Source organism: Schistocerca americana, chromosome 8 (assembly GCF_021461395.2).
Source record: "Schistocerca americana isolate TAMUIC-IGC-003095 chromosome 8, iqSchAmer2.1, whole genome shotgun sequence".
NCBI lineage: Eukaryota > Metazoa > Arthropoda > Insecta > Orthoptera > Acrididae > Schistocerca > Schistocerca americana.
This window is the reverse complement of record NC_060126.1, coordinates 486191973-486314484: the sequence shown is the minus strand read 5'-3', so window position 1 is coordinate 486314484 and position 122512 is coordinate 486191973. Positions and strand designations below refer to the sequence as shown.

The window sequence follows — 122512 nt, the reverse complement described above, 5'->3', positions numbered from 1 at the left end:
TAGAATTCCTAGCTTTCTAAATAATTCTAGACAGTGGGCCCTGTTGTTGCTATTTGTTATTATCCTTATGGCTCTTTTTTGTACTTTGAACACAGTTTGTATGTTACTGGCACTTGTTCCCCAAAACATGATCCCATAGCTGAGGACTGAGTGTAGATATCCGTAATATGTCATTTTAAGACAGGTATTATTGCATACCGGTGCAAGGATTCTAAGAGCATAGCATGCTGTGGATAATTTCTTTGCCAAAATGTTGACATGGTTTGTCCATTTCAGTTGGCTGTCTACATTCATCCCTAAGAATTTGGTACTTGTTACACATTCTAATTCATTATTATTAACTTTTATTCTAGTGGCATTGTGTTTTTTGTTCAATTGGAAGTTAATATAGTTAGTTTTCTTTACATTTAGGGTTACTTTATTTTTTAATGACCAGTTGTGGACATCATTGAGAGCCTCGTTTGCTCTTTCTGACAGTTGTGTTGGATTTTCACCTGTTATTACTATGTTGCTATCATCAGCAAAAAGTATTTTTTCGCCATGTCTGATACTTTGTGGGAAGTCGTTAATGTATATAAGAAACAATGTACAGTGACTCCATAGATTACAGTCGGAATGCCCAGCCGCCCGTGGTGGTCGAGCGGTTCTAGGCGCTTCAGTCCGGAACCACGCGGTTGCTACGATCGCAGGGTCGAATCCTACCTCGGGCATGGATGTGTGTGATGTCCTTAGGTTAGTTAGGTTTAAGTAGGTCTTTGTCTAGTGGACTGATGACCTCAGATGTTAAGTCCCATAGTGCTCGGAGCCATTTTTCGGAAGTCCCATAAAATGATCCGCATGAATTTATAGTAACGCGGAAATTTCAAATGCATTTCATTCTCTCTCGTGCAAATTAAAAGTGTCAAAATCTTTTACGAGCTGTCAGCCCTTTTACAGCCTTTAACTATTTTGAAACAATCAAGAGAGAGGTGTGAAGTTTTAACTATCTATAACCCTATTTCTCTGTAAACACTGAAAAATACATTATTTTCTAGTTAGGATTAGACTTGAATTCACAAATCGTCTGTAACTCATTCTGCAATGGTTTCGAAACTTTTGGGGCTGCATTTTTCGTATTTTTAATTGGCACTTCCTTCTTAGGCCCACATTTCAACAATTCTATATGATGTATAAAGCTGTCTGATGTTTCATAATGACGTTTTAAGCAGCGATTATTTTCATTGTCACTGCGCATTCCGGCAAAACTACAGACTGTGGGGCGGGCAAAACCTTCAGTAATGTCTATAATTAAAATCTTTGGTCGCGATACAAGTGTCCAGAGATGCTAAGGCGTGCAGTAAATCACTACTGTATTTCGTGTATGTAAACAAACAGGGAAGGAAGTGTGTTGTGTTGGTGGTTGTGTGTTTTTGTATGAGAAGTTATCGTAATTGATGATCAGGTTTTTGAAAAATGAATTACACCTCTGTAGTGTCTCCACGAGTATTTAAAGCTATTCAGAACGTTGATGTAGCTGAACTTTCAAAATGTACCTCGAAAGAAATCCGACCTATTCTGCCATGCCTGGTACGAATGAGCTTAATCTCCCCCCATGACATCACGAGAGACTGCGCTGAAGGCAGAAAGGAAATTTTGACGCTTCTATCGGGGATTGAACATGTCAACTCCATCGTTGCACTCTTATCCATTGATTTTCATGCATTGGAGAGTGACGTAAAAAAAGAGCAACAATTGAGGTAAGTAGTTGATAACATGCTTGCATTAATGTTCGTTGATGAGACATAACTGACATGAAATAATATCCTCAGGCAGAAGTTGGGAAGTTCTCAATCGGATAGCATACTTATTCAGTCACTACAAAATGGGCTGGCACTGGAATTCGAGCGCAGCGACTCAACTCGAAGACTCCGGCTTGTACTGAGTGAATTGTTGTTCATATCGTCACAGGTAGTTTCCTCCTCCACTATTACCACATTAAAATAACATTTCCATTCACTGATAGGGTTAAAATGTTTTAACTTTAGTTTTTGAATCAGTGCAAATATTTTCTTTTTGACTGTTATTACTTGACTCCAAGAATGATTTGTACATCTTATTCTCATATTCTTGACAGATTCATGAGCAACAACGGGGACCAGACTTTTATGTAAAACATTCTGATTTATTTGACAATGCTGTATATATTGAGGAAGTCTGTGATGTAATTTGCATTGCACTTGCAGAACTTCCAGCAGTCTTAAATACTTTGGATATTGTGGAAACACTTTTACATATTAAGAATGGCCCCGAAATCATTTGTTGGATAGTTGCAAATTCACCAGACTGCTTCAGAGAAGGTGTGTATTAGAGTTACTCCTCATCTTTTAATCCTGCACAGTGTACTGCAAGCTTTTTGGTAGTGGAGCTTTTTACTACATTTAAAGTATGGTAGCAGTATATGCTGTTGGTGTGGCAGTGGTCTGAAGTGCATGCAATGGGCCAAGAACATTTGATATGAGTTGTTGGCTGTGGCCAGCAAAGTCATATTAATGGCTGCTGTCATCTCACCTTTTGATACATTTAATTGCAGCTTTGTTGTTAGTTGGTGATGCCAATGAATGTGAAAGCAAAAAAAAATAGTGGTTGTTGGGTCAGACTGATCTGCAGCTTAGCCCATTTGAAAAATCACTACTAATATCACATTAGTCATTATATTATTTGTCACATCTTTCCTGTGTCACTAATCAAAGCCGATGACTTGCATAGAATATTCCTCTTTATTCCATGCAGTTGCTAAAGTGAAAACAAGTTACAGTAAGTTATTTTCATGTTACTCTTACATTTTTCATATATCCTTCAGTGATGTAGAATGTGGTAAACAGTTTACTAAACTCATGCATTTTCTTGATGGAAATATAGCTAACATGGTGACACTTTGTGATCTTTTTCACCTGCCTGACATGTTTATGCTAAATCATTGACGAAGGAACATCCTCCTCCTTTTTTTACACACACACACACACACACACACACACACACATATTATTATTATTATAACGATTGTTCCCCTTTAGGAGAGCGATTGAACTTGAATTCATAATTTCATCTTCGGATGTTTTTCTTCTTTGCTTCCCAAAACCTCCTCATCCTCTCAGAATGCTCCTTCTTCCATTCCTCTGTCCATTTTTTACCAGGCTGACGCGATGTTCTTTCCCCAGACTTCACACTTGTGATTTTATGCCGGCACTCGGTGCGATCTTCGAGATTTTTTATGTTGATCTGCTGTAGATCCCTCTGGACTTCTTTCAGCCATTCTGTACCACATTTACTCCTTGTTATAATATTGAATAATTTCTTTGCTGTTCTGGAGTCTTCCATCCTGTAGATGTGTGTATAAAATTTGGCTCGGCGCTTTCTGATTTCATCTGTTACTATGTTGATCTTTCTATAGAGTTTGTTTTGTGGTCTCTTCATCCAAATGCCATTTTTGTTTATTGGACCGTAAATCTTCCTGAGAATTTTTCTTTCCTGCTTTTCTATTTCTTTAATTTTTGAATGACCATGAATCACCAATGTTTCAGCTGCATAGATTGCTTCTGGAAGAATCACTGTTGTATAGTGCCTTAATTTTGCGTCTGTTGAAATGCACTTCTGGTAATGCATCCATGTTAGCTTGTAGGCCTTCTGGAGCTTGGTGATTCTTTGTTCATTGGCAATTCAGTTTAATCCTGAGGACTGTATAGTTTCACCGAGGTATTTAAAATGGCAGACTTGTGCAATTTTACCATATTTTGTTATTAAAGGGGATTTATTTTCTGGCTGCCTTTCCATATATTGGGTTTTTTCATAGGATATCTGTAGTCCAGCTTTTTGTGAAATTTAATGTAGTTTTTCCACTGCGTGAATCGCTTCTGTTCTGTTATTGGTGATAATTGCAATATCGTCAGCGAGAGCAAGGCACTTGACTTTAATTCGGTTCTCTTTCTTGATACCAATTTGGGTACCCTTTACGTGAGGTTCCCATTCCCTGATTATCTTTTCTAGAACAATATTGAAAAGGATTGGGGATAGTCCGTCCCCCTGTCAGACTCCAGATTTGATTTCGAAGGGTTCTGATACTTCGCCCATGAATTTCACTTTGGCCGTTGATCCTGTAAGTGTCTGTTCTGTGATTTTTCGTGTCTTTCGGTCAATCCGAAATTCATATATGCTCTCCCATCCTCCCTCTCTCCCCCTCATCATGCCTCCCTCTGCCCTAATTCTTAACGCTTCATTTATAATTGTTGTTGTGCCCCAAAATATTATGTATGGTATTGATGAGTGAAACTACAGCATATAAAGTAAAAATTATTTTGATCAGTATCAGCATTTTTCTCAAAGCAGAAGTTACATGTGGTAGACAGTCCATAGTGTTTGATTTTCAGTTCATGTTTTTGTCAACTTCTTTTGATACACATCCAACAGATTAGCGTCATAAGCAGAGACATTCATTTCCACTATATCTATGTAAAATGGGACATCATTTTCAGGATTATAAAAGAAACTGGCCCGTTTTCTTATGGGAGATAATGGAAATGAAGTCCCATGCTTCTTGACAGAGCATAGGGGAACGATGCGGGAGACCCACACTGCCATACTAGGCAAGGCCCTAGTGGAGGTGATTTGCTGTTGCCTTCCTCGGATCATAATGGGGGTGAATGATGATGATGATAATGAAGACAACACAACAACACCCAGTCATCTCAGGGCAGATGAAAATCCCTGACCCCTCTGAGTATCAAACCAGGACCCCATGCTCGGGAAGCGAGAATGCTTCCACAAGACCACGAGCAATGGACACAAGAGATAATATTTGTCAAAAACCTGTAACATTGATTGGAGGAAAGCACAGATCATACATGTCTACAAGGATGGTAGGACTCGTGATCTCATTTATGTAGATTAAACATAATGTGGTATCTTGAACAAAATGACCTACTGCATTTCAATCATCATGGATTCTGAAAACATTGGTTATGCAGTTTCCAATTCTTGCTCTTCTCATGCTGCATATTGAAGACCATGGTTTGAGATGAGCTTCCAAAAAGCATTTGACCTAATACTAAACCAGTGTTTGTTAATTAAATGGATAGATTATTGCTCACCATTTACAGAAGACTCGGAGATGCATACTGGCATAATGAAAAGACTGCTATACGTTTCCACTTTCGGCCAAAAGGCTTCCTTCTGAAGTAGAAAACACATACACATTTGCAGAAGCACAACTGACATGCATATGACCACTGTCTCTGGCAGCTGTGCCCAGACATAAATATTTTTTTTTTAATGCAGAAGATAAAACACAGGAAAGAAGAGAGCTGCAGCGGCCTGAGACGGGTCATGTGTGTGAGTTGTGCATGTGCCAAAACCGTGGCTGCCAACTGTTTCAACACTACTTACAAAGCTTTAAGATCAAAATTAAGTGAGGAATCTAGAAGTGTACTTTGGCCTCCTACATATAATTCCTGTAGGGAACACAAGGACAATATTCAACTAATTCCAGTGTGTACAGAGGCATTTAAGCAATTATTCTTCTAGCACTTCTTATGCAAGTGGTATGGGTAGAAACCTCTATACATGGTACAGTGGGAAATATGCTCTGCCATGCGCTTCACAGTGGTTTGCACAATATGAATAGAGATATAGATGTAGACACAAATTAGAGCAGCTGACAGTGACACTTGCGAGTACTTTAACTTTTGTTGTCAGTTGCAACATGTGACTAGTGAAGATAGTCCTGAGTTTAAAAACTTTTTCGGTGAGATGATATTTCAAACCTGTAGGATTATTAATAGTTGTAAATCTCAGACTCTGGGAACAGTAGCACAGTTTTCCAAAAACGGTAAGATCAGGCTTTTTCCAGGTGATGCAGTTATCTGTAATGAAGTGCTATCTGAAAGAAGCTGCATAAATATTCATTCAGATCTTGATAAGATTTCAATGTGTCAACTTGCTCTAAATGTTCAGAAATGTAAAATTTTGCACGTCACAGAATGAAAATATGTAGTATCTATGACTGTAATGTCATTGAGTTACTGTTGGAATTGGCCAACTCATAGAAATACCTGTGTAACACTTTCTAGGGATATGAAATGAAATGATCACATAGGTTCAGTCATGGGTAAATCAGGTGGTAGACTTCAGTTTGTTGGTAGAATATTGGGGATGTGCAATCAGTCTGCAAAGGAGACTGATTACAAATCACTCATGTGACCCATCCTAGAATATTGTTAAATTGTGTGGGACCCACACCAAGCAGGACTAACAGGGGATATTGCATGTATACATAGAAGAGCGGCACAATTGGTCACAGGTTTGTTTAATCCATGGGAGAGTGTCACAGAGATACTGAAGGAACTGAACTGGAAAACTCTTGAAGATAGACATAAACTATCCCAGGAAAGTCTGTTAATAAAGTTTCAAGAACTGGCTCTAAATGGTGATTCTAGGAATGTACTACAATCCCCTAGGTATTGCTCACATAGGGATTGTGAGGATGAGATTATAACAGTTATTGCATGCACTGAGGCATTCAAACATTCCCGTGCTTCTTACGTGAATGGACAGGAAGAAACCCTAATAACTGCCTCCTGTCCCTGCAATCTGCCAGACAGAAAGTTATTTTATTCGAGTCAGTGTATCTATTGTCTTTTTCAACTAGTGCTGTGTATTTCAAAGACAGGAAAGAAACTGGTTTGTGCTGTTGAGAGGGCTGTGTTCAGAAAGCTGTGGTAACAGTTTGATTCCCATGTATATACCTGCTGAGAAATTACTATTAATATTGGATTTTTATATAATGAAAACATTCAGTGTTTCTTTACATAAAATGCTCACGAAGTCTTTATGTTTATGTTTGCAGTGCTTATGTATAGCCTATACATAGAGGCAACTATTTGATCAAACACAAAGTCTTAATTAAAAGTAAGTGGTGAGTTATTTATCACTTACTGTGACATGCAAATGTTTGCATGTTGTTTGCTTTAGTCTGGGTAACAACAGTTTTAATTATAAGTGATTGCTAGTAAATCCATTTGTGGTAGAACAGGTATTTGGCACCAATATTTGACTGGCGAGGAGCGGGGAGAAGGTGGTGCAAAGTTTCTGGATGCTAAACTCTTTGCTATTGTCCGGAGTTATATGAGGGCGGGCTGAAAAGTAATGCCAATGAATTTTTTAATCTGTTCTCAATATTGGTGGAGGTGTTACATGTCGTGCTTATTCATGCTTTCCTGCCTCGATGATGCAAGTTGCAACCCTCTGTTACAAGGGGGCTCTGAATTGTAGCCCATAACTATCTCAGTGCTTGAGAAACAGATGACTGTAATTGAGTTTCACAAATTTAAAGAGTTTGTCCACACATGGCACACCCTCTCCTTCAGCATGACAATACCTGATCGCACACTAAAGTGCGCGTCATTTATGACGGCGGCCGAGTTTAGGTTCGTTCTGCGCATCTGACGTCACAAAACACAGTCAGCCAATGAACAGAGAACGATGTTACCAGAGCTCAACTGCAGTGCAGAGCACGGATGAGTGTCTTCAGTTTTAGAAACGTTCAGTCATAAATAAAGTAATTGAACAAAAGCAATGTCTTAATAGCAGACTTCCTTTTATAGAAAGTTTGGAAAAAGCATTATTTATACCAACTGCTTCATATTCTATTAATTAATTAAACCAAACAAGCAATAAGCCTCCTAATTCAGGTGATAGCAAGGAAAGGTGTTTGTATCATTCTCACTAACCGCTTTTTCGCAATAAAGAACAGCGGTAATTGTTATTTCCTATTTTACTTCCACAAAACGTGTTTGTTGGTATTTTGCATGATATTTTAGAGTCCTCTGGGAGATGCATTGAGTGACGAGCTGCGTTAGCTTAATGGTTAAAGTGTATGGCTGCTAAGTGACAGGTTCTGAGTTCAAACCTTGTTCGGTGCTTAATATTTTCTTTTTTTAAAAACAATATCGAAGTTCATGAATTTTATTCATTTGAATGTAATTTTTTGAAATTTCTAGTGGCAACTAAAATCGACTATACGGAAAGTATACACTATGGACTTTTACCTCTGCAAACTCTTCAAAATTTCGTGCAATGGTTTACTATATTTAACGCTGCATAATAACTGCGTTGAACATCGAAACAAAATTAAGTCATTTATGGGGGGAAGGTATCAGTCAAGAAGATGTGTAAAAATCTAATTTTTGGGCCAAATAGTTTTTATGAAATCGAATGATAAAGTCTGTCAAAGCAGTCGAAACACCATGTGTCTGAACAGGCGAGCAATGCAATGATGACAAAATCGCGCACATTGCGGAATACGGGGAGCACGTCTCTGTAGCAGCGAAAGGGTTAATGCGGCCGTGGTGGCTTTACTTCATAAACTGCGTGCTCCCCCCTAAAAGTAAGTTTGCGAACTATACTATGGCGCTGCTTCTCTTGGCGCGTACAACTGGCAACGCAGCCATCTCCCGCGTCTGGACAGGCATGCGCGAACCGCCAAGATAAAAGAATTGAACTATAGTGCAGCGACATCTGCAACAATCCAATGCCCTTTGTTCACAGTTAAACTGTCATCGATCAGCCTCCATACTGTCCCGACTCGGCCTCATCCTGTGTTCAACCTGTTTTCAAAACTGTTTCCAGAACACCTTCGAGAACTTTACTTTGATAGTGATGAATCATTGCAAGCAGAGGTGAAATTGTTGCTCCATCAACAAACTCAAACATTCTACGGTGCCTGTATCAACAAACTAGTCTCTTTTTGGAAGAAATGTGTTCATCATCAGGATGACAATGTTCATGATTAAATATGTGGATATGGAGAATAAAGATGTGGAATGTTAATGAAGTTCCTTTTATTTAAAAAGCATTAATAGTTTTTGCAGAAAAAATTCAGAGGCATTACTTTTCAGCATACCCTATTATTTATCTGAACCAGATTAAATGTTGTGAAAGGAATTGAATGAATTGATAGAGATTAGGTCTCTCGAAGATGCACTGGCTTGGATTGATACCATCGCAGACTGCTGAGATATGCTGAGGCTACACTGTCGTGATTGTTAGCAAAAATCAAAAATTACTGCTAGATTGGGATTCGAACCCAGATTTTCTGCTAATTGCAGGCAGTTGCCTTAACCATTAGGTGTTAGCATGACTTCAGAACCAGCTCGAACTTCCATTTCACTGATTTTTTCACTTATGGTTTCTGAACAGTACAAGGTATGTGAATACAGAAATACTGGGAAGTGGAGCCAGTGGCAGACTGTTACTTCCCCACTGGAAAGGATAAATATTAAGTGAATTAAATGCAATGAAATGAAAAGAATGTATCATAGGGGATGCCATCATTGAAGCTGCAATGGCATAAAATAATATCAGTACAAACTTTTTAGATGTGCTGAACGTGTAGTATAATGAATATGTAATGTCAGTTGAAAATTTGTTGCTGATTTGGGCCAGAACTTCAAATTTGGGCTTATCACAGGGAGTTTCCTGTATGTGCAAAGAACCTACCTCAGATTACCATGGTCCTCCACTGTCTCTGTTCTCACCAGTTGTGGTATTCCCACATACCATGTGGGAGGATCTCTATTAGCAGTGTTTCGAAATTGTTAGTGAAAACATCAGTGACAATCATGGTTTGACACCAGCCTGGAGACATGCTCATTTAACCCAGTGGTTGTGGCAACTGCTCAGAAAAAGTAGGAAATCCAGATTTGAGTCCTGGTCTGGCACAAATTTTCAGTTGCCAATACATAGTCATCTAACTTATTTAGTTTACCCAATGTATGTATGTGGTAGGAAATCATACATCATCTAACTTGTCTTTGAATGTACTCTCTTGGAATTTTAACACTAAACCTCTCCAAGATGTGCAGTGCCCATCTTGTGACATCGGCCGCTGGAAAATGATGAGCATCCTGCAATGCTCTAATGCTTTCTAAATGAATTGATGATCACACATCCCATTCTTCTTAGGATCAACTGTTATCACCTCTGTTAATCCTGCCTCGTAAGGAATTAAGACTGAGTGGCTATATTTAAACCATTTCCAGAATGAATTTTTACTCTGCAGTGGAGTGTGCATCGATTTGAAACTTGCTTGCAGCTTAAAACTGTGTGCTGGACTGGGGCTCTTATTAATCTGGGATCTTCGCCTTTTATGGGCAAGTGTTGTATCGACTGAGCTATCCGAGACTCATGACCTTCCCTCATAGGTTTACTTCTGCCAGTACATCTCCTACCTTGCAAACTTCACACAAGATTTCTTGCATACTTTGAGGGATTGTCACTCCTGGAAGGAAGGGTATTGTAGACATGGCATAGCCACAGCCTAGCAAAGGTACCAGCTTCGAGTCCTGGTCAGGCATGCAGTTTTAATCTGCCAGGAAGCTTCACTTGAACCATTGTTTTGTAAGCCACTTCATTCTTGGATATATTGCATTTCCTTAGGATTCGTCCAGTGAACCTCAGCTTGGCACCTGCTTTTCTTGTAACAAGTTTAATGTGATCTTTAGTATCACATATTTTACCGTTGGTTCAAGATATCAGTACCAGTTTTGACTTACTACCAAGTCACCAGCTAATGATTTGAATATGTTATGTAATAACTTGTCAACAGTTCAAATCATGTGATGATGAAATTGTGAGTGCTCCTCCGGGCCTGGTCAGTTGACGAGTCACTATGTAACCTACAAATCATCTAAGAACTTAAAACAGGTAATAATATCATGATCTAAGGCAGAAGTATATAATTAAAAATAACTTACCAGGCAGTCACTATGTTTTCCTAAGACAGTATGTCTGTTCTGTGTTGTTTTATACAGTTGTTCCCTTTAGATTCATCTGGATGGGTATGTAAAGGGTTTTTTGGGTGCTGCTGTTCCCAGTGATTTGTCATCAATATCGTAAACAAAAATGTGTTTTTCCATCAACTTATGTGCAATATATTGCACTTATAAATGAGGTGTGTTTTTTAAGTATGAACTGTTTTGAAATAAAAATAAAATATGTAGACTTTTCTTAGCAGTTTTATTTTTACATGAAAACCTGTATTTTAATCTACTTTTCTATGAAATTCCCACCATATTAAGGCACTTATCATATCATACAATCAGTTTTTGAATATCTTCCGTACAGAAATCTGCTGCCTGATTATGCAACAGTTGTATGAAGCACACACTTATTGCTACTTGAAGAAACTCGTTACATAATATCGAAATCATAAAGTGTCTGTTCTCTCTCAGTTTTTCGTCAGCTTCTGCTACAAATCATCAGTAATGACTGAAGGCCGCTCACTTCGTTCTCCAACTTGCAAGTTTGTATGACCATTTTTAAAATTTCTAACCCATTTCCCTACCATCCAATCACTCATAATGTTTCCTCGATACACTTCGCTGACCTGATGATGAATTTCAGCAACCTTCATGCCTTTAGCACGAAGAAGACGAATCACAGCATGTTTCACAGTTGTCGGGATTCTGAATCGGAGAAGGAATTTCAAATATTCACAAACAAATGTAAACAGCTGAATATTGTTGAGAATGATGTAGTAAAGTATTACAGTACAGGCACGTAGAAATAAAATTACTAAGAAAATTCTACTTGTTTTATTTTTGTTTCAACATGTTACTTACTTAAAAACATACCTCGTACATCAAGACTCAACTGCCAGCCCCTGCACCAAATGTTTATATTCTGCAGGCCTTGCGACATTTTGCTACAGTTTTAATTGCATTGTGACTTTCCTCTAATAACAGTACTATTCTGAGTAGCCTAGCAAAGCAGTAAGAACTGTCCTTTCCTTTGGGTACTCCAAAAGTCCGACGATTTCACCCTGTTAATGCCAGTGTGTTTAATTTATCCACCTGGAAGCACAGACTCTAGGCACTATTATGGTCTGATATTCTGTAATTTCATTGTTAATTGATGAAGCAACATGCAGAATGTGATTGAGTACCTTCTGGGAGTCATTAAATGCAACCATTATCTGCAGTCTATATTTCGGCCCTTTCTAAGAGGGATAAGCTCTTTGTTGGCACCAGATTTTACCTTTTTCCTTCCCTTCCCTTCCCTTCCCTTCATTCTTTACTCATCCATAAGACCACAGTTACATCACTATTTGTGTAAGCACTCATCACAGTTATCCACACAAAACAGATATGCACTTGGCTCTTCATAACAGGCCAGAGGAAGCTCCTACACATACAGTAGGAGAGTGTCAAGGGCAGCTGTGAGGGATTTCCATGATGTTCCCTGCAGTGAAGATGGTTTTAATTTAATTTTTGATGGATGTATATAGAGGATTTGATGGCAGTTATGTGTTTTTTTTAGTTGTAAGAATGCAAATAATTATTTTTCTGTTGCTGTTTGGCAACTCTGAAATTTATCACTCTGTTTTCAGTTTGCACAAGTCTCATAGCAAATGGTGAACGTCAAGAAGAAGACAATGTTGGGAGCAGAACAAGAATACAAGCACTTAGCATGCTTTGTCAGATGAATCCCTCCCAAGCCCTTGCCATCAGAGCTAAATGTGTAAGCTTTAAGTAAATTAAGTGCTTTAATATGGTAAAATTCTTGTATTATTGCTTATAGTAGAACTTAAAAACTAATTCCGGAATGTAGTCTGTAAAGTATATTGACAATTTAAAGTGTTGACTTAATACTATCAAAAACTAATGAAGCTGACAGAATCGTGCAATTCTCAAGTTTGCATATTTGTTAACTGTTTGAGGACCAAGATTTTTGACCTGTTATTGTCTCTGTCAGCTTCACTTTTTCCAGTTATCCACCTTTTAATTAAAAAAAAAAAAAAAAAAAAAAAAAGCATCTGAATAGAAGTACAGTAGAGCGTTGATTATCCGAAGTAATTGGGGGACGTGGGTGTTCAGAAAACTGGTTTGTTCGGATAATCGAACTGTACATGTTTATTTGCCAAGAAAAGTACTGTACAGTAAATTTATTCATAAAAACAGGCATCTCTTTTAGTATTACAAAGTAACATACAAAGGCAACTTCAGTAGGAATATATAGTAATAATTTCGTACTTGTCCCTTATAAAAAGGACAACATGTTTACATTGAAGCATTTTGTATTGTCAAGTTCACTTCTTCACGCAGCAGCACACAAGTGGTCGTAACAGAGAACAGAAGGTGACTGTTTGCACTGTGAGAAGCTCTTCTTGGGGGCGTGCAATCCTTCAAACTATGCGGAGCAGCACGCCTCAACTCTAAGCTGGCGCAGCTGTTACTGTGACCAGCTTTGATACTGCCGCTACTTCTACTGCCAGTGCCAAGCCGACAGAAATGTGCTGATTGTTGAAACACAGCGACTGGCGACTTGGCCGGTCAGCAGCGCCTTGGGAAGGCCCTATTAGAAGCAATGTTCCGCCAGCGGTGGCCCAGTGCGGCGACTACTGTGGGAAACTTGGTTTGGGAGTGAGGGGGATGATGGACAGTAGGGTGGGAGAGTAACAGGTGCAAGCGAGTACACAGTTCGGGTAAGCGGTCGTTCGGTTGACCGATGTTCAGATAATCGACACACTACTGTACTAAACAATGGAAAATTTGTTGATATCAAAGCTGTTTACTAACATTAAACAGAGTAGAGGTAAGCAATTACTGTATAACTGAGTTGTTGAGCGGTCAACAGGCACATAAACAAGATGGAAAATGCATTTCCACCAAATAAGTTTGCTTTCACTGGATGAGACTGTGATGTCGAAGATAAAAATGTTCAACTATCAACTCCATGCTACTTGTGCATTGGGATACAAAAATATTTTCCATGAGGAACAAAATTAGAGTGTTTCCAAGCCAGTGCAAATGTTTGTTTCCCATAAAAGGCACTTTACAGCATCTGTTCACAGGTTTATCTAGTGGATGCAACAGTTCAGTACTGAAACAGAGAATTGTTAAGGCAATCGTACTGGTCACAGTGACAGATAACTGCAAATACTGGTTGTTACGCAGTTAAATGTAACTGAAAACAAAAAGCCATTTATAATCACTAGAAACATTCCAGTGTGTCAGATGGCTTTCTGAAACTTGTAACAGTCCATGTACACAAGCCTCCCTGATATAATACAAAACTTTTCATCGCTCACATATATGCAGTAATACGATTAAACAGATTAGATGACGGGCATTCAATCCTTTTTTTCTCACTGTTGATGTTCTGTTGTATCCTGTATTTTGTTGACTTTGTAGTCAGGAGTGAGCAAAAGGCTGTTGCATTATGCTTTGCTTCAGATTTCCACTTAATTCAACCGCAGTCAAGATTTTTTGTTCAAAAAAGGATTAACAATAGCATTGAGTTACAATTTAAGTCAGAAAGTAGTACACAGATCTGTAATCCTGGCCAGCTGCAATCACAGTTTGGTAGCAATTCTGGTGTGGATTGTCAACTGTTATCAGTAAAGTTGTAGGACAGTGAACATCATTCTATTTGCAAATTTGGCACTTCACAATATGACTTTTCATATAGCTGAAGACTATCATGTCTTGCAGTCAGCATGTAATAATGTGCTACATATAATGTTACTCATAGCAAATAGACAGCCACTGCTTAGTACTGACTTGCAGTTGCCAACTAGTCCACACCATGTATGGGTGCCTAAAGTTGCTGTTATTTTCGAAACACCAGGAAACTTTTTCCCCACTGAGCTTAAAGCCACAAACCATCAGATCACAATACGGTATTAAAGAAAGAATCACTTGAACGAACACAGTGTTATGACAGAACCACTTCTGTACAAACTTTGTGAGAGCAGCCAACATGTGGCTGCAAACAGTTTTAACATGAGTTAAATGAATTAACCCCTCAAGAAAAACCAGTCACATAAAACATCATCCTACATACACCAATTTTCCAGATCAGATCACACAAAATATTGAATGCATACCACAGGAAGAGGTTAATAGTTAGTGTTCACAAATACCTCATGTACAATATATGGCTTAGTTAATATTATACTAGAAAGTCAATGGTGAAATAAAAATAATGTAATGAGTAAAGATAATAACTCGTCATACAACTGAGACATGGAGCTACCTACAGGGACCTGCTCATCTGGCGTAACGGGCAGCTTACTAGCCTGCAAGACGCGGATCGAATCCACGCAATGGAGTAATGATGTGGGCTGGTTCACCGGCTAATGTGAGCATGGTTTGTAGGCTGTTTCCTATGATCGTTTAGGCAAATGCTCTGCCGGTCCCAAAATTCCAGCCTCAGAGAATATGGTACACAAGCAGTTAAAGTATGATAACGTACAAAACCAAGTTCACACAATTCACAGACAGATGGGGCACACAACCTCCCTCCCTTAAGTTACTTTGATGACTGTGTTGGCAGGAAGGTCATCCAGCCACCAAGTTAAATAATAAAATTAAAAACTACCAGATCCTGGAAAGGAGTCCTCTGCCCTGGATGAGACAAACACTATGAAAAAGAGTAAGAAGAAGAAGGGGAAAGACTTAAAATGTTGAGCTTTCAGACAGTGTCCTCCTCTGGAGTTGGGCCGATGTGTATAAGTATGTGTGTATGTTTGTGGCTTTTTATGTGTCTGCTGACTTCTCAGTCTCCTTCTTGTTCTCCTTCTTCTTCTCATTCTTTTCGTTAGCATTTACCTCATACAGGACAGGGAACTCCTGTCCAGGACTCAAGAATTTTATATTTTATTATGAACTATGTGGATGCACACCCTTCCTGGCACCACGGTTGTCAAGGAAACATGAGGGAAGGAGGTCGTGTGCCCCATCAGTCTTTGAATGGTGTGAACTTGATTCTGTATTGAGGTGGAATTTGGGGACGAGCACATCATTTGCTTAAACGAGCATCAGAAACCGCCTAAAAACCTCATTTGGGTTTGCTGGTGTACCAGCCCACAGCTGTTAATCTGACGTGTGGATTCAATCTGGATTTGTCCCATCTCATTGTCATGTAAGCCAGTATGCTTCCTAATACACTAAATGAGCAGGCCCCTGCACATAGATCAACTGCTCTTTCCATTATTTTTATTTCACTTATGAAGTTCTAGTATTATTTATACTATTGTTTTGTGTGGTCTGGATAACAGCAGTATGTAGGATGATGTTTTATGTGACTGGTTTTTCTTGTAGGATTAGTTCCATTAAGTCCTGTTAAAATTGTTTGCAGTCATATGTTGATTGCTCCCACAGAACTTGAAAAGCAGTGGTTCTGTCTTAATGCTGTGTTCGTTCAATTCATTATTTCTTTAACACTGTATTGGTATGCAATTGTGCGTGACTTTAAGCCCAGTGAGAAAAAAGTTACCTGGTGTTCCAAAAATAATAGCAGCTTCAGGCACCTTCTTGTGGCATGGAGTAGGTGACAATTTCATGAAAAAGTAAGCCATTGTTCATAGCATCTTCAGAGTCAGTTCCACACAGTGGCTCTCTGTTTGTTGCAAGTAACATAATGTGCAAACCCATTATTCCAGTCTGACTGCAGTACAGGATTGTCCTCAAGTACAGGGTGTTTGAAAAAGAACTCCCTAGTTTTAATGTCCTAGAATCTATACAAAAGTGACATGCGCCATTCTAGTTTGCGGTGTTTGATTCATCAACTCTCCAAGTTTGGCTCCCCTGCAGTTGGCAGGTCTGCTTGACCTTGATATGGCACCAGTGCTCTTTTTTCCTCTGTTCCTTCAGTTCAGTCCAGGTGCGCGTGCAGTGCAGAGCAACTCAGAAATGAGGCTACATTTCATGTCAGTGGAACAGTTAATCGCCACAAGTGCAGAATTTGGCTGGCAGAGTATCCACATGAAGCTATTCGGCATCAACGTGATTCTCCCAAAGTTAATGTCTGGTGTGGTTCGATGGAAGATCGTGTGATTGGTCCTTTCATTTTTGCAGAAAAAACAATAAACGGGAACATTTACTGTGAATGTTGACAGTGTACGTCTTTCCCCAAATGGACAATACTGAGGCAAAAAAGGGGCCTTGGTTTTTCCAACAAGATGGCACCCCACTTCATTACAGTAACTATGTGCATGTGGCTCTTGACACTCGCTTTCCAGGAAGGTGGATAGGCAGGGCTGGCCCAATATCTTGGCCACCACGAAGCCCAGACTTAACCCCACCGGACTTTTTCTTTTGGGGCCACATAAAAAATGTTGCGTAACAGTGAAAAGATGAGACACATCAATCATTTATAGGAAAGAATTGTCACAGTGGTTGGGACAGTTACACCTGAAATGTTGGTGAATATGTGGGGAGAAATGGAATATCATCTCGACGTGTGCAGGGCAACAAATAGATCCCATGCTGAAGTCTACTAAACATTAAACAAAATTCTCTTTTATGGTATGTACTCACTGATGTAATTTTTCATTCATTTTCCCATTAAATTTATACTTAAAACTAGGGAGTTCTTTTTCAAACACCCTGTATACTGAAAGTCATATTGGGAAGAGCCAAATTTGCAAAAATAATGTTGCACGGTGCCCTACAAGTTACTGATAATGACAGACATTCCACATCAGAACTAGTGCCAATATTGGTAATGGCTGGCCAGGATTACATATCTGTTTATTACTTTTGTGACTACAATTGCCTGCCTGAAGTACAGAAATTGTAACTCAGTGGTGTTGCCAAGCCTTTTTTTGAACAAAAACTATTGACTGTAGTTGAATAAGGTGGAAATATGAAGCAAAGTAAAATGCAACTCCCTTTCGCTTGCTTCTGATCACAAAGCTGACAAAATACAGTATGTAATAATATGTGGTGAAAATGTTTTTGTGGTGAAGTTTGGGATGTGTATCATTGCTTAACACAAGAAAAACAATGTTCAATATAACATGTCTTATTATGGATATTCTCCACCAAATAATGATGTATCTTGTGTAGTCCGGGGTGCTGCTGCTTGATGCTGCCACAGGTTTGTTTTGATGTTATTGCAGCACCACATGGGATTTATGCAGTAGTTTCAGTAAGATTCAGTGCTTCATATTCACAATAGATTTTATGTCGCACTCTAGGTGTTTGGCGGCAAACATAAAACTTACACTCCGACTACATGCTGTTGATATAATATTCAGTCTAAGACTTCCCTCTGGTGGCATGCAATTCACCTCTATTTATATGATTTTAAACAATTACTATCATTGTTACTTGTTGAATTTTGTATTTATACAATTAAAGTGTTGGCATTTATCTGGTAATAAATATGCAACCAGTCGCTTTTTACAATTTATTCAACCATGAACATGTTTTCGAGCCACTGTAGGCTGATCTTCAGATGGAGGTGTTACAAGAACATTATGTTGTGGACCAAGTGTAGTTAGATGCAGGGCCAGTGCTGCTGATGGAAATGACAGAAATTTAGTAATCAGTGATGAAACATTTATGAACCCGAAAGTTTTTTATGTTATAGGTACTTACAGTGCACTGCCTTGTGGTATTCACATCAGACTGCTTCTTATAATGTGCATTACTAAGCTATGTACACAGATAATAGCTACACTTGGTCCACAACATAACGTTCTTGTAACACCTCCATCTGAAGATGAGCCTGCAGTGGCTCTAAATCATGTTCATCATTGAGTAAATCATAAAAAAGCGACTGGTTGCATATTTATTACCAGATAAATGCCAATTTAAATCACAGTCTTAGTTCATCATCCACGATGGATATACTGAAATTAAAGTTTTTACATACATCTTCCCAAATTACATAGAAAATTACATGGGATAAAAGTGAATAACTTTATACAAAGACTGAAAGAACCTATTTCTATTAACATCATAAATTGCATGTTTTATCATTGCAACAATATATTTCGTTAATTTGCATACATTATTTTATTGACTTAAAGGAAAATCTTCCTGTCATTTTCAGGAGAACAGAGTGATTAGTCTTATTGAATGAAAGGCCTAGAATCAATTAATTAAATTTTGTACAAGTAAAATTTTACGTTTCTATATGATCGTAATTACAGTTCTATTAACACCAATTAGAACATGAGAATGCTGGATGTCAGACTGAAGAATCATCATTTCTTTTTTGCATTAGGCATACAAATAATTTCTGGTTTCAAAACATACAAATAACTGTCTCTCTGTGACTTGGAAATATTGGAACTATAATTGTTAATTACTTCATAAGTACAATAGCAAAATTATTCCTACCATGTGCCTGTAGTTTGTATTTTGCGTAAATTATGAGGTTACATTAGTTTTTAATCCAGTATGTTTCCTTCATTCTATGTACTGGTGAGGCCCAATGTGAACAATGTCAAATCAACCGTATAAATTAGTGTAAATTACTAACTTGGTGCACAAAGAATCTTCAGTGTGTCACAGTAGTCGAATCCAGATAACCAGAAATGTGTTTCCTTCATTCTGTATGCTGATGAGACACAATGTAGGCAATGTCAAAGCAACAGTTTACATTGGTGTAAATTACTAATATTACATATATGCCCTCTTTGGGAGAGTGAAGATGAGATTGGAATAGGACACAGGGTCCCAAAAGGGGTTGTGGTATTACAAGTATACAACAAAAGATCAACGGTAAGAAACAAAGGACTGAATGCTTGTCATCTAGTCAGTTTCATCACATTATTGCATGTATGTGAATGATGAAAAATGTTGTATTACGTCAGGAAGTCTCTTGGAAAAATATGTATGAAGACTGTTACGAGTTTGAGAAAGCCATTGTCCAATGACATAATCAGAAGTTTCATGTTGTTAGAAATGTATTTGTTTTGTTTTGTTGGCAAGTGTGTGAGAACAATGATTTGAAATTATCTGCTGCCTCAACCAGTATCACTGCCCTAGCAATTCTCAGTCTCACGCTACACTTCTGCATTAACTAGTTTAAATTTGTGACAAGTTGATGTGATGTACATTTTGTGGGAACCAAACATCTGTATTGGCTTGGAAAGTCTCTAGTTTGTGCCTCATGGAAATTATATGTGTACCCTGATGCACTAGTATTGCGGAGTTCACACTGATCATCAGTGATTCGACATCGGAGCCTTCTATCAGAGCCTTATCAACTCAGTTCCATAGTGAAAGCAAACTGATATGAAGACTCGCAGAGATGTTGCAGGCTGTTAGCATGAAGATGAATTTTTTTTTTTTCAATTGAACCTGTTATTCAGAGAGATGTGTTAGCATGAGACTCCATGGACAAAATACAGCGCAAAACTGTTGTGGTCTGCAGTCTGAAGACTGGTTTGATGCAGCTCTCCATGCTACTCTATCCTGTGCAAGCCTCTTCATTTGCAGGTAACTACTGCAACCTACATCCTTCTGAATCTGCTTACTGTATTAGTCTCGTGGTCTGCCTGTACAGTTTTTACCCCTCACTCTTCCCTCCAGTATTAAATTGGTGATCCCTTGATGCCTCAGAATGTGTACTACCAGCCGATACCTTTGTTTAGTCAGGTTGTGCCACAAATTTCTTTTCTTTGTTCAGTACCACCTCATTAGTTACATGATCCATCCATCTGATCTTCAGCATTTTTCTGTAGCACCACATTTTGAAAGCTTCTATTCTCTTCTTGTCTAAACCGTGAATCAACCAAGTTTCTCTTCCATACATGGCTACACTTCATACAGATACTTTCAGAAAAGATTTCTTGACATTAAATCTATACTCGATGTTAACAAATTTCTCTTCTTCAGAAATTCTTCTTTTGCCATTGTCAGTTTACATTTTATATCCTCCCTATCACGACCATCATCAGTCATTTTACTGGCCAAATAGCAAAACCCATCTACTACTTTAAGTGTCTAATTCCCTCCGCATCATCTGATTTAATGCAACTACATTCCATTAGCCTCATTTTGCTTTTCTTGATGTTCATCTTACATGCTCCTTTCCAGAAACTGTTCAATTCGTTGAGCTACTCTTCTGAGTCCTTTGCTGCCCCTGACAGCCTCAAAGTTTTTATTTCTTCTTCCTAGACTCTTAATTCCTAAACCAATTTTTTCTTTTGTTTCCCTTACTGATTGCTCAATATACAGATTGAATAACATCGGGCGTATGCTCTCCCTTCTTAACCACTGCTTCCCTTTCATGCTTCTCGACTCTTATAACTGCCATCTGGTTTCTGTTTGAATTGTAAATAGCTTTTCGCTCCCTGTATTTTACCCCTGTCATCTTTAGAATTTCAAAGAGAGTATTCCAGTCAACATTGTCAAAAACTTTCTATAAGTTTACAAATGCTATAAACATACATTTGCCTTTTCTTAACCTATCTTCTATGAGAAGGTATAGGATCAATATTTCTCGCGTGTTTCTACATTATTCTGGAATCCAAACTGATCTTCCCCGAGGTCCGCTTCTACAAGTTTTTCCATTCTTCTGTAAAGATTTCATGTAAGTATTTTGAAACCATTACTTATTAAACTGATAGTTCAGTAATTTTCACGCCTGCCAGCACCTGATTTCTTTGGAATTAGAATTATTATATTCTTTTTGAAGGTTGAGGGTATTTCACCTGTCTTAGACATCTTGCTCAGCAGATGGAAGAGTTTTGTTATAGCTGGCTCTCCCAAGACTATCAGTAGTTCTAACGGAATGTTGCCTACTCCCAGGGTCTTGTTTTGACTTATGTTTTTCAGTGCTCTGCCAAATTCTTCCCATCTCACCTTCATCTACGTCCTCTTCCATTTCCAAAATGAAGGAGAAAAAGAGTAAATGAAGAATGTTAATTATACTAGTACAAAATACATGGTGTGAAGTCATGAATGAATTCTTGAGGCCACACAGTGAATATTTATGGGGCAGGTGAATGGCAGGAAAGTGATACTTACAGAAATGCATACTTTGCTGTGAAGAAGGAAGCATTTATTGTATTGTCATATTTTCAACGGCTCAGAATAGCTCAGTCCCTCAAACAGTGAATGCTGAAACCTGTAAGAGAATACTGCATCTAGAATGACTCACAGACTCAGAAAACTCCAAATGTATGTAAAGACTACTTCATCCTTTCATAAGAGGAATGTGGAAGAAATACTTTAAATATCCACTGCAATTTAATGGAAAGGCTACCTAGAATACTATGGGCTATAAAAGCAATGGAGGGTGATCAGCACCCGACTAATACCACAACAGTTCCACAAAGCCAGTTACCTATTAGTATCTGATCACACACAGCATTATTATATAGTTGAGTTAAGATATGTTCAGTTTATAAATTAATGATACAATATAATGGACAGATAAAAAAACTACTCACCAAGTGGTGGCAGGGGAACACACACATAAAAGTCTTCCCTGACCCAGGGTTCTGGGTGACTTTTCTATACTGTACCCCTTTCTGTAAACCTGTCCAGTCCTTTTCCTTCACCACTCTTTCTTCCCCTTCAACTCTTCTGTCAGAAGAAGGAGCCACTAGCTCCGAAAGCTTGTGAAATTCAAATCCTTTTGTAAGTGTGTTCCTCTGCCACTGCTTGGTGAGCAGATTTTTTTTATCTGTCCATTTACATTATATTATCAATAATTGATTATTGTTGTTGTTATAAATTAATGAGGATGATTGTGATATATACCCTAGGCATGTTATGTGCATTCCACAGGTATTTCTATGCATGCTTCTTACACAAGTGATGTCTTTTCAGTTGTTTTATTCATATACTGGTTGCCAGTGGTGCGTTATTTTGTTCTTGCTTTTGTAGGTGGAGCTGTGTCGACTTCCAGGCCTTGCCATCACACTAAGTCTAGAGCATGCTGGTCGTACGGTAGGAGCAGATGCTGAGGGAGACATGGTTGCCTTTGTATCAGGATTACTTCTGGGTAATGATCAGCAAACTCGCAGCTGGTTTGCGCTGTTTGTTCGCAATGGACAAAAGGTTTGTTGTTTGTCTTGTGCTGTACTGTCATTTTGAATTACATATATTGTTCTCATGAAGTGTAAGTTAATCATCTATCTCGTGAAATCAGCATGTTTTCAGAATGAATATATGGTTTTATTATCTATAAATTGTTGCTGGACCTCAAAGAAAGGTTGTCGAGTTGTCACAATGAGGATTAACTTTTCGTGTATATCTTCTACATTTATTATAGTGTGTGTTATTTTATGATTTTTATTGGTTCCTTTGCGGACTGTATTTCAGTTTTCTTTGCATTTAAATTTTATACTTAGAAGATCTAAGTAAATGCTTCTGTAAGATCAAAAGGTTGACACCAGAGAGGAATTTGTGGCTGGCTGCATCAACCAATCATAAAATGATGATTAAAAAAAAATTACCAGAAATATATTTTTGTACTGTATGCTGAATGAAATTAAATGGTCGCATTACATAAAGCAGAAGAAAGTACTTAGCTTTTGATAGTTGACACGTGGACAACTGGAATGGGGCTGGTAGAGAGAGAGAGAGAGAGAGAGAGAGAGAGAGAGAGAGAGAGAGAGAGAGAGAGAGAGGCAATAGTGTTTAAAATGTTTTGCTCTTATTCATTTGGGAGAAAGAGACATTCATAGTAGGTCCAAACAGTTAAAAGGATGATGAATAAGATGTGGGGGGCAGGAGAAGTAGTTCTGACCACTGAATCGGGAGGTAGATCATCTTAGGGAAAAGAATGAAGTTGTTGTTGTTGTTGTTGTTGTGGTCTTCAGTCCTGAGACTGGTTTGATGCAGCTCTCCATACTACTCTAGCCTGTCCAAGCCTCTTCATCGCCCAGTACCTACTGCAGCCTACATCCTTCTGAATCTGCTTAGTGTATTCATCTCTTGGTCTCCCTCTACGATTTTTACCTTCCACGCTGCCCTCCAGTATTAAATTGGTGATCCCTTGATGCCTCAGAACATGTCCTACCAACCAGTCCCTTCTTCTAGTCAAGTTGTGCCACGAACTCCTCTTCTCCCCAATTCTATTCAATACCTCCTCATTAGTTATGTGATCTACCCATCTAATCTTCAGCATTCTTCTGTAGCACCACATCTCGAAAGCTTTTAGTCTCTTCTTGTCCAAACTATTTATCATCCATGTTTCACTTTCGTACATGGCTACACTCCATACAAATACCTTCAGAAAAGACTTCCTGACACTTAAATCCATACTCGATGTTAACAGATCTCTCTTCTTCAGAAACGCTTTCCTTGCCATTGCCAGTCTACATTTTATATCCTCTCTACTTCGGCCAACAGCAGTTATTTTGCTCCCCAAATAGCAAAACTCTTTTACTACTTTAAGTGTCTCATTTCCTAATCTAATTCCTGCAGCATCACCCGACTTAATTCGACTACATTCCATTATCCTCGTTTTGCTTTTGTTGATGTTCATCTTATACCCTCCTTTCAAGACACTGTCCATTCCGTTCAACTGCTCTTCCAAGTCCTTTGCATTTACTCTTACATTTACATTTATGCTCTGCAACCCGCCCAACGGTGTGTGGCGGAGGGCACTTTACATGCCACTGTCATTACCTCCCTTTTCTGTTCCAGTCGCGTATGGTTCGCAGGAAGAACGACTGTCTGAAAGCCTCTGTGCTCGCTCGAATCTCTCTAATTTTACATTCATGATCTCCTCGGGAGGTATAAGTAGGGGGAAGCAATATATTCAATACCTCATCCAGAAACGCACCCCCTTGAAACCTGGCAAGCAAGCTACACCGCGATGCAGAGCACCTCTCTTGCAGAGTCTGCCACTTGAGTTTGCTAAACATCTCCGTAACGCTATCAGGGTTACCAAATAACCCTGTGACGAAACGCGCCACTCTTCTTTGGATCTTCTCTATCTCCTCCGTCAACCCGATCTGGTACGGATCCCCCACTGATGAGCAATACTCAAGTATAAGTCGAAGGAGTGTTTTGTAAGCCACCTCCTTTGTTGATGGACTACATGCTCTAAGGGCTCTCCCAATGAATCTCAACCTGGTACCCACCTTACCAACAATTAATTTTATATGATCATTCCACTTCAAATCGTTCCGAACGCATACTCCCAGATATTTTACAGAAGTAACTGCTACCAATGTTTGTTCCACTATCATATAATCATACAATAAAGGATCCTTCTTTCTATGTATTCACAATACATTACATTTGTCTATGTTAAGGGTCAGTTGCCACTCCCTGCACCAAGTGCCTATCCACTGCAGATCTTCCTGCATTTCGCTACAATTTTCTAATGCTGCAACTTCTCTGTATACTACAGCATCATCCACGAAAAGCCGCATGGAACTTCCGACACTATCTACTAGGTCATTTATATATATTGTGAAAAGCAATGGTCCCATAACACTACCCTGTGGCACGCCAGAGGTTACTTTAAGGTCTGTAGACGTCTCTCCATTGATAACAACATGCTGTGTTCTGTTTGCTAAAAACTCTTCAATCCAGCCACACAGCTGGTCTGATATCCCGTAGGCTCTTACTTTATCAGGCGACAGTGCGGAACTGTATCGAATGCCTTCTGGAAGTCAAGGAAAATAGCATCTACCTGGGAGTCTGTATCTAATATTTTCTGGGTCTCATGAACAAATAAAGCGAGTTGGGTCTCACACGATCGCTGTTTCCGGAATCCATGTTGATTCCTACAGAGTAGATTCTGGGTTTCCAAAACCGACATGATACGTGAGCAAAAAACATGTTCTAAAATTCTACAACAGATCGATGTCAGAGATATACGTCTATAGTTTTGCGCATCAGCTCGACGACCCTTCTTGAAGACTGGGACTACCTGTGCTCTTTTCCAATCATTTAGAACCTTCGTTCCTCTAGAGACTTGCGGTACACGGCTATTAGAAGGGGGGCCAGTTCTTTCACTTACTCTGTGTAGAATCGAATTGGTATCCCGTCAGGTCCAGTCTCTGACAGAATTACAATGTCATCGGCGAACCTCAAAGTTTTTATTTATTCTCCATGGATTTTAATACGTACTCCGAACTTTTCTTTCCTTTCCTTTACTGCTTGCTCAATATACAGATTGAATAGCATCAGGGAGAGGCTACAACCCTGTCTCACTCCCTTCCCAACCACTGCTTCCCTTTCATGTCCCTCAACTCTTATAACTGCCATGTGGTTTCTGTACAAATTGTAAATAGCCTTTCGCTCCCTGTATTTTATCCCTGCCACCTTCAGAGTTTGAAAGAGAGTATTCCAGTCAACATTGTCAAAAGCTTTCTCTAAGTCTACAAATGCTAGAAATGTAGGTTTTCCTTTCCTTAATCTTTCTTCTAACGTAAGTCGTAAGGTCAGTATTGCCTCAGTTGTTCCGACATTTCTACAGAATCCAAACTGATCTTCCCCGAGGTCGGCTTCTACCAGTTTTTCCATTCGTCTGTAAAGAATTCACGTTAGTATTTTGCAGCTGTGACTTATTAAACTGACAGTTCGGTAATTTTCACATCTGTCAACACCTGCTTTCTTTGGGATTGGAATTATTATATTCTTCTTGAAGTCTGAGGGTATTTCGCCTGTCTCATACATCTTGCTCACCAGATGGTAGAGTTTTGTCAGGACTGGCCTTGTTTCAACTTAATTCTTTCAGTGCTCTGTCAAACTCTTCGCGCAGTATCGTATCTCCCATTTCATCTTCACCTACCTCCTCTTCCTTTTCCGTAATGTTGTCCTCAAGAACATTGCCCCTGTATAGACCCTCTATATACTCCTTCCACCTTTCTGCTTTCCCTTCTTTGCTTAGAACTGGGTTTCCATCTGAGCTCTTGGTATTCATGCAGGTGGTTCTCTTTTCTCCAAAGGTCTCTTTAATTTTCCTGTAGACAGTATCTATCTTACCCCTCATGAGATAAGCCTCTACATCCTTACATTTGTCCTCTAGCCATCCCTGCTTAGCCATTTTGCACTTCCTGTCGATCTCATTTTTGAGACCTTTGTATTCCTTTTTGCCTGCTTCACTTGCTGCATTTTTGTATTTTCTTCTTTCATCAATTAAATTCAGTATCTCTTCTGTTACCCAAGGATTTCTACTAGCCCTCGTCTTTTTACCTACTTGATTCTCTGCTGCCTTCACTATTTAATTCCTCAAAGCTACCCATTCTTCTTCTACTGTATTTCTTTCCCCCATTCCTCTCAATTGTTCCCATATGCTCTCCCTGAAACTCTGTGCAACCTCTGGTTCTTTCAGTTTATCCAGGTCCCATCTCCTTAAATTCCCACCTTTTTGCAGTTTCTTCAGTTTTAATCTACAGTTCATAACCAATAGATTGTGGTTAGAGTCCACATCTGCCCCTGGAAATGTCTTACAATTATAATCTGGTTCCTAAATCTGTCTTACCATTATATAATCTATCTGAAACCTTTTAGTATCTCCAGGGTTCTTCCATGTATACAACCTTCTTTCATGATTCTTGAACCAAGTGTTAGCTATGATTAAGTTATGCTCTGTGCAAAATTCTACTAGGCGGCTTCCTCTTTCATTTCTTAACTCCAATCCATATTCACCTACTACATTTCCTTCTCTTCCTTTTCATACTGTCGAATTCCAGTCACCCATGACTATTAAATTTTCATCTCCCTTCACTACCTGAATAATTTGTTTTATCTCATCATACATTTCATCAAGTTCTTCATCATCTGCAGAGCTAGTTGGCATATAAACTTGTACTACTGTAGTAGGCGTGGGCTTCGTGTCTATCTTGGCCAGAATAATGCGTTCACTATGCTGTTTGTAGAAGCTTACCCGCACTCCTATTTTTTTTTTATTCGTTATTAAACCTACTCCTGCATTAACCCTATTTGATTTTGTATTTAGAACCCTGTAGTCACCTGACCAAAAGTCTTGTTCCTCCTGCCATCAAACTTCACTAACTCCCATTATATCTAACTTTAACCTATCCATTTCCCTTTTTAAATTTTCTAACCTACCTGCCCGATTAAGGGATCGGACATTACACGCTCCGATCCGTAGAGTGCCAGTTTTCTTTCTCCTGATAACGATGTCCTCTTGATTAGTCCCTGCCCGGAGATCTGAATGGGGGACTATTTTACCCCCAAAATATTTTACCCAAGAGTACACCATCATCATTTAATCATACAGTAAAGCTGCATGTCCTCAGGTAAAATTATGGCTGTAGTTTCCCCTCGCTTTCAGCTGTTCGCAGTATCAAAACAGCAAGGCTGTTTTATTTAGTGTTACAGGGCCAGATCAGTCAATCATCCATACTGTTGCCCCTGCAACTACTGAAAAGGCTGCTGCCCCTCTTCAGGAACCACATGTTTGTCTGGCCTCTCAACATATACCCCTTCGTTGTGGTTGCATCTATGGTACGGCTATCTGTATCGTTGAGGCACGCAAGCCTCCCCACCAATGGCAAGGTCCATGGTTTATGGGGGGATAATAATAATAATAATAATAATGCTAGTTAATGATAATGCTAATAATAGTAGTAATAATAGTTCAAACAGGAAAACTAAAATGTGAAACAAATGATAGGCTGCAGATGGACGTGAAAGACAAGGAAAGGAAGAATAAGGAGTTGAAGCAGGAGTGTAAGTTGAGAGACAGGAAATGTAAATACATAAGACTTGGTCTCTCAGGGAAAGATAAGCTTATAGAAGTATAAGGGGAATGCAGGACGAAGATAGAGAAAGAAATACTGTCACAAGTGCAATCATTTTGCCTGCGGCCATTACTGGAGTAAAGAAGTAAATAATCCTTTCTGTTTCCGTAGATCATTTGATTTTCTTTTTTACTTTCAACAATATTGCATTTCTGCAATTAAATAAAAGTTTTGATATACACCAGTATATGGGTAATACATTGTGTGATTGATGTTATCAATGACTTTGTAGGTGACATTAAATTTAATTTGCACTGTTAAACAGTGGAAAGTCCATGATGGAATAACCCTTTTTAAGAAATGTGTTATCAAATATTGACTTCTTTCACTATAATGGTCTCAGAACTTTAGAAAGAGGTTTTATACCCATGAATAGTTTGAATATATCTACAGATATGAGATTCTGAGTAAGACTCAAGTATGGTTGCAAGAGGAGGTTATGAGTTGTACATGAACAGCTCAATCGGTAAGAGCATTGTTTGTGACTGGTAAGGTTCTGGAAGTAAGTTCCAGGCTGGTACACAGTTTTAAACTGCCAGGAAGTTTCAAGACTCCAGGATGGAATGTAACAATATTATGAAAATAATAGTTGCTACACATTGTATAGCTTAGATGCTGAGTTGCAGGTTGGCACAAAAAAAGACTGTCACAAAATAAGCTTTTGGCCAACAAGGCCTTTGTCAGAAATAGACACCCCCCCCCCCCCCACACACACACACAGATGACTACAGTCTGTGGCAGCTGAAGCCAACATTGTGAGCATTGTGAGATAGGGGAGGCAACTGGGTGGGAATAAGGAGGCGGCTGGGGTGGGGTGGAGGAGGAATAGCAGGGTAGGGATGGCAGATGGTGGGGACTATGTAGGGACGAGTTGGAGAGAAGGTAGGGCAGCTAGGTGCAATCGGGAGGTTACATGGGGGGCAGGGGTGATGAGTGGGGGAGGGGGGGGGGGGGGAAGGTTGCAGAAAAGGAGAGAAGTAAAAAGACTGGTTGTGTTGGTGGAATAGAGGGCTGTATAATGGGAACAGGGAAGGGGCTGGATGGCTGAGGACAATGAGTAAAGAAGGTTGAGGCCAAGAGGGTTACAGGAACATAGGATGTATCGCACAGATAATTTCCACCTGTGAAATCCAGAAAAGCTGTTGTTGGTGAGAAGGATCCACATGACACAGGCTGTGAAGCAGTCATTGAAGTAATTAATGACTGTTGTGTTGGACAGTGTGCTCAGCAACAGGGAGCTCCAGGTGTTTCTCGGCTACAGATCGTCGGTTGCCGTTCGTGCAGACAGAATGCTTGTTGGTTGTCACGCCTACATAGAATGCAGCACAATGGTAGCAGCTTAGCTTGTAGATCACACGACTGGTTTTACAGGTAGCCATGCTTTTGATGGGATAGTTGATGTTTGGGACTGGATTGGAGTAGGTGATGGTGATGGGAGGTCTGTTACAAGTGATTAACGTTGCAAGATTGCAGGTTAATGTGAAATTCTGGTACATTAACAACCAGTGTAAATGCCAGGATGTGGAACCCAAACATGCAAGAAAAGTCAGTTCCAAGCCTGTTGCATTTGGTCAATCAATACGGGGATGTTAATGCTCTTTGTGGATGATGCTGGAGTTATTGTCAGATTCTGTCCCATATGCGTTCAATTTGAGGTAGATCTGGTGATCGAGCAGGCCAAGGTGATGTAACGACATCCTGTAGAGCATGTTGAGTTACAACAGTGGTATGTGGACAAGTGGTATCCTTTTGGAAAACACCCACTGGAATGCTGTTCGTGACTGACAGCATGACAGGTCAAGTCATCAAATTGACATACAGATCAGCAGTCAGAGTGTGTGGGATAACCATGAGAGTGCTCCTGCTGTCATATGCATACGATAACTCTACGTGTTGGTCCAGTGTGTCTAGCACACAGACAGGTTGCTTCCAGGCCCTCAAGAGGCCTGCTCCTAACCAACACAGGGTCATCACTGGCACCAAGGCAGTGCCAGCTTTTGTACAGAAACACAACAGACCTCCACTCTGCCTTCAAATGAGCTCTAACTTGACACCACTGAAGTCACAAATGGTGGTGCTTTGGGGTCAGTGGAATGCATGCTGCAGGACAACTGGCTTGGAACTGCCCTTGAAGTAACTGATTTGTAACAGTTTGTTGTGTCACTTTGGTGCCAACTGCTGGTCAAATTAGTGCTGCAAATGCAATATGATGCGCAAGAGTCATAAGTCAAACAAGATGGTCTTCCCCCTTGGTAGTGTCATGTGGTAGTCCAGTGCCTGGTCTTCTTGCGACTGTACATTCTCATGACCACTGCTGTCAGAAATCTTGTACAGTGGCTACATTGCTGCCAAGTTTTCTGCAGTATCGTAGAAGGATCATTGAACTTGTTGTAGCCCTTTTACATGAGCTCATTCAAACTCAGTGAGGTGTTGGTAATGTTGTCTTTGTCACCTGAAAGGCATTCTTGACTCGAATCAACTCACCATGTCCAGTCTCAAAGGTAAATAAGGCCTACAACAGTTACAGTGTTTATTTAAAGCAGTCGTGATTTGCGTCCTCATAGTGGCACTACTAGCACCATTCTTTAGCAACTGGTATGAAATTTGAACAGACACCATCTTTCAGATGTAGAAACATGCCTACTAACTTTCATTTATGTTGCACAACTCCTTTTTGGTGTTGCAATTTTTTTTCACTCACTGTACTTTATTGGTCCTCCCGTCTACAGAGGCAGCGTAGGCCTATGCAGTGGTGTGTGTGTGTGTGTGTGTGTGTGTGTGTGTGTGTGTGTGTGTGTGTTAATATGTTACATAACTTACATTTACGTACATACATATTTAAATTATGAATTGCTTCCATTCTTGTCTTATAATAATGTTACATTTTAATATTTTTTCCATGGAATGAAAGCAGTGATGCTGTAAATATGCTTTTAAAGATTTTCCGAAGGTTTTACTTCTGTGAAGTTGAACATTCGAACATTCGAATTCCCAGATGCACCTATTGATAATAACTTTAATTGTATAACCCCTCTATAATAAAACTCTCAGAAACTTTAAGTGCACCAACATTTGTTCTGCTTTGTTAGCTTATTTACACATTTTCATTAAATAATTTTATAGGGTAATATCTGGAAGCAATTCAGTACAGTGTATTTATTATACAGAAACATGCTGGAAGGATAATATTTTATGTACAACTGTTAACCCCATATAGCCAACAATTTAAAAACTATACAGGTGAACAGCTGCCACACAATATGATTAAACAGTGGAAAATCCAGGATGGAATGTAACACTATTATGAGAAGGAAAGTTGTTACTCACCAGATAGAGGAGATGCTGAGTTGCAGATAGGCACAACGAAAATACTCTCACAATTATAGCTTTCGGCTGTTAAGGCCTTTGTCAACAATAGACAGACATATGTGCGCACGTGAGCGTGCTTGCACACACACACACACACACACACACACACACACATATTCATGCAAACGCGACTCTCACACACATGACTGCAGTCTCAGGCAACAGAAACCACACGGTATGATTACTCCCATGAAAATTGTTGTCAAGAACAGGTCACAGTTTAAAAATAATAGTAGCATTCATTAATATAATACTGTAAACAAAATGGCCTCCTTTACCCACAAGTTAAACTTATTCATGTGCAACAGTTAAGAAGGTAAGAGCCGTAACATATGTGGTCATCTCCTTTGTCAATTAAAGTTACTGATACATAAAGAAGACAGTTTTAAAACAAATTGAAATCACTTTTACCTCAAAAGTGTTTCTACTCCAAACATGAATTTAAGTACATAGTCAGTTAAAAGCATGCTAAACCTGAAGGTTGATTTGAATACTGTGATGATTCATTTGGTGTGGTCATATTGAAAGTGGTATACCCTCGCCTTCCAGTAAACTTTGAGCTTGCTTATGAAGGCAATTATAGGTGGACCTGTGGTCAATCCAAACCAGTTTATAAATTTAAATGTGGATTAAGATTAATGTGAAGCCCAGCCATATAAATGATAGCCATAGTTTCACTAAGAATATTTGCGAGCCATTTGATATCCTCGATACAGAAAAAATGAGGTGTTGCAATTGTGATAAAAGGAACATGCAAATTAACTAAAATAACTAATCTCATTGAATCCATAACCTGGATCTCTGCAACACAGAAGACAATTGAATCTTCTTCTGATCAACAAAGCTGTTGTCAGTCTTGTTTTCTGTCTTTATGAAAAGTGAGCTTGAGCTCTACATGTAACGAAGAAGGCTTTATAATGCATATTCATTCAGAACAGACTCTACACAGAGAAAAATACAGTATTAAGGAACACAAACTTACATTCACATCATGATGTTTTTTGTGTATAATCTTTAGTCTGCAGTTGAATGTTAATGTGATCTTAGATACATTTTAATGGAACAACCGAATTCATCTGTGAAATGCAATTGTCATGAGTAATTTGCTTTTTTGCAAGTAACAACCTAATTCTATTTGTTTGAATGGTTGTTTACATTACCATTGTGTATGAAATGGATCAGTGAGTGGAACCTTTATGTTTGTCCAACATGTTTGCTTAAAAATTATGTATTTCACTTTTTATCATAAGTTGTAGCTTCAAAATGTTTGTTTCCACAGCGTAAATGGGAATCGCATACAGCATTGCAGTTACTTCGTGATGAATTGCTTCGTCGTCTTCAGACCATTGTGCTGTTTTCTTTAGACAGCCAGCTGCCAGATTCCTGTGTTGTACAGGCATCAGCTCTACTAAGATTATACTGTGCATTGCGTGGCATTGCTGCTATAAAGTAAGTATTATTGCAGTTGAACTGTTAGAGGTGCAAGACCAATCACAATTACCACATTGCTAGATGAACTCAGAATGTGCAAGGATAAACGTGTTTCGGTTCACAATGTACATTATTGTTTTACTCATAACTGCTTGTTGTGAATGTTTTAAAGTTGTTTCTCCAAAGATGCTCATCAACCTCTGTAAGAAAATTTAAAAGAGAGAGACTTGAATTGGAATCTAAAGTTCAATTCTTTTATCTTGGCGGCTCGCGCTTGCCCGCCCAGACGCGGGAGATTGCTGCGTTGCCAGTTGCACACGACGCAGGCGCCAAAAGAAGCAGCGCCATAATATAGCATAGTTCGCAAGCTTGCGTTTAGGGGGGAGCGCGCAGTTCATGAAGTAAAGCCACCAAGGCCGCATTAACCCTTTCGTTGCTACAGAGACGTGCTCCCTGCATTCCGCGCTGTGCGCGATTTTGTCACTGCACTGCTCGCCTGTGCAGACACATCGTGTTCCGACTGCTTTGACACTCTTATCATTCGATTCCACAAAAACTATTTGGCCCAAAAATTAGATTTTTACGTGTCTTCTTGACTGATACCTTCCCCCCATAAATGACTTAATTTTGTTTCGATGTTCAACGCAGTTATTATGCAGCGTTAAATATAGTAAACCATTGCACGAAATTTTGAAGAGTTTGCAGAGGTAAAAGTCCATTGAGTATACTTTCCATATGGTCGATTTTAGTTGCCACAATGTTGAGAATGAAATGTGGACAAGATACCTAAATTTCATATAAAATTACTACATGTAATGCTGCATAATAACTGCGTTGAACATCGAAACAAAATTAAGTCATTTATGGGGGGAAGGTATCAGTTAAGAAGACGTGTAAAAATCAAATTTTTGGGCCAAATAGGTTTTGTGAAATCGAATGATAAGTGTGTCAAAGCAGTGGGAACACCATGTGTCTGCCCAGGCGAGCAGTACAGTGATGACAAAATCGCGCACAGCGCGGAATGCGGGGAGCATGTTTCTGCAGCAGCGAAAGGGTTAATGAAGAGACAAAGCACTAGAAATTTCAAAAAATTGCATTCAAACGAATACAATTCGTGAAGTAAGGCACTTCGATATTGTTTTTAAATAATGAAAATATTAAGCAGCGCACAAGGTTTGAACTCATAACCTTTCGCCTAGAAGCCCAACACCTTATCCGTTATGCTAACGCAGCTCGTCTGAGTTCAGAACGCCATGAGGACTCTAACACGTCACGCAAAATACTGACAAACACTGTTGGTATGACTATGAATTACTCACGCTTCGTCGAAGTACAATAGGAAATAAACAATTACCACTGTTCTTTATTGCGAAAAAGCGGTTAGTGAGAATGATACAAACACCTTTCCTTGCTATCGCCTGAATTAGGAGTCTTATTGCTTGTTTGGTTTAATTAATCAATAGAATATGAAGCAACTGGTATAAAGAATGCTTTTTCCAAACTTTCTATAAAAGAAAGTCTGCTATCAAGACATTGCTTTTGTTCAATTACTTTATTTATGACTGAACGTTTCTAAAACTGAAGACACTCGTCCTGCTATGCACTGCAGTCAGAGATCTGGCAACGTCGTTCTCTGTTCATTGGCTGACTGTGTTTTGTGACGTCAGATGCGCAGAACGAACCTAAACTCGGCCGCCAACATAAATGACGCGCACTTTAGTAGAACTGGATTTCTGAAACTGGCAAATTCCTCTTGTTACGTAAAAAAGTTCGTTGTAACTGAAAATATACTGTAATTTGATGTGTGTTTTTTGTAGTTGAGTACAAGTACTGTGTTTCGTATTTTAACTGGAAATATCTCCTATACCTGTATTTACACACTTTTATAAATTTAATCTTACCTTGTTGTAACATGCTGATTTTAAACACACACTATATGACAGTCAACTGCATTAACAGCAAAAGACTTACTATATTCAGTTATACATCACACATTGTTATGTTTCTAATATTTAAACAACTGAAGATAAAAATCAGTAGAATCTCTAGCTTCTGGTAGTTTAAAAATTAGTTTTTAGGTATATTTCTGTACTAGTAACCTGGAAATAAGATTTGCCGAAGTTGTGAAGTAGGCGTAGCATACCTAACAGAAAAGTCTGTATTTTATTGTCCTTTGACATCTGGGAGGGAGAAGACTTAACAATTGCTCATTTCTGTTATTTTCTGACACTGAAGTTTGGCGAGCATATCTCTGATGCTCTTTCACTTGCTGAATAAGTTCATTTGTATCCCTTATATTAATAATACCTGGTAAGCGACCCAGATAGATGAGCAGTTCTTTGGTACAGGAAGAAGTCTTTTATAGAAGTCTTTTTAAGTTCCTGACAGCATATTTTTGAAGTACCCAATCTTTGTTACTTTTGTGTTATTTCATTGCTTTCCAGTGTTATAATGAAAATAAAAATCTAGCCATCAGTTATACCGTATTATATTTATTTGCATCACAGATCACATTATTTGCAACATTGGAAAAAATAGTTGCATTAAACCCATTACATCTAATCAACTAAAGAAAAAATAGCTCTGCTACCATAAAATGTTCAAAGTTATTTAAAAGAAAGCATTGACATGTCACTTGAGACATTATGCCACTGACCCATCAACACAAAGCAGCAGCCTGGAGTCTATATTTGAAAATGGAATGTAAAGTGCCTTCAGCACAACACTAGACATTACGAAGTGTCCCCATTTCCTTCAGAATATTGCACAACACTAAACATTTGAAAGTGTCCCTATTTCCTTCAGAATATTTATGCAACTGAATACTGTCATTACAAGTAAACTAGGATGGGCTCTTTGGAAGTCAGCATTAACAGACTTCATCATTATCATCTTATGGTTAAAAGAAGAACCTACTATTGGGAAAACAGACTTGTTGATCTATGACCATATGAGTTATTAGTCTAGTTTGAAGGTGCAACTCTGTGTGTTGCAGTGTTCCTTCCACCTTTGCTTGAAGTATTTGTCCCATTACGTTTATCAAAAGTGTGCTGATTTCATCACCAAAAATTCATTTTGGCACAATAATGAAGGAATCTTCAAAAGCTTTAACCTGGAAAATAGGTAATAGTTTTATCCGGTGACTTCACATTTCCCAGTATTTTTACACAACAAATCATATTAAAGATGGTGCAGTTTGGAGAAATCTTTGGTGCAGTGTATCAATTAATCTGTGTGGTTTTGTAGTGCACAAGTATAAATACAAACACCACCAAATACAGCACTTCAGCTTCACAAACATGTAAATAAACACGCACCTTCTCAGTTTGCATCCATCATCCAGGCACAGGACATGAGATGTCATGTAAACATTTTTCTGGCAGTAAAGGAGAACACTGAAAATGTTTATTTCAGTGTTTAGTCAATATTATTTTTACTATTTCATGAATGAAGACTGTGGCAACAGCCTGCTCTGTTGCATAGACTGAGATCTAGGTTAGGTTGGAAGATTGTATTTTGGTTATGAATTTTTGATGCCCGTTAACATAATTTCATAGGAAACTATCAAACTATTTCATGGAGCACAATTAAAATTCTTCTGCTTATCATATGGGAGGGTTGTGATGTTTGCGTACATCACTTGTCCTGTGCTGTAGGTGGCTAATAGAAGCAGAGTGGCAGACACCATGTTGGTTTACATATTTGCAAAACTAAAGGCCGTATTTGATGGTTTTCATATCTGTACTCATGTACTAAGAAAATATTCTCGTTAATTAATGAGCCATATTTACATCACTTTCACATGTAATTGGCTTCTGTATGGAAACGTCTAACATATTCTGGCATGCAGACAGGTATTTTGCAATTGTGGCAATACCAGGTTGTTTCTTTCCTGGCTTTCCAGTAGATTGTTTCATTTTCTCAAGACAACACTTGGAAATACATGTTGGATGCTATTTCACCTTCAGATTTATCTATGAAAAAAGCCAGATTAAGGCAAATAAAGCAGAAATAAATTATAATTACAGCTGCAGTGTCAGTAGCAACAATATTAGCAAGGAAAAATTGTGCTATACTTCAGCTTACCTAAATATGGATCTTCTTCAGACTTTCCCATTCAGATATTTCTCCCTGTGATCCGGAATCATTGAATTCTTCCTGTAGAGGTTCCAAAATTTTATGATCGCTCAACAGATGTGATATACTTGTAACAGAATTATAGCAGATTGCAAAATCTAACAAGTACATGCACGAACCTCATGACGGTGCACACGCATTGGCTCACTCAGTCAGGATAACAGCTCTTGTGTTCACTACTGTTTCTTTTGAAATAATTTTAGAAATTGACAACAGAAGGCAGCAAGTCATGATGTACAGGTAGCAAGATGTCTGTATATGGTTCCCATACAAAATGAGTCCAGTTTTTAGCAATAGGTAGCTCACACTTCAAGAAAACTGTGGCCAAAGATATTGTCAGGTGTGGTCCTGTAGACATGGTGGCTTGGGCATAATCTTTTGGACATGGCATTGTGGTGTGAGTTATGCTCAGGCTTGATCGCTAAAATGCTAAAAATCTGTCAGAACTGTGTCTTCTTTTGGTACAATTTATTGTGCAGAAGTGTGGGAAATGTAACTTCAAACTGTTACTGGAATGGAATTTATTGGGAGTATGTCTATTTTTGCTTAATGACACGGGAAATGAACTGTTATTCTAAGTTTATACATGACTGCTAGAGTTGGAATAATAGGTTAAAATCCAGTGTGAAAATTCAGTAGCTAATTAGTTACCAATATTAGTACCATGATACCTTCAGGTTTACTACATTTTTACATGGGAATTGTAAAATGCCAAATCTCACAACTCTTCTTCAAAACCACGAATTTCAAGTTATGTTGATAAAATCATCTGATTTCACGTAATTTTTCTTGTTCTATTTTATGTAAAATGTTTGTGTCTGTAGCAGTTGTCAAAAACTAATTGGGCTTGGGGATTTTTAAGCTACCTCTTTCATGAGTGAGTTTCATTTCGTTAGGGTTCTTCCAACACAATTTCATTCTGGTCTCGCACAACTGGTTTTATGTGTTCATTACACTTTAGGCCTTTCATACTCTTAGATATTTTTCTATTATTCCAAGAAGAGATGTGCAACATATTACTTCTCATTTTAGTGATTTCCAGTCATGTAATTGTTTAACAGGACTTTCTACCTATTTATATGCAATACGTTACTTTTGTTTATGTTTAGGATCAACAGCCGGTATCAGGTATTAACCCTCTGCAGGTATTCCTGCATTTTACTACAGTTTACTGGAGTATAGTAGAGTTTTATTGGTCCTGGTAATCATATAGTACACAAATAGTATATTCTGATGCAGGACAAGTCAATGTATAACAAAATATAATATTAAATTTGCATTAATGTCATTGTTTCTACATTAAATGATCACTGAGTTACAATATACAGAGCAAATATTGTACAAAAATAAAGAGTAGATATTTTAAAGCAGAAAGAGCATGTACTGTAATGGCAGATTAATATTTGTATTACAGTTACATTTACATGGTAAATCATAAAGTTCTAGTAACATTTATACTATACATCACTAATGCAAAGACACAAATCATTAGTGAACTTTCAAGGAACTCGTGGAGGCTGTAGAAGCAGTGATGAGTCAAATATGCCTTAGCAGTTGACTTAAAATTTGCCATGTCGTTTATTGATTTAATTTGTGGGGGAAGTTCATTATAAATAACTTTCCCATAATACTGGGTTCCTTTTTTATTTAGGGTGGTGTTGGTGGACTCTAGATGAAAGTCTCCTTTTTGCCTGGTGTTATAGGACTGGATATTTTCATTTTTCTGGAAGCGAGTGGGATTTTCCATTGAACATTTTTCACAAACACATGGAAGTGGGAGGACTGCTAGCTTTTTAAAAGAGTGGTCTACAGGTTTTATTCCATTTTACACCTTCCATTATTTGTGTAATTCTTTTTTGTAGCCTAAAGAGCTTTTGGCTAAGAGAAGAGTTACCCCAGAAAATAATTCCATTTCCTAAGAACTTAATGTTGTCTACATTCTGAAGCTCTTTGTCAAATATCTGAAGCTGAGCAGTTTGCTCACCTCTTTTCACATTATATAAAGTTAGTGCCAATGTCTTACTTGCATTTATTACCAATTTGTTGTGACTGAACCAGTTTTCAATATTGCTCAGTGTCTCTGGTGTAGACTTCTGAAGCATTTCCATTTCTTTCCCATTCACTACCACACTTGTATCGTCAGCAAACTGGATGACGTTCCTGCAGAATTTGCTTAGGTCATTCACATATAACAGAAATATAAGAGGACCTTGTGGCACTCCATATTTAATGGTTTCATAGTTTGAATAGTGTTGAGTGAGTTTGATGAAATTTTGATGTTGCACTTCAACCACTTGTTTTCAACTGCTTAGCTATGACTTTATCCAGTTGTTAGATGTTCCTCTAATCCCCATGTTGTCAAGCTTAGGCATAGTTGTTTGTGATCTGTGATATCAAACACCTTAGAGAGATCTAGACACATTCCAATGCCATTTTTGCTGTTATCTAGTCTCTGAAGTACTTCACTTAATAGTGCAAAAATTGCTGTGTCAGTTGATCGATCTTTCCTGAAACCATGTTGTGCTGTGGGTGGTATTTTGTGCTCCTCCAGAAAATCTACTGCTCTTCTTTGAACAATTTTTTCTATGATTTTTTGAGAATACAGATAGTAGAGCACAATGGGTGTGTAGTTAGCCACTACATCCTTCTTAACATTTTTGAAAAGTGGTTTGAGCTTAGCTGTTTTTAGGCACAATGGGAAAATTCCAGTTTGAAAGGAACTATTATAAAGGCGAACTAATGGTTCATTAATGAGATCTTCACATTTTTTAATAAGGCTGCCTGGGATGCCATCTATTCCAGTGGAATGATTCACTTTTAAAGTTCTGATAACTGACAGGACATCTTTCTGGGTAGTTGGAAAGTGAAACAGTGAAGTAGGATTTATGTTGGTGTTTACGTATGATACTGGGCATTTTGTATTGCAAGGTGTTGTGACGTTTCTCTATACCAAAGCATTTTCTGGAAATTTACCTCATAGGACTTGCAGTTCTATGTGCAAGATTGTTTATGTAAATTGTGAATAATACTGGCCCTATACCACACCCTGGGTGCTCATTTACGCATTGAGACACTGTTGCACACACCGAAACTGAGTTTACTGTCCATGTCATTTCAGTAAAGCCAGCCATTACCCATAAAGAGTAGTAGGTACCAGTTCTGTATTGGCCACAATTTCTTGAGGAATTAATGACACGAATGTTCTATACCTTTTGGCCTCCAGTGCTTCACTTTGGAAGATTAAATGTGATATAGTTTCATCTTCCTCGCACCATAGTCCATGCTAAAGTGCTTCTTTGTTAACACCCATTGTGTGCAGGTGTTTTTGTTAAGTTCCCAGGGCCTGTCATAGCTCTACCATGAGTGTAACCTGTCTCCTGTTCAAGCCCTGGATTGCAGAACTTCTCTTGAAGCATCATTAGCTTGCCATGTTTTTGTTTTTGGATCTGCAGGCTGCCTATTGATCCAGTTACATATTTTTGATTCTTAATTGCGTTAGTGATAGTTAGGGTAGGTTTCGATACAGCAAATGAAGTCCCCACTCTTTTCCTAGCCAACCAATCAGGTTGTTCATTGCCATTAACTCCTGAATGACCAGGTGCCCACAAAAGGTTTACTTGTTGCTTCCTCTAGTCTCATAAGAGAAATGTGGCATTCCACAATGATCTTTGATCTCGTTGTGGGTACTTCGAGTGAGATTTCAGTGCTGCTAGGCTGTATGGATGAATGCAGATATTGTGATCCATGTAGCACCTACACAGATTCTCTTCCACACACTCTCTGATAGCAAGTATTTATGCCTGGAATACTACGGCCAGCTTCCCTAGAGTGATTGCTCTTTCTATTCTAGGCCGTATCCTGTATACTACGGCCCCAGCACATTTTTCTGTTTCCTACCCACCAGTAAACCAGACTATGTCCCCTGAATGGTATTTGGTTGCTTCTTCCACTGCTGCCTACTTCCAACTGCTGCCTTGAAAGGTTTATTGAAGCGACTGGAAATTATTGTACAGTCAGCTGGCATTTCATTGGCCATTCCTAATTTGCTACATTCATTATATTGGGGTGGGATACTGTATATTCCTAAGGTTTCCCGTTATTGCCAGGTCTTAATCTGTGTACACCCACCATTGCCTCCGTTGTAACCCAAAGGTGTAATGGAAACATGTCTAGCGTGGTCTTCATCACAGTAGTTGGTGTTCTGCTAACTCTGCCTGTTACGGTAAAGAAAGCCAGTCTGTGCACCTAGCCAAGCTCTGTAGTAGCCACCTTCTGTTCTACTTTATTTCACTGTACTGTAGCTGCATAAATTATCATAGGTCTTATTACAGCTAGATGTATATCCAGTACATACTCCTGGAAAGTAGACTCCAGCTTTTACCACAGGCCTGTCTGTTGGACATAAGAGCACCATTTGCCTTGGAGCATGTATTCGTTTTGTGAAGGGTCCATGATAGTTTTGCGTCATCAGTTACCTGTAGACACTTCACTGCCCCCCTCTAGTGGTAGAATCTCATCAAGAAGCTTGAGGCTGCAGTATGTGTCCTGGGTATGCTTCCTTGTGAACAGTACTACAACAGTTTTCCTGGAGCTGACTTTTATAACCTGTTTCCTGCATCAGTTTTGCAGAAGGTTGAGGGCGCAAGGTGTTACTTTTCTAATGGTACTTGCAAGTTTGCCAAGAATTACTATGAATGAATTGGCTTTGTATTCTGCTGTGAGGTGATATTGACAAGTGGAGATCACTGTTGGATAACTGCCATCCTAAAAACCAAGACTGCAGTGCTATAGATTGTTTTACTATTTCTTGTGTCACCTTTTACTGGATCCAATTTCCTGAGAAGTGGGAGTGTTAGATCCCTCCCTTGTTCTTTTGTTCCCTGTCTTGGGGAGGTGGAACGGGCCTGCCCATCATTCTGAGGCAGTCTCTTTTTTGGAAGTCTTGTGCTTAGTAAGCCATCCTTTGCCTTCCTTTCCCTTTTGTTCTGTGAGAAGTTTTCTCCTCTGAGCCCCAGACAAGAATTTGATTTTTATGTGGTCCAACTTCTCAGTTACATTTTCCACTTCTTGGACAAGTGTGTCACTCAATCCAGTTGCAGAAACAACTTCCATCAGTTCCAACCATGTTGCTTGGGTGTTTGAGGTCTCATCAAGTCCCTCAAAGTTTTGTATTGTTTTCTGTGTTCTTTATTTTGGCCCCATTAGAACTGGGATATATCAGGTCAACACGAGAGGAGCCCCACATGGTGCGAGGCTAGTTACTCAGAGAGGCTGCTCAGTATCCCTGAGGCTACATTGACAACACATCTTCCCATGTGCCATGGACCCCTCAGTACAGATCCCATCAAACCTTGTTGTGGGTATGTAGGGAGTTTGGGAAGGACTATTGGAATGATTGTGGGAGAGATGGGGTGTTGTGGGACATGCTTTGTCTGATTCGTCCACAGAGATGTGCCTAGCAAGGGAGGCGGCCAGTAGCTGTGCTACAGCTGGTATAACCCTCAGCTTCATGTGAACACACAAACCTCTGCCGACTTGGAAAGTGCTACAAAAAGGCAATGTCCCCTGGAGAGGTGTAATAAATTCATTGATTACAGTGCTTAAATATGTGATTAATGAAATAAACATTTTTTAGTCATGGTTTTAGCAACATTGATATTCCATCTTTTAATAACCTTATGTGAAATATTGTATAACAAATAATAGTGGTATTTTCCATCCTTGTTGTTCCAGGTTCCAGGAAGAGGAAGTGTCACTAATTGTACAGCTTTTGACATCTCATCCCCCACCATCTCCTGCTGGAGTCCGATTTGTGTCACTGGGTCTTTGCATGCTCATTGCTTGTCCCTCTCTCATCAGTCAACAAGAACATGAAAAGCGAAGCATAGAGTGGGTTCAGTGGCTCGTTAGGGAAGAAGCATATTTTGAAAGGTGAGCAACATTGCAAAAATATGCCTTTTTTATTCTTCTCTCAACCAAAATATATAATTTATTTCTTTAAGCTTACTACTGCCCAAATTATGACAGTATGTACATTAATTTTGTGAATGATGTTAAAGAAAGTGGATTAAATTGCACTTGACCAGAAAGTTAGTTAGAACACCAAGGTATTTAACTTTGCATGGTCCTGTTGGAGGGGACTCACTCAGCCAAATGTAGGTTTAAGGTGGATTCCAGATCGTGGTAGACCTTGGCATTTTTTGCATTAACATAGCATTGCTAGAGGTGGAAAGAAACAATACATAACCAACTAGGGATCAAAACTCAAACCTTACCCACTAAATCACCATGACACTTGATTTGTTCCCTCTGGCAATCATTTTGAAACAAATGAAAGTTTGTAATTCAGACCAAATGCCAAGATTAATTGATTGAAGTAGCTCCCCACCCCCTCCCCCCACCCCCTTCCCTACCTCCTCACCATCATGACCAAGTGCTTCCACATATTGTTGCCTGCATGATTCAAACTCTTCAGAATTGCTATACAGTCCCATCTTAACCTTGTTACATTAACATCCATTTGGTCCACTCAGCGATGCATTAAGGGGCATCTTTTCATTCCCAAACACGGGTGAAGGAAGCGATGCATACTCTTGTCTGCTGCTCACCTGAAAAAGTTTTTTGTCATGGTATTATAAAACTTGTGTAACAGTGGACTAAGTGCATTGAAAACTAGTGAAAACTATTGAAACTATTGAAAACTATGTTTAAAAATTATTTTGTTTTAAGTTTTGTTCATTTGTAACAAGTTATGAAAATTTAGTGCAGATACTTATTGAGGTATCATCTTGTATAGGAGGAACGTAAAATTTTTTGTTGAACATGATTGTAAATAATATTTATTGTTCTTAATCTTATCAACAGCTCAAGTGGAGTGACAGCATCATTTGGAGAAATGCTGTTGCTTATGGCAATCCATTTCCACAGCAATCAGCTAAGTGCTATCTGTGAACTAGTATGTTCCACCCTTGGAATGAAAGTACAGATACGTTCAAACAACATGACGCGAATGAAACAAATTTTCACACAGGAGATTTTTACAGAGCAGGTAATGGACTGTTTATTGTTTATTAGTGACTGAAACACTTTACAGATTGGCTTATTCAGTACATCCAAGAAGTCCTTTTACCCCTAGGCAAAAACAGTGTATTTTATATTGGGACACTTACATACAAAAGCTTTTTATCCGGCAGATATGTATGTGCATCATCATTCCCACAGCAGAGGTCTAAGCATCTACAAGTCGTCCTTGTCGTCTGTGGAGCATATCCCGAGTTATGCTTCAAAGGGTTGCCTAAACACTTTAGCATAATTTTTATTGGTGTAATGCTCTTGAACCGTGTGGGACTTGATTATTCCCCATAACGAGCTGGCAGGTATGGTTGCCATTCAAATCAGATCTGAATAGCACAGTGTGCTGGAGCTGCATTTTCTTGTAACAACACTTCATCTTTTATTCCCTTGCCTTTGATCTGAGGTATTAATCCATTCAGAACTTGTAGAAATAATGATTTCCTTCAGTTACCATTCAAAGAAATGCGGTCCAAACAGGTTTGTGATGATTTTCCAGTGCTTATCGTAACATGAGATGAGTTCCTTTCCCTCTCTTGTGCATACTAGAGATTTTTCTTGAACCATAAAGCCACATGCTTCCTGTCTGAACTGTGATATATCTCACATTTATTAGAAAATAACACACTTACGCGAGACATACCATTCAGAGATTGTGCCAACAAAGCATGCTAGACTACAGTTCGCTGCTCCATATCATTATCAGATAATTCATTAAAAACCTTGGTCGAAATCCTTTTGAAATCTTTTTTAACATGTTATGCATTGAAGACCAGGGTACTTGAAGGTCAGATGCTGGTTTTCGAATGTATTTAAGACTGCTCAGTTGATCGAGTGATGGCAGTACCTGCTCCCTCTCACAATTTGTTACGTCAACAGTATGGCCTGTGTTTAAGGCTGTCTCAGGGGAGGGGGGAACAAACAGGCTTGATTGATGAGTTGGGATCTTTCCAAAGCAATCTGTAAACACACCATCTTTGTCTGCTTGTGTTCATGTACTGCCGGAAGTGCCACAAATGACTTGACGACATTGTAACTGTATCTGCTCACATCAACTATGGTTTCACAACTGAAACTGTGCAGTACTGATAATGATGTTTTTCACCTGCTTCAGAATAGGAATAGGAATAAAATAACTAAATAGTTTTTGGTTTTTGACCATTTCTTGTGGATGTAATTTTGAAAGCCTGTAATTTAAAGTTAATATGTCCCCTACATATATTACTTATTGGTGATCATCATATCATGCCCATCAGTTACATACAGGTTTTTTTTTAAGTCAACTATTATAACAACTGCTTATTTATTTAAGACTGAAAATCTGTAAACAGAATAGCTGGCCAGTACTCACTTTTAGGAATCAGAATTCCATGTACAGCCAGTAGACACATAAGAAAGTGTTGCTGGCTGTTGGTGCCAGCAAAATATTAGTAAATCTTAAGTAAATGTACTGTTCTGCTGTTTGAAAAAAGTACCCTATTGGTAAATGTTCAGTTGATAGCCTTGCAAATCTGAATAATTTTATCTTTATTTGTTCCTTCCTAGTCCACCATGTCTTTTCTTAGTACTTAAAATAATCGTCCCTTTGACTCCCTTCTTCACTGGGGAAATAGTGCATTCGGGGTTGGGAGACTTGGAGTTTTAGTCTGCATATCGTATTTACTAATTAAATTTAGTACTTCCCTTTGATATTTTTTCATCTGCATTGTACTCATTAATAAATTGAGACAGCTTTCCTGCTCTCTCCTCTCATCACATGTTTGTTGCACTACACATTACTTTGGATGTGTGGTGCGTAGTGGTTAAGATAGGGAGGAATGGAGTTTCAGATGCATCCAGCTCTACATGTTTCAATTCCGTGGGACCTCTCTGAATTACTTTAGGTCAATGCCTTGTTGTTGTTGTTGTTGTTGTGGTCTTCAGTCCTGAGACTGGTTTGATGCAGCTCTCCATGCTACTCTATCCTGTGCAAGCTTCTTCATCACCCAGTACCTACTGCAGCCTACATCCTTCTGAATCTGCTTAGTGTATTCATCTCTTGGTCTCCCTCTACGATTTTTACCCTCCACGCTGCCCTCCAGTACTAAATTGGTGATCCCTTGATGCCTCAGAACATGTCCTACCAACCGATCCCTTCTTATGGTCAAGTTGTGCCACAAACTCCTCTTCTCTCCAATTCTATTCAATACCTCCTCATTAGTTATGTGATCTACCCATCTAATCTTCAGCATTCTTCTGTAGCAACACATTTTGAAACCTTCTATTCTCTTCTTGTCCAAACTATTTATCATCCATGTTTCACTTTCATACATGGCTACACTCCATACAAATACTTTCAGAAAAGACTTCCTGACACTTAAATCAATACTCAATGTTAACAGATTTCTCTTCTTCATAAACGCTTTCGTTGCCATTGCCAGTCTACATTTTATATCCTCTCTATTTCGACCATCGTCAGTTATTTTGCTCCCCAAATAGCAAAACTCCTTTACTACTTTAAGTCTTTCATTTCCTAATCTAATTCCCGCAGCATCACCCGACTTAATTCGACTACATTCCATTATCCTCGTTTTGCTTTTGTTGATGTTCATCTTATATCCTCGTTTCAAAACACTGTCCATTCCGTTCAACAGCTCTTCCAAGTCCTTTGCTGTCCCTGACAGAATTACAATGTCATCGGCGAACCTCAACATTTTTATTTCTTCTCTGTGGACTTTAATACCTACTCCGAATTTTTCTTTTGTTTCCTTTACTGCTTGCCCAATATACAGATTGAATAACATCGGGGACAGGCTACAACCCTGTCTCACTCCCTTCCTAACCACTGCTTCCCTTTCATGCCCCTCTACTCTTATGACTGCCATCTGGTTTCAGTACAAATTGTAAATAGCCTTTCGCTCCCTGTATTTTACCCCTGCCACCTTTAGAATTTGAAAGAGGGTATTCCAGTCAACATTGTCAAAAGCTTTCTCTAAGTCTACAAATGCTAGAAATGTAGGTTTGCCTTTCCTTAATCTATTTTCTAAGATAAGTCATAGAGTCAGTATTGCCTCACGTGTTCCAACATTTCTGCGGAATCCAAACTGATCTTCCCCGAGGTCGGCTTCTACTAGTTTTTCCATTCGTCTGTAAAGAATTCGCGTTAATATTTTGCAGCTGTGACTTATTAAACTGATAGTTCGGTAATTTTCACATCTGTCAACATCTGCTTTCTTTGGGATTGGAATTATTATATTCTTCTTGAAGTCTGAGGGTATTTCGCCTGTCTCATACATCTTGCTCACCAGATGGTAGAGTTTTGTCAGGACTGGCTCTCCTAAGGCCGTCAGTAGTTCTAATGGAATGTTGTCTACTCCCGGGGCCTTGTTTCGACTCAGGTCTTTCAGTGCTCTGTCAAACTCTTCACGCAGTATCATATCTCCCATTTCATCTTCATCTACCTCCTCTTCCATTTCCATAATATTGTCCTCAAGAACATCGCCCCTGTATAGACCCTCTGTATACTCCTTCCGCCTTTCTGCTTTCCCTTCTTTGCTTAGAAGTAGGTTTCCACCTGAGCTCTGTACATTCATGCAAGTGGTTCTCTTTTCTCCAAAGGTCTCTTTAATTTTCCTGTAGGCAGTATCTATCTTACCCCTGGTGAGATAAGCCTCTACATCCTTACATTTGTCCTCTAGCCATGCCTGCTTAGCCATTTTGCACTTCCTGCCGATCTCATTTTTGAGACGTTTGTATTCCTTTTCGCCTGCTTCACCTACTGAATTTTTGTATTTTCTCCTTTCATCAATTAAAGTCAGTATCTCTTCTGTTACCCAAGGATTTCTACTAGCCCTCGTCTTTTTACCTACTTGATCCTCTGCTGCCTTCACTATTTCATTCCTCAGAGCTACCCATTCTTCTTCTACTGTATTTCTTTCCCCCATTCCTCTTAATTGTTCCCTTATGCTCTCCCTGAAACTCTGTACAATCTCTGGTTCTTTCTGTTTATCCAGGTCCCATCTCCTTAAATTCCCACCTTTTTGCAGTTTCTTCAGTTTTAATCTACAGTTCGTAACCAATAGATTGTGGTCAGAGACCACATCTGCCCCTGGAAATGTCTTACAATTTAAAACCTGGTTTCTAAATCTCTGTCTTACTGTTATATAATCTATCTGATACCTTCTAGTATCTCCAGGATTCTTCCATGTATACAACCTTCTATTATGATTCTTGAACCAAGTGTTAGCTATGATTAAAAATACTACCAGACGGCTTCCTCTTTCATTTCTTATCCCCAATCCATATTCACCTACTATGTTTCCTTCTCTCCCTTTTCCTTCTCTCGAATTCCAGTCACCCATGATTATTAAATTTTCGTCTCCCTTCACTACCTGAATAATTTCTTTTATCTCATCATACATTTCATCAATTTCTTCGTCATCTGCAGAGCTAGTTAGCATATAAACTTGTACTACTGTAGTAGGCGTGGGCTTCGTGTCTATCTTGGCCACAATAATGCGTTCACTATGCTGTTTGTAGTAGCTTACCCGCCTATGTTTTATTCATTATTAAACCTACTCCTGCATTACCCCTATTTGATTTTGTATTTATGCCTTATCACTGCTTAAAACAGATCACAGCTCTTCAACTGAGCTGGTACGCTCCCTAATACAATGTTGGTAAGATGTTAAACCCAAACCATTTCTTCCACCATTTCTCCTAGACAATTGACAGATAGCACTGATTTTATTGGTTTACAGATTACGTTATGGTGTAGCATTTGTTACCAGTTTCTTTGTATAATTATGTCTCAGTGTAACTAAAGATCTTTCTAGGAAAGGAAATAGCTCTATTACTCTGAATTTACTTTTGTTGATATTTGACGGAGATACAAGTGAATTGTTGGTGTTGATCTCAGACGAGCATGGAATTGTATTTTGTGTTATTCAGATTTGTAACAATTGAGTTATATATTTCTTGAAAGTACTTATTGTTGTGGTTGTGTATTATATGTGGCAATAAAGAGTAATACAGGTAACTGCTAACATTTTATAGCTTTTTTGTGAAATTGATTGTGCTCGTATGATTATCTCAATTCTAGGTTGTGACATCACATGCTGTGAAAGTGCCAGTTACAGCCAATCTCAATGCTGACATTCCAGGATTCCTGCCAATCCATTGCATTCACCAGCTGCTGAAGAGCAGAGCATTCACAAAACACAGAGTGCCCATCAAGGACTGGATTTACAAGTATAAATATCAATGTTTTATCCATATTTAGCTTGAGGGTATGGGTTGATTATAATTGAAGTTCAAGTTCCAAAACGCTGTAAAAGAAGAACCACTGCTCAGAATGACATCAAATTTGAATGGAATGTTATCAAAGTAGGAGGGATATGCTATGGAAACAAAAAGAATTTAATGACAGTTTTCTCACTAGATGGCCACTGTAAGTGTCGTAGTGTAAATAGATTCGGCTACAAATGGCAGATGGATTGCAATACAATGGCTATGGTGCCCATTAAACCAACTGTATTAAGCAATGTGTATGATCGCACAAGTTTGGCTTTTAACCATTGTGGAACTGTTACTTAGGCAAGCCCGTCCACCACAGCAAGGTCGTACCACATCATATGGGAAAATTTGTTTTTAATTCTCCTAAGGCCAAAAACTGCATAAAAAACAACGATGAAATCAGTTTTAACTGTATTTAATCCAAAAACTATGTCAGAAGTAACAATTAAATTGGTTTTTAATTGTTGTAAGACTAGCACGAGACATGTTTGATATGCTGTCCGCTGTTTCATGCCACAAGTTGAAATCGAGAAACTGTGAGTTCCACAACATATCACAGTATCTCAGGGCTCATGTACAGAATGTGTTTCGCAGTGCGTGCCTTCAGTTCAGCTATTTTGTTATCAGAACACTGAGCACAATATCTTTCAGATAATGCCACAAGCCAGAAGTCACATGGATAAAGATGAGATGATTTGGATGGCCAGGCTGTAAAAAATGATGGCTGTTAATTCTAGCATTTCCAGAATGTCCCTGCAGCAGCTGCTTGACTGGTTCTGCAATGTGTGGTGGAGCGCCATCTTCCACAAAAATCATGCTGCCTGCATATCCAAGCTGTTTAAGGATTGGAATGATGTCAGTGCACAAAAGACACTCATAGTGTTTACCAGTGACTGTACAGGTAACAGGACCCATAACCATCGCCTTCAAAAAATATGGCCCAAAGATAAATGATGCTGTAATCCTGTATGACACAGTTACCTTTGCGGAATGAAACTGTACTAGTTGATGTGCGAGTGGATTTTCCATTGCTCAACTTCTGCAGTTCGGTGTACTGTTACATTCTTGGAGATGGAAGTGGTCTTTGTCCACAGAACATTCCATGGCCATTCATTTTCTACCTCCATGTGAGCAAAAAATTGTAGAGCAGACACGTGCCTTTCTGACAGGTCAGAATGAAGCAGTTCCTGAACATTGGTAATTTTGTATGGCTAGCAATGCAAGATGTGTTGTAGAATTTTATGCCCTGTGCTTACAAGTGTGTCCATAAGTTCCCCATGATCTGCATGTTTGTACACTACCACTTGACCCCTCCTGCAATGCTGTTGCCCATCTACAATTAAGTCAGATCAATTGTTTTTGACCCTCTGCCACACTGCACTTCAAAATAACCTAAATAACCTATCTTTTTTGAATTTCGTAATCATTTTCTCCAGACCCTTGGCAGACATTGGACCAATGCCTTTCTTTACACCCTGAGTGTCTGGAACTTCTGCAGAGCTACTGACACACTGTACCAGCAGCATACAGCCCTGCATTGAGAGTCATGTTGAACATCTCAGTTGCAAACTGAGGAACAGCTGTGTACCCTGGCTCTGTTATTTTTCAGATTCTGTCACTTACAGTGCCACAAACCTGAAGTTTCCACTGTTTAAATTTTTTGTTAATTTTTTGTCACTGTCAAGTCTCCCCTTTCATTGGTAATATTATGTTCAAATTTGACATCATGCAATGGTTCCCTGTTACAGCATTTTGAAACTGGAACTTTAATTGCAATCATCCTATATATTGTTAAGGATGTCAGCAAAATATAAAAAAAGACACGGTTTTTTAAAGTTAACATAAATATCTGTGCATAACATAATCAAAGTACGTACTTAGAAATAATTCAGGCACTATTATTTTCCCACAAGGATTTATTAGTGTATATGTGGAACTGGAGTAACAGGTCATACATTTGACAACATGTCTTGAATTTAATGGGGAAAATGATGCTTCCTTAGTAACAAATCAGGTGAAAAGAAGGGGGAAACAGGATAGCTCAGATTAAAATATGATGTGCATGCTATTGACAGCACTGAGGGAAGAGGCTCTCTGTGACTTAATAGTAACAAATAATGGGAACTGGCAAAAGGACTTGTTCCTATGGCTGAGGAAGCAACATTTTTCATTGCACCACACCCTCCACCAAAAAGAAAGGGGAGAAAAGGGGCTGATTTTATATTTGCTTAATTACTGATGCCATCTGTGAATGCACGAATTAACTATTGTGCTATTTTGACTACCTTCTGGTTTAAATTTAAGAGCACTTGCATCACAGGCTGCTTGTGATGACAGAAAATTTTAACAGAATGTTTTCAACTTCAGTCTTAAAAGGAGCAATGGAACAAAGTGTGAACATTAAGTTTTGTATTAAAGCGTACAAGTGCTATAGACACACTTTTGAAATGATACAAACTGTTTGTGATGGTCAAGCAATGAGTTATAAAAATGTTTAAAGTGGCACGCAAGGTTTCATGATGGTAGACAGAGCACTGAAAGTAATCCACATCCAGGAGCATCATCGACAATTCAAGTTGTACAAAATGTTCAAAAAGGGACTGAAATCCTTCGAAATGATTGTGGTACCCTACCAGGTTAATTGAGGAGCTCACTGGAATTCCTAAAACAATTGTGTGTTGCTTTTCAGCCAATTTTAGCATAGACAGAGGTCCACTTGGAATATGTCAACTTTTCATCTGGAACATTTTTGTCACATGAGCCTATTTTTCAAGATATTTAATTGTTCCAAGTTAAAACAAACAGATTATATATAAAAACAAAGATGAGGTGACTTACCGAACGAAAGCGCTGGCAGGTCGATAGACACACAAACAAACACAAACATACACACAAAATTCAAGCTTTCGCAACAAACTGTTGCCTCATCAGGAAAGAGGGAAGGAGAGGGGAAGACGAAAGGAAGTGGGTTTTAAGGGAGAGGGTAAGGAGTCATTCCAATCCCGGGAGCGGAAAGACTTACCTTAGGGGGAAAAAAGGACAGGTATACACTCGCACACATGCACATATCCATCCACACATACAGACACAAGCAGACATATATATATATATATATATATATATATATATATATATATATACAGACCTAGACACATTGATATAAGACTGTTAGATATTATTTAGCTGTCATACTAAGTCCTTCATCGATCATAGGCAAAACACACACACACACACACACACACACACACACACACACACACACGCATGCCCACACACACTCAAGTGTGCGTGCGCCCACACACACGCACGCGCGCACACACACACACACACACACACACACACACACACACACACACACACACACACAGTGTGTGCTATTGCAGTCAGGCCTCAGAACCTGGGATGACAGTGGCCGTGTGTGTGTGTGTGTGTGTGTGTCTGACAAAGGACTTAATCCAAAGTAAATGGACAGATAAAAACAAATCTATTCACCAAACAGTGGCAGGGAAACACACACAGAAAAGGATTTAACTTTTACAAGCTTTCGGAGCCAGTGGTTGAGTTTTCTAAACCATACCTCTTTCCTCTAAACCTCTCGAGCTCTTTTCCTTCACACCTCTTCCTTCTCCTTCAACTCTCCCACCAGAAGAAGGAGCCACTGGCTCCAAAAGCTTGTAAAAGTTAAATCCTTTTGTTAGTGTGTTCCCATGCCACCACTTGATGAGTAGATTTTTTTTGTCTGTCCATTAACATTATATTATCAATAAAGGACTTAATTCGATATCTAAATAATACCTAGTAGTCATTCATTAATGTCCCTATCTGCCACTTAATGCTTCGTCTCTCAGGTGAGTAACTATCTAACTGTTTCTTATAATTGCTGTTCCATTATGAACTTTCCATTACATACAACAGTAAACACTTAGTAACGCAACAACTCTGAGATGCAAAAGTACTGTGATGTGGATCACTGCAGAATAGCTCAGCATAGTGTCATTAGCCCGCTCTTCCATTGCATTCAGTGAACCTGGGTTGCTGATGATGTCAAGTCCATCTATACTGCTGTATGTCTCTGTTGCATCACGGGGACTGGCTACTTTCAACTGGTGCCAGTGGAAGCTTAGCAGAAATTTTTCATAATTTCATTTAAAATTTCTGTTTGACTGCGCAGTTCTCTGGCATTAAAACCTATTGGTTTAGGTCTTTGAGCAGTGGAATCTTTGCAAATCAGTTTACTGCTTTTTAAACATGATTTTCAAAATAACCACAGTTTAACTACTTGACTCTGTTCCAACAAATAAGTGGTGTGAACAGGGCCGTGCATTGTCACCTCTCCTCTTCACTGTGGTCTTGGATGAGAGAATGACTGTGATGGCAGAAAAAACTGGAGAAGACAAGATAAAAGCAATGGTCCAGAATGAGATTTTCACTCTGCAGCAGAGTGTGTGCTGATATGAAACTTTCTGACATATTAAAACTGTGTGTGCCGGTCCGAGACTCGAACTCGGGACCTTTGCCTTTCGCGAACAAGTGCTCAACCAACAGAGCAGTGGTGTTCATTGATGACTTGATGATCTGGAAAAACAGGGAGGAGCAGATTCAGGAACAGCTGGGTGGGTGCTGGTAAGGAAATTGTGGGAAAATGTGGAATGAAATTCAATGTAAACAAATGTGGGCTCCTGCTTACTATTAGAAAGGATAAAGACCTGCTAGTAGAATAAGAACTGCATGTGATCAATTGAAAAGTGTCAAGTACTTGGTGAGTGTGACAGAGGAAAAGGGAAGAAATGAAAAAGAGATCAGTGAACGTGGCAGACAGGCAGAAGCATTCCTGGGAAGCATTAGGAGCCTGATTTAGAACAAAGATGTCCCTCAAAAAAGAAAAGAAGTAATATATAGAAGTTACTACTTCCCAGTACAGACCCAAGTGTCTGAAACATGGGTAATGGAAAAAAGAGGTGTAAGCAGATTACAGGCATGTGAAATGAAATTCCTAAGAAGTAGGATAAGAGTAACTAGGAAAAATCGGATGAGAAATGAAAGGGTAAGGGAAGTAGTGAAATAGGAACACTTGTTCAGCAGAATAGAAACATCAAGGTTAAGATGGTATGGGCACTTAAAGGGAATGGAAAACAAGAGGATTTCCAAGATGATCAATGAAATGCAGATGCAAAGCAAACAACCAAGAGGAAGACTAAGGGGTAGATGGTTGAAATGTGTGGAGGAGTGTGTTGAAAAAAAGAGCTGAGGACTGGACCAGAGTGAACACAAAGAAGGTGGTGGGAAAAGGGACTAGATAGCGAGGCTTATGTTCCAAACAGACCCAGCTTGGGGCTGGAAATTGTTCAAGATGATGATGATGATGATAACTGCTTGACTATGTAGTGTTTTGGTTTGTATTACAGCCAATTCCTGGAATTAGTGGAAGTCAGGGAAATCCTTCAGTTATCTTGCATCGCAATGGACTAAACTTACAGATAGAAAAATTGTAATAAAATTTGAAAATGAGGCTGCTTTTAAATTCTTTGTGCTCTAAATAATAATTAGTTTAGCAAAAAATTATTAATGAAATTATATAGTGGCATGAGTTACCTGTACATCCCTTTCAAAATTTTCAGGCAGATATGCAGCAGTGTCTCGCCCCTTCATCCCCTATTACCAGCTTTAGTGGAGGTTTATGTCAATTCTATATTGGTACCAAGCTCTAAAGCACACAACTTGGAACATACAAATCAACCTCTTGATGAAGAAGAAATCCAGAGGGTCTTTCAGAATTCAGTTCCGAATACACAGTCTGTTGTTGGCAAGAGTGCTGGCAGCCAAAATGCCGAAGCAGCACCATCTCTAACATCACAGTTGTTGCTGCTGTACTACCTGCTGCTGTATGAAGATGTCAGACTGGCCAACATTCATAACCATGCAGCTGCCGGTCGCAAAGTGAAGAGTTACTCTGCTGAATTTCTCGCTGAGCTGCCTATCAAATATTTACTGCAGCAGGCACAGAAAGATCAACAAAGCTATGCAGGTAATTGGATATTTATTCAGAACCTGCCTCTGTAATATAACATGTTCATATTAAATATCCAATTAGGCCTATAATGTTTTATTTACAAGTATCAATATTGTGAAAAGGATATATTGTTACTCACCATAAAGATGACACATTGATTTGCAGACAGGCACGATGAAAAAACTATTACAAATAAGCTTTCTGCCAAAGTCGTCTTCAAAAAAGAGAAATGCACACACATTCACACAAGCAAGCACACCTCACTGGAGCATTGGGAGGTAGTGGTCATGTGTGTGTGAAATGTGCTTGCTTTTGTGAATATGTGTGTGTTTCTCTTTTCTGTAGAAGACATCAGCTGAAAGCTTATTTGTAACATTCTCTTCATTGTGTCTGCAACACAAAGTGTCATCTTTGTGGTGAGTAGAAATCTACCCTTTTCATAATATTATTGACATTCCGACCTGGACTTCCTGTTGTTTTACTTATAGTTATAATATTGTTATGAAAAGCTGAGGGGCTTCAAATCCTGTATTTTACAAGGATTCCACATGATATAATATAGAACTTAGTGCCTAGTCCTAGGGTGTTTCACATTAACAAAAATTAGTTTTATCTATTTTTCCTTGCATACTTACCTGTATCAATCTTTTCCATATTGAGTGTGTGATAAATGGTGATCAGTTTTGGAACATTCTATTCACCATTTTGGACATTTTATGCTAATCTCAAAATTGTACCAGGAATAACACTCATTGTCTGGGGTGTAATCCTATGTGACTATTTATCTTTTAGTTTTTACATTTTAATTTGTTACTGTAAACTGCAGAAGAATGGTAAAGCCACCATTCCAGATGGAGTCTATGCTAAGGTTATTAAAGTTCTAGCTGAACAGCAGTTGATTGGCCTCAGCTTTCTAAAATCGTTGCTCAGTGTTATCTGTGCGTCAGGAAAGATACCTTATAACTGGCTGAGATCAACTTTTTTACCACTGATGAAGTAGACCAGTTCCTCACCATATGATGACTATCGTACGATTAGTTTGATGTCTCACATACTCAAACTATTTCTATGAATCATAGACACACAGATTTACAAGAAATGTAAATCCCAAATGGATGCAACCCAATTTGGCTTCCGAAATGGGGTTGGAACTCGTGAGGCACTCTTCTCCTTAAACATACTAGTGTAGAGATAGAAATGTCAATGTGGACACTTGTTTCATTGACGACTATAAAAAAAAACCCTTTGACTGCATGACATATAAAAAGATTGTGGAGTTTTTGAGATCAACTTGTACTGACTGAAACGATTTACTCATCATCAGTGCATTGTATTGGAACCAGTCTGTAGATGTAAAAACATCAAGGAACATCAGAAATGACTACAATTAGTAAAGGCATTTATCAGGAATGTAAAGATCACCTCTTTTGTTTAACATTTATTCCAAAGCAATTTTCAAAGAAGTGTTTGTGGAAGAAAGGAAAGGGATCATTATAAATAGAAAGGTAATTAGCAGTATTAGGTACAGAAATGACACTGTTGTCATAGCAAATGATCTACCTGCACTCCAGCACATGCTAAACAATTTAGTTTGACCTGTTTGTTAACAGTTCCAAGACTGAAGTTTTAGTCTTCTCTAAGAGAAGAATCCAAAAAATCTTGTCAGTAAAAGAAAATAAGATTGAACAAGTATCCTCCTCAAAGTATTTAGGCAGTGTGATGGTTGAGCAGTGTGACTGTAAGAAGGAGATCAGATCTAGAACAGAACAGGCCAGCAGACAATTTATTAGCAAGGAAAATCTTTTCATAAGATGTGATGTTAGTCGGCAACTGAGAATATGAATGATTTATTGCTATGGGTTGAAATCTGGACCCTTGATCAATGTCTGGAGAAAAGAATTGATGCATTTAATATAAATATATTCTTACCTGTTCCTTGGATACTGAAAATTTCAAACAAGAAAGTCCTTCATTTGATTGGGGGGGGGGGCTGTTTCTCACTAGAAAACAAAGGAAAACTAAATTTCTAAGACACATTGTAAGAGGTGAAAGATACCAGTTTTTACAACTCATTATTGAAGGGAAAATACAAGGGAAAATGTGTGTTAGAAGATGAAGGAACTTATGGCTGAAGGATATTTATAGATGCTACAATTGCTTGTTAGAAAATGCCTTCCCTGCTGCAATGTCCTTGTCCTCACGGATCGCCAACCTCCATCAGGAGAATGCACCTTATGAAGAAGAAGAAGAACAAGAACAAGACTATTGTATTTCCCTGTATGTCCATCTTTTCAGAGATGGTTGCGGGACACGGCTGTTCAGTACAGAATGTCAAACCAAACACTTTTCAGCTGTCCAGTTTCCAGTTATTTTATTTGGATGCCAGTTTCGGTGCTTTACTACATTGTCTTCAGGTCTCCTGACCGACATGTAGGAAGATTCCAACCTCATTTTCCGTCAAAATAGGGGCCAGCATTCAATTGTATTTTATCAAGAAAGAAGTATGAGGACAGGAAACCACTCAGCTATAGCTAGCTGATGTGTCACACATAGACATACATAGTAATCTAGAGATTTCACTAGCTTCCAGGCTTCTTTTTTTTTCAGTTGTAAGAAGAGAGGAAGATTAGGCTTTAACGGCCCATTAATGATGAGATTGTTATAGATTAAGTCTAAAATCAGATTGGACAAGGATGGGAAATGAAATCCACCATGCCTTTCCCAAAGACATCATCCTGACATTTATCTTAAGTGATCTTGGGAGGGGGGGGGGGGGGGGGGTAGTTTTGTGTGACCAGTTGGAAATTTGAACCACCATCCACCCTAATGCAAATCCATTGTCTCTTAACCTGGTTCCAGTTTCAAAACACATTCTCACATATACGAAGGTCATTTAGTAGGTAATGCAACACATTTTTCTTACTGAAAGCGGAATAGTTTTATTCAGAATTCCTATACAAATTTCATCCCTCACTCTTTTGGCTACAAAATCCAGTTTTGCAACATAATCTCCGTCCAAAGTCATTGCCTTATGGCACCTTACTGGGAGAGCCTGTATGCCCACGTGGTACCACTCTACTATTTGATGTGGGAGCTAATATCCGGCTGCATCAGTAACTTCCCCATCATCTAAATACTGGTTCCCATGGAGTGCATCCTTCACTGGGCCAAACTTGTTGCTCTTTATGGTCTTCTGTTAGGCTTGGAGGAACCTGATGGGCACACATCTTTGAGTAACCCAGCTGGTGAATGAGTGTGTCAGCAATACCAACAGAGACATCCAGTTGTGCAGTGAGGTGTTTGATTGTGGTCCCGTGGTCGTCTCAGACAAGTGTCCACACGTTGCATCATTGCAGGAGCCACAGCTGTGTGCAGCCGGCCGGCATGCGGGAAATTGGACAGGTTTGCATGACCTGGTTGAGATGGCGACAGACGTCTCACCCAATGAGTTCCCATGCTTTTGTTCACCACTAGGATGCCGTTGGCATTCTTCAAGTACCTATGAATATCTGCAATGCTGTGGTTTTTCACCAAAAGAAAGTTAATGACAGCTCTCCCCCTCTGTTACAGAGGCCATTTTGAAGGCTGTGTACAGCAGCACCATCCTATCAGAACTTCATGAAACTATAGGGGCTTAAGGTGGAATATTCCACAATATCCCATGGCAAATTCCACATTTTTTCAATTGAAATAGGCCAAGAAAAAAGACTGTGTTGCATTACTTATTGAATGCCCCTCGTACGACCACCCAAATGCACCCATTCGCAGTTGTAGCAGCACAGGTACAAGTGGTGGCCCGAGGCGACATTGCAGGAGGGGGGAGGAGAAAAGGAGATAAACTGAGATGAGTAGATTCACAGCTAGGAAAGGGTAAGATGTGCAGGCAAGGAGTGGGTGGAATGGTAATTGGAAGAAGAGGGTGGAGTTATATGGATCTTAGTGTCAGCAGTAAAATGTGCAAGTGTGAGGGAGTGGGTTGGGGGAATTAATGAGAAGAATGAGAGTAAGTTGTAGAAAGGGGACCAGCAGTGATTTAGGCCAGGTGGATTGCAGTAATGGAGGATATATTGGAGGAGAGTTTCCACCTGTTCAGTTCAGAGAAGGTGGGGTGAGGGGTGGGGAGTTCAAGACACATGGTTATTGTTGTTGCAGCGTGCAGTGTGTTCAGTGACTGTGTCGTCAACCTTGTAGTTAGGCATAATTTGGCCATGGCCAATCGTACAAATAGAAAGCTGGTTGGTTGTCATATCCACCGCATTGTTATCTGCCTCAAGCGGAAGATGTGTTGTGTTAGTGCACCATGATTTTTGCTCTTTTGTTTGGGATAAACTGATGCTAGAATGTTCATTTTTTACACACTAGTGTAGATGTCACTAAATAATCGAAGTGCACCATTTGTGGATTTTGATAATCTGTTTACACATAGAAGCCAACTTCCTGCTTTTCCATTTGTGTACAAGCAGGAACACACTGATCTTGATATTCTAGATTCAGATATTTTTGTGTCTTTTTCCCTATTATCTTTTATTGATGGTATAAAATCCTGTGTTGTACTGAATTGTGTATTTCAAATGTTTGTTACTTCCATGCAAAATTCATACTCTATCTTCTGTTGCAAACTACATTTTATGCTTTCTACAAATTGTTGCTGTAGTATCCTGATTCAGACAACCATTCCTTAAGTTTCAGTGTTTATCTACATGACTGATGGTACGAGGTGCATTCAAGTTCTAAGGCCTCCGATTTTTTTTTCTAATTAACTACTCACCCGAAATCGATGAAACTGGCGTTACTTCTCGATGTAATCGCCCTGCAGATGTATACATTTTTCACAACGCTGACGCCATGATTCCATGGCAGCGGCGAAGGCTTCTTTAGGAGTCTGTTTTGACCACTGGAAAATCGCTGAGGCAATAGCAGCACAGCTGGTGAATGTGCGGCCACGGAGAGTGTCTTTCATTGTTGGAAAAAGCCAAAAGTCACTAGGAGCCAGGTTAGGTGAGTAGGGAGCATGAGGAATCACTTCAAAGTTGTTATCACGAAGAAACTGTTGTGTAACGTTAGCTCGATGTGCGGGTGCGTTGTCTTGGTGAAACAGCACACGCGCAGCCCTTCCCGGACGTTTTTGTTGCAGTGCAGGAAGGAATTTGTTCTTCAAAACATTTTCGTGGGATGCACCTGTTACTGTAGTGCCCTTTGAAATGCAATGGGTAAGGATTACGCCCTCGCTGTCCCAGAACATGGACACCATCATTTTTTCAGCACTGGCGGTTACCCGAAATTTTTTTGGTGGCGGTGAATCTGTGCTTCCATTGAGCTCACTGGTGCTTTGTTACTGGATTGAAAAATGGCATCCACGTCTCATCCATTGTCACAACTGACGAAAAGAAAGTCCCATTCATGCTGTCGTTGCGTGTCAACATTGCTTGGCAACATGCCACACGGGCAGCCATGTGGTCGTCCGTCAGCATTCGTGGCACCCACCTGGATGACACTTTTCGCATTTTCAGGTCGTCATGCAGGATTGTGTGCACAGAACCCACAGAAATGCCAACTCTGGAGGCGATCTGTTCAACAGTCATTCGGCGATCCCCCAAAACAATTCTCTCCACTTTTTCGACCATGTCGTCAGACCGGCTTGTGCGAGCCCGAGGTTGTTTTGGTTTGTTGTCACACGATGTTCTGCCTTCATTAAACTGTCGCACCCACGGACGCACTTTCGATACATCCATAACTCCATCACCACATGTCTCCTTCAACTGTCGATGAATTTCAATTGGTTTCACACCACGCAAATTCAGAAAATGAATGATTGCATGCTGTTCAAGTAAGGAAAACATCGCCATTTTAAGTATTTAAAACAGTTCTCATTCTCGCCGCTGGCGGTAAAATTCCATCTGCCGTACGGTGCTGCCATCTCTGGGACGTATTGAACGCGGCCTCATTTTAAAACAATGCGCATGTTTCCATCTCTTTCCAGTCCGGAGAAAAAAATCGGAGGCCTTAGAACTTGAATGCACCTCGTATATTTTTGGGAATTTCAGATGCTTATAAGTGTCATTTGTAATTGGTCTTTGTGAGCTACAGTTGTCTATTATACAATTTTTGGCAGCGGTGTCTTACATGCAAAATTTGCAGTAAGTGTTGTGATGTAACAGATGCTGAAATTAAAAAGAATCAGTGAGATCAATTTAAAGTTACTTGTTTGTGGTTCAGAAAAACATTACGCCAGCCAAAGTGAAATGCCACTGTAAAAACGGTTCTCGAGCATGGTCAGTTAGTTACTTTCTATAACAAGTGGAAATTATACTGATTACTGTCAAGCCATACCTCCTCTGGAAACTATGTAGAACAGGTAGTTTGAAAGCCCACTCATGATGGAAATATATCTAATGACGACAAATAGAGGTGGCCACTTTCTGGGTGTCTGCACTGAAACTGCCATGAGGCAGTTGCAGTGGCAACGGTTACCAAAGTGCAATTTTTAATCAAGTAGAGAATTTTAAGTATCCAGTACGGTAGATAAAGAGGCAGCAGTGTTTTATCTCAAGGAGGAACTTTAACCAATAGTTCTGGGCAAGAGTATGTAGAGAACCAGTGGTTGAAGTCTAGAAGAAAAGTTTGCCAAGCCCTGGATACAAGGGTACCCAGTAGATCATGGTAGACAGTGTGTAAAGAAACTCTGAAAGAAACAGTGAATACTGCACAATGGGTTTAATACAAAGTGTTGGGGGTGCGGATGAGGAGATACTAAATGAAATATGTTTGGCTGTCAAATGTTCTTGTGCAAAGGAAAATGCAGGAGTATTGTCCCAATCTAATTCTCTTATTACTGCAGTGATGAGTGTGAAGGATGTAATTAAATAAAGAAAAACAAGAAAAGAAATGATCATGTGGCGTTGTGGGCTGAGAGGCCCCATCCTGAGAAGTTCGACTGCTGGATTGCATGTTTTATTTCAGGTGACGCCACATTGCTTTAGTGGGTACTCTAAATCATTTAAGGTGAAAGCTGGACTGGTTCCTTTGAAAAGATCATGACTTGTGTTTTTTCCCATCATTGCCGCATCTGAAGTTGTGCTCTGTGTGTGATGTTCTCGACAGCATTGAGATGTTATACCCCCAGTTCACCTACAACATTTGGAGGAAACTATGTTTTATTCTGAGCCACGACATCCAATAATTTGCCTTTTATACAGTCATCTGGTATGGGAATAATTTATCAGTTTTTAAAAATCAAATAAAAATAGTCTCAATCCCATTTTAAAATTTTTATTCATTAGCAACCGATTTTGTCCCTTTCCTCAGACCTTCTTCAGGCTTTTCTGCACTGCAATCCAGTATTGGGAGGGATAAAAATATGGCTAAACAACATCTAAAATATTAGCTACAATAATTGTAAAGTACCAGTTATACCTGTTATTTCTGCTGGTCGCAGCAGACAGAGCGAGATCCTTAGAAGTAAGGATATCACTGCTGAATAAAAAACATCATTGACAACCAATCATGTGTGAGAAATGCTACATTGATTGGTTTAGTTGAATTTGTAAGAAAAATAGATACAGAAGTAAATACAAAAAGTTTATAATCCTGTCATAATTAGTTTAAGTAAAAGAAACGAATTGACGGACATGCTGTTATCAGTATTGTGTGCAGACTGCCGCCTATGGGCTTTTCTATGTACTTGCTGCAGCAGAAACAGCTATATTTGGCTGCTATGGCAATGGCTTGCCAGTATCGATAGTTGCACTGCAGCGAGGCCCACCACAGGTACTGCTGGCAGAGGTTGGAAAGATGAGGAGGCAGTGGATATCTGGTGGCTTGGAAGTTGATCTTCATGCTTCATTTGTGCTTGACGGTGGTAGTGAAGACTGACTGCCACAGTATGGCATCCAGTAGTTAGAATAAGCTGCTTAAGTGATCACGGGCATGGACTGTACATTACTGCCAAAGATCCTGGTTATAAACTTGGACAATACTGTCTTCAAAATCACTCTGTTTTACTTAGTATTGACAAAAAGTTCCTATAATAAAATAGTACACTGGTCTTATAAATAAATCATTGTAAAATGATGTGAAAGTAAAATTCTCCAAAAATATAACAATAAAATAAAATAAAAATTGTCACCACAGTAAGGGATGACAGAAAACATGTAAATCAAAGAAGCACTTTTAGTATCTGTAAAATATGTGTCAGTCACATCAGCAAAATAGTAAATAACTGTTATAGAAAACTGATGGTCAAAATCTGTAGTATATATCAAACTTATTAAAATGCGTAAATATTTTTAAAAGTAAAAGAATTGGACTGGCTGTCCATGGGTACAATTATACGCACATCATAATCTGCTTAGCTAGTATAGTTGGTACCATTGCCAATTATAACTAAACATAGCTCTCAATTTCTTTATTATAAAAGTGTAATGAAAAGACTCCTACCCCCATGAACCATGGACCTTGCCGTTGGTGGGGAGGCTTGCGTGCCTCAGCAATACAGATGGCCGTACCGTAGGTGCAACCACAACGGAGGGATATCTGTTGAGAGACCAGACAAACGTGTGGTTCCTGAAGAGGGACAGCAGCCTTTTCAGTAGTTGCAGGGGCAACAGTCTGGATGATTGACTGATCTGGCCTTGCTACACTAACCAAAACGGCCTTGCTGTGCTGGTACTGCGAACGGCTGAAAGCAAGGGGAAACTACAGCCATAATTTTTCCTGAGGGCATGCAGCTTTACTGTATGGTTAAATGATGATGGCGTCCTCTTGGGTAAAATATTCCGGACCATTACACCAACAACCTGACAACAGCTTTCACATCCTGCAACTACCCTCCCGACCTGGTACAGAAGCAAATAACCAGAGCCACTTCCTCGTCCCCTCAAACCCAGAACCTCCCACAGAAGAACCACAAAAGTGCCCTACTTGTGACAGGATACTTTCCGGGACTGGATCAGACTCTGAATGTGGATCTCCAGCAGGGATGCAACTTCCTCAAATCCTGCCCTGAAATGAGATCCATCCTTCATGAAATCCTCCCCACTCCACCAAGAGTGTCTTTCCGCCGTCCACCTAACCTTCGTAACCTCTTAGTTCATCCCTATGAAATCCCCAAACCACCTTCCTTAACCTCTGGCTCCTACGCTTGTAGCCGCCCCCGGTGTAAAACCTGTCCAATGCACCCTCTCACCACCACCTACTCCAGTCCTGTAACCCGGAAGGTGTACACGATCAAAGGCAGAGCCACGTGTGAAAGCACCCACGTGATTTACCAACTGACCTGCCTACACTGTGACGCATTCTATGTGGGAATGACCACCAACAAACTGTCCATTCGCATGAATGGACACAGGCAGACAGTGTTTGTTGGTAATGAGGATCACCCTGTGGCTAAACATGCCTTGGTGCACGGCCAGCACATCTTGGCACAGTGTTACACCGTCCGGGTTATCTGGATACTTCCCACTAACACCAACCTGTCAGAACTCTAGAGATGGGAACTTGCCTTTCAGTATATCCTCTCTTCTCGTTATCCGCCAGGCCTCAACCTCCGCTAATTTCAAGTTGCCGCCGCTCATACCTCACCTGTCTTTCAACAACATCTTTGCCTCTGTACTTCCGCCTCGACTGACATCTCTGCCCAAACTCTTTGCCTTTACAAATGTCTGCTTGTGTCTGTGTATGTGCGGATGGATATGTGTGTGTGTGCACGAGTGTATACCTGTCCTTTTTTCCCCCTAAGGTAAGTCTTTCCGCTCCCGGGATTGGAATGACTCCTTACCCTCTCCCTTAAAACCCACATCGTTTCGTCTTTCCTTCTCCTTCCCTCTTTCCTGATGAAGCAACCCTTGGTTGCGAAGGCTAGAATTTTGTGTGTATGTATGTGTTGGTTTGTGTTTCTATCGACCTGCCAGCGCTTTCGTATGGTAAGTCACATCACCTTTATATATATATAAAAAACAAAGATGATGTGACTTACCAAACGAAAGTGCTGGCAGGTCGATAGACACACAAACAAACACAAGCATACACACAAAATTCAAGCTTTCGCAACAAACGGTTGCTTCATCAGGAAAGAGGGAAGGAGAGGGAGAGACGAAACGATGTGGGTTTTAAGGGAAAGGGTAAGGAGTCATTCCAATCCCGGGAGTGGAAAGACTTACCTTAGGGGGAAAAAGGACAGGTATACACTTGCACACACACACACATCCATCCGCACATACACAGTCACAAGCAGACATTTGTAAATGCAAAGAGTTTGGGCAGAGATTTCAGTCGAGGCGGAAGTACAGAGGCAAAGATGTTGAAAGACAGGTGAAGTATGAGCAGCGGCAACTTGAAATTAGCGGAGGTTGAGGCCTGGTGTATTACGAGAAGAGAGGATATACTGAAGGGCAAGTTCCCATCTCTGGAGTTCTGACAGGTTGGTGTTAGTGGGAAGTATCCAGATAATCCGGACGGTGTAACACTGAGCCAAGATGTGCTGGCCATGCACCAAGGCCTGTTTAGCCACAGGGTGATCCTCATTACCAACAAACGCTGTCTGCCTGTGTCCATTCATGCGAATGGACAGTTTATTGCTGGTCATTCCCACATAGAATGTGTCACAGTGTAGGCAGGTCAGTTGGTAAATCACGTGGGTGCTGGAGTAGGTGGTGGTTGGAGGGTGCATGGGACAGGTTTTACACCGGGGGCAGTTACAAGGGTAGGAGCCAGAGGGTAGGGAAGGTGGTTTGGGGATTTCATAGGGATGAGCTAAGAGGTTACGAAGGTTATGTGGACGGCAGAAAGACACTCTTGGTGGAGTGGGTAGGATTTCATGAAGGATGGATCTCATTTCAGGGCAGGATTTAAGGAAGTCGTATCCCCACTAAACTGTATTTTAAAAGCTGTACTTTATTCAGCATTACTAGATTCGAGCATCACCCATTTTCAAGTGCTCTGTAACAGCTGTGGATGTGTTGTCGTTATCTTCTCGTACAAAAATTTTCTTGCCATGCATAATTGTGCACAGCATAGTCATCAGTGTGCGTGATCTTGTCATGCATAGCTACAAAACACATCTGCGTAAGGCAGTTTGTATGGATCAGTAACAGAAACAAGTGTGTGTAGGTGCTTTTAGCTATGCAAGAGGCGATTATGCACTGCACTATGGGCAAATTATACATGGCATCCAATTTTTGTATGACAAGAAGTGGGTGATGTTTCCACAGCTGTTATAGAAGCACTTGAAAATGGTCCATGCTCAAAACTAGAAATGCTGAATAAAGTGCATTTCTACAGTGCAGTCCAGTGGAATGATGTCTTTCCTCAAATTTATTATGGAGGCTGCAGTGCCCTCCCAGAAAGAAAGAAATTATTGATAGATATATAATTGTATATAATAGGGATTTTCTGTCCTAATATTTGCAATTTATAATAATTGCATAATGCACAGTTCCTGTTCACATATGCACGCATAACCATTGCTACATGGCTGGAGTAATGTCGACAAAGTGATAATGAAGTGGATGGTCAACTACTCATGAAATATTTGTGGTTAAGGTATACTTGATCTTATATTGAAATATCACATGAAGGCATTGAGTAGATGCATGCTGAGGTTTATTGAAAATGTTGTGGCGTGGTTGATCGCCAGTCCCCACAACACGACGCACATACTTGAAGGTCTACAATATTTTTGTAACAGTTCACACACTCATTCCAGGTGGAGAGAACATTTCAAAATGACATAGTTTAGCAATATTGTAACCAAATGGAAGGAATTTTGTTACACAGGTCATGTGAGCAGCCAACATGTCCAGCTGCCACCATGTCCCAACATTCACTACTTTATAACTATAACTACTGCCTTTGACTGTTATGTTAGTGCTACCGATCGGAGCATCGCATCGGTATTGGCAGTGGCAGCCATAAGAGAGTATGTTTGCATATGGATGAGCTCTTTGTGGTAAAGTGAGTTACACAGATGTATTCCTAATTTTTGATTAAAATTTGTTGTTATTCGCTGCTTCAACCTCAAAACTGATTTCCTCCAATTAGAGCACTAATACAGGGTCAGCTCATTTGTAGTGTGGTGTGTAATACACACATGTTCCATTACTGATGTTATGTGTTACAACCATTTGGTTATTGGATTTTTGTAAAATAATTATTGCATACTTCCATTAACATATAGTGAAGTGCAATGATACAAGTTGCCTGTTACAAAGTATTACTGTACTGTGTTTTAATGGAAACAGAGTGAGACTCACAGAAGATGACACGTAGGTGTTGCAGTGTACCTCAACAACCAAAAGAGGGAAAAACATTTTATGTTTTGCAGATGGTGAATTTACAAAAATCGAGTTTATTTCAGCTAAAATTATTATCACCCATTAATAATGACTAGATTAGTTATAAAACTGTGTTTATCACAATTGTTTGTCTTTTTTGTTTCAGGCCTATTTTCTCCCTTGTTGAGATTACTTGCAACACACTTTCCTCACTTGTCTCTTGTTGATGACTGGCTTGATGAAGAACCAAGGGTGCATGTTACTGAGAGCCATGACCAGGCACCAGTCACAGTAGCTGCCATAGAAGAAGGCAGGTATTTTCATTAGGCACTAACAAGGAGTGGAAGTTCCATATTACGAATTTATTCATAAACTTGAATTAATATTTTCTCTGAGAAGCCACAGTTGATGTTTTAAAGTATACATTAGCTACTTTCAAAATTCATGTTTTAGCAAACTGAGATAGCTCAGTTAAGTAGGTTCTATCTCCACATGTATAAATGATTGAAGAGTAGGGTTATGGTTTTACTTACACAATATTATTTACAGTTCTTGTATTGTACTTCAGCTAAGCATAGGCGGACAGCTGTAGAGCTGATACCAAACCAAACTAAAATTTCAATTTGTTTGTGTGTGTGTGTGTGTGTGTGTGTGTGTGTGTGTGAGAGAGAGAGAGAGAGAGTGAGTGAGTGAGTGAGAGAAGAGAGAGAGAGAGAGAGAGAGAGAGAGAGAGAGAGAGAGAGAGAGAGAGAGAGACTCACACTTCCACTATTCCGTGAGTTGTCTGTTACTCCTAAATCCTTTACAGTCTGTCAGATCTTTCCTTTCCATATATGTTAAGGAGAGGTGCCATGACAACACTGTCGGTCTGCTCACCCTAAGGGCAAATATATCTCTTCTGGAGACTGTATGTGATGAACAAATTTTACAGAGGGCAAGAATGTATAAAAATCTATAAAAAATTTTGCCAGTATTCAAAATGTCATATTTGACAAACCACAGTGCATTGAACACCTAGCTGCTTCATCTTAACAAATCTGCATTGGATGTATGTGTGTTTCCTCAGGCCACTTCATGAACTGTGATAAAATGCAGATACTGGCTGCACCCTTAACCCGGTGGAGTTCTATGGTCTAGGAATCTGTGGGGAGCACATAATTGAAAATCAGCACAAATCACTCAATAGAGGATGGCTGCTGGACCTGATGGGATGCCTGTTAGATTGTGTTCTGAATATCCAAACGAGCATGTCTTTCAAAAGCTGGAGATTTTAGATGAGAACCTCCTATCAAATAACCCCCCCCCCCCACCACCACCACCACCACCACCACCACCACCACCTTGTACCCCCCCCCCCCCCCCCCCACACACACACACACACACACACACTTAACCCCTGTTAGATACCATTGATCCCCTTTCTTTCCCAAGTAGTAGAATTTAATTACGTATTTATTTGCACTTCATCAACTTTCCCACTTCCTCCTGTCTTCTGTGCACTGAACCTTGTGCACTGAACCTGATTCTTTGTTACCTTTGACTTCATATTCTCGTCATTGCTGTCTGATTCATATTTGCCTGCCCTAGTCCTTAAGATAAGGTGTGAGTATAAGGTGTGAGTGGTCTTTCCACCTCCCCCCCTCCCCCTCCCCTCCAGTTCACCTCCTCCCATTTCTTTGCAACCTGAAGAAAGAGTTCTGAAAGTTGTGATGACTATTTTATTCCTTAAATGTTTCTATCAGCCATACTAGCAATTTCAATTCCTACAGGTAAGTATTGGACAGTGATTCATTCTCCTTGTAGTTTTAACAGTTTTATCAATTGAATTTTTCATTTGTTATCTTTTCATTATTACTTAAGATGGTAAACGCTTCAGCTTCATGTGTTATTACTATTAACCTTTTGCAGTGAGCAGTGCACTTAGTATCGTCTTTTTTCTTGTTCAACAGCATTCAGCCATATTTCCACATGTCCATCAAGAACTGCTCAATTGTTAAGACAGCTGTTAAATATGCCAGCAACTAGTGTATGGCCTTTTGCTGAAACCATCATAAGTTATTTCAAATCTTTGCTACATGAGAATGTACCTCGATATATACAAGGTAAGCATAAGAGAACCTTTTCTACTTTCATTTTTGACCTGTGTGGCAAGGGAAGACTTTATTAGGAAGAGGTTGAATGAATAATTGGTATATAGGTAACAAGAAAGATAATAATCATTATTGTCTTGAGTTAGAAACTGACAGAAGCATGAAATTTGAGGAAGGAGTCTGTGTCCTTAGGTTTTAAAAACATACGAATATGTATGTCTGTTTTGAGAGTCTTGTTTGTTAGCGTTTACTATACCAGCAGAAATGTTTAGGAGTATTTTTCTATTGCAACACAAGATTTTGGTTGACTTGGAGAAATACTGTAGTCAGTCAATTCAGTAATCTGTAACTTTTTAACAAGCCATATTTGATCTATAACTTAGATTTAATGTGCTTTGTACTTTAATAATTTAGTAATGTTGCTATACATTTATGATTTTTTCTTATACAGAACTGTATAGAAGAGTATGGTTACAACTAAACACAGTATTGCCACGCTGTCTTTGGGTTATGACAATCAATGCCATCCTTCATGAGGACCCTGGAGTTAAGAAGGTATCTCTCACTCAGGAGAAGATTGTCATTAATCCCATACAGGTTTTAAGATGTGACAGAAGAGTTTTCAGGTATGCTCATTGATCATTTCATCCGTAAATTATAATTATTGTATGTATCTTACGGTTGATTACATTGAATAAAGCTATGAAATGGCCTTATGTGGGGACAAGGGGATGCAGAGTGAAAGACAAGTGAAACCATCTTTTCGATACAGTTAATTTATGACATGACAGCTTACTCACAAAGCCCTGCCTTTGAATAGGAAATTTTGTAACTGGCTACCGTATGCTGTTGTTTGTGGGAATACAGAACTGATGTTATACCTGGGTTGTTCACACAGAAATGTCCTAAGTGCTGCTGCTAAGGGAGCAGTGTTGGCACTAACATGGGCTGGGATACTGATAATCTGGGCTATGAGGGTAGGATGTTGGTGAGATAGGTGAAGCCTGGCAAAGGTTGATTTCCAAGTTTTTCAAGGCCGTAGATGATATCGATAATGTTTCGAGTACTAGTCAATGACCAGGTTACAGTGAAGAGGGTTTCCAGTGTAATAGCATTTCTCAGTGTCATGTGGTAAAATGGCATGGGAAATCTGTCTCTGGCTCACTGAACAAGGTATTGACTTTCTATAAAGACTCTGACTAATGATTTCTTTTAGTGGGGCATGTTCTGTGATGTCTGAAATGATATTAATGTTAAGCTTTTACATACAGAAATTAAGCTATTGTTATAAACTGCTACCATATTTTGTGTTTTGGTTTTTATTTATGGGCAGATGTGCAAGCATGCTGGTGATTATACTACGAGTTCTTGAGGCATCACTGGCGGCTTCTCGAAATTACCTACAGCGGCACCTCCAGGACCAGGCACCTTCCATTAATACCTCATCCAGTGCCCTAGGTGACAATGAGCGGGAAGAGCTTCGAAAGGCGCTTATTGCAACTCAGGATAGCCTTGCTGTGCAGATGTTGCTGGAGCCATGTCTTCCAACAGATGATGACAGAGTATGTGTGTGATGTTTTTAAATTCTTATAAGATGTTAAAAGAAACAATGCTCTTTATATTTCATATCATGTAGAATACATTAAGGAAAAAATATTCCTTGAAATTTTGAACTGGGCATCTCTTTATCTAAAATTTGTGAGTAAATTCACAGAAACAAAGTGATGTGGTCACAATGTTTTGTTTTATTTTCTATCACGCACAATTTGTGAGTCTCATTTTCTTCTTTCATTCTTTGTTGATTAGATTTTTACTATCTAGAACATCCTTTGGCAGTCATATGGTACTCAGTGATCTCGGTCTCTGACCTGATGTGCAGTGTTTGTCCATGTACTGTGATTGCTTGATTTAGTTGACAGGGAATTTCTTGTGGCAGGTAGAGAACTGATTATCTGTTATTTTTACATCATGGTCATCAGTCCATAAGAATTTTTCTGTTGCATATTATGTATGATAGTGAAGTGATCTTAACTGTAAGTAGATAGTCATAAAATTTTCTGATGCTTTCATCTGTACAGTTTCCTTGTATGATGAAATCATCTGTTTGTAGCCATAATGCTGATGTAAAAAATAGCCTTTACATGAACTGTGTAGGACATAAAGTATGGATATATAAAAATTATTGAAAAAAACTTAGTAAAGTACTAAAAACAAAAATATGATAGTAGAAATGGAAAGAATTATACTGTTGAGTTGCCATTCATCAAAGAAATATATAAAAAAAGGAAATAAAAGAGAGAGGCAAAATAAGTAGGGTGGTGTGAAATGCAGGTTTTAAGGTAATATCTTGGTACTGTGTTATTTGTTGTCATAACAAACACTACACCAGTTTGCAGATGCATCAGTTACTAATTATCCAGATGTGCTACATTCTGGCCTATATGAAGATCATTTCTCAAAACAGTGTAACATATTCACAGAATTGTTCTGCCATCTCATGAAAAATGAAAGATAAAGCCATTTGAGGCATGTATTATAAAGGGCGGTTACTATGCTGATAAGTTATTTTACAACACAGTTTGTTTAATGTATCTCATCCCATTTTGCTCTTTTTGTCCATGATACCCAGAAATTAGTTGATACAGGCATCCAGGTAGATGCCATGTTTGTTGAGTTCCAGAAGGCATTCGGCACAGTTCTGCACCACTGTTTAATGAAAAGAATATGAGCGTATGAGATATCAGACCAACCGTGTGATTGGGCTGAAGAGTCTAGTGAACAGAACATAGCATGTCATTATGGACAGAGAGAAGTCTTCAGAAGTAAAAGTAATTTTGAGCATGTCCAAGGCAGTGTTGTAGAACTATTGCTATTCACAATTTACATAAATGACTTACCAGATAATGTCGGAAGTTACCGGAGGCTTTTCACACATGATGCTATTGTATACAAGAAGTTGTGACACTAGAAAATTGTAGCGAAATGTGGAAAGACCTCCAGAGGATCAACATTTGATGCAGGGAGTAGCAATTGACCCTCAACATAACCAAATATAATGAAGTTTAAAATTGACGATGGAATAATGATAATATTATGAAAAGGATAGATTGCTACTTGGAAGTCAGATCAGTAGACCACACTGTGGTCCAGAAAGCTTCTTTCACAGCCTATGCTGTGGGAGTTGGCTTAGCATCTCTGTGACTGTTTCACATTTAGTAAATGAACCTGTAATGAAACGCACTGCCCCTCTTTGGATTGCCTCTATTTCCTCTTTCAGTCATATCCCAAACTTATGAGCAGTTTTCAAGTATTGTTCGAATGAGTGTTTTGGAAGCTACTTCTTTTGTTGAGGGACTGCATGTTCCAAGGATTCTTCCAGTGAATCTCTGTCAGGCTCGGCATCCGCAGGATTGATTTTATGTATTTATTCCACTTCATATCTCTCTGTGCGCATGCTCTTAGATATTTTATGGATGCAACTGCTTGCAGTAATTGTTCTACAATATCTCTCTCTCTGTCTTCATTGTAATGACAATATTATGAAAAGGATAGATTGTTACTGGCCATATAGTGGAGATGTCGAGTTGCAGATAGGCACAATAAAAAGATAGCTAAACAAGTGAGCTTTCGGCCAAAAGACCTTCTGAAGCAGACAACACACACACACATACACACAAAACACACACACGCACACACGCACACACACACACACACACACACACACACACACACACAGAGACTACTGTCTCTGGCTGCTGAGAGCAGACTGTGAGTGACAATGTCTCTGGCTGCTGAGAGCAGACTGAACAATGGCGCATGATGGAAGAAGCAGTCTGGGTGGCAGGGGTAAGGAGGAGGCTAGGAATTGGGAAGGATAGCAGGATAGGCGTGGGGGACAGTAAAGTGCTGCTTGTGGGAGCATACAGGGAGGTGGTGGGGACAGAGAAGGGCAGCTAATTGCAGACAGGAAGCTAGACAGGCTGCCCCCTACCCTTTTTTCCCCCTCTTCCTTTCCTATTCCACTCCCTCCCCCCCCCCCCCCCCTCCCTCCTGCCAAAATCCACCCACCCCTGTCCAACCTGCTGCATCTAGTTGCCCTGTCCTGTCCCCACAACTCCCTGTATTTTCCCACAAGCAGCACTTTACTCCTCCCCCCCCCCCCCCTGTCCCTCCCCCCTCCCTCCCTACAGACCAACCCTGCTATCCCTCACCCTCCCTACCCCCAGGCTCCTCCTTACCACCACCACCTAGGGTACTTCTCCCATCACCTGCAGTTGCTCACAGTTTGGCATCGATATCCAGAGACAGTAATCATTTGTGTGTGTGAATTGTGCTTACGTGAATGTGTATGTGTGGTGTCTACTTCAGAAGGATGCCTTTTAGCCGAAAGCTCACTTGTTAAGCTGTTTTTTTTTGTTGTGCCTATCTGCAACTCAACATCTCCACTATATGGCCAGTAGCAGTCCTTTGCATAATATTGTCATTATAATGAAAGGAGGGACAGGGGTGGGGGGTGGGGGGGGGGGGGTAAGAGAGAGAGAGAGAGAGAGAGAGAGAGAGAGAGAGAGAGAGAGATAGATTGCTGAACAATCAGTGGAAGCAGTTACTTACGTGAAATATCTAGGAGGATGCGCACAGAGTAATTTGAAGTGGAGTAACCACATAAAATCAATACCAGGGAAGGCTGATGCCAGAGAGATTCATTGGAAGAAACCTCAGGAAATGTAGTCCCTCAACAAAAGAGGTAGCTTACAAAACACTCATTTGACCAGTACTTGAAAATTGCTCATCAGTTTGAGATTTGTGTCCGATAGGATTCACAGAGGAAATAGAGAATATCTGACGATGGATAGCGCGTTCCGTTACAGGCTCGTTTAAAAAGTGTGAAACACAGAGATACTCAGCGAACTCCCATGGCAGACACTACAAGAAAGGTATTCTGCATCATAGTATGATGTACTTCTAAGAGCCAACCAATATATTGCTCCCTCCCACATAAATCTCGCAGTAAGACCATGAAGATAAAAGTAGAGAGATTTGAGCCCACACAGAGGCTTACCAGCAGTCATACTTTCCACAAACCATTTGCAACTGGAAGAGGAAAAGGAGGAAGTGATACTGAGATTCAAAATACATGCCATCATACACTGTAAGATGTCTTGCGGAGTATAGATATAGACTCACCTTACAACATTTGTATCTTTAGTTCAGGACCACACTGTGTAAGTATAGCACCTCTGCATGCATGTTGTTTTGAGCACAAAAAGGTGAATAACATGTTTAAAATAAGAGAGAAAACTTATGCACATTAATAAAATGATAGATAACACAATATTTGCTTTTGACATGCAGTGATCAATGATTAAAAAATGACAACAGTGAATGTCAGTTTGTAAATATATTTAACATCTAACCCTCCAATAAATAGTTCTGTTGTAATTAAAATGTAGTGTTTTGATTTTCAATTTCAAGTCTGCAAATAGTAGTTTTTGTACACAGTTATCAGTAATTTTGTATTCTGTTCTGCAGGAGAAACCTGGACATTTATGGGCACTGCGGGAAGTAAGGAGCCTCATCTGCTCATTTCTGCATCAGATGTTCATTGCAGATCCATCTCTCGCAAAACTTGTGCATTACCAGGTACTTATAAAAGTTTATAATCTAGCAATTAAGGTAATATTAATTCAGTTTTTATGACAAAGAATCCGAAAAAATCTTCATAGTGGCCTACATCATTAAAGAATTATGTTAAGAATTGGCAGCCATCAGAGTTGCATAATACCCCAAAGAAAATTGTTTCATAAGCTTCAAAGTACATTCTACATTCCCTTCATATTCCATAATATATTATGAGATAAGCAAATTAAGAAATCATAAACTGTAAGGTTGGTTTGTTGTGAGCACAACAATGGCAGCGGTTGTGATCATCAAAACTACCAACCAATATCCTGGACATCCATTTGTTACAGAATCTTAGAACATATTCTGGGCTCAAATGTAATGACCCCTAGGGGGCTCACAGCTCTTTTGTGAGTACGAGCATGGGACCCCAATTCACTACAGTACTTCTGTTCCTGTGCTGCAATTTTGCTCTCTGCCTATATCTTTTCTCCAATGTCCTCTCTAGGATAGATTTCCTGCTGTCAACCTAGTTTGCCGTTGGTAACCAAATCTGGCTTCTCCCACTTTGTTCCCTTGTGTTACACCACACCTTTCAGTTAATCTATGTTCAGTCCAGACATCTGGGCTTACCTCCAGATTTTTCAAAAAAATTTATAGATAGTGTGTGTCTTGCAGGGAAGGTCGCCCTATAGGTACCATGGTAGTCAGTTCATTTGGGGTTCATCAGGTACTTTTACGGTGATAGCCTCCTGACCACGCAGGGATTGCACTGTTGATGCCTGTCCATTTGGGGGAACTGGGACTCCAGGCACTGGCCATTGTGCAAAGTGGCATAAACCGAATGGAAGAACACTTGTTCAGGGTAGACAACATCAGGGGGGATATTTGGCATGATGAAATGATCAAAGTTATCAGCCAGTGGCTGCAAGGCCCTGACTGTCTCTTCAGACTGAGTCCAATTTAGTGCCATTCGGTATGACCCTAGGAAGGTAAACAGAACCAGTCAGCTAGTAGAAAGTTATTCTCCTCAGTTTCTTCTTTGCACCCAATTGGATGGAGTGTCAAGTTTTTTGTGGAGTCAAATCCTACCCAATTCCAGTTGATACTCTCTTTTAAGTAATTTGTTGATGTACCTGGTGCCATCACAAACCAAAAGAACATCAACACTGTCAGGGATTGACTTTTCACAAAGATCTAATGCTCCAGCAGGTGAACTACGCAAACACTTGGGAGAGGCGAGTGATACTCTTTGTATGTCATGTATGTCAAGGCCTGCTAGACGCCAAGGCAGACAGTGACACTTTCATCCTTGATTTTGGATTTTCTTTCAGAAAAGGTCCATTTCATATGTTACCACTCACTGTGAAGCCATATTTTCCATCCCCAATGTGGTGTTTATTTATCTTCCCAGTGTACATGCAACCCGATTTGTGGACACTATGGCTGGTCACTTCACAAAAATTCTCCATGTGTAGTACCACTGTGGAAATGACCACCTTCCCCAATCCCCAAAATGTGCTAACCTACTTAAGAAACACAAAACCTAGGCAGTCTCTCATAGTTTGAAGCTCAGGGAAAATATGTCTTTTGTACCCAGTGTCAGTGGATCGACCTTTTCTGTCACTGTGGCCACGTCCTCATCAGTACCTGCTGTCATTACTCCCTCACCATTGACATCTGCTAGTAGTGAAAAGAAAAAAATCCTCCCATGTGGGCGATAGGCTCTCCCCTCTGATAGTTCCTGCTGCACCATCTTTGGGAATGGGCCCCTGCACCTGGCCAAAGAAGCAGCTTCTTCCTGCTTCTACCAGTGACAGGGCTCCCTCTTGGTAGCCCTCTCACCGGAAAGTCATAGATCAGAGGCCCAACACCAGCCAGTGGCTGAAGGAGACTTGGTTCTAGGGCTACCCAGTCTTCATCTATTCTTACACCCACAGTAGATAAGGAGAAGAAACCTGGCGTGACCCTGAAGGCACCAGATCCTCCCATGTTGTCAGACTGAATCATTGTTCATGATGATTGTTCTATCCCCACAGGTGACAGACAGTGATGTAGGACAGTGTTCTGCACTGGCCTCTTCCCGCCAATGTAGAGCGCTCTCAACATGATGATCCACTGAGACTGCAATGGATATGTCACCTTCCAGAGCCACAACTAGTTTGCTAGTATTGTGCAATCTGTGTTGCTCTGCAGGAAACACACCTCACCAATGACCATTCTCCGTTTCTTTGAGCTTACTTTGCTCTCTGTTGGAAACCTACTGGCCTTGAGAGAACACTAGGAGAGGTCAGGACATTGGTTTGCGCAGTTGTCGTCAGTGAGTGGATACCCCTCCATACCCTGTTGGAAGTAATAGGAGTGCAAGTGTTAATAACCCCAGCGATCTCCATTTATAACATTTACTTATCTGCCTCCCCCCCCCCCTCCTCCTCCTCCTCCTCCTCCTCCAGGCACAAGCCACTTACAGATCTTAAGATGACCACCTTAATCAAAGAACTACCCCCCCCCCCCCCTCCTCCCGCTCCAACCCTTCCATTTTCTCCTACTTGGGGATTTCAGTGCACATCACTTCATCTTCATTTGGTAGGTGTCTTCTGATTGGCGAGCTTCATTCCACTCTCAGCCTGTTTCTCCTCAGTGATGGTCCTCCTATCCACTTGCTGTTCAAGGCAACTTTCCATCATAGTCAGAATAACAGGCACTGGAGTAATATCATATTTCTGTTCACATCAGTTCTTACAAGGGTTGTACCCCTTGTCATGATGATGAAGGCTGAAACATCCTACCCCCTAGCTGAAGCAAAGTGACAGTTTATGCTGCTGATTTTTCTAACAGGAAGCAGAACTTAAAGCCATGACATTTTTCCGAATGCAGAATTGCCAAACTTGAGAAGAGATAAACAGTATTATAAAAATAAGCATTCTATTATAACTGATGCTTACCCGTAGAGGCCAATTGGTCAATTGTAAGTATACAGAGTCTCACTGCAGTAACACTGAATTAAAAGTTCTCAGGTTTCCAGCAGTGTCAAGCAATTAAAATTGCATGAGCTTTCATCTAAGTACTCCTTGGCCATTGTTAAGTCATACCACTTGACAATGGCTCAGGCAATTTTAGTTACTTGACACCGTTGGAAACCCAAGAACTTTTTATTCGATTGGTCAACTGATTCAGAAAAGTCTGTAGTGGAGACACTTAGCAGGAGAAGCCATCACTGCTGCCCCTCTACCTGCAGCAAAGGAATTCCCTTTTCTTTCAGATGTCCCCTGTACAAAACAGTTTGATTTATTATTTAACAATAACAGAAATAGGTAAAGGCAACCACTTATCTATGGAGGATTGATGCATGGCATACAGAGAAACATGTAACACAGAGCAGTTAACACTGGCTTTCGAGCTCTTGCTCCATTTCTAGTAGCAATACACACACACACACACACACACACACACACACACACACACACACAGAGTAATATAAACACTTGGTAGCAGTGAGAATAATTACTTAATATTATTCATTGCAGATAGTTGTCTGTGTGGATGGAGGTGGAGACGGTAGGGAAGGACACACGAGGGAAGGAGAGAGTGGCAAGGTAGTGTGAGGCATGTCTTTCACCAGCTGACTTAGCAGCTGCACAACAAGACAAAAAAAGTTCAGAAGGTAGAGCATATAAGGGATAGAGAGAGGGTTAGGGAGGAGGGAGTGGAGGAAAGAAGAGGAAGGTGGTGGTGATGGAGGAGTCAGGGAGGGCAGAGAGTAAGGGAGAGTGGAGCAAAAAATGGGTGACAGGTCTGCTTAGTTGAGAGAAACTAGTGCTGGAAGGGAGTATACAAATGGCTCATGTTGTGAAGCAGCTGTTGGAGTTTTTAGTGTTATGGTGTGCAGGATGTTCAGCAAGTGGATGGTCAAGTTTGCTAGTGGCCATTCATGCCCACATAGAATGTTGTACAATAATTGCAGCATGATGGAGCTGTAACATGGCTGCTTTCACAGATGGCCGTGCCTTTTATTGGGTAGGTGACGCCTGTGACTAGACTGCGGTAGGAGGTGGTGGGCAAGTGTATGAAACAAGGCATCCACCTGGGCCAGCCACAAGGGAATGATGACCCATGGGGTGCTGGATTGGGAGCAGAATTAGAGTAGGGGTGATGGACATGGGGATTCTGTTGGTTGGTTGGGTGGGCAGCACGTGACCTTACAAGAGCCTTTCTTGAAAAGACAACATCCTATCCAACTCATCCAGAAACAGATCCTCATCTAGAAACAGATCTCCTGTGCCAGCCGTGTTTACCAGCCACCAATCAGCACTCCTATAATCAACCATGATCACCCTGGCCTCAAAAGCTTAACCACATCCTTCACAAGGGCTTAATTTACATCTCGCTGTACCCTGAGATGAGGGATGTTGTTGTCATGGTCTTCAGTCCAAAGACTGGTTTGATGCAGCTCTCCACGCTGCTTTACACTGTGCAAGCCTCTTAATGTCCGAATAACTACTGCAACCTACATCTTCCTGAATCTGGTTAATGCGTTCATCTCTTGATCTCTCTCTTCGATTTTGACCCCACACACTTCCCTCCAGTACTAAACTGGTGACCCTTTGATGTCTCGGAACATGTCCTATCAACTGATCCCTTCTTTTGCTCAAATTTCTTGTCTCCCCAATTCTGTTCAGTATTTCCTCATTAGTTCTGTGATTGACCCATTTAATCTTCAGAATTCTTCTGTATCACCACATTTCGAAAGCTTCTATTCTCTTTTTATCTAAACTGTTCATCATTCATGTTTCACTTCCATATATTGCTACACTCCAGACACGTATATCTATATTTAATGTGAACAAATTTCTCCTCTTCAGAAATGCTTTTCTTGTCATTGTGTCTGCACTTTATAACCTCTCTGCTTCGGCCATCATTAACTATTTTGCTGCTCAAATAGCAAAACTCGTCTATGACTTTTGTCTCATTTTCTCAACTGATTCTCTTTTAGCATCACATGATTTAATTTGACTACATTCAATTATCATTGTTTTGCTTTTGTTGATGTTCATCTTATATCCTCCTTTCAAGACACTGTCCATTCTGTTCAACTGTTCTTCCAAGTCCTTTGCTGCCTCTGAAAGAATTACAATGCCATCGGCAAACCTCATAAGTTTCTCACTCCCTTTTCAATCACTGCCTCCCTTTCATGCCCCTCTACTCTTATAACTGCCCTCTGGTTTCTGTACAAGTTGTAAATAGCCTTTCACTTACTTATATTATCCCTGCTACCATCAGAATTTCAAAGAGAGTATTGCAGTCAATATTGTCAATAGCTTTCTCCAAATCTACAAATGCTATAGATGTAGGTTTGCGTTTCCTTAACCTGTCTTCTAAGGTAAGTTGTAGGGTCACCATTGTGTAACGTGTTCCTACATTTCTCTGGAATCCAAACTGATCTTCTCCAAGGTTGAATTCTATCAGTTTTTCCATTCTTCTGTAAAGAATTTGTGTTAGTATTTTGCAACCATGACTTATCAAATTGATAGTTCAATAATTTTCGCACTGTCAACAAGTGCTTTCTTTTGAATTGGAATTACTATGTTCTTTGTGAAGTGTGGGGGTTTTTCGCCTGTCTCATACATCTTGCTCACCAGGTGGTAGAGGGCTGACTCTCCCAAGGCTATCAGCAGTTCTGACAGGATATCATCTACTCCTGGGGCCTTGTTTCAGTTCAGGCCTTTCAGTGCTTTGTCAACTTCTTCTTACAGTATCATATCTCCCATCTCATCTTCATCTAAGCCCACTTGCACCTTCCTATAATATTGCTTTCAAGTTGTAAAGACCCTCTGTATTCTCCTTCCACCCAGTTTCCTCTATTTTAACCTAGAGTTTGTAAACAATAAATTATGGCCAGAGTCCACATCTGCTCCTGGAAAGTCTTATAATTTCAAATCTGGTTCCTAAATCTCTAACTATTATATAATCAATCTTAAACATTCCGATGCCTCCAGATCTTCCATGTAAGCAGCCTTCTTTTATGATTCTTAAACCAAATGTTAACAATGATTAAATTATGCTCAGTGCAAAATTCTACTGGGCGGCTTCCTCTTTCAATCCTTTCCCCAGTCCATATTCATCTACTTTTTTTCCTTCTCTTCCTTTTACTGCTATCGAATTCCAGTCCCCAATCACAATTAAATTTTTGTCTCCTTTAACTATCTGTATATTTTCTGTCACCTCATCATACAATTCTTCAATCTCTTCAACACGTGTGGAGCTAGTTGGCATGTAAACATGTATTACTGCAATGCTAGGTGTGGGCTTGGTATCTACCTTGCCTATGATAATACGTTCACTGTGCTGTTCCTGGAAGATTATCTGCATTCCTATTTTCTTATTTATTATTAAACCCACTGATGCATTACCCCTAATTGACTTTATTATACCCTGTATTAAATTGACCATAAGTCCTGTTCCTGCTGCCACTGAACGTCACTAATTCCCACTATATCTAACTTCAACCTACCTTTTTTAATTTTCTAGCCTACCTGCTCATTTAAGGTATCTAACATTCCATGCTCCAATCAGTAGAATGCCAGTTTTGTTTCTCCTGATGACGACATCCTCCTGAGTAGTCACCACCCAGAGATCTGAATGCAGGACTATTTTACCTCCAGAATATTTTACCCAACAGGACACCATCATCATTTAACCATACAACAGAGCTGTATGCCATTGGGAAAAATTATGGCTGTAGTTTCCCCTTGCTTGTAATTATTTGCAGTACCAATCCAGCAAGGCCGTTTTGGTTAATGTTACAAGGCCAGATCAGTCAATGATCCGGACTGTTGCCCTGCAGCTACTGAAAAGGCTGCTGTCCATCTTCAGGAACCACACGTTTGTCTGGCCTCTCAACAGATACTCCTCTATTGTGGTTGTACCTGCGGTACGGCTATCTGTATTGCTGAGGCATGCAAGCCCCATATCACCTAAAGTAGTGTTCTGCCACTCACCCACCCAACCTACAGAATATCATGGTCCACCCCTACTCCAATTCTGCCCCCAATACTGCACCATATGGGTCATTCCCTTGGTGTTGACCCATGTGCAAGACTTGTCCCCTACATTCACCTACAACCCCCTACCTCAGTCCAGTCACAGACATCTCCTACCTGATAGAAGGCAGGGCCATATGTGAAAATATGTGTTATAGATCAGTTATGTTGCAATTACTGTATAACATTCATTCTGTGTGGTCATGACAAGTAACAAACTGTCCACTCGCAAGAATGGCTACCACCAAATAGGGGCAAATGGCAAACTTTACATCCTGTTGCCAAACACTCTGCACACCACAATGTTAAAGACTTAAAAAAAGCTGCTTCACTACATGGACCATTTGGATACTTCCTTACAGCACAAGTTTCTAAAGACTTTGCAGGTGGGAATTCTCTCTCCAGGATATCCTGCACTCTCACAATAGTCCTGGTCTAAACATCTGCTTAACTTGTTTCCCACTGCTTCACCTTACCTTTTCCCTTCTCCCTGCTGTCCACACCATCCTTCCCCATCCAGACTGTGTTGTGCCTTCTCCCACCACTCTTCCTCCACCCCCTCATGTGGACTCTCTCTCTCTCTCTCTCTCTCTCTCTCTCTCTCTCTCTCTCTCTCTCTCTCTCTCTCCCTACTCCCTTTTTTCCCGTGCCTCTCCCCCTATTTTTTGACCCTCTCTCTTTCTCTCTCCACTCCCTGTCTCCTTGACCACTGCCTCCCTCTCCTTCCTCCCCTTGTGTCTCTCTATCCCTTGTATGCTCTACCCTCTGAACCTCTTTTGTCCTGTTGTGCAGCCACTAAGTCATCTGGCAAAATATCTGCCTCACATTCCCTACCCTGCTACCCCCTCCTTGCCCTGTGTGTCCTTCCTTCCCTGCCCCCTGCCCACCTCCATCTACCCAGGCAACTATCTTTGATGATCAACATTAAATAATCAATCTAACTGCTAATGAATGTGTGTGTGTACTCCCACTAAAAAAGAGCTTGTAAGTTATTGTTAACTGTTTTCTGTTACATGTTTCTGGTGCCATACATGAATAGTCTGTAGGTAAGTGGTTACCTTTCCCATATTTTATTTATGATTCAGTATTTGGGATCAAAATGTTAACAACTGAATTTGCTTTGCTAACTTCAGTTTTTTTCCCCTCCATAGTTATATAAAAACAAATCAGCTCGTAAAAAGTGCTTAACTAATTACTCTCTTGGATTAGCCAGCTTTAATCTAAGTCATGTTCCACTGTAGCATTTTCATGTAACTGTATAACATGTTCTCAATATTGTTTTCTTTTTAAATTCTCCCTTACCTCTCCCTGCAAATACAACTATGTGCAGAAGGGTTAATGTAGCATAATCTCTGGTTCGCATTTGTAGTTTTACTCCTCAACTGTTTTGTTGTAAAAATCTTTTTCCTTTACCCCCTGCACTTTCTGAATTGAGATAGCAAAATTTATATTTAGTGTTTAATGTCTCCCGTCCTTTTGCAGGGCTACAACCGGGACTTGCTGCCGGTTACAGTACCCGGCATACCATCTATGCATATCTGCCTAGACTTTATTCCTGAGTTTTTAAGTCAACCATCTCTGGAGAAGCAAGTGTTTGCTGTTGATTTGGTATCCCATCTAGTTATTCAGTATGCATTACCAAAGTCCTTAAGTGTTGCACGTCTTGCTATCAATACATTATCAACTTTGCTTGGAGGTAAGATTTATTATGTTACTCATATGTTCACAGTTATCTATCTAATTGATGAGTAGTAGGTTTTCATGACAATATTCTAATCATAATGGTTTCTTTTTCCAATAGTTCTGCCAAGTGTCTTACGAACTCAGCTCTTCCTGCCAGTCTTACCAGCATTGGTTCGAATTTGTGAAGCATTTCCTCCTCTTGTGGATGACACTGTCTCCCTTCTGATGCAGTTGGGGCGTATATGTGCTTCTGAAGCATCTCTCTCCTACCCACGGGACGTCTGTGTTGGACAGTGGTCAATGTTATGTGAAGAAGATAAAGCAAGAACGCAAGCAAACGATAAGCTCTGTGTTGAAGTTAAACATACTTTTGACAGCATACTGAAGAGAGCAGTTCTCAAAACAAAAAATTATTAATGTTATGGATGTGTAAGAAAGTGATAACATTGTACCTGATCAGCTGGTATATCTAGTGTTTGTCTTCCTTCCTCCACTTTTTGATAAGAGAGAGTGTTTTAATTCACCAAATACAGGAGTGGAAACTGAGAAATGATGTTAGTTTTCATTGCTGACGATTTCTTTATGTATTTTAAAGAAGCACAGAATATGTATTTAACAACTTTTGTAAATAAAATTATGGACGCTATGCTGATAAATTTAATTTCTGTAAGTTGTTTTAATAAGTTAGCTCCATGGAAGAACATTTTCCAAAAGCTTGTGAAGATTCCAATCTTATTTGTGTTTTAGTTGACTTCTCAACTATATGGTAAGTGGTGATAACCTTTACTCCTTTTATTGTTTACTTTACTGCGTACTACGTACTTTTTGGATTGTTACTTTTATGTTTACTTATATGAATAATAATAAATCTCTCTCTCTCTCTCTCTCTCTCTCTCTCTCTCTCTCTCTCTCTGTGTGTGTGTGTGTGTGTGTGTGTGTGTAGCAGGTCTACACTACAGTAAGTTGATTCCTTGATGAAACTTTGCAGGTGTAATTAATGAAGATGGTAAGACAATACTAGGTTTGATTTAAGCTCGTGACCTAGTTATCACAAACATGTTTTTCAAGAAGGGAGTCTTCCACATTTGGACACGTTATTGTGACAACAACATCAGCCAGACCGGTTTCTTTCTTTTGTGAAACCATGATCAAAAGCTAGTTGTAGATACAAAGATCATTATGAAACAGTGGCTCCTCAACACTGCCCACTTGTAGTGTAAATAAACATAAAATAATGACTTGAAGGAAGGAAGAACAAAATGGCCTAACATGATAAAAAAGTGGTGGTTCAAAGAGAGAAAGATATAATCTCAAATGTCACACTCTCACATATAACTGAAGTTGAAACAGTGTGTAGTGTATTAAAAGAAACTGTTCAGGCAGTTACCTGTGAACAAATGGGAATGTTCAAAACTGGACGCTGCGAAAGACATAGTCAGTTGTGATTGTGGACTGGAGATGCTAAAAACAAAGTGAAAATGGAAAAAGAGTAATGTTGGTAAATCCTTGCTTCGAAAACATCTGAAAACTGGAGTTCCTACTTGATTCTAGATGTGATGCAAATGAGGCAGTTGCAGCAGTCAGATCAGCCTATTACAGAGAGACCTAAGAAAGTCTTGACACACCAGCTGACGAGTGTGATATCTGTCATCTAGCAAAGAAGCGCCATGGGCATATAGTAGACGAAGAGAAATCCTATGGCATCAGTGATGAAGAAGGCTTGCTCTAAATTAGAAAAATATAAGTTAATGCATATGTCAACCACCAATTTCCACAGGGAAAATGAAACTTAGGAAGATGACTGGACCAGATGATCTGCTCGCAGAACTGGAGAGATCAATGCACTGACAGGCAGCTGTGTGGCTTACAGGTTTCTTCAACAAGATCACTGAAGAGCGGAGCATATCATCCAAGTGGACACTGAGCAATTAAGTCACAATTTAGAAGGCCGGCCGCGGTGGTCTCGCGGTTAAGGCGCTCAGTCCGGAACCGCGCGACTGCTACGGTCGCAGGTTCGAATCCTGCCTCGGGCATGGATGTGTGTGATGTCCTTAGTTTAGTTAGGTTTAAGTAGTTCTAAGTTCTAGGGGACTGATGACCACAGAAGTTAAGTCCCATAGTGCTCAGAGCCATTTGAACCATTTGAACCACAATTTAGAAACAGAAGGGGAGCTTGGCTGAATGTTCCTACTGCCGACATGTACACCTCCTATCAAATACAATGAAGACCTTATACCCCAGCATAGACAGCAGAACACACAAGGCGTCGTGAAAGGCTGTGTAACTGCTAACGATATCCATGCAACTCGCTAGCTTATTGAGAAACACTGTGAGAAGTCTTACAAGGGGACCCTCCATACTGTAATTCATGGATTTTGATGCACTTCAAATATGTTGTAGAGGCACTTACCCTGAGTACCTGGCTATCCAGTTTTTTAGCGACGGGCCTTGGTTTTTGAGAATTGATTTTGAAGTTCATTGCTCGCTTTATATATCCGTACCATTACATATATTCCAAGGAAGTCAGCATAGTACAACGGTAAAGGTTCACGGTTAATGCGCTGGAGGTACTGTGTTCGAATCCTGCTTGTGTACTTTTTTTTTAAAAAAAAAATCAAACGAATTTTTCAATTTTATTTCAAGATGTGCGTAGTTATAAACGTATATTCAGTTATTAATTTTTTCTGTCATACAATATTACAAAATCTTATTTTTCGTTGTCCACATTGCTTGATGTACCAGAACAATATTGTGGGTGATACTTATCATAGAAACAACTGAAGCACAAATTTTTGCAGCACCACGCGCGTTTTATGAAAGCAACTGTCTTGCAGGTGCACGGTTTCTTCATGAGCGATACCGGGAAACACAATTCTTTTGCATTCAAAAAGATTTCTCTTTCATCCGCTAATTTCAATGCGAACCGTGCGTATCTAATCATTCTTTCAAAATTAGGTGCACTGAATTGATGTAGGATTAGCGAATGTAATTTTATCGAATCTTCCCTAGAACAAAACATATGAAAAGTTTGTCAAAGCGAAGCAGAATTTGGAATAGGTAAATCATATTGACATGAAATATACCGAGTACATAATAAAAAGTCCCCCAATATCCCTTCTATCATCCCTTCAACTCTGGACGCTAAAATTTTACTAAGTATCTTATATGTTACGTCCAAGAGAGTGATTCCACGATAATTGCTACATTCTGACTTGTCGCCTTTTTTATGTAATGGGCAGATAATTCCCATGTTCCAATCTTTAGGCATTAGCTCCTTTATCCATATTTCCTTTATCAATTCGTGGATTGCCTCCTCTGTTTTCTTTCCCCCATATTTTAATAATTCGGCCTCTATGCTATCTTCTCCAGCAGTTTTATTATTTTTTAGGCTCTTGATAGCATTCTTCACTTCCTATAGCTCTGGTACCACTTCCTCTTCCTGATCCTCTGCATCTAACTCTGATTCCAATTCAGAGTCCTGTTCCCTTTCATTCTCAATCACGATTCCTTCTTCTTTATCCCCTTCTTTTCTGCCAAGCAGTTCGGTAAAATACTTTTGCTACCTTTCTATGACTTTGCTTTTATCTCCAATTAGATTTCCGCCCTTATCCTTATAGAAAACTGCTCGAGGTTGGAAACCTTTCTTCAAATCTCTTGTTCTTTCATAGAACCGTGTGATCTCTTTATTGTCTTCCATTTCGTCCAGGTGCTCTATCCTTCTCCTTTCATGCTGCCTTTTCTTTACCTTACAAAGCTTATCCACTCTTTTTCTCTGTATTCTTCTGCCGCTAACCTCGTGTTCCTTTGCAACATTCTCCATCTTGCTTCATTTCTCTCGTGTATTACTGTTAGGCATTCCTCGTCGAACCACTTAACCACCCTTTTGCTTTGTTCTCTCCCCAGTATCTCTTCTGCAGCTATGCTAATGGCAGTTTTCAATCCCATTTAATTTCCACATTATCTTCATTCCCTGTGTTTCTCCCTGCTTCAAATATCTCTTCTAATTTCTTCCTATATTCTTCCTGTGTTTTCTTTGTTTGGAGTCTCTGTATATTGTGTTTCATTCTTATCTTATTCCTTTGGTTTCTTACCAAAACCTATATCTAATTCATACTAAGTATTGATCTGTGTCTCCATTTGCCCCTCTGCAGCTGTTAACTTCCATAATATCTGATGCATGCCTTTTGTCTATGAGTATGTGATCTATTTGGTTTCTTGTGTTATGGATTTAGGAGGAACAGATCCACGGTGGTTCAGATATTTTTGTTAAGACAAGTGCTAGAGAAGTTTAATGAGTATGACAAGCAACTACATCAGTTGTACATTGATTTCGAGCAAGCGTATGACAACCTACACAGGAAGAAAATTATACAGACCATGAAAGAATTTAGAATCTCACTAAAACTGGTCAATTTAACAGAAATGACAATGAAAGCAACAGTGTGTAAAGTAAGAATAGAGCAAGAAGTGTCTGGTGAATTACAAGTACAGAGGCGGCTATGACAGGAAGATGTGATTAATTTAGTTTTAGAAAAGGTGATACGGGAAATGCCAATAAACCCAAGAGGAACAATACTGAATCAGCAAGTTCAAGTGGTAGCGTATGCGGATGACGTAGCATTAATGTCAAGGAATGTAAGGGCACTAAAGGGGAACTATGATATGTTGGAGGAAGCAGCAAGAGAAGTAGGTTTAGAAGTAAATGTAAACAAAACAAAGTATGTGGTGATGCGGCAGCCCAATACAAACGGATAAAAGAATTCAATATTAATGAATGGGAAAGAATATGAAAGAGTGAAAACATTTAAATATTTAGGTTTTGTAATAACGGAGGACAATAAAGTAGCAGTAGAAATTCAAGAAAGGATAGCAAGTGGAAATCGTTGTTATTTTGCCTTGCAGAATGTACTTAATTCTATGAATGTTAGTAGGTACAAATATCAAAATATACACGACCATATTAAGACCTATAGTAATATATGGATCAGAAGGCTGGGTACTGACATTAAAGGAGGAGAACTGGTTATTGAGATGGAAAAAAAAGATACTGAGAAGGGTTTTTGGAGCAGTGAGAGAGGAAGGTGGCTGGAGATTAAGGACAAATGTAGAACTACAAACACTTTTTTGGACAGATGGGTATTGTTGTTAAAATTAAGCAGGGAAGAATAAGATGGACAGGACATGTACAGAGAATGCCAGAAACTCATAGTGTCAAGAAAGTTTTCATGGGAAAACCTGACAGGAGAAGGAGAAGAGATAGACCCAGGAAAAGATGGCTGGATGATATGGAAGAAGATCTAAAGATGATGGGAATAAGAAATTGGAGAAGGAAGGCGATGGATAGAGAAGAATGGAGGCAGGTGATACGGGAGGCCAAGGTTCTTCAAGGACTGTAGATCCAACCAAGAAGAAGATATCACAAAAAAGAGAATGGCTTGTGAAAATAATTTTAAAAAATTCCGAGATCAGGTGATAACGAGAACTCTACAGCAGAGGGCGATGAACGCTGCTCTTCCCTTCTTATCGGAAACCTTGAATTTCATGGCCGGTCATGCTTGGGTTGAGCTTTTCAAGAAAAAACATAAGATTCGGCAAAGAAAAATTACAAAGTTCGTCAGCTCTAAAGAATTTGCGATGACAGACGAAGTTTTAGCAGCTGCTGAACAATTCTGCATACAAACAAGAATACTTACAGAGAATTTCAACCTTGACTTTGTATTCAACTCTGATCAAACTGGCTGACAGTATCAGGCAATGTGTAATAGATCACTTTCGGAAAAAGAAACTAAAAAAAGATTTAAACAAGACTACTCATTCTTATACGGCCCAGTATACCATAACGGCCTCAGGAAAGGTGATCCCATATGTTTTTTTATGTATGCAAGAACCTTCTGGAAAATTTTGTCCTAACTGTCAAAAACGAGTAGATGAATTAACTGGAAAATACAGAAATGTAGCCGTGTTCTGCATGAAATCTGGGAAGTTCACGAAACTGGTGTACGAAGAATTTTTGTGTTCTTTAATTCTTCCGAAAGTGGGACAGAAAAAATTTTTGTACATTATCGATTCGTGGGGAGGGCAAACTGATTCAACTTTATACGATCATCTGTTCACTGATGAAGGGAAAGTGAAAGCCTGGACCCTAAAAGTGGTCCCGCCAAAGTGCACTCTTTATTGTCAGACCTGCGATGTTTATTTATACCGACAGGTGAAAATCTTCACGAAAATTATTCAGAATGCTCCCGACTTGATGAAAGACAATAGAGAGATCGCTTCTAGGGAAGACTCGATAAAATTACATTCGCTAATCCTACATCAATTCAGTGTACCTAATTTTGAAAGAGTGATTAGATACGCATGGTTCGCATCAAAATTAGTGGATGAAAGAGAAATCTTTTTTAATGCAAAAAAATTGTGTTTCCTGGTATCGTTCATGAAGAAACCGTGCACCTGCAAGACAGTTGCTTTCATAAAATGCGCGTGGTGCTGCGAAAATTTGTGCTTCGGTTGTTTCTATGATAAGTATCACCCACAATATTGTTTTGGCACATCAAGCAATGTGGACAATGAAAAATAAGATTTTGTAATATTGTATGACAGAAAAAATTAATAACTGAATACATGTTTATAACTATGCACATCTTACACTGTTTCTTGATATTCTTTGAAATAAAATTGAAAAATTTGGTTGATTTTGAAAAAAAAGTACACGAGCAGAATTCGAACACGGTACCTCCACCACAGTAGCCGTGAACCTTTACCACTGCGCTACACTGACTTGTTCAGAATATATGTAATGTCACGGATATACAAAGCTCGCAATGAACTTCAAAATTGATTTTCTCAAAAACCAAGGCCTGTTGCTAAAAAATCAGATAGCCAGGTACTCAGGGTAAGTGCCTCCACAACATATTTGAAGTGCATCAAAATCTGTGATTTACAGTATGGAGGGTCTCCTTGTAAGCACCCTCACTTGACTTTCTTGGACCTGTAAAAGGCTTGTGACAGAGTATCACACTGTGTCTTCTGGTTTGCACTCAGTGAGCATGCAGCACATAAAGCTGATGCACATGAATAGGTCCAGCTGCTTAACCACAGTTCTCAACGATTGCTTTGGAATATTGTCCTAAGAAAACACAGTGATCAGTAAAATCATATTAAAATTATTTCAAGAAAACAGACTTAATTGCATGTATGTTGTATATTTCATTTGGTTACCGGTTCCAGTCTTTTATATGACCGTCATCATCAGGCCATTTTTTACTTGTTGGCAATAGCAGGAACTGGTGGGATGGAGCAGGCAGCTCTAGAGGCATGTGGAATGCAGCAGAAAAAGAGTGGATGTATGGATTCTTCACAGAAGCTAGCTCTTTGAACACCTGAAAAAACAAGCTCAGCAAGGTATGCAGCATTTAATAAAGTAAGTGTTAAACTTTTCATTGACAGCCTTTTGAATGTATTTGAAAAAATTATGTTAACTCCAGACAGTATAATGAACTTGGATGAGTGTGCATTCGTGATGCAATGCAACCTGCTAAAATTATTGCAGAATGTAGTAAGAAAAAAGTGGTTTGTCACCAGTCTTCTGACTGGTTTGAGGCGGCCCGCCACAAATTCCTCTCCTGTGATATCCTCTTCATCTCAGAGTAGCACTTACAACCTACATCCTCAATTATTTGCTGCATGTATTCCAATCTCTGTCTTTCTCTACAGTTTTTACCCTCTACAGCTCCCTCCAGTACCATGGAAGTCATTCCTTCATGTCTTAATAGATGTCCTATCATCCTGTCCCTTCTCCTTATCAGTGTTTTCCATATATTCCTTTCCTCTCCGATTTGGTGTAGAACATCCTCATTCCTTACCTTATCAGTCCACCTAATTTTCAACATTTGTCTGTAGCACCACGTCTCAAATGCTTCGATTCTCTTCTGTTCCAGTTTTCCCACAGTCCATGTTTCATTACCTTACAACACTGTACTCCAGATGTACATTCTCAGAAATTTCTTCCTCAGATTAAGGCCGATATTCGATATTAACAGACTTCTCTTGGCCAGGAATGCCTTTTTTGCCATAGCTAGTCTGCTTTTGATGTCCTCCTTGCTCCATTCATCATTGGTTATTTTACTGCCTAGGTAGCAGAATTCCTTAACTTCATCGACTTCAACTTCGTGACCATTGATCCTCATGTTAAGTTTCTCGCTGTTCTCATTTCTACTACTTCTCATTACCTCCATCTTCCTTCAATTTACTCTCAATCGATACTGTGTACTCATTAGACTGTTCATTCCATTCAGCATCATGTAATTTTCTTCACTTTCACTCAGGATAGCAGTGTCACCAGTGAATTGTATCATTGATATACTTTCACCTCGAATGTTAATTCCATTCCTGAACCTTACTTTTATTTCCATCTTGCTACCTCAATGTACAGATTGAGCAGTAGGGGCGAAAGGCTACATCCTTGTCTTACACCCTTTTTAATACAAGCACTTCGTTCTTGGTCATCCACTCTTGTTATTCCCGTTTGGTTGTTGTACATATTTTATATGGCCCATCTCTCCCTATAGGTTACCCCTACTTTTTTCAGAATTTCGAACATCTTGCACCATTTTATATTGTCGAATGCATTTCCCAGGTCAACAAATCCTATGAACGCATCTTGATTTTTCTTTAGTCTTGCTTCCATTATTAACCGCAACGTCAGAATTGCCTCTCTCATGCTTTTACTTTTCCTAAAGCCAAACTGATTTGTCATCCTCAATTTTCTTTTCCATTCTTCTGTATATTATTCTTGTAAGCAAGATGAGATGTTAAGCTGATTGTGGGATAATTCTCACGCGTGTTAGCTCTTGCCGTCTTCGGAGTTGTGTGGATGATGCTTTTCCAATAGTCAGGTGGTATGTCACCAGACTCATACATTCTACACACCAATGTGAATAGTTGTTTTGTTGCCATTTCCCCCAAAGATTTTAGAAGTTCTGATGGAATGTTATCTATCCCTTCTGCCTTATTTGACCTTAAGTCCTCCAAAGCTCTTTTAAATTATGATTCTAATACTGGATCCCCTATTTCTTCTAAATCGACTCCTGTTTCTTCTTCTATCACATCAGACAAATCTTCCCCCTCATAGAGGCTTTCAGTGTATTCTTTCCATCCATCCTCTCTCTCCTGTGCATTTAACAGTGGAATTCCTGTTGCACTTTTTATGTTACCACCCTTGCTTTTAATGTCACCAAAGGTTGTTTTGATTTTCCTGTATGCTGAGTCTGTCCTTCAGGCAATCATTTTATTTTCAATGTCTTCACATTTTTCATGCAGTCATTTCATCTTTGCTTCCCTGCACTTCCTGTTTATTTTACTCATCAGCAACTTGTATTTCTGGTTTCCTGAGTTTCCCGGAACATTTTTGTACTTCCTCCTTTCATCAATCAACTGAAGTATTTCTTCTGTTACCCATGGTTTCTTCGTAGTTACCTTCTTTATACCTATGTTTTCCTTCCCAACTTCTGTGATGGCCCTTTTTAGAGATGTCCATTCCTCTTCAACCGCACTGCCTACTGAGCTATTCCTTATTCCAGTAACTATAGCCTTAGAGAACTGTATCTCGTCATTCCTTAATACCTGACAAATGTCTTAAACTTCAGCCTTCTCTTGATCACTACTATATTGTGATCTGAGTCTATATCTGCTCCTGGGTATGCCTTACAATCCAGTATCTGATTCCGGAATCTCTGTCTGACCATGATGTAATCTAACTGAAATCTTCCCGTATCTCCTGGCCTTTTCCAAGTACACCTCCTCCTCTTGTGATTTTTGAACAGGGTATTTGCTATTACTAGCTGAAACTTGTTACAGAACTCAATTAGTCTTCCTCCTCTCTCATTCCTTGTCCCATGCCCATTTTCTCCTGTAACCTTTTCTTCCACTCCTTCCCCTACAACTGCATTCCAGTCTCTCATGATTATTAGATTTTCATCCCCCTTTACATACTGTATTACCCTTTCAGTATACTCATACACTTCCTCTACCTCTTCATCTTCAGCTTGCGATGTTGGCATGTATACCTGAACTGTCTTTATTGGTGTTGGTTTGCTGTTGATTATGATAACAACCACCCTGTCATTGACCTATTCACAATAACACATTCTCTGCCCTACCTTCTTCTTCATAATGAATCCTACTCCTGTTATACCATTTTGTGCTGCTGTTGATATTACCCTATACTCATCTGACCAGAAATCCGTGTCTTCTTTCCACTTCACTTCACTGGGCCCTACTGTATCTAGATTGAGCCTTTGCATTTCCCTTTTCAGATTTTCTAGTTTCCCTACCAAGTTCAAGCTTCTGACTTCCATGCCCCAACTTGTAGAATGTTATCCTTCCATTGATTATTCAAATTTTTTCTCATGGTAACCTCCCTCATGGCAGTCTCCTCCCAGAAATGCGAATGGGGGACTATTCTCGAATCTTTTGCCAATGGAGAGCTCATAATGACATTTCTTCAATTACAGACCACAATCCTGTGGATATATGTTATGTGTCTTTAATGCAGTGGTTTTCATTGCCTTCTGCATCCTCATGCCATTGATCATTGCTGATTCTTCTGCCTTTAGGGGCAGTTTTCAACCTCTAGGACAACAGAGTGCCCTGAACCTCTGTCCGATCCTCTGCCCTCTTTGACAAGGCCATTGGCTGACTTGTTATGCCAGAAGTCTTTGGCCGCCAATGCTGATTATTTATCAAAATTTAAGCAGCGGCGGGATTCGAATCTGGGACCAAAGATATTTTGATTGTGAATCAAAGACGCTACCACTAGACCACAAAACCTTATGGAGAACAAATTTCTGGATCATGTGCCAAGAGGAAGTATTGGTTTGGCTGACAAATCTGGTTATATGACAACTTAATTTTTTCTTAAGGTTCTGAAGCATGTAGCTAAGCAGATGTGTTGTTTTATAGATAATCCCCTACGCATACTTCTCAGCACCTATGCAAGTTGCATCACAACTGGCATTATCAGTATGGCTAGGGAAACTGGGAATCACTCTTCGGAGATTTCCAGCATATTGTTTCCACAGAAGGCAGCCTCCAGATATCATGGTGTTTAGACCATTTAAGGGATATCGAAGAACAGAAATAAATGACTGGATGAGAATGCAGCTAGGTCACTCAGTCACTATTTCAGAGTTTGCTGTGTTTTGTGGGATAACATGTCCACTTTCCTTTACTCAAAAATATCTCATTTGGCTTCAAGGTGCCCGAATGGTGGCCCTTTAATAGTCTGGCATTCACTGAGGAAGGTTTTAGGCCACCAGAAATAACTGAGCAGCTAGGAGCCTCTACGTCAAGTCGTGATACACCTTCTCTTGTGGAATCTTGTGTGATGCTTCACCTGCCACTTCAGGTACAGATCTAACTGAAATGCCAACTTCTTAAGGGGTGATGTAACGGAAAATGTAAACATTTATTTAAAAAATCATTACAGCCATATTCATTAATGTACAAATCTAAAATTTTGCGTGTGTAAAGCAAAAAGGCTGTGTTTTACTGGAAAAATATAATAAAATATGCAGGCTTAATATTTTGCCAGAAGTTTGAAGCCATAACTCAAAATTCTGATCATACAATTAATCCAAAAATTTTATTGTAGTGTCCTGAGAAGGTTATAAGACCACTGAACCACGGTTATTAAAATGGTGCAAATTGTATCATTAACAGAGTTTTTAATTTTGCACATCCAAAATAACTTTCTTTTGTACATACAATCATCTAAAAATCAGAATGTAATTGCAGGATCTTGTATTTTTTAGTTCCAGGGAGACAGCTACACTTTGTGAACAGTTCCTGAAAAATTTCATAACATTAGCACATATACTTTTTGAGAAAAGGCTTCTAATAACATAAAAAAATGTAAAACAGGGAAAATTATATTCAAAGATTTTCTTCTCATACTTCTACATGTAATAAGCTTACCTCAATTTTAAAATACTCCATACTGATACTCCTCATCCTCCAGATTTCTCTTCTCTCCTCTTCTAATCTGCCTGGCCTGTATTTGCAGGTCAGACACTGATCTGTTGGCTTTCTTGTCCCTGCTCTTGTCGATGGTGTAAAATGCTTTTGTTGTAAACACATTAGGATCTTTATCAGCTCTCTTCAGCATTTCAGTTCTGTCATTATTTCCATTATTGTAACATAAAATGCATCATAGACACCTATTTTGAGTACTTCAAGTCCACAGAATGTCTTTTTTGAGCATCTAATCCAAATTAAGTTATAGAGGCTTTCATTTGCATTTTGTGTCTCTCTGTGAAGACACTTCCTCAATAAATCAGGGTTTGTAAGAAATCTGAATGTGGGCTTAATTGCATTCATAACAGGTTCTGGTAATGAGTGTTTACGTGAATAAGTCTCATTTCTGTTGTTGAACTTACGCCAATCATCTTTCGAACACAGATTGTGCATTGGTGTTTGGTCGGTGGATAGTTTATGGAAAAAAATTTCCCATGCAGTATGCCTCATTGCCTCTAAATTGTGTGTGTTTTTCCTGATAGCTCTCCCATAAAATAACTGAAGAGAATCAATTTCTTTCAGAGTGAGCCTGCCTTTTCCTCTTAGTGATTTTCCATCTTCAAGTACTTCACCTTTCTTCACTTTCAGCCAGCAACGAAGCCTACCACCAATCCTCTGGGATGTGGCCAACACGTTCCAACTTTTCTATTGTTGTATTGTACGGATTTTTAGCTGTTACAGCTTTGAACGAAGAGGAGTCCCCATCACCAAGGTATTTAGTGTATCTAACACCATACTGGTCCTCAGATGTGGAGGACATCTTCACTACTGCAGCAGCCTCCATGCCCCCACTCGTGCCACTATAATTTTTAGAACATTCTACTGCATACTTTTCTTGGCACAGTTCCTCACTGACTTAATTGTTGGACATTTTCCTTGTTGCACACTGGTGGCAGTATTGGGACATGATTTCTACATCTAAAACTTTAACTGAGCCAATACCAGTAACAGATGCAACTCCATACAGAAATATGTGACCCCTTTTCATCCATGTCCCATCTACAGACACGCACAGGTCAGTAACATTTGTAGGAGATTCACTGTCATGATTATCTACTTCAGGATCTGTTTCTTTCTGGTTTATTTCCACCAATTTCTTCATAGAAAATTTGGCAGTATCACACACAGCATCAGACATTTCTTTATTTATTTTTTCAAACCTTGCACAAGGTGGAGGCATGTTCAGAAAACCACACAATAAATTATCTCCTTCCCTGTCCTGTCCAAGGCATCTCAGACCATATGTGTAACCTAAAATTGCTTTCATAGGTACCAGTGTCAGTTTTTTGAAGGAGAAAAATGAAAATTCATAGCCACACGAATTACAAATTAATTTTAAATCACAAGCTATTCCCACTCTTCTTTCTTCAACAACAATCATGCATACTGTATTTTTACAGCTAACACATGAACATGAGAACCTTATAGCCTGGCAGAGAAGCTCTAAATCGACAAGTCTGAATCCAGTTGAATCCTTATCAACATCATTCACACACCTGTACAATTATTCTGTCCCAAGTTTCAATGCTGAAACCACAATCTAACATCCCTCTGTGGCTGAAGCTGAGATCTCATGTTCTTCATTTCAAGCTGCTTCCTCTTTTTTGTTGGTAAACTGATTTCCATGAAACCTCCATTTCCTAAACACAATTTTTCCGCCACCCATTATGCATAAATCTTGACTTCCACGTAAAGGTTTGCAAATTTGACATTCCACCTACTAATATGTGTTAGTATTGTCAAAGCATAAATAAAATGCATGCAAGAAAGATTTCAGGAAAAGATATAGATGTCAGCCAGAGATATAGATGTCAGCTAAAGAGATCGAAAGAAAATAGCCTTCATACTGACAAAAATCCCACTGAAGTAAGCAGTTTCCCAAATGTCGGAAATGGCAGGAGTGGCCACCAGTGCAGAGTTAATCCGTTTAACAATTTAAAGGCATTTCTAAAGCTGCTATTATGATAAAATTCACACACAACCTAGATTAAACTATGTAGATCAAGAAAATAATGTTTCAGATTTTTTTTTTTTTTTTTGCTGATGTTCAAAATGTTGAAGATACAAAGCACTGCTTTAAAGCTTCTCTTGGTGTGGAGATGGGTTGATTCAAAGAAATTAAATCCCAAAAATCTGCCTGAAATACTTTTAGGATAAAACACAAAAAATAAATAGTGTCCACTGCAGGCACACCCTCCCTTACATGTATTGCTATTCGAAGCTTGGATTTTTCAAATTCAGTGCTTAAGATATTTTTCACTATCTTTATTTCACTTTTTTCGTGATGCAGCACTATATCACTCACCCACACAGGCACTTACTATAAGTTCACGCTATAGGTCATAGTAAACACAAGGGTCAGCATCTAATAGCAGTGTCCCTTTTTGTCCAGGAACTTGCTGAATGTTTCATTCCATCTTCTGCTGGACTGATACAGCACAAAGACACACTTTTTAAGTCTTCAGATCCCATAGCCATTTTTCAATTCTTCTTGATCTCATATGCCACTGGATAGTGGTTGCTGGTGATTTTTATGTGGATTTACTGAAAAGCTCTGTCAGTGAACAATTATTGCAATCAGTAACACTGTCATTCAATTTAATTCCTACTATGATATTTGTAACTAGGGTATGTAAATGCTTTGAGATAGCTATTGATAATATATTTGTTGACAAATCTAGGCAAAAAAGTCATATCACAAACCAATAGTAAATGAGCTATCTGATTATGACACACAGCATCTTACGCTAAATGTTGAAACTTGTTAGGGTATAGGCTATAAAATCTATTAAATCTGAATAGAGGAGTGCAATAAATCAGTCAGAAATTGAGAATTTTAGAAGATTACTCAAAGACAAGAACTGTACTGATGTTTACAATACTTCTGACTCAAACATTCATTAATAAAGTTACTTCCTTGTTTGTAAATTGTTTCCCCCTAATGGTAACTCATATCAAACAGAAATCTAAAAATATGCCATCAATTACACAAGGAATAAAGATGTCATGTGGAACAAAAATAAGATTGTCTCTACTATCTAGGAACAGCTCTGATTTTAAGTTTTTGATGCAGTACAAAGAATACTGCAAAATATTGAAGCAAGTAATCCAGAAATCTAAGCAGCTTTATTATGAGAAATAGATAATTACATCAGGCAACAAAATAAAAAGTGTATGGGATATAGTGAAGACAGACAGGTGAGGCCAGAAAGGAAGAGGAACAGATGGCTCAGAAAATAAATGAGACATCGTTAACAAAGTTCATGTAATGTTGCAAACCTCTTAAACAAGTACTGGTACTTTGTTTCTGTTACTGACACCTTGGGGTTGTCAAGTTCAGTAAACAGTTCAATGGTTTATCAGCAGAATGATTCCCGACTGCCTAAAGTTTGCTAAAGTTAAGCCTCTTTACAAGGAGTGCCAGCAACCATTAAAACTTGGCTTGAGATAAAGCACAGCTTAAACAGAGTTTGAAAGACTTTTTGATAGACAACTCCTTGCACTCTATAGGTGAATGTCTTAACAGGGACTGTTAGACCAACTGAAGTAAAAGTATCTGTTAGATTTCAATGTTGACAGGACTTGATCATAACGGCTAAGATTAGGTATTTTGTGTATGATCAATTTATAATAAGTGCATAACTATGTTTCATTCTGACAGTGTATTAATTCTGTAAATATTAGCAGTTCCAGTTTACTGTAATGTGTTCCTATATTTTGACAATCTCATGATGAATGATCAGTGAAGTGAATATTTTATCCAAATGTTATATTTCTATGTTATACTTCCTGACATGTTCCACACCCATGAGAATCATCTAACTTTTGTGTCTATAGAACGGAAACTGAATCTAATCTTATTTAATTTTCTTCGTGGTTTGTGATTGGCTTTGTGCAACCAATTGGTAGTTGTGCATAGATTTCTTAGTTTATGTCAGCCATCAAACATGCTGCAAGGACGTCTAAGTGAAGAATTTCTCAATCTCATTCATTGATATTCCCATAAGTAGTCACTTAATTTTCATTTTTGAAAGTGGACTTAACTATGGTCGAAATAAATTCCTGGTCAATGATCATTAACTAAGCTACCACCAGTTTTGTTCACATCATCTTTGTGTTGTTAATATGAGGTACAAATGTCCAGATTTGGTTTTGCCTTAGATTGTTCAGTTCTCCAAATATTGATTCTTGCCATTTCTTTATATTTTCGGCTGACATGTCTTCCTGTAAACTTCTCGGATCTTTTGATCTTGGTGTATTCTCATTTTAACTACAAATACCTTTTTCTTTTGATTTGTCTTGTAATCTGTTAGCCACTGCAGTGGTTTGACTTGTCACCCAGAATGTGTTCTGGAGTTTTTCTTTATTTGAGGCTCTTATATTTTGCAGTTATTATCATTTGCTGTGGAGCAATCATTATTGCCCACCCTTTCAGTCTCCTTCTCTGCACTCATGTCTTCAAAAGCTGCATGTTTCCAAATCTTCAGTTGGTTCTTTTGACGTCAGATGATCCTCCTGTTTCCATAACATCTACATTTTGTAATGCTCTTTTATCATATGTGCTGATCAATCACTTTTGTAACACCTTTGTTCAGTTTTGAAGGAATGATATTTTCATCAAATACAACATCTCTGGTAATTGATATATTTGCTTTTTAAGGATCCAACAGCCTATAGGCTTTCATGATTTCTGAATATCCAACCATTACATGAAGTTGTCCAGTGTTTTAAATTTGCCACATCGGTTTTTCATGTTTCACCGTGGACAACATACAAATAATCGCAGATATTTGGTTCTCATCCATGCCATCATTTTTAGGGCCTTTCTCCATCATTTGCTGCTGTCTGACACTGATTTCACAAGTAATTTGCCATTACTATTGCTTCACCCCAGAAATATTGACATTCCACTCTGCAAAAGCATTCATTGAAAGTATATGGTTGAACTATTCTGCAACACTGTTTTGTTGAGACACGCCAGGCATAGTCAACTGTCCCCGAATTCCTTCTTTCTGCTAATAATGTTCAAATTATTTCCTTATATATTCACCTCCATTTTCTGAACATAGCATTCCTATTCTTTTCTGTTGATAGTTTTCTGCATATGCTTTGTCTTCTTTGAATGGCGGAAACACTTCAGCATATATCGAGTAATCATCAATGAATATGGCAGCATATTCTGCTCCACCGAGTGATTGTGGCCCAGATACACTCATTACATCACTGTGTATCAAACACAGAGGTTCATTTGCTCTGCTTTCAGTCTGTTTGGGAAATGGCTTGGCTTTTAGCTTGTCTTATGGACAAATGTAAAGCAAAATGCATTCTTGTACATAAACGTATATCTCTCCAAAAATATTACAGCTAAAACAGTAAAACTTAAGACTATAATGTACAATATAATGCTTGATATTCTGTGCAATTTTTGTTCAGAAATGCCCCTTGACACACATTTTATAAGAATTTGAATTTTTGATTACCATTGTTTCTATAAAGTACCTTTTCTGATAAACTAATTAAGCAATAAAACTGGAATTTCATAGTTTACATGTGCATAAGAGGCTAATAAAATGTGTGGAACACATTTGTATTTAAGGTCATAGTTGCTTTGAAATTATTTTTTCAGTTTTATGTTACCTGGGACTGCTCTGTTTTTCTCAAATTTTAAAGGAGAACTTTCCTCATAGAAAAGTTAATGGAAAAGTGCTGGACGTGATTATTCTGTAAGTAATTCTTAAGAACTATGCCAAATTTCAGGCTGTTAGCTTTTATAGTTCCTGAGTTATAGCCCAAAAACGTCAGTTTATGATAATTTGCATTTAAAGCTTTTATTTCAATTTTTAGCAGTATTGCTGTACTTCTAGTGACTAATGCGCCCCATATCAATAATCTTTATTCTATTCCTGGAGTAATCTCTTCCCGTGCCTCCTTTGCATTTTTTCTTCTGCTGCCTGAGCTTCGTCCAGATGCACTTCATTGATGCTTCTGAGTATCTTCAATGTGAAGAGAAGAATAGTCTCTGCAGGCACTTAATCTTACCTACATTTCCATTATTGAACACTAGACAGGCATCACATGCAGCTATCTTCACAACAATTGAGGACACAAATACTGTTTTTGGACAACACGTCCACATAAGGTGATTGAAGCTCCCATTTTTATTTTGTGTTTACCCATGTACACATTTTTTCAGCAGTTCGGGATTGGTTGGGTACCTGACAGTTGGTTTTATAACATCCAAAACAGCAAGAGGCAAACCATGTTTGTGAGTATATGGTTTTCCACTGGCTTCTGCCTGAAACTATTTGCACCACGATATGTCACAAATGGGAAGTATAAGACCAACCTCTGTGGAAAGTTTGTGAAAGAATATTGCCCTCGCGGCTTTCTGAATTGTTGTCATACTATGTAAGTTATCCCTGATGGTTTTTCCGCAATATATTTGTAAAGTGTGTATTTCCTTCTCTGTCAGTCTGTTAATATCCCCCAGTGGCTTTACATCTTCTAATTTCTTGCCTTTCATTATTTTTTCAGTCTGAGACGCTTACTCCTATTCGCTTTTGAACGTCCCCACACATTCCATGAAATGCGCCGCACGCCTTCAGCTCGAAAAAGCACATCAGGTGTTAATATCCCCTCAACTTATTATAAACTTTAATGTTTTGAGTGAATGAAGAGTTTCTTAAGAGGTTTGTAAAGTATTCTTATATTTTTTTGTTACAACGTTGTAAATATGTAGCCCCTAATGTTCGAGAAAAGTTGTGTCCTGTCAAATCAGCGGGTTTGCAATGCCCAGCCGAATTCTGAATTGCGACGTGCGGCAAAGATGACAAACTATGGAGTAAAAAGGGCTCTGAGCACTATGGGACTTAACACCTGAGGTCATCAGTCCCCTAGAACTTAGAACTACTTAAACCTAACTAACCTAAGGACATCACACACATCCATGCCCGAGGCAGGATTCGAACCTGCGACCGTTGCGGTCGCGCGGTTCCACTAGCCACTAGAAACTGCTGACAATTGCTAAGAAGAACCACTTATTGTTAAAGACAAAATTACCGTGAAATGTTTGTTCGCAGAGAATGGTTCTTGGCTTGTCCTTTAACAATTTCAGTTGAGTATCCGACTATTGTTCGAGTAGTGAGCCTTGAGAGAGATTATTTAAAGAGTGCTGTGAGATCGGCTCACACTTATGATATGTGAATTAGTCTGCGACGGGGATAGAACATCAGTGTATTCAGTGCAGTTCTAAGTCATTTAGAAAGATATTTTGATAAGATTATCAGCTTGTGTAGAAAGTGATTATTTCGCCGATTTTGGTAGTGTGTAGACTCGCCATATATAGGAAAAGCTCCGATTTATTGAAGTGTGAGATTAGTTTCTCCTATTTGTTATTAATGGTGCATTGTGCTGCTTAATGGCCAAGCTTTTGTTGGCAAGCAGTGTTTCGATATTTTTGGGAGATTTTCCGTTGGATGGTCTACGTGAAGAGATGAATTTACGCGAAGTCGTTGAGTTATTTTGTAGCTGAGGACTAAAGCATGCACAAAGGGATAGCAGGGTTGCAGTGCATTATTGTGATTGTATAGGTGTACACAAACAGAGTAGTAGTGGTGTAGCAATATTTGGTTAGGATTTATTGTGTGACTTTTGCGCGAGCGTCATAATATAGTAAATTCCTAAAATCTCGGGATGCAGTGAATGTCGTTTTAAGCAATACTTATTTATTGAAGAACGACAAGGAGGTTACTGAGAATATGATCGATTTTTCTCTTGTCTCTAAATGACAAATCAAGAACTATTTATTAGAGAACACGCTAATTCTCTCTAAAAGAGACAGTCAAGTGCTATGATTTGAGTTTTAAATTTTAGTCGGTCGCAGAAGTCAAATGCCTGAAGTGGTTGACATTTCCGCTTAGTGGGATTTTAAATAAAGAACCAGCACTCATGAACTAAAACACTGACTTGTACCTGTAAACGAATTAACGGCAGACAATTTAAACTGAAAAAGTCAGTATCTGACTTATCCTTTATCCCTAAACTACGAGGGCAGCTCAATAAGTAATGCAACACATTTTTTTTCTGAAACAGGGGTTGTTTTATTCAGCATTGAAATACACCAGGTTATTCCCCAATCTTTTAGCTACACAACACTATTTTCCAACGTAATCTCCATTCAATGCTACGGCCTTACGCCACCTTGAAATGAGGGCCTGTATGCCTGCACGGTACCATTCCACTGGTCGATGTCGGAGCCAACGTCGTACTGCATCAATAACTTCTTCATCATCTGCGTAGTGCCTCCCACGGATTGCGTCCTTCATTGGGCCAAACATATGGAAATCCGACGGTGCGAGATCGGGGCTGTAGGGTGCATGAGGAAGAACAGTCCACTGAAGTTTTGTGAGCTCCTCTCGGGTGCGAAGACTTGTGTGAGGTCTTGCGTTGTCATGAAGAAGGAGAAGTTCGTTCAGATTTTTGTGCCTACGAACACGCTGAAGTTGTTTCTTCAATTTCTGAAGAGTAGCACAATACACTTCAGAATTGATCGTTTGACCATGGGGAAGGACATCGAACAGAATAACCCCTTCAGCGTCCCAGAAGACTGTAACCATGACTTTACCGGCTGAGGGTATGGCTTTAAACTTTTTCTTGGTAGGGGAGTGGGTGTGGCGCCACTCCATTGATTGCCGTTTTGTTTCAGGTTCGAAGTGATGAACCCATGTTTCATCGCCTGTAACAATCTTTGACAAGAAATTGTCACCCTCAGCCACATGACGAGCAAGCAATTCCTCACAGATGGTTCTCCTTTGCTCTTTATGGTGTTCGGTTAGACAACGAGGGACCCAGCGGGAACAAAGCTTTGAATATCCCAACTGGTGAACAATTGTGACAGCACTACCAACAGAGATGTCAAGTTGAGCACTGAGTTGTTTGATGGTGATCCGTCGATCATCTCGAACGAGTGTGTTCGCACGCTCCGCCATTGCAGGAGTCACAGCTGTGCACGGCCGGCCCGCACGCGGGAGATCAAACAGTCTTGCTTGACCTTGCGGTGATGATGACACACGCTTTGCCCAACGACTCACCGTGCTTTTGTCCACTGCCAGATCACCGTAGACATTCTGCAAGCGCCTATGAATATCTGAGATGCCTTGGTTTTCCGCCAAAAGAAACTCGATCACTGCCCGTTGTTTGCAACGCACATCCGTTACAGACGCCATTTTAACAGCTCCGTACAGCGCTGCCACCAGTCGGAAGTCAATGAAACTGTACGAGACGAAGCGGGAATGTTTGAAAATATTCCACAAGAAATTTCCGGTTTTTTCAACCAAAACTGGCCGAGAAGAAAAATGTGTTGCATTACTTATTGAACTGCCCTCGTATTACAAGAAAAATATTCAAAGATTTATTTCAAAGCATACTAATATCTGGAATATATCTTTTCGTACCAAAGTAAATCCTGTTGTGGGTGAACTTAGGATATAATTTTATAGCAAGAACACAACACTTTAGGAACAGTGATCTCCTTCCTTTAATATCTAAATGATGACTCATAGCAACAACGAAAACTTCATAGAGTAAAAGCACGGAAAATAAAAGAAACTCATTGGAGCAAAGAAAATCACAACACAGAACCAAGGAGAGGAAACAGTTCTGATTTTTTACACCCCCCCCCCCCAATTCAGACTGGTGCACTGAACAACTTTTAAATAAAAAAATAATAAGTAAAAACACATTAGTTACGAATCTTATCTTGGTACAGATTGCTTTAAATTTGTTTGATTTTAAATGCTTTGTAAACATGTAACCAAGTTGATTTTCAGAACATACATATTCTAGGTTGATGTCCACGTTTTGATAGAGTTCCCACACAAAATAATACCGTACTTCGATGTGCTTAGAGCGTTTGTGGAACTGCGTCTTTCACTAATTTAATGGCACTTGCATTGTCAATTAACAATATGGGCGTGTTTCCTTTTCCACTGATCTCCAACAGCAGTCTGTTGAGCCATACTAACTCCTTGGCTCCTTCACTTGCAGCAACGAACTCCGCTTCAGTGGTGGAAAGTTCAACTGATTTCTGCAGTTGAAATGTCCACGAGACAGCTGTATCACCAATCATTGATACAAAACCATTTGTTGATCGTCTTGTTTTAGTGCTGCCAGCAAAGTCAGCATCAGCATAGGCATAAAGTTTACCGCCGGATGAAGTACAGAAGAGACCTAAGTCTGAAGTACCGCGAAATTTGAAAATACATTTTACCGTGTTCCAATTAGAAGAAGTGGGTTTAGCCATAGATCGAGCAACTTTTGAAACAGCACAAGCAAGATATGGACGAGTAGAGCATGCCACCAGATACAGTAATGATCCCACAGCCGAACAATAAGGAACGTTGTTGTCAAGAGTATTGCTATATTCACTGTCTAATTGTTCATTATCAGACAGAGTTTTCAATGGTTTTGAATCAGCCCTGTTAAAACGATGTAGAATTTTCTCTGTGTATGCAGACTGTTAAATAAAATAGACTCACGTTGCTCTATTTGCATATCTAAGAATGATTCTAAGGATCCCACTGTTATTTTGAATTCAGACTTCAACATACCTGAAAATAAATTCACTGCACTTTCAGTTGTTCCCACGATAAGTCCATCATCGACGTAAATAGGAATCAGCAATTTTTCTGTTTTGCTTTGTCGAATGTAAATGCAAGGATATGCTGTCGAACTAATAAAGCCATTTTTTGTCATGAATGAATGAAACTCATTATTCCAGCAACGAGGTGATTGCTTAAGTCCATACAATGATTTCTTGAGGCGACAAACACGACCTGACCCATCATTACGTGATCACACAAATCTGGAGACTAATAAGACTGTTCATACACACAACACAAGGAACAGAAAACAACTGCGGTGCATTCCACATAGATTGATAAGAGTTTTGAAAAAGGACCCAAATACTCTGGCATCAAGTTAATACAAGCAATGCCAAGGGAATTACAAGACCTCAAAACTGAGAAAACGTTCCCCACAACTCTAAAAAAGTTTCTGATACAACGAGAATTTTATAGTGTAGCTGACTACATTAGCAAACAATGATAAAAAGTTCATACTGAGAGTCATAAATCTCATGCACCGTAAAGAGACCTAGAAACAAAATCAGTGTTAAAGAAATTAACTATAATTAGGAACCACTGATGTATAATACAAGCTAATTATATCACAAAATTATTTTTTTTTTGTATGTATCATGTATGATAAATCATTTTGTACCATGTAATATTATGAATATACTGCATCATAAGTCATTATATATATACACTGTGAAAGCTCCTACGTATATTTGACGGGTAAGCTATTTTATATACTTTTATATTTCATATTATCTAGATTGTAAGCCTAATGACCAGTCCTATGTTACAAGTACATATCTGTACAAAAGGTAATTTACGGGAGCAATAAAAATCACAATCACAATCGAAACCTTCTGGCTGAGCCTTGTGTGTTACTGTATCCAAGTTACCACATAAAAATGCAATTTTAACGTCGAATGGACCAAGTTTCAAATTTTCTTCTGTTGCAGTCTATTACAGCACGAATAGCGTCATAACGAGCAACTGGACTGAACGTTTCATCATAATGGAATCCGGCACGTTGAAACATACCGCGGACAACCAAGCGAGCACGATATCGATCAATCGATCCTTCAGCTTTATATTTAATACGACGAACCCATCGACTATCGATAATACGTTTCCTTTTTGGCAGTTCCACCAAGTCCCAGGTATCATTTTCTTCAAATGCCTCCATTTCTTCTTTCATCGCATTAAACCTTTCATTGGAGTTACTACTTTCCACAGCTTCGTTGAAGGCCGTTGGTGCAAATTCTTCATGGATTGCTTTTGTCAGGCAATCTAGTGGAATCTAGTGAGGCTGGTATCCTAATTCGTAGTCACTAAATTTTACTGGGGGACGTATTTCACGAACTGGGCGTCGATTTGGTAACCCAATATTTGGTCACTAGATTTTATCTGACCAACAATAGATTCACTTTTCGCTCATGTTTCTTCAGGTACGAAATTAAATTCCAATTCAATAAAATTTCTAGTTGTACATAGCTTTTCTGGTTGAAAATCAACATTGCGTGAGTTCAACACACAATGTTTTGATGGAATCCACACTTTTTCACCACCTTTGTCATTCACGTAGCCAACGAAATGGCCAGGTATAGCCTTGTCATCGAACTGAGAACGAAATTTCTTTGGGAAATAAAGATAGCATTATAATCCAAAAATTCGTAGATAGCTAAAACTGTTAAAAACTTTGCCAGTCCACAATTCGAAAGGTGTTTTACCTTCAGCACTTGACTTTCCAGTACGATTGGGCAGAAAAACGGCTGTGTCACGTGCATGAGCCCAAAATGATTTAGATAACTTGCTAGACATTACACTGAACGAGCTAATTCAACTATATGTCGATTTGCTTGTTCAGCAACACCTTTTGCTCAGGAGTGTCTGGACATGTAAGACGAAACGCAACTTGTAGAACAGCAGCTACCACATTACAATTAAACTCTCCTCCACTGTCAGACCGAATTACTTTTACCTTATGACAAACAGCATCACACACCTTCAAAAATGTTTTCAAATTGTTCGCCACTTCAGTTTTATTTCGCATGAAATGCATCCGAACGAAACGAGAATAATCATCTTTGAAAATCACATAGTAACGAAAACCATTTACAGAGTCAACAGACATGGGTCCATTAACGTTTGCATTGATCAGCTCACCGACAGTTTGTGGACGATCTCTGCGATGGCTAAATGGTTTACGGTGAGATTTGCCAAGAACATATCCATCACAAAACGGTGTGGTACCAGGGCACTTAACTGATACACCGAAACGAGAGAGCACATCTCGTACAAGACGTTTATCTTGATGACCGAGTCTCTCATGCCAGCATTGTGGTTGTTCTGAAGTTGCTAAGTTAATCATTATTTGTAAATCCGGAGGACAAACTCTCATGTTCATAATGTTTACTGAACCAACTGTTGCGACTATTTCACTACCTCGCCGAATGATAACACCTTTGTTATCATAAGTCACATTATATCCACGTGTAGCTTGACGGACAGAGAAAAGTTGGTGTCTGACATCAGGTATGAATAGTGCCAGTCTCATATGCAAAAATAGGATCTTTGCCAGCTGTCTGTACACATTGCGCACTCGGAAACTTTTCAGATATAGCGAAATGCCATTCATTTGGTGAAATATGATGTGTTGTGCCAGAGTTCGAAATCCAAGAATCTGCACTATCAAAATTAACATGAGACAACAAGCTAGTGGCAAGAAATGTATTTGGTTTGTTAAACTGGAACTCGAATTATTATTGTTGTTAGCTGTCGCTTTTGCTTCTTCTGAGGCCATGCGCTTTCGGCAGTTTGCGATAATATGTCCGGCTTTCTTGCAATAAAGACGCCTACGAATTTCTTTCTTCTTTGACTTACTCCGCTCTGTTGCAAATTTCTTCTGTTTTTGGTGTTGCTCATCCGATTTTGGTTTTGTGTAGAAAGCACCAGCCGCCTGTGTAGCTAGAGAATTCTCAGTCGAACGCAAATTCTCAATAAGAAACTGTGTAGTCTGCTCAGGTTCAGGAACACGATACCAGGTAGACCTGTAAAACTGATATTGGGGTCCCAATGTTTACAAAATACGATGTTGGAGCAGCGAAAGGGGCAAAGTTGCATTTGGATTACTCTTGTTCAGTTCACTGCACAAGCAGTGACGTGTGTTTTGTCATCTTTTGACGTCTGGGTGCTAAGGTAGTCGAATATGAAAATACATGAAATGCTGAATGGCAGGCAGGAAAAGCAAAACATTTGACGGTGTTAATACTTTCCATTCTGGAGAGGAAAATGGCAGGAGGCTGTTCGGGGTGTATTAGCAAAGGGTAGTGGCATATCGTCTATTTGCCCATGAATGTAGCGTAAGGTGAGGTACATTGTACTAATAAACTGCTAATATTCGTCGTCCTGTCATGGGTCAGTAGGTGTGGGACTGTAGTATACGTTTCCAGAAAAGGTAATAGAAGAGGAATGGGAAGATTGCTGAGATCAGCTGAGCTTTCTGTGGTTGCCACCCATAACAAGTTGCAAAGTTCTGGAGGAATGTTCTGTATTTAGTGACAAAAGGGCACTGGTACTCCAGTAAGACCAACCAGAGGGGGAGGAGGTTTCAAGGTTTCATTTGATCCCTTGATCAAACGACATAGGGATGATGGGAACATGAGATAAAGGGTGTTTCAAAAACAATGACCTGATTTCAATACTCCATATTTGTTGATAAAACATACTACAAACATGGGATCAATTGAAAAATACTCGCAGAATCTTTTTTAACTATGCTATTACAAATACTCTGTGTGTCCACCAGCAGCAGCAGCATGAACGACATCTAGACGACAGCTAAATTAGTCATAAACTTTACATGACGTATCTGCTTTCACAGTAGTTATGGTGGCTGTTATTCTGTTCTTCACTTCTTTTTTCTCACGAGGTAAAGTGCAGATGAACACACGTTCCTTCTCATATCCCCACAAGAAAACGTCGTGTGGGTCGTGTATCGCGATCTCGGAGGCCAAGAACGCTGGATAGTGTCTTGGGATATGTGCATCCTATCCAGGCTTGATGCAGTGTGTCATTGAGAAATTGACGAATGTTGTGCAAGTGTGGTAGAGCTCCATCCTGTTGGATAATAAGTCATTGGTGTCCTTCAGAAGTTGAGGAAAACTCCAATTCTGCGGCATTTGAAAATCGCTTAATCCAGTCACGTGTTTTCCTCAAAACAGAAGGGTCTGTACACTTTTTCACGAAAAATAGCACAACAAAATTCACTTTTGGTGGGTCTCTTTCGTGCTCGATACTGTCATGGGGTTCTGGATTCTCCATATGCGCATGTTATGTCAATTTTCGGTACCGTTAACATGAAATGTTGCTTCAACATTGAAAATTAACCATGGTAAAAAAGTATCATCTTCCATTTTCATTTTAGTACCAAGCTGAATAACTTACACTAATTGTAATCTGTATGGTTTATAAACCAAACGACGCCTTAACACTCGCGAGACAGTGGTATGAGGGGCAGTTCTCTTGCTTGCGTGGCTGTAGACTTTCGTAGACTCCGCGCAAAGGTTTGCCGAATTCTTGCTACCATGTCATCAGAAGTGCGAGGTCGACCTGGAATCTTACCTTTGCATAAGCATCCTGTCTCTTCAAACTGGCGACACAAACGGCGAATGTCGATGAATGCACGAGGATCAATGCAAAACGCCGACGAAAAGCACGCAGGATCTAAATCACTGACTTACTCTTTGCAAACTGCAGCACAAGAAACGCCTTCTGTTGAGTGGACGCCATCTTGCTCCTCACCGACTGAAAACCGAGAACACGCATTGACTGACATCTAACGACGATTTTCTGAAACTCTAGGCCACACCTATTCAAACACGGCACATTTCCTTCCGAGGCACGTCCCACGTTTCGCAGTTATTACCGTCCAAAATCCGGCCATTCTTTATTAAACACCCTATATACCTATGAGGTACCAGGAGGAAAACACTCTTACGTGGCTTAACCACTTGCTGAATTCTTGGTCTGTCGCTTGGGGGGCTCCCTCGGAACCACACCACTCGCTCATGATAAGATTTTAACATATCAAACAGCTTTAGTACAGTGCGGTCTGCTCGTTGTCTCTCGGCAACGACAGGGGACGTTAGACGAGTAATCCGGTACGGTCCCTCATAGAGCAGACAGTATTTTTTTTGTCTTTCCCTTTTTGACTGCAGAGTTCCTTAACAAAATCCACTCACCGTGTCAGTAAGACAGTACTGCGCCTTCATGCTCTGCTTGCTTAGCCTTTGGCCTTCAAACTGCTCTGCTGTACATTTTGCTAGATCGTTTCGAGCATTTAGGCAAGTTTTTGACCCCCGTTGAATAGATACCTGGCAGCCGTTTATCTAGATCAACTCCGAATACCGTATCCAACAACTATTTCGCAGAATAGAATAAATCGAACGAGTGTTTTGTAAGTAACGTCTTTGGCGGATGAATTACATTTCCTTGGTATTCTTCGAATGAATCTCAGTCTAGCATCTCCTCTTTCTACTATATTATGTGAGTGGACCTTCGAGTTTAGGTTGCTGCACGTGGATATTTTCCTATCTTTCTTAAGATTCTTGTTGAAACCTGCATTCATTAGTGCTACTCTGGTGTGCAAAACTTAAGGACGAAAGTAACTTTCACGTGATTTCTCACTGCCAAGCAACATAACCCGATGAAATTGGACCATACAGTATAGTACAGAGGGTAACTGAAAGAAACACGCAAGGAGACGAAAAGAAATGGCACTTTTATTCAAAGACGATAATCACGCTGAAGCCGCCACAATTCATGACGATCCCCAGGACATTACAAAAGGCGGGATACGGTTCTTAATAGGGTGTGTATGAACGAATGCCGGACAATTTCGATCGCCGACATTTGCGGTCACCCCCTCCGGCAGGTAGTTTTGAGCAGCCATCTCTCAGGCGAGGAAGGCCCTTCCTCTTACTCGTTCGCTTTCAAGCCGCCGTCACCGCATCTTACCCGACACAGCCAGTACGTAAGGGGCCTCCTCCGTGACGTCTTCGCTTCTTGAAATCACGTTGCCAAATGAAAATGCTGATATAATTACTGACGGTGGCCCATTACGTAGATGTATTTTTAGATATAGTAGTTGCATCTAACACTCGGTTCAAGAATCATAAAAGAAGGTTGTATACATGGAAGAATCCTGGAGATACTAGAAGGTATCAGATAGATTATATAATGATAAGACAGAGATTTAGGAACCAGGTTTTAAATTGTAAGACATTTCCAGGGGCAGATGTGAACTCTGACCACAATCTATTATGTATCAACTGTTGATTAAAACTGAAGAAACTGCAAAAAGGTGAGAATTTAAGGATATGGGACCTGGATAAACAAACTAAACCAGAGGTTGAACAGAGTTTCAGGGAGAGCATAAGGGAACAATTGACAGGAATGGGGGAAAGAAATACAGTAGAAGAAGAATGGGTAGCTCTGAGGGATGAAGTAGTGAAGGCGGCAGAGGATCAAGTACGTAAAAAGACAAAGGCTGGTAGAAATCCTTGGGTAACAGAAGAAATATTGAATTTAATTCATGAAAGGAGAAAGTATAAAAACGCAGTAAATGAACCAGGCAAAAAGGAATACAAGAGTCTCAAAAATGAGATTGACAGGAAGTGCAAATTGGCTAAGCAGGGATGGCTAGAGGATAAATGTAAGGATGTAGAGGCTTGTCTCACTATGGATAAGATAGATACTGCCTACAGGAAAATTAAAGAGGCCTTTGGAGAAAAGAGAGCCACTTGTATGAATATCAAGAGCTCAGATGGGAACCCAGTTCTAAGCAAAGAAGTGAAAGCAGAAAGGAGGAAGGAGTATATAGAGGGTCTATACAAGGGCGATGTACTTGAGGACAATATAATGGAAATTGAAGAGGATGTAGATGAAGATGAAATGGGAGACACGATACTGCGTGAAGAGTTTGACAGAGCACTGAAAGACCTAAGTCAAAACAAGGTCCAGGGAGTAGACAAATTCCATTGGAACTACTGACAGCCTTGGGAGAGCCAGTCCTGACAAAACTCTACCATCTGGTGAGCAAGATGTATGAGACAGGTGAAATACCCAATCCCAAAGAAAGCAGGTGTTGACAGATGTGAAAATTACCGAACTATCAGTTTAATAAGTCACTGCTGCAAAACACTAACACGAATTCTCTACAGACGGATGGAAAAACTGGTAGAAGCCGACCTTGGGGAAGATGAGTTTGGATTCCGCAGAAATATTGGAACACTTGAGGCAATACTGGCCTTACGACTTATCTTAGAAGAAAGATTAAGGAAAGGCAAACCTACGTTTCTAGCATTTGTAGACTTAGAGAAAGCTTTCGACAATGTTGACTGGAATAATCTCTTTCAAATTCTAGAGATGGCAGGGGTAAAATACAGGGAGCGAAAGGCTATTTACAATTTGTACAGAAACCAGATGGCAGTTATAAGAGTAGAGGGGCATGAAAGGGAAGCAGCGGTTGGGAAGGGAGTGAGACAGGGTTGTAGCCTGTCCCCGATGTTATTCAATCTGTATATTGAGCAAGCAGTAAAGGAAAAAAAAAGAAAAATTCGGAGTAGGTATTAAAATCCATGGAGAAGAAATAAAAATGTTGAGGTTCGCCGATGACATTGTAATTCTGTCAGGGACAGCAAAGGACTTGGAAGAGCAGTTGAACGGAATGGATAGTGTCTTGAAACGAGGATATAAGATGAACATCAACAAAAGCAAAACGAGGATAATGGAATGCAGTCGAATTAAGTCGGGTGATGCTGAGGGAATTAGATTAGGAAATGAGACACTGAAAGTAGTAAAGGAGTGTTGCTATTTGGGGAGCAAAATAACTGATGATGGTCGAAGTAGAGAGCTTATAAAATTTAGACTGGCAATGGCAAGGAAAGCGTTTCTGAAGAAGAGAAATTTGTTAACATCGAGTATAGATTTATGTGTAAGGAAGTCGTTTCTGAAAGTATGTGTATGGAGTGTAGCCATGTATGGAAGTGAAACATGGACGATAAATAGTTTGGACAAGAAGAGAATAGAAGCATTCGAAATGTGGTGCTACAGAAGAATGCTGAAGATTAGATAGGTAGATCACATAACTAATGAGGAGGTATTGAATAGAATTGGGGAGAAGAGGAGTTTGTGGCACAAGTTGACAAAAAGAAGGGACCGGTTGGTAGTACATGTTCTGACGCGTCAAAGGATCACAAATATAGCGTTGGAGGGCAGCGTGGAGGGTAAAAATCGTAGAGGGAGACCAAGAGATGAATACACTAAGCAGATGCAGAAGGATGTAGGTTGCAGTAGGTACTGGGAGATGAAGAAGCTTGCACAGGATAGAGTAGCATGGAGAGCTGCATCAAACCAGTCTCAGGACTGAAGACAACAACAACAACAACAACAGTTGCATCTAATAGCAACATATTCCAAACTACCGTTCCATTGTAGCGAAATACAGAGCTTCTTTTCAATATCCGGAAATCGAAGTAATTAAACTTTTGGGAATCCAAAGCAATACCGTCGATTTTTTCAATATAAAATAAGTTCTTATAAGCATAAACATAGCCTCATCCTCCCGCCGTCTGTGCGGTTGCTTCATTCCACACGTACTGCCTGTGAAAGAAAGAACCCATTGCCACTGGAGAAACACCAAAGAAATGATGTAAAAAGAATGCGAATGTTCGCTAATCATTTTCAACGTTGCTCTTGTGGCTATTTAAAAAAACTATGACTGACAGTCCAAAAAACAATGAGGAAAGAAGAAATGAGTTCGTGAACGGTTGAAAAGAAGAACGACATACTTCATGCTAACTTACCTACTAAAATCCGTTATCCCTTGCGGCCAAAAATTCATTAGTACTGATTGTCGCGGGATAACGTTCAAAACAAAGGAGAGATGGTCATTAAATAGGAAATTACAGTTGAAAAGAATTAGATGTAACTCTTATTTCTGATGACAGGTGTGTAATTAGAGTGATGTTTAATGTTGGCTTCGTTAAATCTAATGCCCCTGCTTATGGATCAAACGCTAGTGAACTGAGCGGCGACTATCTAGTTTCATCATTAAGTTAATTAGGGATACTGTTGTGAAGCCTGAAACGGTTTTTAATTTTTACAACTAATAAAGGCTGATTCCCATTATGCTTTGGTCTGTCAAAATGACAAATAGGTTCCGTCATTTTTATGCAAGTACCACAGTACACTTTATAACTATAACTTAATATTGGCTCCTATAATGCTGCTTCAGTATACTTAATAATTTTAACTAAATAATCTTCGAGGGCTAAGTGGTCTTCGTAGCCTTTTAGTAGATTACTTTTTAACACATTTCAACCTAGTTTCTGAATATGGACAATGGCTTTCAAGCAGGACCTAATGTTGTTAGTGTCCTCATAATTTTTTAGGATTCTGCCTGTCCTGTTGTCCAGCTACAGGTATTTCTTCTTCCTCTTTTTCCCTTCAAGATTCATCTCCAACTTGACATACTTGCAGCTTATGAGCTCTCTGATCCCTTCTTCAAGCACTCCGCCAGATATGTGATTCTAGGGTGAGCGTTTCCAGTAACATTATATTTGTTTTGTTGTACCATCTTCAACAGCATCCGCCGTTCGGTGCCCTTTTCCGTAGCAATTTCACATTACTGGAGGACTATCCTCATTCAGCAGCCAGTTATCCACACAGTAGTCAAAAAACTGAGAGAGCCTTTCGTTATCAGAAGCTTGTGCATTAACTTCAACCCGTCCGTTACTTAAGTCGTCTGGTTTCGTAAATGCTGACGTCAAGTCTTGAATCTTCGTTCCGGCGGTAATCCTCAGTTAGACTGAGATCTCGAAGTCTTCTCTATGAACTCTTCTTCTTAGCGAAATAACATCCATTTATTTTACCTGAGGGGAAAACTTGACGAAGGGCCGACATCGCAGCTTACCCAAAAGCGACTTTCATCTCTCTAGGGCACCACTGAGGAACTGCTTGTTTAACCAGACAAAACAGGCGAACATATGTGTTTTTCTCCTTATTAGGGAGCTGTGAAAATACTCCCAAGTCTGTATGTATGGTACAGGTTTGCGCAAACTGCTTGCTGCGTCTTTTTGTTCCGTCCACAAAAAATGGAAAAACTTTTTAAGCTTTCATTTCCTTCGTTTCCACTGAAAATGTTTGTCCTATAATTTATAGTTTTTGAAAAGAAAACTACTGCCATCTCCCATTTTAAGAGCTCTTCATGAAGATCAGTTTCATAAGAGTGGGCTCTTGTTGGGTTCCCGTACATTATTCCGCTGACGTCGCCAGGTCCTCTTCATAGATTCTGATTTAGACATCACTGTAACAAAGTCATAACTTTTATTACGAAGATCATCTCGGATAAGTGCATAGTTTCTCCTCGAGCCTTCCTCTTCGCTCTGTCCACTTGCTTCTCCACTTCCTGAGCTGCATCACCAGGTGGTCCACAGAGGTGTTCTGTTACATTAAACACTCCCCCTTTCTTCGAATGTATCCTTCACTTGCAATGATCCGATTTTTGGCGTGAGCGTACCCACGTGACAGCACCTTCTTCAGATTCCTCCACTTTACGATATTTTACGATATGCGTAATCACTTGATCATTGTAATAAGTCCCATACTGATGGTCATACAACAAACTTGGGAAGCAAAGTGAGCATAAGGACTTGTGTTTCGACTAGCGTGGCCTTATGATTTCGGAGTAGGTAAAACTGCAAGTGTCTGGAAACCGTGCAGGGCAATGCCAGTGGTCGCATGGTGGGGGGAGGAGGAGAAGGAGGAGACAAGGTTACCAAACCCTTCGGAGCAAGTAAAACAGTAAACGTCCGAGGTCGCAAGTGTCCGCTTTCGGACGTGTCCGGACACCGTGAGAACACCACGGACGGCAATGCATGCTCTGCAATGTGCTCTTACGAGGTGCGACAATAAAGTAATGAGATGATGTGAAAAAAAAGTTTGTTTACCGTTTTAGTCAAGTATAGTGTCGTCTCCTTCAAAGTAGTTCCCTTCTGATTGCACACACTTTTTCCAGCGCTTCTGCCATTGACGGTAACATTTCTGGAACTCAACTTCTGTAATATCCTCCAAGATCCCCGTCACAGCTTTTTGGACATCTTGTGTTGTTTGAAAATGGAGTCCCTTGACCGCCTTTTTGACTCTTCGAAATAGAAAAAAGTCGCACGGAGCGATCTCTGGTGAATAAGGTGTCTGTGGTAGTACTGAAATACAGAGCAGTATGGGATGGCGCATCATTGGGATGCAGTATCCAATTATCAGCAATGTTGGCACAGACACGAGGAACTCTTTTATGAAGTCTTTCTAAAATTTCTTTGTAGTATTATTGGTTAACTGTTTGTCCAGGAGGCACCCACTCTTTATGAACAATTCCCTTGTAATCAAAGAAGCACAGAAGCATACATTTCACTTTTGACTTTGACATGCGAGCTTTTTTTGGTCTGGGTGATCCCTTTGAGCACCATTGCAAAACTTTGGTGTTTTGTCTCTGGATCGTATTAAAAAAACCAACTTTCATCACCAGTGATAACACGGCTCAACAATTCGGCATTGATTTCCGTTTGCTCTAACAGATCGGTTGCCACATTTTTCCGTGTTTATCTTTCTCATACCAAGATCTTCAGTTATTATTAGACGAACCATTTTTTGATTGATGTTCAGTTCTTCTGCAATCATTTTCATGGATAATCTTTGATCAGATCGTACGAATTCACGCACCCTGGCCAAGTTGACATCCGTCTGTGATGTTGATGGTTGTGCACTATGGTCTTCATCTTCAGCATTCGTTCTGCCTTCACTAAACATTTTATGCCAACGAAAAACTTGAGCTCTTGACATAACCTCCTCTCCAAAAGCCTTCTGAAGCTTACTGTAAGTTGTCATGGCGTTCTCACCCAATTTAACGCCAAAAGAAAAGGCATACCATTTCGCAATATTATGCGGTTCCATTTTTGTGACAGGAGACACAAACACGTGTTAACTTATTACAGCACAACTCATGACTGAGAAGTTGCTTGGACTAGAAGCAGCTTATAGACCAAGGTCAAAGATATTGCGCCTACGCAAGCCTACAGGGTTGCCACATCTTGCAAAGAAAATCAGTCTCATTACTTTATTGTCTCACCTCATATGCTGGCCACAAGATACGTGAGGAGTTCTTGTGGTAGGCCAATGAGTTAAAATTTCATAGAATGTCTGAGATACTAGTTACAGCACTCCTTGTGGCAACCAACGCTAACTCAGAAGCATGTTTTTCGTCATGAGAACATTACTAGAAGCCAATCTGCTGTCTGTTCGAAGTGGTAGCTGTTCTGATATTCGTAAAAAATGTACTGTTTCTGGAAGGTATATGCAGCAAAATATAAATTAAACAGGCGTGAAGTGTCTTCAACATTCAATTGCACAAACGGAAACCATAAAACAACACATATTTCATAATACAAGTAAGTATAGCTAAAATACGCCATCCGTTTTTAACGAATGTTAAAAAGTCAGTGACTGTGTTGCAACTGTAATCATGCTTAAGCTAAATGCATTAAACTAATTTGATTTTCAATTATTAGAAGTTTCCTTTAAAAGATATTAGTATAACTAAAATACGCCATCCATTTTTAACTATTGTTAAAAAGTCAATGGCTGTGTTGCAACTGTAATTATGCTTAAGCTAAATGTAGTAAACTAATTTGATTTTCAATAATTAAAAGTTTCCTTTAAAAGACAAGGGGCTAGCAAAAAGATGGGCTGTAAATATGAAACGGCACAACTGGTTTCCGATTAGAGTCAACTTAACTCAATTTTGAAGAGAAATTTAGGCACCAAATGACCAGAGGCGCCTTTTGTGCAAGGCAATGCCAAGTATCTTTACTTTTCCAATATATTTCAAATAAAAGATAAAATCTTACAACGACAACCCGGAAAGCGAGATTCCGACAATTTGCAATACAGTGCTACTGACGAGGCATCAGTAGCACGTAGTAAGTCTATAATTTAATTTTACTCCGTGTTCTTATGATACTGATACGGATAATTTCTATTTTTTACGCAATAAAACTATTATTCTAATCTTATGAAGGAATCTCATTCTTTCAGTGCCTAGTACATCTATTTATAGAGACCACAATTATTGTCTTCGAAATCCAAAAAAGCTGAAAACGCAATATGACGGAGTACAAGCATACAATGTGCTACTGAAGCAACATATAAAGCTACTTAGTATGCAACACAAAAGAGGAATAGTGCAGTCAAAAACTACAATTGCTCATTTGAAAAAAAAGAGTACGTAATTCAGTTTCTTATATGTTAAATAACGGAAATGTAACGGCTCTGCTGCAGGAGCTATTAGAACTTCAAGCTAGAGGTAAGGTATCACAATCCTGAGTTAATAAGGAGCATCAAAACGGATACAGGAATTAATGAACACAGGGTTGTCGTAGCGAGATTGAATATGGCAACCCCGAAGTCCTACAAAAATAAACGAAAAATATACCGATTCAAAAAGCAGATAAAAATTCATTTGACTCCTTCCTGAGAGACAATCGCCACCCCTTCCAAATCAACAATGTAAGTGTAGACCAGATGTGGCTTGAATTCAAAGAAATAGCATCGGCATCAACTGAGAGACTTACACAAAATATTGTAAGTTAACAAACGACGCAGCTGACCTTGGTACACAAAACAGGTCAGAACACTTTTGCAGAAACAATGAAAAAACATGATAAATTTAAACAGACGCAAACTCTCCGAGATTGGCGATCTTCTACATAAGCTCGAAATTTAGCGCAGACTTCAATGCGAGATCCTTTTAATAGTTCCCACAGCGAAACTCTCGTCTCGAAACCTGGCAGAAAATCCAAAGAAATTCTGGTAGTATTTGAGGTATGTTAGCGGCAAGACACAATCAATGCCTTCTCTGCGCGATAGCAATGGAGAAACTATGGGAGACAGTGCTGCCAAAGCAGACTTACTAAACACAGGCTCCCGAAATGCCTTCACAAAAACCGAGCGAGGTGGCGCAGTGGTTAGACACTGGACTCGCATTCGGGAGGACGACGGTTCAATCCCGCGTCCGTCCATCCTGATTTAGGTTTTCCGTGATTTCCCTAAATCGCTCCAGGCAAATGCCGGGATGGTTCCTTTGAAAGGGCACGGCCGACTTTCTTCCCCATCCTTCCCTAATCCGATGAGACCGATGACCTCGCTGTCTGGTCTCCTTCCCCAAACAACCCCCCCCCCCCCCCCCCCTTCACAAAACAAGACGAAGTGTATACTCCAGAATTCGAATCAAGAACAGCTGCCAACACGAGTAACGTAGAAGTAGATATCCTCGGAGTAGTGAAACACCTTAAATCATTTAATAAAAGCAAGTGTTCTGGTACAGAATGTATACCAATCAGTTTCCTTTTAGAGTATGCTGATGTCCGCCGCTCGTGGTCTCGCGGTAGCGTTCTCGCTTCCCGAGCACGGGGTCCCGGGTTCGATTCCCGGCGGGGTCAGGGATTTTCACCTGCCTCGAGATGACTGGGTGTTTGTGTTGTCCTCCTCATTTCATCATCATCCAGGAAAGTGGCGAAATTGGACTGAGCAAAGATTGGGTAATTGTACGGGCGCTGATAACCACGCAGTTGAGCGCCCCACAAACCAAACATCATCATCATCATCAGTATGCTGATGCAGTAGCTCCATACTTATCAATTATAAACAACCGTTCGCTCGACGAAAGTTCCGTACCCAAAGACTGGAATGTTGCACGGGTCACACCAATATTCGAGAAAGGTAGTAGGAATAATCCACTAAAATACAGGCCCATGTCATTAACGTCGATATGCAGCAGGATTTTGGAACATATATTATGTTCTGGAAGAAAACGGTCTACTGACACACAGTCAACACGGATTTAGAAAAATTCGTTCCTGTGAAACCCAACTAGCTCTTTACTCACGCGATGTGTTGAGAGCGACTGACAAGGGATTTAAAATTGATTCTGTATTTCTGGAAGGCTTTTGACACTGTAGCACACAAGCGGCTCGTAGTGAAATTGCGTGCTTATTGGATATCGTCTCAGTTATGTGACTGGATTCGTGATATCCTGTCAGAGAGGTCACAGTTCGTAGTAAATGACGGAAAGTCATCGAGTAAAACGGAAGTGATTTCTGCTGTTCCCCAAGGTAGTATATAGACTCTTTGCTGGTCTTTACCTATGCAAACGATTTGGGAGACAATCTGAGCAGCCGTTTAGGTTGTTTGCAG

The 122512-nt window shown here is 39.6% G+C and overlaps 1 protein-coding gene across 1 annotated transcript; it reads left to right on the top strand.

The window, feature by feature from the left end:
• Positions 1-1326: 1326 nt before the first annotated feature.
• Positions 1327-85151, top strand: LOC124544693 (integrator complex subunit 2-like). Its single transcript, XM_047123334.1, has 17 exons — positions 1327-1736; positions 1809-1947; positions 2114-2336; positions 12419-12549; positions 22665-22838; positions 33159-33328; positions 43181-43378; positions 44312-44495; positions 49599-49747; positions 55411-55817; positions 68238-68381; positions 70021-70173; positions 70613-70787; positions 71495-71723; positions 75691-75801; positions 84303-84516; positions 84622-85151. Exons 1-17 carry the CDS (start codon positions 1453-1455, stop codon positions 84918-84920), a joined length of 3384 nt encoding a protein of 1127 aa, XP_046979290.1. The 5' UTR covers positions 1327-1452; the 3' UTR covers positions 84921-85151.
• Positions 85152-122512: the final 37361 nt, after the last annotated feature.

Excerpts from the sequence above, each read along its gene's own strand:
- LOC124544693 (XM_047123334.1), top strand. The coding sequence starts at position 1,453 with ATGAATTACACCTCTGTAGTGTCTCCACGAGTATTTAAAGCTATTCAG. Across the intron at positions 44,496-49,598 it reads AGGAGATTTTTACAGAGCAG|GTTGTGACATCACATGCTGT; the intron begins GTAATGGACTGT and ends TCTCAATTCTAG. Across the intron at positions 68,382-70,020 it reads AGTAGCTGCCATAGAAGAAG|CATTCAGCCATATTTCCACA; the intron begins GCAGGTATTTTC and ends CTTGTTCAACAG.